Source organism: Eulemur rufifrons, chromosome 20 (genome assembly GCF_041146395.1).
Source record: "Eulemur rufifrons isolate Redbay chromosome 20, OSU_ERuf_1, whole genome shotgun sequence".
NCBI lineage: Eukaryota > Metazoa > Chordata > Mammalia > Primates > Lemuridae > Eulemur > Eulemur rufifrons.
The window spans coordinates 48,670,482-48,814,660 of NC_091002.1; the positions used below are offsets into that span (position 1 = coordinate 48,670,482).

Here is a 144,179-nt window from a genome sequence, read left to right on the forward strand (position 1 = left end):
GAACCTCATGGACTTGGTTTCCTCGTTTGTCAAGTACTTTGCACACAGGCTTAGAGGTGAGATTCTGTGGGTGGGCAGAACCTGACCAACAGCTGCTGCTATGATGCGGGGGGAGAGAAGGTCCTTGTGGGGAGGGGCGGTGGGTTGTGGGACGTGGCACTCGGGCTGTGCCTGGAGCACATTCCTGGCTTCGCCGTCGCTCCCCTTCCCTCCTGTGTTTTTCCAACAAGACGTGAGCCGCCGTAGCCGTTGGAAGGTGTGTGGGTTTTCAAAGTGTGAAAGGCCCCCTCAGTTTCCAGGGCACACTGAACTGCCGGTGTCCGGCCCTGGCACCCTGAGCAAACAGTCACCTGATGCGCCTCCTTTCATCCTACACATTGCTGGAGCGGGGGCCAGAGAAGTATGTTTGGCTCCTTTGGCGCCGTCCCCTCTTGATAAATAAGCCAGGCTTTATACATGTGCCTTGTGGGTGTTGATGTAGTTCAGGTCCTCTGAATGCACAAGGGCACCTTTGAGATGCGAGATGCTCTGTCTCGTGGAGCTTGACGATGATGTTGGAAGCTGCTGGTAATGGGATTAATCTGACAGGAGAGGAGGTAGGGTCCCTTGCTCACTGGTACGTGGCCAGTTCGTCCAGCTCCAGAAGTCCTGGCCTTGAGGGGCTCCTTGCTGCTCCCTGCCCCCCACCCAGTGGGGGTCCTCACCTGTTCACCGCAACTCCATAGGCGCCAGTCCCCTGCACACGTCCCTGTGAGCACCGGGATCCTTGGGGGCCCTGGACTAGAGCAAGGAGGTCTGCTTCTCGGCACAGAAGTGAGGGGTCGCGTGGGCGACGGTACGGTGCAGGACCGTGTTACGCAGGACCCGCGGGCCTGGCGGAGCCCTGTGCCCCAGCGCAAGAGACAGATTCGTCTCCCGTGCAGGCACGGCAGGGTCTTTAGGACGCCTGTATTCTTTGTGCCTCATTAAATTGCTCTCTTCTTCTTAAAATGGAAACCGTTTTTATTGTACTTTTTCCGATTATAAAAATGATACATCATCATTGTAAAGAATTCAAACCACATGGGAAAGCATCAAGATGAAAATTAAACTCCTTCCAGTGCTCTCCACGTAGGGGCACCATTCTGGTCGCTGCTGCTCTGGCGACTCACTGCGCGGGGGCATACGCACGCCCATTGTGTGAGCCATTTCACGTAAATGGGGACATCGTCCCGCGCTGTTCTGTAACTTGCTATTCTGCTGCCCAGTAATATGATAGAGACATCTTTGTAAGTAAGAAAAGGTAACATTCCGTCAGCATTTTAAATGACTGCTTTGCATCCCACCATATGGATGTCCTGTAATTTAGCTGCCCAAGCTGCTTTTGTGGGAGGTTTAACTCATTTTTTCGGGCCATTGTCTGAGTTTAATAAACCACCTTATACGTACACGGTGTGAATTTGTCTGATCATGCTGTCAGAAAAAATTCCTAGGTGATTAATCTCTGTGACAGTATTGCCAAGGTGGCCTCCAGAAAGTTTATCATTTCACATGCCCATCACCAGGGAGGAGCAGGCTGTCCTGCACCCTTGCCAACCCCAGAGCTGGCAGCTTTCTGCCTCGGCGTCAGCCTGATGGGTACAGGGTGCCGCCTCACTTTCCTCTGCTTCTTTTGTGGTGGTCAGAGAGGTGAAGTATCTTTTCATACACTCCTTGGATTTTGGCATTCTGGAAATGTCTTTTCCTCTTTCTTTCTTTCTTTCTTTCTTTTTCTTTTTTTTTTTTTTTGTGTCATTGGTCTTCTTTTGCATGCTTATTTCTAATCACTGGATTGCTATACTGGTGAATTATCTCAAATCCTTTGCAAACCCTCAACTTTATGTCGATCATCCTTTAATTGGAAGAAAAGCAGCTGCTCAGGGCAGCCTCTCCAGCCTTGCTGGCCTGGGGGAGCCAGGCGTGAACAGCTGAGGTGCCGCTCTGCTCAGCCCAAGGCCTGACAGGGCCCCTTGTGCTGCCGACCACAGCGGGACGGCCCTCAACTGATCTGTTAGGGCCTGTTCAACCTCCAGTCCTATGTGACTTCTGCAGGGTCGCCCTGGGCTGTTGCTGTGCTTGTTTTTCCTGTAGGAAAACACACCTCACCTGTCAAACTCTCACCCGAGGACGGTTTTTGAGATAATTTAACGCAATGTATGCTAACGCACATCTGTACACAGGCAGCTCCTTGCAGAGCCCAACAGCCCTGCCCAGGGGCACACAGGGGAGCTCCATATGAGCCTTGACGTGACAGTTGCCTGGAAGGGACAGGGAACAGAAAGCATCAATTTATGGAGGTGAGTGCAGGGTTGGGAACATGGCAAGTGGTCAACGAAGGCTGGTTGAATCAGTGAGAACAAGCACGTGTCGGAGGCCAGGGCTTGCAGGAGACCTGAGAGCTCGTCTCCCTTCATTCTCTCATTTTTCAGCTGGGAAAACAGGCTCAGGGAGTGGAGGCAGAGTCACAGCAAGGAACGTCGTGTCCGCCACCCAACTCCTGTGCTCCTTCAGGTCTGCTCACCTTCCATTCCGCTCACTGTCGTGTACCCAGGGACCAATGCCATTGCCATAGGGCATGGGTCACCAGTAGGGAGGACTGGTGCCCTGATGTGGAGGTAAACCCAACCCAGACCCTCCTCTTTGGTGCCCACAGGATATCTGGGGCATGTTTCCGAGTCAGCTTCCTGTCAGCTTCTCAGTGGCACTGAGGACCACCCAAGACCCGTCTTATGTGGGCCACACCCCCAGAATCTCGCTGAACAGTGGACAGAGAGTGGTGGCCCAGCAGCCACAGACGCCCCACGCCCCTCCCGCCCCCTGTGCAGGCCTTAAAGTCGCAGGACTCAGGCCCAAGGGCTCCCTCTGGCCACGGTGATGCCATGCACTTGTTCGGCTTTTCTTGCGACTTGTCCGTACCTCCTCACAGGGACTGTGCTCGCCTTGCTCACACTGTCACCCAGCACCAAGGACAGTGCCTGGCATGCAGAAGAAGCCCAATGATTGTTGAATAAATGGAGGGACTATGAGACCAAAGGGAAAACAGAAGTAGATGGAGCTTTCTTTGTCTGATTTTCTCTCTTTCAGCCAGATAGAAACTGTGGCCTTTCCCCTCAGGCACTTTGCTCTTAGAAGCTGCCAGTAAGATGCTGAACTTCTCGGAAACCTAAGAAGGACAAGAGAAAACCAGCAGCTCCACCGCAGGCCATGCCCTGAAGGAAGGCATTCATCCTGGTTTCAGGCCACGCCGCCATTCCCATGAGCGTGGCTCACCTCCACGCCCAACATCTCTGTGCTCATCTGCGTGGTGGCGGTGGGACAGAAGAGTCTGCAACCCTCTGCAGGGGGCCGGGGCGGAACCTCAGCCTTGCCTCTTAGGAGCTGTGCAACCTTGGGAAACTCATTTGATGTCTTTGAACCCCAGCTTCCTCTTCTGTAAATGAACCTTCTAAGAAAAGCACCTGCCTTAGCAGGTTGTGGTGAGGATCGAATAAGTCCACACAGGGCCAGTGCCCGTGTCCATTTGTGTCTCCACGCAAATAGCCCTTCATCTCCACGGCGGGAGAAACACTCATCTGCATCGTAGCAGAGCATTTGTTGACTGTTTCCCATACACTGTCCACCTGAGCACTCTTCCTTCAGCTTCGACAGCCCTGCAGAGCAGCTGCTAGTATGCTTCTTGTTCGCCCAAAAGGAAAAAAAGTTGTGGAGAAGAGACCTGCACAAGGTTACTGGGCTCGTTTCCTGTTGCTACCGTAGCAAATTACCACACATTTAGCAGCTTAAAGCAAACGCATTTGTTATCATACAATCAGTTTGTCAGAGGTCCAGGCACCGTGCACTTGGCTGGTTCTCCGCTCTGAGTCTTACAAAGCTGAAATCAAGAAGTGAGCAGGCTGAGCTCTTTCTGGAAGCTCTGGGGAAGAATGTGCTTCAAGCTCATTCGGGCTGTTGGCAGAATTCTTCTCCATGTGGTTGCGGGACTGAGGTCCCTGCTTTCTTGCCTGCTGTGGGTGGCAGGACATTCTGAGCTTCTTGAGGCCACCATACCCCTTGGCTCACGGTTCTCTCCCAGGCCGTGGCGGTTGAGCTGTTTTCATGTTTTGAATCTCCCTTCCCTCGCCTTCTGCCGTATGTCCACCTTCCTCTGTGGCTGCACTGCTCTGTCATCCTCTTTGGCTTTTAAGGGATCATGTGATGACTTTGGCCTCACCTGGATAATTGAGAATATTTTCCATATCTTAACGTCTGCTGATTAGTAACCTTAATTCCATCTACAAAGTCCCTTTATGACAGTACCTAGATTAAAGTTTGGTTGAATAACTGGAGAGGGTGTATTTTTAGAACTCCACTTGCCACAGTTACCCAGAAAGTCAGTGGCGGGGCAGGGCACCAGCTCTGTCCTGAGACCCTGGAGCCCAGGGTGTCCTCTGACAGCCAACTGCTCCTGAGTTCATATTTAAGCCTGCCATAATTCTTTGTGCTAGATGCTGTAGCTCCCTCTCAATTTCAATCCAAAACTCACCCCATCCTCTGAGCTTCCATCCTAACAAGTGTTTGGCTCACTCTAGGCTGAAATGTTGGAATTTGGCCATATTTTCTTACCCACCAGACTCTGAACTCCTGGGGGGGGGCGGGGGGAGGAACGTGGCAGGGGCTACAAGTTGTCCACCAATATCTCTTCTCCTGTCTGTCTCATAGTAACCAATACCCCAGGTTTTAGCTGGACATGTGGTCACCTAGAATAGAAATAAAACTTTTCAACTACTCTTGTGGCTAGATATGGTCCAATGACTAAATTCTGGCCAACGAGCTGTGATCAGAAATGACTTATGCCGTTTTCATGTGTGGCCCTTACAGGGAAGAGGCATGCCCACCTTCCCTCCACCGTCCATCCTGGAATGAGGTGGTGCACCATCTTGAAGCACATGGACCAGGGCATTTATCAGGGAGAGAGAGCAGCCAGTTAGAAGCAGCAGCCTGAGTCTTTCACTCTGTGGATCCACCACTCAACCCTGGGCTGCCTGTGTTGTAATTGTTATACAGAAGAAATGTAAACATCATCTCACTGAAGCCACTGTTATTTTGGGTCTCCGTTACAAAAGCCAAAACTTTTATCCCCAGACAGGCACTGTTCAGATTGTTGACATGTTGTATACTCTACCGTGCCTTTAGTATGCTCCCAGTGCCTCCTTTTTTTGGCGTGCATCAACAAGCATTGTACACAAGATGAAAAATACCTTCCCTTGTTCATTACATTGTATGTGATCAACCTCTCTTTATTTCTGTTTGCCAGAGAAGTCAGGATGGAGAACTGAGAGTGCCAAGATGTCTGTGACATCTCTGGATGCAAAGAGGTGGTTAACCTCAAACTGTGGCCTTTTTAAAGGTTCTCTTTGTGGCTCAAACTTTGTAGGGATATCAAAGCCAGGGTCCCCATCAGCTCTGCATGCCCTGGAGGAGTTTCTTTTAGTTCCCTAGTATTTAAGCTGACACAGGGGCAGAGAGGGAATTGTGAAGGCACAGTCAACCTGCAATTTTTAACCTTTGGTTTTCAGCAGTGTCACCAAAGTGGCCACACCCTGGCAGAGCCTCCAGGAAGGTGGGAGTGGCACCACAGAGCATTGACAGAAACTGGCACTGAGTGGAGCGACCTGGCAGTGCCCATATGTTTCCCCAGGTGCAGTTGTGTTATCTTAAGATAGGCCCCCTGACCCTGCGTCACATCCCAGGCCCTTCACTTTAATGCTTTTGTCATCTCTCCACCTACCCCAATTCCAAGATCATGGTCCCTTCCTTTCTAGCTATCCCAAAGAAAGCTGCCAAGGCCCTTTGGACTTCACTCATTGGTTACCTGCTTTCAGAAACACATTATTTTCAAAATCCCAAGCACCAGACGTTAAATGTATATCAATTACACAATGTATTTAATTGCACGATAATGCCGAGACACAGCAATGTATGTAGGGACACATAAAATGTATTATTTTAAAACTGTGATTAACACCCATTTTGGAGCATTTTAGAAGACTAATTAAATGATTGAAAACCACATTCTGGCATTGCAATGTTTGCTCAACAAAAGCATTTGTGGAAATTAGGTGTAATTCAACCACCTCATTATACAATTGTTTAATTTTGTCTGCAGGCATTTGAGGTCATAGTTACAATGAAATTATAGCTTTTGAGGAATGACTGGGCTATAGGACTCCCCACTTAGCAGGGTGTGACAAGCACCCCACTTTCCAGGGTGTGATGGGCTCCCCACTTTGCAGGGTGTGACAAGCACTCCACTTTCCAGGGTGTGATGGGCTCCCCAGTTTCCAGGGTGCTGTCTTCTCTGGCCACTGGTCCCTCTTCTACAGTTCTTCAATCCTGCTGTCCTTCTCCCCGGCACCTCCCTGGACTTGTACTTGCCCTTCTGTCTGCCCATGTGGTCATCCCTGCTACCGTTCGCCAACGTTCTGGGCTCTTCTCACAAGCACACAGTATATCACACTCCGCTCCCCACCCCTCGAATTTAGGTCTCCCTAGTAACTCAGGGAGCGTGGGCAGAGGGACACGTACCATTTCTGGGCAGAAGCTTTTAGAACCCTATGGAATCTGCCCCTTTTCTTTCCCTTTACCATGGCAACTGGAGATTTTCCAGACAGGGGCTTCTCCATCCATCTGGGGTCTCGAAGTGAGGAAGACACTTCAGCCTACCTGCTATGGATGCGACGTAAAAATTAGAAACAAAACTTTATTGTTTTAAGCCACTGAGGCTTGGGAGTTATTTTGTTCTGCAGCAGGTTCTAACTGAACCTGACGGACACAGTCAGGGACACTGTCCCTTAGGTTTTCCTCTGGTTGGTGCCTTCTTATTTTCCAGACTATTCTAGAACCCCTTCCTCAGAAAGGTCCTCTCTGTCCACCTCCCTCAAGCCACCTTTGATTGTATTTCTTGCTTTATTTTCTTTATAGCACATACTGGCATCTGACAATTATTTTATTTGTCCACTTACTGCATTTCATTATCTCCAAGATGAACACTTTTACATGTTTGTGTTTCTAAAGTCATGATGGTTCTGGGAGTCCACACTGTGCTATTAAGGCCAGGACACAGGTGAATTGCTTGAGCACATGTGAGTATTCAAGTGACCAGCATCCAGACCTGAGTTCCATTCTGCAGCTACCACGTGTAACTTACCTGCAGCTGGCCAGCGTCAGCGCAGGGGAAGAAAGAGCACCCAGGGTTGGACAATGGAGCCCTTTTTTAAGCCCCTATGAATGTCATGGTTGCAGGGACGGGCTGGAGAATTTAGCAGATTATACATGTTTAGTAACATTGTGGACGTGGCACCCAAACCAGAAAGACGATATATAATTTTAAAGTCTTCTTAAGAGGCTGGCACTCATGACTTTTAATCCTTTTATGGATTCTTTTAAGAAATGCCTCATCATCAGTGCTTGTGGATGAATGCATAGAGGATGCTGCGGGGTGGAAAAAACCCAGACGTTGATGAGTCTGAGTTGAACAGTGATTCAGAGGAGCTGGACTCAGCGTGATGTAGTTTGAGGAATAACAGCCAATTTATTTCACTTGTATTTTCATTTTTATGTATGCACAATAGTAATATGTGATAAAAATCTCTCTAATTAAGACTCAAAGAACTCTTTCAATAAGTAAAATTAAAAATTCTAAGTGATAAGAAAGCATTGTGTCATGATTTAATTGACAGCATATTTTTCTTTCATAGTGGAACAAAAAATAATGGTGCTTCTTGCAACTGTAGTGTCTTAGAACTGATGAAATGTGGTATTTCTGTCTGAAGCTGCCCTTATCACAAAAGCATCTGCTGTGTCATTCAATTCAATTTCACTTGAGTTTAAACAAGGCCTCCGGCCATGTAGAAAGTTGGCTCATTTGGACTCAGAGGCTACTGTGATTTTTAAGTTTGACCAGATCTGGGCTGGAGAAGAGAGAGTTTTGCCTCTAGCAAATCCACTGGGTGCCTGAGGCTCCACCGCCCGGATTCTGCTCCTGGGGTGGGACTATACCATCCCCAGAACCCAGGCGTGTCTGTTTCGCATCACATTTTTATTTTGCCGTATTCATGAATCATCTGGACTATTATTTAGCTAATATTCTTCTTTTTTGAAACTTTTTTTTTCCAATAACTGTAGACCCACAGGAAGTTAAAAAGGCAGAATAGAGAGGTCCCATGGACCCTTCACCTAGCTGCCCCCATGGTGACATCTTCTGCAGGGACAGTACAATATCAAAAGCAGAAAATTGACATCAGTACAATACAATCAGCTATGCTACAGACATTTTCGGAGTTCACCAGTGTTTGCAGGCATTGATCTACAAAAACTGCACGTGCATGTGTAGAGTTCTAGGCAGTTTTACCGCCCGTATCGTGCACATAACCCCAAGATACAGAGCTCTCCAGCCCATGAAGTCGCTGCCTGCCCGGCTCCTCCCTCCGTGGTCGTGCCCGACTCCCTAACCCCCAGCAACCACTACTTGCTTCTCCAGCTGTGTAATTTTGTCTTTTGGAGAATGTTTTGTATGTTGAATCACGCAGTATGCAGGACTGTTTTTTCCACTCACTGTAAAGTCCTCGGGATTCACCCAAGGTATTGGGTCTATAAGTAGCTTGTTCTTTTTTTATTGGTGAATAATAGTCCATGGTAGGGGCACACCATGGTTTGTTTTATCACTCACCTGTTGAAGGACATTTGGGTGGTTTCTAGGTTTTGACTACTGCAAATAAAGCACCCATCGACGTTTATATGCAATTGCTGGGTTGTCTGGTAAGTGCATGTTTAATTTTATAAGAAACTGCCAAACTGTTTTTCAGAATGACTGTCCCATTTTACATTCACACCAGCAATGTGTGGGTGATCCAGTTTATCCACGTCCTTGCCAGCGTTTGGAATTGCTGGCAGTTTGAATTTTAGCCATTCTGATAGGTATGCAGTGATATCTCGTCGTGGTTTTAATTTGCATTTTCCTGATGGCCAGTAATGTTGAATGTCTTCTCATGTGCTGATTGGCCTTCTGTCTGTCCTCTTTGGGACCATGTCTGTTTATATCTGCCGCTCAGTTTCTAACCCGAGCGTGTGTGTGTTCTTTGGTTCTCACGGTTGAGTTTGGAAAGCTTTTTATCGATTCTGGGTATTCGTCCTTTGTCAGATATGTGGTTTGTACATATTTTCTTTCCATTTAAAGCTTGTTGTTCATTTTCTTAACAGGGTTTCTTACAGAGCAAAAGTTTTTAATTATCAATGACTCTAATTTATAAATTGCATTTTTGGTGTGGTGTCTAAGAGCTCTGTGCCTTACCCTCAGGTCTCAAAGTGTTCTTCCTATTTTTTCTCTAAAACTTTTATAGTTTTACATTTTACATTGAAATCTGTGATCCATTTTGAGTTACTTTTTGTCTAAGGTGTGATGTTTGGAGTAGATTTTCCTTCTTTCTTTTTATTTTTGCCTACAGAGTCCAATTGCGCCAGCGTCATTTGTTGAAAAGATTATCCTTCCTCCATTAAATTGCTTTGGCACCTTTGTCAAAACCAGCCAAGCGTATTTGCGTGGGTCTATTTCTGGGTTCTTTATTCTGTTCTATTGATCTAGGTGTTTATCTCCATCAATACTAAGCTGTCTGGATTACTGCTGCCAGATAGTAAGTTTTAAAATTAGGTAGTATGGTTCCTCCAACTTTATTCTTCGTTTTCAAAGTTATTTGAGCTATTGTAGTTCCTTTGCCTTTCCATGTACATTTTAGAATCAAATTAATATTTTTCTTTAAATTGATGGTTACAACTTTATTTAAAAGGGAAACACATGAATTTGATATATGTCAGCCAGAACTGTACTGTCAAAGTCACATTAAAATAAAAATATAACTATTACAATTTAAAAAACGAATCTGTGAACCATGTAAAATAATCTCATGAACCACTGGATTAGCCCAGATCCTCATCTCCCAGCACCCCTGTATTGGGAGGAACACTACCATGGACTGCTGGCTGTGCCCCCTGGGGACACTCATGTGGCTCTGCCCCTTGTCCAGTGTTGGCTCGATGGTGGCTGTCTGGTCCCACGGCAGTCACCTACGGGACAGCTTGCAGGTAATGGCTTGGCCTAGAGGGCAATTTCTGCCTGACTGTGAGGCCCATAAGGTTTAAATGAACCCATCAGAACCTCCCTGAACACAGTTGAATGACAAGTGGAGAGAGAGTCGATAGCTGGTAGGGAAGTAGGGTGGAAGCCGGGCAGCAGCACAGCCTGCAGACAGCAGTGGACGCCGATGGAAAGAGCAGCTGATTCCTCGTGGTGGGGAACCCTTGAGCGAACAGCTGTGCCTCCTCTGGCCTGGCAGCCCCAGAAGGACGGGGAGCTGGACAGTGGGCGCTGGAGCTGTCCTAGGTTCTGAACAGTCTTCTTCCCTCTGTAAAGGGCCTGGAGTCTGTGGTTGAGCTGGCAGGTGTCCTCTTCCTCTTCAACTTCCCCCTCAGCCCCCATATTTTAGATAGTATGTCCAAGCTTGGGATTCTTGGGATTCATAGCCACGGTGGAGCACAAGATGACCTTAGGGTGCAGAGAAGCTGGCGTTGCATAACCACATGTTGCAGAATGGGCCAGCCACCCCCTTTCCAAGGATCTCAGCCAAGACCAGCAGGTTGTTAACACCTGGCCCTTCCTAACTGCCTTGAACAAAAAGGAGAGGCCTTGGGTTTAGAGTGTTTGATGAGTAATACCCTCCAGCTAGAATTTAATAGTGCTGTTCTGTCTTCATTGCGGGTTTTGACAGTAATTTGCCCACCTATGTTTTCCCTCCTAGGGTAGCGCCTAGTAAATCACAGAGGTTCAAATTCTCAGCCACTGAATGATTTGGATTTTTTCATTATTCTTTGATTTTTTATCTCTTTATGAATTTCATGAGGGCAGGGACTGTACTTTCGTATTTTTCTTTGCCGTTTTTTTCCCAGGGCCTATGCTGGGCATGGGTGGTGCTCACACATGCTTGCTCCGCCGGCGGTGAGCAGTGGGCGGGCGGCGAAGGCGTGGGAAATTGCGTCCAGGTGGCTGGGCTGCCGTCCGCGCTGGTGCCCGCAGGAAGCTCATGTGACCGGCCAGTGTGAGCTCTGTTCAGAGTGCATGTCAGGAACCTGGCTGGCCGTCCCTTCCTCGAAAGCCTTGTTGAGAGGACGATGGTCTGCCTGCGTGTCTCCCCACACGTGTCCTCGCTTCTCTCCCTCCCGGGCTGGGCCGTGCTCTCGCTCCCGCCGAGGACAGACCTGGCCCTGCCTGGCTCTGCAGAGCGCACGTCTGCCTGGAGTCCTGCACCGTCCGGGAGAAAGCCATTTTCTGGGCGCAGACTCTGGGTTGGGTCTTGGGGGTCCTGCTGGGTCGGGGAGGAGGGCAAAGCATGACCAGATTTTCTTCTTGAAGGCCGGAACATCAGCTGGAACAAATCAGTGGAACATCAGCCTGAACTTTAGCTTCATTTTCTCTCTTTCTCATCCTCTGACAATCTGCCACGTGCCAAGGATCACATCACACGTCTGGCTGGAGATTTCTCCAACAGAAAATCGCCACTCAGGCGGGACGCGTTGGTGTTGTCAGCAGAACCGTCAGTCTCCTTCGGAGGGAAGGTCAACAGATAATTCCCAGCTTTGTTTAAAGCCTCTTTAATGGATTCTATGAAATGCTTTAATTACGCGTGATTGTCCGCCGAAGTGCTTGCAAGCTTTTTAGGGCTTTTCTGTGCCTTTTCACTCTGTTCACTCAGAGTTCAAGTTGTCTGATGTCCTTGAGCAAGGGGCGTCATTTCTTTTCTTTCCGTTTCTTTCTTTCTTTCTTTCTTTTTTTTTTTTAAAAAAAAAAAAAACATGTAATTTGGAGTGTTTGTGACGCACGCCAGCTTGCTTTCTTCTTGGTCTGCGGCAGAGAGTTTTTACTCTACTTTCCATCTGTTTCCATCTTGTCACCCGAGAAGAAATGAAATGCCATTTAAATGACATGGAAGTATCTTTCTCACCAAACACAGTATCATGTAATCACCTTCCGGGGTGCACAGAGTTCTCACCCGAGTTGTCTCATTTGAGCCGCCCCGGGGGAGACCTGGGGACCATGTGGACCAGGGTCCCTCAACTTCTGCACAAGTGCCCTGTAAGGCCGGTTGGTTCTCTGTGGAGGGCCGTCCTGTGCACTGTAGGATGTTCAGCAGCATTCCCGGCCTCCACTCACTAGATGCCTAGCCCCTCCCCTATTTGTGACAACCAAGACTGCCACAGACACTGTCCAGTGTCCCCTGAGGGGAAAAATCACTGTGGTTGAGAACAGTTGACTAACCCTGATTTCAGATAAGGAGCCCAGGGCCCGCAGGCGGTGTGCTGAGCGGGCCTGGCGGTCTCTTCGCCTGCTGTGCTGACGCTCGCGGAGAGCCCTGGCACAGCACAGGCACCAGGCTTTCCTCTCTTCTCCCCTGTGCCAACTGCCCTGCCTCTCCTCCTGTGACTGTCACTCCCAACACAAACGCCTCTATTCTGCACATTTATCTCTTGGAGCTAACGTGTCTCATGCTTCCGCTCTTCTCCCTCCTCAGTTTCGTATCCTAGAGGACAGGTTTGACATTTCATCAGATTCCCACGGTGTCCAGCAGACTCTCTGGAGGTCTGTGGGCAGGAGGCCTGGTGAGCTGGTTCCTGCTCCCAGATCAAGGCTGTCCCGTGCCCCGGCTGGAGAAGTGAGGAGGAGACCCACTGGGGCGGCAGAGAAGACGCACTGGCAACTGCCCCCGGCTCAGAGCAATTGTCCACATCTGGTCTGCTCATTCTCAGTTCAGGAACCGGAACCACAGGCTCAAGTTCACTGGCAATTATTTGTGGCCCCAGTGTTAACACTGAGAGTGTCCTGAGATGGCAAACTTTGAGCTGCTCCATTCCCGATATCTGTCTTTTCCTATTTTTTCTTGCTTTCTGGCTAAAAGAATTAATTTGAGTCATGTTACCATTGGAGTGTGGGGGGTGGGGTGGGAGATGGTGTGTGTGTTATTGTTGTTGTTATAATACCAAAGGGAAAGGGATCCTTTAATCTAAGGTCTTACACATTTTGGAAATGTTGGATTAAACAAAGTAAAACAAGATTCTTTACTGCAGGACTTCTCAGAGCCTTTATGTGCTAATGTACTCTGTAATTATTCCACAGGAACATAGGATGCAACATTTCCCAAAGTAATTTGACCACAGGACCCCTTTTCTTTTCATGGAGTATCTCATTTCACTGTTCAAAGGATGTTTTCTGGAAAAAGTGTCACCCAAATATGAAAGTACATCTCACTCCACCTTACCTTGGCCAGTTCTAAGATAACTTTGAAACAATAAGGATGAGAAATTATCAAATATGGAAGCCCACACTGTCCTGTGGCTTAATGACTCCCAGTGGCTGGATTTTGAGCAAGACCCTGAAGGAGGGACAATATTTCTTAAGTGACAGGACGCTCCCAAAGTCGTGGGGTAACGTCTTGAGGAGCCGACCTTCATGTCCCCGTCCACGTCGGTGGCCATGAGGCTGGTACGGCTGGGAAAGGCGGGGCCAGGGGCTCCCAGAGGGAGGAGTGCCCACCCTTCTCCTCCTCCTCCTCCACCCAAGAGGAAAGGTAAAGGGGGAGAGAATGCAGAGGGAGAAAGGAAAACAGAAGTTTCCATTTGTACCGGATGGTTTTGTTTTTTTTATCTGTTTGCAAATGTTCAGTGTAATGGTTTGAAACCCAGCCGTGTAGCTGCTGCCACCCACACACGGAGCTGCCGTGGCACTGAGCTCCAGCAGGCGAACCATATCCCCAGTGTCGGCCATTACCCCCGAACCCACACCAGGGCAGGCTGCACACCTACCCCCGTGCCCCCTGCCCCCCACCGCCCCGCACCCCCTACACCCCCAACACCCACCACCCCCCACACACAATTTTTCTTTTTTTAAATTCCCAGCACTCGGTTTTCTCTAGAGAAGCATAAAGAGAAGCAGAGGCAGAGATGGGACGAGCAGGGAGAAAGCTCCTGCCTCAGCGGAGCCACCGGCTTGCGGGAGAGCGCGGCAGCCCCACCTGCCTGTGGACTGACCACTGAAAGGTGAGAGAGGACTTTGTGATTTCTTTATGCACCTGGAGGTCTGGGAGGCAAGGCCAGGTGAAGGGATCTTAATCACTGAGCCTGGTCTGTTGCCTCCCGAGTGATTCTATCAGGCAAGCATGATGGATGCTCCCTCCCAAGCACACGCAGTGATCTCTGACACAAGCCCCACTCAGGTCCCTGTGAGAGCTTTGGACCCAGGGGGCTCCTAGTGCCCCCTCCACCTTTCAGCACAGCCTCCCACCCTGAGATGTGGACGCAGGGGTGACCCTGCCTTTGGCTTGACCTGTTGATTTCCGACTGAGGTTGCTGCTGCCTCTTCCCGCCTAACGTGAGCAGTGACCGCGCTTTGGGGCCATGTGGAATGGCTGTCCATCCAAGGGGCTTTGGGAGACCTGCTTCCCTAGTAGCCCCAAGCCTGGTAATCAGAAGCAATCAGACCCAGCTGTCCAGCTAATCTGTACGAAATAGGCTTCCTTCCTAGTAGAAATCAACAAAGTTTAAAATAGAAGGGACAGTGTTCGGAAACGAAGCGATAGACTTCGGTGCGTGGTGCAACAGGCAGAGATACCGGCACGGAGCGTGTTCAGTACATGTTACATGGCTGGCAAACATGGGAGCCAGGAGGAGAAGGGACCTCCTGGCTTGCCGAGCATGCCTGTGGGGCGGAGGGTAGCCAAGTGGGGACAGCACTTCTGGAAGGTTTAAACCTCTCAACAAGAAGGAGAGAAATAAATGAAGAACAACAAAGATGGAGAGAAAGACAAAAAAGGGCCATAATGTAACGTACATGTAGAAGAGAAGCAGATAAAAAAGCTCCAAATTCTGTGCAGTCAGGGATGAATCAGTTGGCAAAGATCTATTTTTAGTTTCCAAGATCTGCTGTTACATTTGCCTGGCATTAATTAATGTCACAGGCATGTTTCATACACAGGTTCTGAAGGGCCTTCGCGTGTCATTCAAACCGGAGGTGCCGACCCTCACGTACAGGCACTTCCCAGTCCTTTGGGGTCTGGTCTCCAACACAAACATGTGTCCAGAATGTTCTGCTCTCTGACCTTGTCCTCTCCGGGTGTATCCGTTAACCTCCTGGCTCCAGCCTTTGGATGTCTGGCCACTGGCCAAGGGAGAATTGCAATTGTTATGCTTTGTTTTTCAAAAAGGAAAGGCTGTACAAGCTGAAATTGGAAAAAAAAAAAAAAAAAAAAGATGTTGGATCATGGCTTGGAATTAAAAAAAAAAAAAAAGCTTTGGGGACAGCTCTCCCACCACAAGGAAGAAGAACAAGGCCCCCTAATCTCCAAACAGCACTGGTTTTGACAAAGTAGATTTCATAACCAGAGAACATCTTCCAATATAGTTTAGACAAAGTGTAGTATTTTAGCAGGAACTAATTATGTGACTGGGGTTGAGCATATGTTGGCTGAAACTGTGCGAGAGGCTAATTACCGTGAAAAAGCTAGTTCCTATCACAGAGGTGAGGCTGTAGAGCCAAAGGGATATTTACTGCAGGCGTTATCACCAGGGCTGCACCTCGCTTCTGGAGGTGATGGCAGGAGATAACAGGCAAGAAGGAGCAACCGCAGGCCAAGTGGCCGTCGCACTGTTAGGACAACTGTTTTTGTACATTTGCAACGATTATTAAGTCAGCGAGAAAGTTCAAACGCATCATGGTCCCTAATTAGAAGAGACATCCGTTGTACTCTCTTAAATTATTCAGAATATTCTCCAACTCTCCTAGAGTCAGACTGAGCCATAGACTACTAACTGAGCAGCGCCATTTGTCAAGACTCATGTGTGGTCTTCGTTTAGTTTGCATGTCATTCGTGGTTGGCCCATCCAAGGCAGAGACGTGGGCCATCTCTCCAGAGTAGTTTGGGAGGGTTTCCACGATGCCTTGTGGCATGTGACTGGCCTGTGCTGAGGGGAGAGACACAAAGGGTGCAGATGAGCTCGGATGATTATTGGCAAAGGAAGAATGACCACTACTGCATTTCTGAAGTTCTCAAGAAGGGTGGGAGCAGAGGGTGTGTGCAAGCAGGGGGCTGGCCTTGCACCTCGTGTCATGAGGCTCAGTTCCATCCTCCCACTCGGACAGGTGATTCAGGTGTCCTACGCCCACCCATCTCAGACTCACGGATCTGGGGTGAGTCCTGCCCTCCTGACTACACCCCTGCACCTTGGACACTACTTACCCCATCCTTGCCCAGAACACGTCCACCCTTGGAGAGCAGGTGCCGGTGGGGTGCCCTGGGCTGGGAACACTTGTGTTCAGCCCTCGCCAGGGTCCAGGAGAGGTAGAGCCAGAAGATGGGGTCTCCATTAGTAACGAGGGTCTCTGGCCCCTTCCAGGTTGGCTGCATCTTCAGCCACATGTACAGGATGGCTGCCCATCTTGACAGGTCAGACCAGGCGAGTGGCTTCCAGACCCCCCCCCACCCCCACACCCCGCCGTCTGAGTTCTGAGCAGAGGATGCCACTAGAAAATCAACTGAAAACCAACCAGTTTCCTCTGGGGCCCAGACCGAGACTCCCTTTGCTGCTTTGTGATTTCTTTGAGCATGTGGAGGGCTGACAAGCGAGACCAGATGAAGGGATCTTAATCCCTGGGCCCAGTCTCGGTGGTAAGTTCCCATTAAAGAAGCTCTAACAGTGGTCTCTTGCTGTGCTGTGGCCGGGCAAACTCACATTTCTTTATTTAATCTTTGCCCCGTGAGGTCAGGGCCCCTCCATTGCCATGTTATGGAGGGGGAAACAGAGCCTTATCTATTTTATTTTACTTTTTGCACTTTTTCTTAAAGAGACATGAATTTTGCATTACACTCCATAACATATCCATTGATCTTACTATAAAATAAGAGTTCCCCTCCCCCAAAAATCTCAAAGGAAAGTTGTCCATCCTGGGTGAGGCACGTGTTTAGCTCTAGCGTCCATTCGCGAGTCTCATGTGCCCGGGCATGGAAAGCTGGGCTGAGCTCCTCAGGGGAGCCTGCAGGGCCCTCTTCACAGTCGCCTTCCGCACCGCCACGCCTGAGCCTTGCACCGGTGACAACAGTGAGTCTCAGTGAGTGGTGAAGCTGGGGCTCCAACTCAGGTGCCTGATCCCTCTGCCTCCCCCGCTGCGCCCCCCAGCACAAGTAAGGGATCCAGCAAGGCCCAGGTGCCACCGAGGTGCTCTGCGAAGTCCCCATTGGCTGGTGAGCCGCAGCGCTTGCTGAGCAGGGCACAGAGGAAGGGCTTTCAGCCCACACAGGGCAAAGGCCCCCCAGGGATCCTGGCCAGCCCCTCACCCCAACCCCAGGGCCCTGCAGCCCCGCCCGCGGGCCCCTCCGCCCTGCCCTGACTCCCCTCGTCCTCGGTGACCACCCACGGGCCTCACATCCTGAGAGGAGCCCTAGAAACGGGCTGTGTTGATAAAAACACACAAACCCTTTGCCACAGGAAACGTGGCCTCACGTTCGAAATGATAACCGCCGGCTCCTCACAGAAACCAAAGAGGGACAGATTTTAGATATTTAACTAAATTAGGAAACACATGTTCTCCCCCCACCAACTCTCTCTCTCTCCCTCCCTCCCCTCCACAATCTCGACTTACCTCACATGTGACCTCTGCCCCCCCATCCTAGATTGGGAAGCCACACATTTAGGAAATAGAGACCATATTCCTCTGAGTTTAGGTAAAAACTGTGAGAAAACAGGATATTCTTAATAATAATAGAAACCAGTGGGCCCCAGGTCACAGGTAGGGCTGTCAGATAAAATACAGGATGCCCAGTTAAAATTTGACTTTCAGGTAAACAATGAATTCTTTTTTTAGTATAAGCATGTCCCAAAGATTGCACAGGATATACTTATACTAAATAGTATCCATTGTTTCTTTGAAATTCAAGTGTAACTGGGCATCCTATATTTTTATAAATTTGCTACAACTAGTAACCATAGCACAGGGGCCCACATAACTGTCCGGGACTCAGAAACGCCATCTGGGAAGAGCGTTGCTTCAAACTTCTCCTTCCAGACTTGATCCCTGCCCCTGTGGCAATGATGAAACGGCCCACTGCGCTCCAGCGAGCCCTCACTCTGGGCGCACGCCTACATTTGTGTGCCAGGCCCCCTCCTTGGGTCTGCCCAAGGGGGCTTGTCTTTCCTTATTGTCCAGGGGAGAAACTGAGGCCCAGGGAGGCTGGTGTGACTCACCCGAGTGCTCAGTCAGCTCCTGGCCTGTCTCCCTGAGTAGTACTCGCTGGTGGTGGGCGGGTAAGCAGCCAGCTTCGGAGGAGCGGTAATGACAGGTTAGCTTGGAAGTGCTCTGTACTGAGATGGGAACGGCTGTGGCAACACATGCAAATTATATGCAAATATGCTTGGCCGCCTGGCAGGTTCACCTGCCTGGATGGGAGGCCCACGAGCTCAGCCCCCCACTGTCCCTGGGCTCCCGGCAGGGGCAGGGGCAGCAGGCTGATTGCTGCTGGGCCCCAGAGAGGCCCACATTCCCGGTGCATGTGGGCTGGGGCACACTCACACACGTGTTCTCTCCGTGTGAATGAGGATGTGAGGGGGCTGGTGTGGAGGTGGATGCGTGAGGCTAGGGGGGCGTGTTGATGTGTGCGTGACCTGCCACCGTGATCTGTGTATTCCCAGCAAGCCACATGGCTCTTGTCTCCTGGGATAACCTCTCTGGGGGGCTCTGTATCCCTCTGGAGAGAAGGAAGCAGCCCTCTCCCTGGGCATCCTCCTGCTGAGATGCCCCAGGATTGCCACCTGTCAGGAGAATAATGCTAACCACACTGACACTACTGTTAGCATTTACCGCGTGTTTGTGACACATCAGAGCCTGTGGTGAGCGTCTTATACTGAATTCTCCCAAGTGCCCGGGGCTCTTGTTGCCCGAAAGCAACAGATGAATACACTGAAGCTTAGAAAAGCAAGGGAACTTGCCCACAGCTGGTGAGACACCTCGCCAAAGTTCAACCTCAGCTGTAACTGACTGGCACGCTCTGCAATTTGGGCAGGTGAATTGCCAACACGTGAATAAAAGATAGCCTTAAATCCCAGGTCCTGGCATTTCTGAAGAGGAAACACCATTTTGAAAAGTCCTTTATGGAGATTTGTAGTAGTTTTAACTAAGACTGTTTGGGATTTGTGCTCTTAGAGTTAGTAGGGTTGGTTGGCCTCCAGTGTTGGTGCCCACGTCCCTCTGTCCGTGACCCCCGTGTGTTGGGAGATGTTCTCCAGGGGAGGAGGCTGAGAGCCCAGGGGAGACCAATGGGCGGTGGGCTTCCCTGGCCCCTCTATCTGGTGGTATGAGGGAAGCTGTCCACTGAGATGGGGACTTGCTTTAATGGTCCAACGTGCTGTCATGGGGCCAGATAGCCTGGGCCCAGATGTCCTGTCGATCCCTGGCTGAGTGGTCTAGCACAAGTTTCTTCCCCTGTGCCAGCCTCCCTGCCTCGTCTGTAAGATGGTGTGTGCAACGACAGTGCTCCCCTCACAGCGTGGCTGGGTGGTCCCACCGGCATATTGCCCAATAAGTCGTAATATTATTGGTCGTTGCTGTGTGCCAGGCCCACCTCAGTGCTAGCAAGAGCTCGCAGTCAACAAGCTGCAGCTGCCGCCTTTGGCGATCTTAGAGTCCAGTGAGCCAAGCTAAATCCACTGCAATGTGAAGCAGGTAAAGATTTGCCTAAAGGTGTCACAGGGACCATGCTGCTGAGGTTTAAGATGCGGGGAGATCACATCTAACTGGGGGGGGGGTGGTCTCAGAGGCCTTAGCGGAGGCAGCGAGTGATGGCCAGGTAGACTTGGGCGTGGGGCTCAGGGGAAGGAGGGGAATTCCAGGCCGGGGAAACAGCGAAAGCAAAGTGTGGGGGAATCCGTGGGCCATTGGTTTGATTGCAGGATGTGTCCCTCTGTCCTTCCATCCCTCCATCCCTCTGTCCACGAATGCCTGGCCATGGGCTACGAGCTGGTGAATAAGGTAGAAATTCCCAGCCCTCTAGGGTTGCATTGCTAAGCCAGTAGTGCTGCATCTAACTATCTGATTCCAGTTGTGGTGACCAGGGGCATCTGGCCTGGCCAGGGAACAGCCTCTGAGAGGTTCCCTGAGGACATGGTGACCGAAGTTTCAGGAGGAGGCAATGGGGAGTGGAAAGTGCGTTTCAGGCCATGAGGTGGCTCCTCTGGGGACCCTGACATGGGCCGGAGTTCAAGGAGCCGAAAGGCCGGTGTGTGGTTGGGCTGCAGGCCGCGAGAAGTGGGGCCGGAGAAGGGGCTGGGAGGTGAGCAGAGGCCGTGTACGTGGGCCTTGTAGGCCAGAGGACATCGCTTTATTCCAAGAGCAGTGGGGTCACTGCAGGGTGTCGGCTGGAGTGGGGATGTGTGGATGAGATCCCTCTGGTGGTGGTGGAGAAGGGTTTTGCAGGGGGCAAGGGTGAAGGCAGGTAGCTGGACTTCCGCCAGCTGTGGCCTATACAATTTGGCCAAAGTCCCACTTGGCTACGGCCGTCCTCAGCCCAGCATACCCAGTGGTTTACCAGTTAGCTTTGAACGGCGTCCTCCGCAGACCCTCCACCTGAGCCCAGCGCCCGCCGGGTCTCCCACCACCCGTGCCTGGAGAACACGTGCACTGGCTCGCAGCCCGCAGGCCTCGGCTTCCTCCCGTCTGAGCCAGCGGGACAGGACCCAAGGAGAACAGGAAGGAGTCAACAAGATACAATATTAAGCATACTTAAGACCCACCGCCTGACTTTTGAGAAGGTCAGGGCCTGGTTTCTGTTTGGCCCTCCTGACTGGGCTGGGCACATCTTCGAGGGACAGACTGCCCCGGGGGTGGGGGGGGCCAGAAGGCTTGTGGGAGTGGGGAGCTGCTCCGTTGGGCAGTGAGCGCCAAGGCACACAGGCGAAGCGCTTAATTGTGCTGGGCACTGCCCCGGCTCCGCTGCCAAGACGTGATTGCAAGGCTGGACGAGCATGTCTGACGGTCCCGAGGGCCTCACCAGCACACCCCGTGAAGGGCGAGTGAGGCGGGGACATCAAATTGAACACCAGGAGGTCAAGGGCAGGGCGGGAAGAGGCTTTGGCCAGCGTGGTCTCAAAGGGAGAATTACTGCCCTGCTTCCTACTGAAGTAAACTCTCTTTGAAAAATCCACAAGCAATCTTTGCTCTCCCAACACAGCTGAGAGGTTTCATGTGACAATTTCTTACCGAGTACCTCCTTGGAGCTAGGCTAAGAAAGTGACATTTTCGTCTGCATCTTCAAGGGCTGCGTGGTCTGGTGAGAAAGACCGCCACGTGAGCCAGCCCTGACAATTCACTGTCCTTAGGTCTCGAGTGTGAAGAGTGTGCATGGTGCCTCAGCAGCCCAGAGGTGGGGGAGACTCCCACTGCCTGCAGTGGGGTGGGGACGGGTCATACTTCGCAGAGGATGGGACGTTTGAACAGAAGTAGATCTGTGTTTCCCACTTAGGGTTAGGGAAACATACTCGTCCAGAAACGGGCGTGCATGTGTCAGCAAATCCCACACAAGGCCCACGTAACCCTAGTGGGGCCCAGTCTTAGGCAGCAGACAGAAAGCCGTTACAGAGCTCAAGTCCCTCATTATGCTTCCTGAGCAGCGCGGAGCAGAAGTGTGGGACACACCCACGCTCTAGCATTTCTCCTTTCTTCTCCCATCCACTTCTCTCTCACCCGTCAGCAGCTCCAATGTCCCTGTCCTTCAAGCTCTGTGAAAAGTTCTCCCTCTGCTCCAACCCTGCTAATCTTTCTTAATTGTTCTCCTCACCTCTGTGTTAAGTCCTATGCTACTTAGGATAAAATTCCTCCGGTGGCCTGCGGAGCTCTGTCATCTGTCTACTGCACGCCCACTGGCGTCTCCCCAGCACTGTCCTCTTTGCTGCACCCTGCGTAAGCCTTAGCCTTCTGCTGGCCTTTGCAGTGTGCCAAGTAAGTGTCCACCTGGGGACCTCTGCATCCACCACCCCTCTCTCTGGTGCCCTTGCCCTCGGATCTCTTCTGGGATGCTTTTCCCCCCCACCCCCCCATTACTCGTACCGTTCTAGTTTTCTTCCTTCATTGTATTTAACTCTACCTAAAATGACTTCACTCATTTGTGTGTTTTCTTATCGATGGCTGTCTCTCAGCCTGGAACATCGGCCCCCTGAAGGCAAGGGCTTTGTCTGTCCTATTCTTCCCTGGTCCTATGTTCTTGAACAAAGCTTGGAACATGGTTCGTACTCAATACATATTTGTTGGACCAGTGAGTGATTGTCGAAAGTAATTTCCTAGACACCTGGAGGGATAATGTCGTCTTCTTTCATTCCTTTTCTTTCATTAGAACCCTCCTATTTGGCTTTTGTCATTGTTTTCTCCCCAATTATCTTGATTATGCAGCGCACAAAAGACCATAGAACAGTCTGGTAAAGACAAAACCCTTTCAGAGGAAGGAGGAAGGGAAGGAAGAGATTGGACAAAGGCAGAACCCTTTTTAGCAGATCGGGAAGCAGGCAAGGAGGGGCACACAGATGCGTTAGTATTCTTGCCGTGTGCGCCGGCCTATGCGTTGCATTTACACATACGCGCGCAGAACACGCTGACGGGAGCAGGTGCAGCTGGAATTTGGTGTTTCGAGTGATGGCATGGGCTCTGCTTCCCATCTCGTTCATTAGCTGGTCACCTTTCCTTGCTCAGTGATCTTTAAAATGAGGATGTGGCAAATTGCTTTTAGCTCCAGTGCTAAATCGTACTGGGAATGATTGCCTTAGAGAGAAGGCTGCTGCTGCCCAGCCCAGTGGGGAAGAACGCCATGGCCAAGCTGCCACGTCTGCCCTGGGTGCAGCTGGAGGGAGGGCATAGAACTGGGTTTGATATTGCTGGACCAGGTGACCCCAAAGCACCATTGGCGCTAAATTCCAGGAGTCCCCCATCCTTTGGGAATGGTGAGAGACGGGTTGGGAACCCTGAGTGAAAGGGGGAATTCTCCTCTGCTGGAAAGACTTCTTCATCTTCAGAGTCTGGCCTTGAGAGATGTGCTAGAAAACCCGCAGGTGTGAGGTGAAGCTCAACCTGAAGGATATCGGGGTGAGTTGTGTGCTTTTTCTGGTGCTCAACCAAAGACTGGAATTCCCAGCACTTAAAAGCAAGTTCTGTAAAAAGTTGCACATATTTGGTGTATACAGCTCTACGATTTGGGGAATAAGTTTGCCCCTGTGAAACCATCACCACTATAGACGTCTTCGTCACCTCCCAGTGTTTCTTCCTGCCCCCGTTCATGTTATTATTATTATTGTTTGTGGTAAGAAAACTTAACATCTGATCTACTCTCTCAGGAGATTTTAAGTGTGTAATACAGTATTGTTAGCCACGGATACTAGTCTGTACCTTCAGAGCTTGTTCATCCTGCAGAACTGAAACTGTGTCAGCTTTGACCGTCAGCTCCCCATGGACCCCTCCTGAAGCCCCTGGTGATCACTGTTCTGCTCTCTTTCTGTGAGTTTGACTATTTCACATTCCATATATAAATGAGATCGTACAGTATTTGTCTTTTCTGTGCCCAGCTTATTTCACTTACTGTGACATCCTCAAGGTCCATCCATGTCGTTGCAAAGGCAGGATTTTTTTTTTTTGCTTAAGGCAAAACACATACCTTGATAAAGTGATTTTTTTTTTAAAGAAAAAATTTAAAAAACACGATAAAAACAAGTCCTACGGATAGCTGAGTATGCTGATCGCTGTACTGAGGGAAGAGTGAATTGAGGTCATGCTAGCTCTTTCTTCCGGGTGTGGATGAGATTCTAAACTCTGGCTTTGGAGGCAAATTAAATGGCTTATAATTTGAGCTCTGCCTCCTTCCAAAAAGGATTTGAGAGGACTTACAGTAAGAACATACCCAGAGGATAGAGAGTGGGAAGTAAAGCCAGAATGAGAGAACAGAGGCCACCAAGAGGAAGAGAATACCAAAACCTCAGGAAGGGCCAGGATCTCTCAGGCCAGGACTTGGATTCGAGGAACAATCATCATTCGGTTTCATAAGGACAAAAGTATTCTTGGCTTGGAAAAGCAGCTGGCAGAGGCTAATATACAAATCTGTGTTTTAATCTGTTTATTGAAATGTTTAAACATATTGTTTTTGTAAATATATCCAACCGACGCTGATTAGCCAGCCCCCCAAGTGATGGGTGTGGCAGGGTCTTAGCTCTGCCATTTTGTTCCCCATCTGGATGAGTGAACTCTTCCCTTTAAAAAAAACAATAAATATGAAAACCAATTCCTTACATAAGAAACTTTTGGTGGTGAGAGAAGGGAGAACCAGCTCTTCTTGTTACAGCTGAAATATAAGTCTTTTTCCTTCTGGTCTAAAAAAATATAATCTACAAAAACAGTGGGTGACACCAACAAAATCACTTCAGGTGCTGAAAATGATTTCATTTTTACACTCTGTGATTAAACGCCTGATAGCCAAGCGTGCAGGAGCCACAGCGCGTCTTCCTAAATAGGATACAATTTTAGAGAAACAACATGCCCTGCTTTCCCTGGCTTTTCTTCTGCTCCTCGGGCGCTTTCATTATGTGTGACGCTGAGAGTGCGAAGCCTGCGGCGACGGCCTGGGGACAGGAACTGCAGAAGGCAATTACCGCGGGGAGAACGTTGGCTGTGATGGGCACCTTTCTCCCAGAGCGCCACAGTCACAGCCTGGCGCTCAATGGAGCCGTTGCCGTCAGCGTGACGGGGGCTGTTCCAGAAAGGGTCCGGGGACAGGGAACGAGGCAACAGGTCAGAGGAGGTGAGGGGAGGACAGTTTGGACGAAACTATCTTGTGGGTCAGAAGGACATTATCTTGGCAAAGTTCTGCCCACCCTGTGCCCACTGAGCCACTGGTGGCGGCAGCGCGGCTCATCCATCTTTCTGCTCCCCATGCAGCCTTCCCAGCTTGGGTTAGGCCGAGAAAGCAGCCCAAACCCAGCCTGACCCTGTTGCTCAATGTATCAGAAAATTCAGACATGAAATCCGGTCGACCTTTCCCGAAGACTGGTCTGCAAACCCCTGGGGGTACTTTTGTTTTGTTTCTAACTTTTTACCTTCTTTCTTTAGCTTTAGGAGGGACTGGCTTTTTTCTTTATAATAATTTTTTTTATTTTGGAATCATTTTAAATTTACAGAAACATTGCAAAGTTATCACAGGAATCCCCCATCCCTTTATCCGGTGATTCTGCCCTGCAGCGTCTTCCGAGCCCGGGGAGAAGCGCATGTGAGTCGGTTCTCTTATCTAAACCCCGGACTTCGTGTGCGTTTTCCCGGTGTGTGCACTTAGGTCCTCCTATTCTGTGCTGGGATCCAAGCCAGGGTTGGTGGTACCTTTTGATATACCTTTTAAAAAAATGCAATACTTACAGAATTATTTTTATGGCTATCACTCCCACATGTTATCACATCAACGATTATTACAGCTTGGGACAAATTAGATGATAAAAGCAAGTCAACGTGAGATGTGTTCTAAGTACAAATGGAGACGGCATGCAGCTTGGCGGTGAGAAGGAAGGTGGGCCGTGGCTCAGCCCTGTCCCGCACAGACCCACGGGAGGTTGGGGCTTGCTTCACATCAGCAAGTTAGCAATAGAGTCCCGACCATGGCTGGATGGACACCCCCTCTGCCATCCAACAGCGCCCCTCTCCTTGTTTGGACACTGCGGAAGGACGGGAGGAAGGAGCTGCAGAGGAGGAAAACTCTCAGTGGGAATGAAGTTTCCATTTCAATTATTCAGCGGATCCTTGACCTCCATTACCATAGATAATCAAAAACTGGCTGGATGTATCATGCTTTAAATAAAAACATCATTTAAGTGGTCCTGAGGATGTGCAGACAGATAATTGCATGGGGCGCTCATCCAATTCCACCTCGGGGTGGGGGGCCCCTTTCCTCTATGCACAGAGATGAGAACGACAGCCTTTAGCACAATGTCACACATCTGTGCTCCTTTCTGCAGAGATGCAACAGGTACCACCTCAGTTTTCATCACACAAAGGTGGTGATTATAAACCTCTTTTGACAATGGAGAGGGCCGTGCAGAGGATGTTAAGGGAACCGGCTTAAATCGAAACTGGTGGGCATGTGTTCCCAGGGCAGGGCATTGTTGAGCTCTAGAGGGGAGCGCTGGGTCCCACTGCCTCCGCCGCAGGAAGCCAGTGTGACAGCATTGTGCGCTGGAACATAGACATGGTTTGGAGGCTTCAACAGCAGGCAGGCCCCACCTGGTGTGTAAGTTTGTTAAGTCTCTCAAAGCAAGTTCAGTGAAGTAAGGGGTTCACCATTCGTTGTCACTCAGCAGGTCTTGCCCAAGGACTGGCTTTGTGCCAGGCCCTGTGCGGGAAACTGGGGTTCCATGGTGAGGCAGGGCAGAGACGGACATTCCGACAATCGCTCATGACACAAAGAGTCGATGGGCCGGAGAAGGGCAGGTGCACGGGAACAAGAGACATGCTGCTATGGCTCGGAGGCATCTCCAGAAGAGAAGAGATGGCATCTGTCCTAACTGGGCTTGGGAGGTCTTGGTTCTTCACAAATTGCATTCCTTGGTATACACAAGAGTGTTGAAACAAACAAACAAAAATACTCACCCGTTCCCATTCATTTATTCAACACATACTTCTGGGGCTGTGAGTGCAGTGCTGGGGGGAGGATGAAGAGGGTGGGGAGAGATAGGCGGGCAGCAGGGTGTGGTGGGGGTGGTTGCTGAGCTCCTGGCAAGACCCTGGGGAGACTTGTCTTGCAGCCGCTCTTCCTTTGACTCCTCCAAGGCGCCGAGAGGTGACCCTCAGTGCCCTGTGCGCTGGTGAGGCTGTGCCGGTGCCCCAGGGCCCCAGGCTCCTGCTCAGACCTAACCACACACTCAGCCCTGGGCAAGCTGCCAGCCTCACCCTGGGGCTTCCTGCCATGGGACTGCACGTTAGGGGACAGGGAAGGGCTGGGAGCCGAACCCCGAAGACAAGGGGTCATTCTGCTCCTCCTGACCGAAGCTTCTTGCCAGGGATGTGTGTCGCTGGCGAGAGGCCAGAGTGGCACTGCCCCAAGCATGTTATTCTCCCCACCTGTGGGTCTCCCTCGGACACACGGGTATCTGATGGCCTTTCCTGATTTTGCTGCTTTTGCTTTTAGCTACATGAGATAGTTTCGTTTTAAAGTCAACGCGGACTGCGATTTGCCAAATGAGTCTTACTCTTGGCAAGTGAGTGGTATATCTTTTTTGTTTGTTTCCTTGGTAAAGAAAAAAAAGGCCCGAGAAAGCAAGTTAATAATTCTTTGGAACTTCTTTTTCTTTTTCTTTGGCGACTATTGCCACATGCTTAGCTTACTGGTTATCTGTTAACATGCTTTGGAGCGTCAAGCTATATCACAGTGCTTAGATAAATTAGAAGGGGAATGATGTGTTTATTATTATATTGAGATATAACTCACATACCATGCAATTCACCCTTTTAAAGGGTATGATTCAGTGGTTTTTAGTGTATTCACAAAGTTGTGCAACCATGACTAGGATCTAATCCCAGAGCTTTTTCAGTACCCCCAAAGGAAACCCTGTACTCATAGCAGTCCCTCCCCATTCCCCTTTTTCCTCCAGCCCCTGGCAGCCCACAATCTACTTTTTATATCTATAGTTTTACCTATTCTGGACATTTCACATAAATGGAACCGTACAATTTGTGTCCTTTGTGTCTGGCTTCTCCACTCGTGAACATTTTCAGGGTTCATCTACATTGTAGCACAGCTCAGATTTCATTCCCTTTTGTAGCCTAATGATGTACTGTAGTGTGGAGATACCACATTTTGTTTATCTATTCATTAGTTGATATTTGTATTTTTAATGAAATCAACTCCAAAGGTTTTGTTTGTTTTTTTTTTTTTTAAAGTAGTTTTTGTGCAGGAAATATTTTCATTAATTTATGTTAATAAAGTGCCTTAAGACTGTAACTTTGGAGAAAAGAGGCAAATCAAAATATCTTTAGGATCTGGAGACAGATTCCTTTGCGAGGACTTCTTTAGGGGAGCATCTGGCCCAGGCGCCCTGGGAGGAGCGGGCAGGATGATGGCTTAGGGGACCCTGGTTCATCCCTTTCTGCTCTGGTCTCTCCTCTTTCATAACTCTCTGCTCCTGAGCTTTCAGGGGTTCTCCTCCACCCCAGGAGAAAGTCCCATTTCTTCTGCATGAGATTTTGGGTGCTCTGTTGGCTGGTGCCAGTGCAGACTTCCAGTGTCTTCCTTCCCCTCTCTACATCCACTGCTGCCCTGCCACCCTCTCCCCTTGGGCAGCAGCAGAGCACACATAAGTCTCGAATCTTCTTGTGCATTTTCAGGCCTCCCTAGCGTGCCTCTTGCTGCTGCTCCTGTTATCAAACTTTTATGCATCCTACAATGCCCAGCTCAGCTGTCACTTCCTCCAGGAAGGCTTCCTCAAACTCTCTTTTTCTGGGTTCCCATGATGCTTTGTTTATATATCTGTTGTAGCCAAGGGTGGTGCTTAAAGTATTTGACAGTGGGAGAGGTGCAAGTACCAACAGATCAGAACAGACAGTAGTGTCGGTGCCGGGGCAGGCTTCTGGGCCAGGCATTTGCTCCTCTGTTGATGGCTTGCAGGGAAGACACTTACTTGGGGGCATAGCTGTGTTGCACATGCTGACTGAGATGAGCCCCTTGCATGGATGAGTTGCACTGCAGCTGGCTGGCTGTCTGTCTCTTTCCTATTCTCCACTGCACATGCCCTGTGGCCCCCTGCACCCGTGGTGGCTTGCACAGCCCTGTGTGCCAGCTCCGTGCTGCTGGGGTGCATGGTGAGTGGAAGCCACAGGAACCTGCAGAATTTGGTTCTTCCGAAGCCCAGCTCATCCTGCCAGATGAAATTGCCCCCCAAATCCAATCTAGCTAAACACAGGGCTTTGATTCAGGACCAGCTGGATATGACTGATGTCAAAATGGAGCAAAGAAGCATCCCCCCTCCAGTGGAAAAAATGACACGTTTCAAAGCGATAGAAAATCAGTGTGAAGTAGTTAACGTGCTACCACTCCCTGTGCAGTCAGTTTTGCATCTGGTCTGCCCTGCCTCCCTCCCAGGGGCGTTTATTCCTCCTCGCTCATATTCTAGTTTAGAGATCCATTTGGCCTCTCAGCCGCCACAATTTAGAATAATTGTATTTTTCAAAGAGAGTTTGACAGTAATCACCCTCCATCATTCTCGAATTTGCTCCTTCCAGAGGCGGAAAGAGCAGGGCCGGGACAGGGTGGGGGTGGGGGCGGGGGGGGGGGGGAGAATGAGGCTCTTGCCTTGAGGGTAACATTTCAGGGGAATCAAAAACTCAGTTGTCAAGATAATATCTTAGTGCAATATCTTAAAAATAAAGATTAATGCAAACAAATCCATACTGAACAAAATATCAGATTTTCACATAAAGACAGTATCACAGAGATGCTTGGCTGGGGCCTCCTGCCGTCGCCAAGGGCCGTGGATACATGTTCATCCTGGGCCCTCAGGAACCTCTGGGGCCACCGCTGCAGGCTCAGCCAACACCGTCCCAACCACGTCTCCCGGGGAGCGACCACCTGGCTCTCACTCTCACTCGCCCGCACAGAACGACCTCGCTCTAACACCGTGTTCTTGCACACCTACGTTTCTGGGCAGCAGCCTCTGTGTATGGGTTGTTAGACCAACAGTCACAGTTACTGAGGACTGTGCTGTGGCTCTATTTTTTTTTTTTTTTCTTTCTGCTTCTCTCTCTTCCTGTTTTCTAAGGGTTGCTACTGTGACATTAAGTAATGTATAGGAAATAACTTACATCCTATTTCTGAACAGACCAAGTGTCATCTCTGCTGGAGGCTCCTCCAGGTTGCTCGAAATGGTGCTTTTCTCAGTTAAACATGGAGTTGACTCAAAGGCCAAGCTGTGGGAGGCTTTCGTCTTTTATTCTTTTTTCTAAGGCTCATGGAGCATCTCTCTGTCCTCTGAGATGCTGCCTGCCGGGTAGACACTGGTGGAGGACAGTAAAACGCCTTCTCAGCCGAGAGTGGCAGGCTCCCTCCAGAGAGTGTGGGGAGGGCCGCTGAGCCCATCCACCCTCTGGGTGGCTGGCCCAGGGGTCCCTTCTGGATTCCTGGGTGGCTGCTCAGGGCAGCCATGTCATTGTGCTTGAACTGGAGCATCATTGGCTGAAAACAGTCTACTCTTCATAAAGGTATGTAACATGCTCCATGACATAAGTATATATAAAATGTTGGTTTTTTGTTTTTTTTTAAAAAACAAGAAATTCTTTTACCCAGTGTTCTTAATGATATGTTTGTTTTCAAGAATGCAGTTAAAAAGAAAATGCCATGTAAAACTCAGTCTGACCCAGTTCAGTAATTATCTTGTGTGCTCAACACTACTGTTGCTTTTGTCAAAATATTACTGCAATGTACGATGGCTCTCAGATACCAGGTCCACAATCCCTGGTATACTAAACATAAAAACATTTATAAGAACATTTATTGCTTTTTAAACTATTTTTTACCCCAGTGATGAACCCAATTAAACTGAAGTTGTGAGTTGGTTAGAAACATGTTATATTAGCCCAAGCTTAAAACTATATACACACACACACACACACACACACAGTATAATCTAAACATCAGAGTATTTGGTAGAGATGTTATTTATAGCAGTTCTACTGATCAGCCACCCAAGGGTAGCATTTTTCAATGAGATTTACAAGGGCCAACAGACCACATATTTATACACATATTTGGCTTCCTGGTATCCGAAATAGCCCAGAGCTGGAGGGTATCTCGGATCAGCCGTGGAAGCCATGCTCTGAGAGGTAACGTGCGTCTCCTTTCCCGCAGCAAATCTTTCTGTGAGAATGAAACCAGAGATGTTATCTACCAAAATGTAACGAGGGACAGGATGCAAACTTACAGAAATGATAGCATTAGCTGACTGGGAAAAACAGAATAAACGTCAGGGCCGGTTTAAGATAATGTGTCTTTTAAGCACCCTGACTTTATTGCCCCAGCTAAGAGTAACTATTTAGGACCACGGGCTGATATTCATCAGAGCACATGCTTAGGTTCTGTGGCGATCTTGGGGTCTGTGACAGATTCTCCGGCACCGAGGCAGGAAGGTTTGCTTCCTTAGTGACACTTCCGCTGGGAAGTGGGGGAGGGCGACGGCCGTGAAGGAGGGGCTCCAGGCGAGAGGGTTACCCCAAAAGACCTACAGGATCATCACAGCATAGCTGTTGAGGGGAAATGAGCTCACCGGGAGGGGCCAAGAGGTTACCAGCCAGAAAGACCTTCCTCCTGGTGAGAGACCCCACGGGAGCCGCAATCGCAAAGGCGAGGTGGGGCGGTCTCTGTTTGATTGTGTTTGAAACAGGCGCAGGGAGAACCTGCCACGTCCAGACAAATCACATCTGCTGTTCTTATCCTATCCTTTGAGCAAACACGAGCCCCACTGTTCAGAGAAGGAAAACACAGCGTGGAGAGGTTAAGTGGCTTATTCAAGGTCAGGGAGTTTGGTAGGTGGCAGAGCAAAGGTTCAAAGACAGGTCTGGTCTCCAAGGTCTGGGAATCCACCCCCCATGCTTCCCTTGTGGGTGTGGCGTGGCAGAGAAGGCTGAGCTGTGCTGGAAGGTCGCACTCAGGAAGTTCTGCAGAGCTACTTTGGGGCATAGGTGGGAAGCCTTTTCTCAGCCACTGCGCCTGGCCTGGGCATTCACTGTTTTCATTCACGGTGATTCTGTAAAGATCCACCCAAATTGTTTTATGTGTCAACAGTACATTCTTATTTATTGCTGAGTATTATTCTGTGATATGGATATACCACAGTTGGTTTAAACATTCATCTGTTGAAGGACATCTAGGCTGATTCCAGTTTTTGGTTATTACAAATAAAGCTTCTGTGGACATTTGTGTACAGGCCTTTGTGTGAACATAAGTTTTCATTTCTCTTGGATAAATGCCCAGGAGTGCAATTGCTGGGTTCAATGGTAGTTGCATGTTTACTTTTTAAAGGAACTGCTGAACTCTTTTCCAGAATGGCTGGACCACTGTGTGGTCACCCCAGCAATGCACCCAGTATTGCCTTGTCCTCCCCAACATTTGGTGTTTCACTATTTTTTACTCTAGCTATTCTGATAGTTGTGCAGGGGTTTTAATTTGTATTTCCTTGGTGGCTAAAGATGGTGAACATCTTTCCATGTGCTTATTTGCCACCTGCATCTCTTCTTTGGTGATATGTTTCATGTATTTTGCTCATTTTCTAACTGGATTGTTGTTGGATTTTTTTTTTTTTTTTTTTTTTTTACTGTTAAGTTTTCATAGTTCTTTGTATATTCTAGATGTGAGTACTTTGTCAGATACGTGATTTGCAACTACTTGCTCCAGGTCTGTAGCTGATAGTGCTTTTATCCTCTTATATGCAGGGGTTTTCACAGAGCATACTTTTAAATTTTGATGAGGTCCAATTTATCATTTTTTTCCTTTGAAGGCTCACACTTTTTGTGTCAAATCTGGAAATGCTTTCCCATGCCCTTAGGTCCTGAAAATTTTCTCTTGTTTTTTTTCCCAAAAGCTTTGTAGTTTTACATTTCACAGGCCTGTTTGAAACATTTTGAGTTAATTTTTGTATAAGTACGATGTGAGGTTTAGGTTATGTTTTTTTTTTTCTGGCTTATGAAACCCAATTAGTCCAGTACCATTTGTTGAAAAAGCTACATTCTCTCTACTAAATTGCTTTGAATCTTTGTCAAAAATCAGTTGAGCATATTTGTGCAGGTCTATTTTATTTTTACAAAATTATTCTGTTCTACTGATCTATGTGTTTATTCCTCTGATAATACAATCTTGATTACTGCAGCTATATATTAAGTTTTCAAATTAGGTAGACAGATTCTTTCCACTTTATTATCCTTCTTCAAAGTTGTTTGACTTACTCTAGTTCTTTTGCCTTTATATATAAATTTTAGGATAGTCTTGTCTATGCCCACAAAAAATCTTACTTGGATTTTGATAGGAATTACATTAAGTCTGTATATCAATTTGGGGAGAACTGACATTTTTACTACATTGAATCTTCCAATCCATGAACACAATATGTCTCTTTTTTATTTAGTTTTTCTTTCTGATGAGTTTTTTCATCAGTGTTTTGTAGTTTTCAGTATATAAATCTTATATGTGTTTTTTTAGATTTATACCTATTTCATTTTTTTGAGGAAGTATAGAGTTATTTCATTTTTCATTTAATTTTGTTTTCCAATTATTCAAAGCTAGTATATAGAGATATAATCTGTTTTTGTGTGTTGATCTTGTACCCTGTGTTCTTGCTGAACTCACTTATTAGTTCTAGGAGGTTTTAAAAGTTAGATTCCTTAGTATTTTCTATGTAAACAATCATGTCATCTGCAAATAGGGACAGTTTTATTTTTTCTTTTCCTGTTTGTATGTCTTTCCTTTCCTGGCACGTGTATTATCTTTCTTTCTTACTTTATTACACTGGCTAGAACTTACAGTGATCTGTTGAATAAGAGCGATGAGAGTGGACATCTTTGTCTTGTTCCTGATTTGAGGGAAAAAGCATTATGCTTTTCACTATTAAGTCAAATGTAACCTTTAGTGTTTTATAGCTGTTTTTCATCACATTCAGAAGATTTCTCTCTATTTCTGTTTTTCTGAGAGATTTTATCAGGAATGGGTGTTGAATTTTACCAAAAGCTTTTTCTACATTAATTGGTATGTGATTTTTCTGCTTTAGCCTTTTAATATAGTGAGTTACATTAAATGCACCCTTAGATCCGTTGGTCATGGCGTGTAATCCTTTTCTCATCACAGTTTATTTGCTGATATTTTGTGAAAGATTTTGTGTCTGTATTCATGAGGGATATTGGTCTGTAGTTGTCTTTTTTCACACTGTCTTTGTCTGGTGTGGTGTCAGGGTGATACCTAGGTTCTTAAAATTAATTAGAAAGTGTTCCTTCCTCCTCTTCCTCCTCCTCCTCCTCCTCTTCCTCCTCTTCGTTGTCTTCTTCTTCCTTTCTTTTCTTTCTTTCTTTTTTTTTTTTTTGAGATAGAGTCTCTCTCTCTGTTGCCCAGGCTGGGGTACAGTGGCACCATCACAGCTCACTGCAGCCTCAAACTCCTGGGCTCAAGTGGTCCTCCTGACTCAACCTCCCAAGTAGATGGGACTATAGGTGTCATAGGTGCCACCATGCCCGGCTAATTTTTAAAAAAAATTTTTGAAGAGACAAGGTCTCACTGTGTTGCACAGGCTGGTTTTGAACTCCTGCCTCAAGCGACCCTCCTACTTCGACCTCCCAAAGCGCTGGGATGACAGGCATGCGTGACCATGCCGGCCTTCCCTCCTCTTCTGTTTTCTGGAAGAGACTGTGTAGAATTGGTGTTAACTTTAATTTAAAAGTTCAATAGGATTCTTCACATCAGGCCCCTGAGACTTCTTATTTGGAAGTTTCAAAATTACAAATTCAATCTGATAAATAGTTATAGTGCAAGTCAAATTATCTATTTCACATTAGGTGGAGTGTGGTAGTTTGTGCTTTTTAAGGAATTGGTCCACTTCATCTAAGTTATCAAGTTCATGTGAGGAGAGGTATTCACAGTGTCCCCTCGTAGGTCTTTGGGTACTTGCAGGGTCTACAGCGATATCATGTTTGCGTTCCAGTCTTTGCAGAAATCCTGAAGACCAATTCATTAATCTTATCTAACAACAAGCTTTTTCTTTTGTTGATTTTCTCTAATATTTTCGTTTCAATTTTATTGATTTCTTCCCTTATCTTTATTGTTTCCTCCCTTCTGCTTGCTTTGGGCGTACTATGCTTTTCTTTTACTGGATTGAGGTAGGAATTTAGAGTCTTGATTTGAAATTCTCTCTCTTATCTAACATAAGCATCTCGAGCCATACATTTCCCTAGCAGCGTTGCGTTGTTAGCAGGGTAGCACAGATTTTGAGATGTTTTATTTTTGTTTTCATGCATCGGTGTATTTTTTGATTGCCCTCGAGATTTCCTCTTTGACCCACGGATTATTTAGAAGCGAGTTGTTTAGTTTTCGAGGATTTGGAGTTTTCCTGTTATCTTTCTGTATTGATTTTCTGGTTTGATTCCATTGTGATCAGAGAACACACACTGTGTGATTTCAATTCTTTAAATTTGTTGAGGTTTAGTTTATGGCCCAGAATATGGTCTATGTTGGTGTAGCAGTCTGGGTCCAATCAGCAAGTGGAAACCACACAACAGGCTAAACGAGGGAAGTTTAATGTAAGAATTAGTAACTATAATACAGAATGACTGTGAGAACAAGGGAAATCCCATGTGCCACCCGGGGTTGAGAGAGCTTGCCCAGGAAGGCATTCACGTGGGAGTCCAGACCTCAGTGGAGAAGATGTGATTTGGCCGCTGGGCAGCAGAGGATTTGCTGGCTTAGCTTGCGTGAAGTTACTGTGTACTCAGGGGGCAACATTCTGGAGTGCAGGTGGCAGGGGCAGGCAATCTACAACCGGAGATGTGGGTGTGCACTGGGGGTCTGGCACCAGTGCGACAGAGGTCTTCAGCGCTCACAGGCAGACTGGGCACAGGTACATGGGGCAGCAGGCATGGCAGGTCCGTGTGGATCCTCTGGGCCACGGCAGGCTGAGCAGGGGCTTTGGTTTCCGTGTTGTGGGGGCTGCAGACAGGTGGTTGCCAGGCCGAGGCTGCAAGGCTGCAGAGGGGTGCGTGGCGGTGCCTGTGGCTGGGGTGAGCTTCATGGCACGTCCTCGTGCCGGTACTGCTGGCCCTCTCCTTGGCCCCTGCTGGAAATTGCAGGAAGCCTCTTCCTCATGCACTGTCCCCCCCAAATCCTCTACTGGGAAAACTTAGCATTGTGCCCACTTTAGAGGAGAAAGCTTACAAGAATTGCATTGTTTATCATAGAGCTATTATTGAGGGTTTTTGGAGCGTAGGGGCAATAAATTCATACCTGACTCAGTCTATCCCGCTGCCTACGCAGCCCCATGTACTCCTTTTGCACACATCTGCAGTTCCTCGTGACAACAAAACATGTTCCTACCCAACAGGACACACATATCCATCCCTCTCACAAATGGAGAAGTTCTCACCTGTCTCCAAAATGAGCAGACACAGTCACTGTGCCCAGCACAGGCTGCACTGATTATTCCTCAAATTCAGTCAAGGCCCGGCTGAATGTTCTGGTCCCTAAAAACTAAATTGTAAGGTTAACCTCCAATAACTCATGTATAAAACTAAAAAAGTATGGAGTAGGAGAAAGAAGTAGCGAATGATGAGTAGAGATGAATGAACTCATCCGTGTAGCATGCATGGAGAACACATACAGCGCCACTGTTGTCCTGGTTTGTGTAATCGATCATGAGGTTGTGGTTCATATGTCTGACTTTCTTCTACTTCCCATTCCATACTTTCCTTGCCCTCCACTGCTCAGGGTCCTCTACTTTTTGGAATGTCTGAAAAGTTTGAGCATCTACTTTTCTCCCAAATCACAGTCATTATAGTGTGTGGCCACAGGTCCCTTTGGGGAAGACTTAGAGAAAGATTTACAGTGTGTCTTTGTGGCTATAGTGCAGTGACCTCTTCAAGGAGCCCCGGGTTTCCTTTCAATCAAGGGCCTGTAGGCCTGCAAACTGACTACTTCTGAAAACTGGGCGACAGCCTGCAATTCTCCATTTGGTGACTCAGGGCAGGTTACTTGCTACCACCCTCAGTGTTCTCCCTGTTACACAGACCAAGTCACATCCTAGTACGCTGACTGTCTGCTTCTCTCTGCAGCACAATGTGACTGTCAGCTACTGCCAGGTTCTCTGCATGCCAGAGCTCTGACTACCAGCATGGCCCTATGGTCCTGTGGTGGACATGCTTATCTTGTCTTTGACAATTAAGGCCACTAGGGCCTCTGGCATTCTGGGATCTCAAGATCCACAGTGACATGAAGGAGTCCATCCCAATAGTGGCATCCTCTACAGTCCTTGGCTTGAAAAAGGAACATTTTTGGGGGATGAGGGTACTCCCCTCATTAAAGAATGTCCCAGTGCCCTAGTAAAGAGGGGGCCTTCTGGGTCTTCTTGAGGAATGTTGTTGGGACAGATGGGTTGAAGTTTGTACATGATCCATCCAGCCCAGCCTTCCTGTTACCTAAGCCATTAGGTTTCCTCCTCCGTATCTGCCAGGGAAGCGCCGGCATTGCAGCCTCCTTAAGTGTAGGTCGCCATTACGTCCGGATTTTAGTCAAGCAACCTGGGAAGTTGTTAAAGCCACTTGCAGCTGCACAACTAATGCCTTAAGTTGAGAATCTCTGGTAAGAGCACTCATGAATGAATCCGGCTCAATTGCTGGTGTTACTTTCTGCCTCCTTGGTATAAACCCTTAGAATCCCTTCCCACACATGTGCTCTCCAGGTGTTTGCTGATATAGGTGAGCAAGGGCCTCCGGTTCCTCTGGTGTGTACGCTGTTTCCTCCTGGGTCTCAGTGAGTTCTTGTCCCCTTGCATCTGGCTGAGATTTAAGTCTAGTTAAGTCTAGTGGCAACAGGGGTTTGGTCGTGGTGGGTTCTGAAAAGGACCAGCGTTCTCTTTGAAGGCAGCTACCCGCAGTGAGGGGATCGTAGGGTTTTCCAGTGGAGGAAGACTAGTCTTCCTGGACAGTGGAGGGCCAGCTGCTGCTACTTGTCAGGGAGGTTCAGAGTGACTTGGAGGTCAGCATTGTCAGTTTCTCTAGGCCCCATTAGATGTCCTGATCCCAAACTGCAGGATCCCATTTTTTCCTGATTAATGCCCAAATTTTCACATAAGAAAATTGGCAAGACTGTGAATTCAACTGCCATTTTAATCCAGCAATTTGCACCGTTAAATTCGATGTTTGATTTTCAGCAACGTCAACCCTGTGGCTACAGAAATGAGACATTCTTTTCGGGCTGTCAGGGAAGCTGTCTGATTCGAGGTGGGAGTTAACAGACCTGAGCGATACTCTCAAGTAACTGCTCAAGGACACTAACAAAAGGATGCACGTTGCTCCACATCCCTTACAGCCGTCATTACTGCCATACGGCAGGAGCAGAAGTCACTTGAGCTCCCCAGGTGTGTGCTCTAATGGGTACTTCATCACCATCAGCCACAGGTGATAGCTTGATTAATTGTGATGCTGCCACATGTCTTGGGTTACAAGAGTCATATTTCTCATGGACAAGGGGCTTGGTGTTGTGCTCAAGTCCAAGGGCGTGACCAAAGCAATCACCACACCCCATCATTAGGGATCTATCTCTTGGTACTCCCAGGACCAATTCCGTAGTCGTCTGTATCTGATCAGGAGATGGAAACCACTCAGTGGGCTATACTGGGAAAGTTTAGTGTAAGTGTGATTAACTGCTAAAAAAGAGTAACTATAAGGTATAAGGAACGCTATATGGCACCATAGGATTGAGGGAGAGTGCTCAGGGAAGGAAGAACCTGGAAGGCGTTCAGATCTCATTGGAGAAGCTGTGATTTTGACCACCGGATGGCAGAGAACTTGGCAGATTTAGCTAGACTTGAGCTCGTCTGGAGTTGCCAGGCAAATAATTGGCAACCCTCTGAGTGCAGCTGGAAGGCAGAGCACCAACAAGTAGTGATGTGGGTGTGCACTTGGGGGTCTGGGCACCAGTGGGAGCAGAGGGCTCCAGAGCTCACGGGGTGCATGGAGGAATCGGGGCTTGTAGAAGGAGCGCTGCTCCGTGTGGACTCACGGCCATGGGAGGCTGTGTGCTCCTGCGCATGGCCTCCATCTTGCTGTATGCAAGGATGCAGGTAGATTATCACCAGTCCGAGGCTGTAGGCTGCAGAGAGATCACATTTGCGGGCTGTGGTTCAGGCAGGCTCCATCATGTGCTCAGGCCACTCACATGCTCTTTCTGGGTATGATATATAAATGTAACCTATGGCAATCTACTGCCATTGTTATTTTATCCGATGGAGTACCTCCCTTTAGACACCTACATTTGTAATTGTCTTAAATATTTCTTCTATATACATTTTGAACCTCATCAGTGTTACAATTTTTATTTCAACCACCAAACATAATTAAGAAAACTGAAAAGGAAAAATTGTTTTTACTCATAGTTTTACTCTCTCCGTTGTTCTTTTTCCTTCCTGATGTTCCAAGTTTCACTTTTTTTTAAATTTCCTTTCTGTTTTGAGAGCTTCCTTAGCCATTCCTTGAGGGTGAGCCTGCTGGTGACAAATTCTCTTTGGTTTCATGGATTGGAGAATGTCTTGGTTTCCCCTTTGTTCCAGAAGGAAAGTTTCACTGGGTATAGAATTTGGAGTTGTCATTTCTTTTATTTCAGCGCTCGGGAGATGGTGTGCCCTTTTCTGCTGGCCTCCAAGTTTCTGATGAGAAACTTGCCGTCACAACAGTTGTTTCTCCCCTGTACTTAAGGTGTTATGTGTTTCTCTCTCACTGCTTTCAATATTCTTTTTAATCTTTAGAGCTCAGAGGTTTGACTAGGATGTGTTTTGGTGTGGATTTCTTTGGGTTTATCCTGGTTAGGGATTGCCCAGCCTCCTGAATCTGTAGGTTTACGTCTTTTGCCAAAGTGAAGCTTCCAGCCATGATTTCTTTGAGCACGTCTCAAGCCCATCCTCTTTCTTCCTCCTTCCATGCTAGAGCTTTGGTTAGGCCCATAGGTACCTGAGGCTCTGTTTGTTTTGTTCCAGCCTGTTTCTCTCGTTGTTCAGAGTGGGTACTTTCTCTTGTCCTGTCCTCAAGGGCACTGATTCTTTCTCCCGTCTTCTCTGTTTTTCTGTTAAGCACATCCACTGAGTTTTTAAAATGCTGGTTACATAATAGTATTTTTCATTTCTAAAATTTCCATTTGGTTTTTTTTTTCTCTTATATCTCTTTGCTGAGACTCTCTGTTTTTCATTTGTTGTAAGCATATTTATAAGTGTTTCTGGAAACATCTTTATGATGGCAGCTTTACATTCACCAGGTCGTTCCAACATCCCTATGGACTGTCTTTTTTTTTATTCAGTGTGAGGTCTTCTTGGTTCTTGGTATGACAAGGTTTTTTTTTATTGAAACTGGGACATTTTGGGTATGATGCTATGAGAGTTTGGATTTACCAAACCTTCTGTTTGGGCCAGCTTCCTTCGCTGCTGCTCTGGCGGAGCAGGGGTGGGTAGAGGTCCAGGTGCCTCACTCGGACTCTGTGGACATGGAGGGGGCCGGTCCTCGTTACTGCCCAGGGCAGACGGTAGTTTGGGCTCCTCATTAGGCACTGCCCTGTCTGGGAGAGACCAGGACGCCTTGTTGTTATTTTCCACGTGGCCTCTCTGACACCAACCCAGAAGAGTCGGGTGCGGGGGTTGGGGGTTGGGGGACGGATGAACAAATTGCAGCACACCCAGGCTGTGGAGTGCGACTCGGCATACAGAAGAGCGGACCGGTGCGGTGCACGGCAGCTGGGACGGCTCTCCAAGGCATTGTCCAAGCAAAAGAAGCTGGATGGAAAAACTATATACAATTCCATTCATATGACATTCTGGAAAAGGCAGACCTGTAGGGACCGAAGACAGATCTGTGTTTGCCAAGAGCTGGAGGTAGAGGCAGGGGCTGACCACAGAGGGGATGGGATGACTTTGGGGTAATGGTCTTCTTCCCTGTCTTGATTGTGTTGACACAACTGTGTCTGCTTGTCAAAATTCGTAGAACTATATAATAAAAAGGGCAAATGTTACTGCATGCCAATTGTACCTTAATTTAAAAAAAAAAAAATCTCTCAGCAGGATGGCACTGCTGAGAGATGAAGAAATTTGAGAAGCGTGATCTCCCCTCAGTCTGCAGCCATAGTATCACCTTGGGTACCAATTGGCACACCTTTTATGAGCACACCTTTATGAGTACAGGCCACCTGTAACATGTGTTTGTACGTTGCATTTAGTATGCGCACTGCGTCTGTTTCCAGAGTGCCTGTCCATACTTCACAGTTCCGAAGTGGGCAGTTCAATGTGTAGGGGTTAACTCCTGAGACTCTGAATCACGTCAGTATCCGGGATTCTTTTTCCTACCCTTTCTTTGAATTCAGCATTGCATCTGTTTGCTATTTTCTTGGCTAATTATTGTAATTATATAAAACAATAACCATCACCAGTACAATATTCTGAATTACATTATTTCACATCATAAACAAATCTGTTTATAGCCTGCCAGGCAATTATGAATTGTGCTGCTATGTAGCATTTTATTTTATCTTCTAAGCTGCAAAGAATCATGATAAACCTCCCACGCGGTCAGGCCTTGGGATACATGGTAGCTGGCAAAGGTCACCTTCTGGGTGAAGGAAGGAGGGTCGTCCTGGGTGACTGATCTCACCTTTGTGTTGGTTCTGTCTTCCACCCAGCAAAAGAGCATTAAGCTTTGCTTTCTCCATTTGCCATAGAGGATGGTAACAGTAACAACAGCAATAAAGACAGGCCTCTTACTTGTCGTTTCACTAAGCATGGTGCCTCCGGGAGCTGTAATTGCAGGTCATTTTGTATCTAGACCTGATTCTTTCCATTTTGCAGATGAGGAAACAAAGGCCCAGGGAAATAAAATACTTGCCTGGAAACAATCACAAAATATTATTGAGCAGGTTAATACCCATAAGCACTGTGCATCTATATTTAGTGTATCCTGCCTCAAGTATGCCAGGCACATTTCCACCTCAGGGCCTTTGCACCAGCTACTGCATTTTTATTGGCCTTTGCATTACCTGGCATGCTTACTACCCCAGATACGGAATAGCTCTGTCTGTTACTAGGTTCCTGTGTTTGTTCACACATCACCTTCTTGGCGGGGCACACCTGGCTCGTGCTACTTAAACTCACAACCCTCCCTCCCTGCCTGGCCCCTCCTCGCATACCTCTGCCATACTCCCTCTGCTCCCTCACTCTGCTATATGTTTCCATAATACTTATTTTTCAATACATTTTACAATTTATTTTTAAAAACTACTTCTTGTCTGTCTCCCTAACTAGACTGTAAGTTCCGTAATATCAGCTCTTTTATTTACTGGTGTGCTGTTGTTAAACTTGGCACTTGTCTAGGAGGCTGAATCAGAAGAATAAGGACAAGTGTTTGGGGGATGCAGAAAGAGTTTCCTTTGCAAAGGAGGAAAAATGGTAGACCTTCTCATCTCAAAATCCAAATTTCCTGTACACAGGCAAAAGTACAGAGCTTTGAAAAGGAGGGTTCTCAGCTTCAGGCAGTCACTGTGGCTGAGTATTCTAATCGGTCCCCTCTCTGCCAAAGACAAAGCCTGTGAACTCTGCCAGCCGCCCACCTTGGGGGCTGGCACCATCTGGGAGTTTTAACAAAAGACTTAACCTGCCTCAGGGACGCAGGCCAGACTGCAGTTCCCACAAAAAGTGGGGGAAGTTTTCCTTTTTTTTTTTCAGCCCATTCCCTGTTACATATTCCCCACTCCAGATTTTATGCTTCCATATCTATGGGAGGAGGGGAGACTACTCTGTCACACTGTAGCCCCTAGTTTGCCCTGGACTTGCCTGGATTTAAAACTGAAAGTCCTACATTCTGGGAACCCACTCAGTCCCAGACAAAACGGGACCCTGTTACCTTCAACACATAAAACAGAAACCTGGCACATAGTAGGTGCTCAACAAATATTGGAATAGGTGGAAACTAAACTAGAATAGTAGTTTTGGTTTTGTGATAGTCCTGTACTCCATGTAATGTCATCCTGAAGAGTGCTAATTCATTCTGCCATTTTTGTTTAGAACATTTTATTAAATCAAACCTACTATTTGTTAATGTGAATGCCCTGAGCACTATTTCACAACTCTCTGCTGGTGTGCGCTAAGCCAGGAACTTAGAGAACTCGGCCAGCAAGAGCTCTGCTGTGCCACCGGCATCACGTGACCTCTCTTTCTCTTTATTTTCAGTCCAGCAAACAGTTTTGACCTAAAATAAGTGTCAAAAAGTTTGCAAGTGCTTGAGCTGAATTGACCCAAGAAACAAAGGAAGATAATTTTCCTGTATGTTAAAGTGCAAATCTGTGGATTGTCCAGGCTTTTTAAAGAAAGGGGTGACAAAACAGAGGGTAAAGACCAGCAGACACAGAGGCCATCGCTGACAACCAGGAGGCTGGAAGGGTGAGCAGTGGTCAAGAAGGGAAGCAGAAGACACTGTTCTGTGGTGTGCCAAGGCCTGGGGGATATCTGAAGACCACAGATGGTACAATGCCATGTTTAGAGGGATGAATTGGTCATTACTCTTTTCCATGCTGATGTAATCCTCCGTTCCAGCTGTGCACCCTGGGAAAATAGGGTGTCAGCGAAGTCATAGTCCTAAGGGGCATGGGTCAGGCAAACATCACAACGGCTCAAAATTGCCCTTAAGATTCTTGAGGAGGGCAACATGCTGAAGTCATCCTGTTAGGCTGGTTCTTGCTGTCCAGCAAACACCCCTGAAAGATAGTGGCTTAGAATGACAACTGCTTATGTAGCTCACGAATCCACGGGTCAGCATTTTAGGCTGGGCTCAGTTGGCTGGTTCTTCTGGTCTTCCTCACGCGTTTGTGGTCAGCTGCCAGGTGTGCTGAGCACTGCCTGCCAGGAGGGCCTCCCCAGGGATGCTCGGCTCAGCCCTACGGGTTTCCTGTCCTCTGACGGGCTAGCTTGGCCCGTTTTCATGGCTGAGGCAGAGCAGAAGCATGCATGTGTCTTGAGACCTAGGCACACCAACACTAATGCTGCACTGCATTACCCAGAGTTGAGGAGTGGGGAGAAAGTCTCCAGACCCTGATGGGGGGAGCAGCAAAGTCCCCTTGCAAAGGCCATGGAAACAGGAGGTTTGCGGGACTGAGGCTGTTAGCAATCTGCTCGTGGTACTTCTCAGCACCTCCGATTCAGCCAGTTTTTCCTTTGGTGTTGAAATTTGTCTTATTTCCTTGTATAATCAACAGAGGCAGTCAGGAGCTTGTACTCTTGGCACACATTGTACCACAAATACTGCAAACACTCGAATCGTGCTCAACAGTGAGGAGCTGGAGGCCTGAGGGCCACGTGGGGCTGAGCCTCCTGTAGGGAGCTGGGGTTCCATGTCTTCTCCTCTTACGTGGGCGATTCCTTATCGGGTTGACACTGGAGGCATTTCCAAGTGACGGAAATTGTTATTTCTTTTTTGTCCAACCTGTGAGCTTGAATTCGAGTGAATTAAATTTGCATGTCAAGGGACTCCACCGTATAAACCTTTGGGAGTTTCTGAGAAATCACACACTAGAACAGCATGGCTTGGCTCAAGTTAAGTGAGGAACTTCTTCAGACTGGAGTCTCAAAAAGTCTTCCCTGCCTCTCAGATACAACAACTTGGGAAGCGAGAGCTGCAAACATCCTCCGCTGCTTTTACCTGGCCGCTGCTTGTGGCTGATTTCTTCTCTTATTTTCTTTGGTAGGGGGAAGGGCGGGGGCTCACTGGACAGGTCCTGGACTGAGCTCTAGACTCATGAGACCTCCCTGACCCTCCCGTGGAGCTAAGACAGGCCATTTCTTCATAGTCTCATCCAAGGCTGCACTTCATTTATTCAACAAACATTTGTTTAGCACCTATGGTGTGCCAGGCCGTGTGCGGGACATTGGGCCACCCTGGGTCAGTGATTGGTGTTATACAATCATTCAGTGGAATGATTCAGAAAGAGTCTCATGGCTTGAAAAAACTTAATTCACTCTACGACTTGGATGTACTGAAAGAAAACATTCCTGTACTTTGCCTGCAGCCGATCAGATCTTCTCCAAGAATCTGGTTAGTGGGAGGGGGAGACAAGAAGCAAACATGGATTTATTGATTTTACTGGTCTTTTCCTTTGGGCCAGGCATGTTCACAATTCATTTTAGTCTCACATGACCCAATGGGGAGGTGTTACTGTTTTTCCGTTTTACAAACAAGAGAACTGAGTGTCAGGGAGGTCAGCTACCTGTGCCGCCAACCTGCAAGGCTTATGCAGATGAACGTGTCAGGCTCATCGGGGTGACACTGATTGGCTGGGGAAAAAGAAAAAGACAAAATTATATTAATAATTTTCAGCAGATTCCTCCCGTCTTGCACTTTTGCTGTGATAAGGGCTTATAGACAGTATCTGTTTAATCCTCGTTTGTCTCCGTTCTATAAGCAAAAACCCTGAAGTTAAAAAGCCTTGCTGAGCCACACAGTGGGTAAGTGGCAAAACGGGAACTCGAACCTGGGCTTTTCCTTCTTCAGCGGAGGCCCCTGATGGCCGACCAGAGCCGGCAGCTCATCTGTCTGGCCACAGCCAACCTGGCACCGGGCTTTTCCCTCCAAACATCTGCAAAGTGTTGACCAACCACAGGGAAACCACGTAATTTGTGTATGAAAATTAGGCAATTGCAGGAGACACATTTCTGCTTCAACTTGCCCAAGCTTTTTGCACGTCGTGTCTTTGTAAACTCTCTTCTGGCATGCTCAGTTATCTTAATTTGCTTCAGCAAAATATATTTTGTCACCAAATGGAATTAATTTGGGTGAAGTTGTAGTGAGAACTGATATGTCATTGGGCCTGACAGGTTATGGGGCGGCCTTGGGGATGGGCACCGGATTTCAGGGAGGTGGTGCTCCTAACCAGGCATTCCCACTCTGGTAGGTTCTTCTAGACCCTTCTAGGATCTGGTAAAAGTTAAGAAGCAATTCACTCATGTGCATAATGTGGTTATCATTTCACTTTGAGCCCTGGCAGGCTTGTACACACACTCGAGGGGGCATCGAGGCGAGTTTAAGGAGGGGCTATTCACAAAGCGTGGTCTGGTTATTCGGTGTCAAGGCACCCCAGGGCTGACCCAATGGGCTGGGGAGGAACCATGATTAGGATTCAAGAGCGCCACCTGGCAAAAGCATAGCCTTCAGTAGAGGGACAGAGGCTACCTCTAGCCACCCTTTTCCTCCTGCCTCTCACTGGCCAGTAGCTCTCCTTAGACAAACCTAGCGGGACCCCAGGACCAGCCTTGTGGGTGCAGGATCGAGCCCAAGGGTCTGTCAGGTCAAGATCTTAACTTAGAAGGATGTTCTCCAAAGAATGGGACCAAACCACTCAGGTGTGCAGGATGGTGTACAGAGGCCCACAGATACACATTTTAAAAATTTAACAGTTATATATTTATGTTAATGGTTCTTAGGGGAAAATGATCTCCCCTTTTCGGTGATGATTTAGTACCTTCCCCTCTTTTCCCAGTTATTACAAGCATTTATTTCTTTTGGCTTCCCCGCCCCCCACAGGCAAAACATGACATCGAGGTACATACCTTGCATTTCTTTGCCTGTGAGGATAAACACCTTTTCGCATGTCTCTTTCTTGTTATAAATTGTTTGGATTCAAAAAATTTTTGAAGTGAACAGGTTTTTTAGAGCAGTTCAAGGTTTGTGGGAAAATGAGGAGAAAGTATAGAGGGTTCCCCCTTAATTTAATCCCCCTAACCCTGCTGTCTCCCTAATTAGTGACATCTTGCTTTCCTAGTGTGGCGGATGCGTGACACTTAACGGGCCATACCGAGACATTATTAACAACTAAAGTCATAGTTTACATGACGGTTCACTCTTCGTGTTGTACATTCTGCGGGACTTCGCAAGTCCATAGGGACAAGTACCCAGCGTGACAGGATCATGAAAATCCCCCATGCTCAGCCTGCCCATCCCTCCCTCCCCGACCCTGGCAACCACTCCATAGTTTTGCGTTTTCCGGAACGTCACACTGTTACGATCACACAACACGGAGTCTTTTCAGACTGGCTTCTTTCACTTAGCAGCATGCATCTAAAGCTCCTCCGTGTCTTTTTGTGGCTTGATAGCTCGTTTCTTTTTATTGCTGAATAATACTCCATTGTCTGGATGTGCCAGCGTTTGTTTACTGAAGGACATCTTGATTGTGTCCAAGTTTTCACAATTATGAACAAAGCTGCTATAAACATCCACATGTGGGGTTTTGTGTGATTATAAGTTTTCAACTCATTGAGTAATGATAGAATTGCCTCTACCCCCCTTTTTTTACTTTTTAAAAATTGTGGTAAAATACATATAAAACTTACCATTCTAGCCATCTTAAGTGTGTGGTTCAGTGGCATTAAGTACATTCACATTGTTGTGCATCCTTTTAAAGAACAGTATTCCAGCAACAGGCCCCGGGTGTGCAGGGGTGGGAGGGAGGGGTGGCCTGTGCTGGTATTCCAGCAACAGGTCCCACGTGCAGTGCAGGGGGTGATGGGTGGACTGAAGTTTGGAAACTTGTAACTCAAAAGCTGTCTCAGCACCCAAGTTCGTTTTGAAAATTTTAATCTGTTTAAAGAAGTTAGTACGTTTGTCTACAGCCTTCTCTTTCAGGGCCCTGAAGGTGAATTTTTAAAACCTACTTGCGCCCAGGCTCTTTCTAGGTTGTTTTTGAGAAGGCGGGCTTGGGATGTAGTCACTTCTTTCCTTCAAGTTTCTCCCACTTCTCTGCTCACTAGTCTTCCAAAAAGCTGCACATTTTTGCCAAAGAATGTTGCTGGTTTGGAGGAAGTTGTGGGGCGAGGGAGCTGCACCCACAGCAGAACGAAGGAAACAAGGAACCCACCAGGTTCTCAACATGGAATGTCTCGGCCGACAACAGGGCGAACCCTTGGCATGAGTCTGGGTGACAAGGTGGTCATCCCAGACCCTTCCCAGACACATTTGGAGAGGAGGGCCTTCCAGCAAGCTGCCTTCCAACCCCCACTTTCCCCGTCTGTCCAGTGGGGACACTAGACTTGCCACCTCCTTGATTCAGAGTAAGTAGAATTAGCTGCGGCCCTTTGAGGTTTTCCTGAGAAAAGTGCCGTCTCCCTGGAGGAAGGTGTTAGCTAGTTATCTTGCCGGCAGGGATCAGCTGTTACTAAAAGGCGTCAGTTTTGCTGTGATCACAGAACAGGCTGCTGAGAGAGCAAAATCATAATTGTGGCAGGTGTGCCTGAAATGTAGTGCTCTTTTTCTGTAGTTTCTATTGTGAAGCCGCATGCCCCTACCGGATGGTGGTAGTTCTGGGCTTCTATTGTTTTCCTGTGAGGTTGGGCTCATGTGTGTTGGGGGCATGCGGCGCTGGGCCCTCAGCTCTCTGAGCAGGTCCTGCCGAGACACCCCTCATGTGGCATCTCTGAAATTCATCTCAGGGCACGAGATCTCTGCAAGCTGCCTCCATCCCTCCTGCCAGACACAGGCTTTGGGCTGTGATGCTCTGTGTCCCGGCACCGTGGGGAATGGAGTCCCAGGTCTCCTCTGCACGCAGCTCCCCACTGGGGCGGAGCTGGAGGGACTCGGTCTCCCCTTCCTCCTGATGTTCTTCCCTTCCCCTCCCACCCCACCGGAGACTATTATGACCTGAGGATTAGGAAACCTGGCTCATACTCGTCTGATTTCCTTAGGGTTTAGGCTTTTGGAATTCAAAAGTCTTCACTCTGTTTCTGCCGCAGGAGCTCCGACGGGCGCTCCGCCCACCCACCCCCTTCACTCAGCATTTCAGGGCCAACTGTGGGCAGCGTTTCTGTGCCTGATGGCTTCCTGCGGCCACCAGAGCCTGCTCCGCCCAGTCCCACACTCGGAAGTGCCGGAATATCAGGGCTCCCCAGAGGCAGCCCCCATAGCACGGCAGCCCTCGTGGCCCTCAGGTGGGATGGCCCTGGGGTGGGTGTCCCACGCCATCTCTTGGCGTCCCCCAGTGGCATTAAGCTCCAGTCGCCACAGTGGGGACTCACTGGACAGAACACACTGTGTGACTTCCACCACGCTGGCTCTCCCACTGCCCCACGGGTGTTTCCTGGATCGCCTCCCAGAGAAAATCCCTCTTCTGCATCGGGAAGCCAGCCCGAGGCGGCATCCTCTCACTAGAGGTGATGAACCAGACGCCAAGCTGACTGAGCGGGGAGGAGACAAGGGGTAGGAGGAAATAGGGTGGGGGAGGAACCATTAGTTAAAAGTTCAAAATATTATGGCGTAGCACTGAAAACTCAAATAAATCGAGCACTCCTTCTGTGCCTGGCACAGCACTTGGCGTTTTCGCATAAATTATTTCGTCTGAACTTCTTGGTAGCTCTGCCTTAATGACATTGTTCTTCGAGCCCAGGAAATCGAGTTTCAGGTCTACTCACTGGGGAGATGGAGAGGCAGAGACAGGAACTCAGGGCTTTCTGTCCCCTTGGGAAGGTTCTGGAAATTCCTCAGCTAGTGGAAAGGATGCGGTGTCTTGGGGTAATCCTTTACCTTCCGTTCCTACCAGCTCTTATGAATGATAGTAGCCACCTACGAGTCTCTAAAGACTTCTGTCTTTAGATATTTCCTTAAAAAATTATAAGGTCTCGGATGTTTTTGAAGTGAGGGGCTCTTGCTGGTGGCACGGTGCTGGGAGGTCCATACTGATATCAGAGGGACAGAGAGTGGGTGAGGTGGTCTCTGCCCTCCTTTCTGCCCAGTGGTGTGCCAGCAGATGTGGAAACCAGATTTCAGGATAAAAAAGAAAAGACCGACGTGTAGCCTTCGCCAGTTCCTGTGGTGCCAATGCTCCCACTGTGGCCAGTTCAAGCTGTGAACAGGAGGTTCCTGACCCTGCAGCTGGGACAAGGTGGAGAGGTGAAGTTCTGCACTGTGTAGCGTTCCCACCCCACCGATGGAAGCAACACAGACAGTCTCAAGAGCGTTGAGGACGGGACAGTGTCATAGAATAATCCTTAAGTGGTAGCTGTCATGGACTGGATGTTTGTGTCCCCCCAACATTCGTATGTTGAAATCCTCACTCCCAGTGTGATGGGATTAGAGGTGGGAGGTGATGAGGTCATGAGGTGGAGCCTCATGAATGGGATTAGCGCCTGGACAAGAGAAGACGCCGCCCCTGAGCTAGGAAGCCGGTCCTCACCAGACCCCGACTCTGCGGGTGGCTGGATCTCGGATCTCCAGTCTCCAGAACTGTGAGAAATAAATGTTTGTTGTTTAGCCACCCAGTCTAGGATATTTTTGTCATAGCAGCCCAAAGTACTTTTTAAAAGAAATTGAGTAACTTTGCTCAATAAAGTCAGTACTTTTTTTAAAAAATTGAGATAGTGCCCATTTTAAACTGAGGTAGAATTTCACATAACATTAAATTTACCATTTTAACTAAAGTGTACAATTCAGTGGCATTTAGTACATTCATAGTTTTGTGCAGCCACCACCTATAGCTGGTTCCCAAACATTTCCATCACCCCAAGAGGAACCCCTGCGCCCAAAGAGTCACTGCTCATTCTCCCCCACCCTCTGGGCACCGCTAGGATTTGTTTTCTGTTTCTAGGAATTTTCTTATTTCAGGGTTTTCATACAAACGGAATCATATAAGCTGTGACCTTTTGTGTCTGCTTCCTTCACTCAGCATAACCTTTTCAAGGCTCATCTCTGCTGTAGCATGTGTCAATACTTCGTTCCTTTTTATGGCTGAATGATATTTGATTGTATGGTTATATCGCCTTTTGTTTATCCACTCATCAGCTGATGAACATTTGTGTCATTTCTATCATTTGGCTATTTGGAATAGAGCTAGTATGAACATTCATGTACATGTTTTTGTTTTAATACCTGTTTTGAATTATTTTGGGAATATACCTAGCAGTAGAATTACTGGGTCATATGGTAATTCTATGTTTAACTTTTTGAGGTACTGCCGAACTGTTTTCCAAAGTGGCTACATCATTTTATATTCCCATGTGCAGTGCTTAAGGGTTCTAAATTCTCCACATCCTCACCAACACTTGTTATTTGCAGTTTATTTTTATGATTGCTACAGCCATGCTACTTGGTCATGTCTCACTGTGGTTTTGCTTTACATTTTCCCAAAGACTAACGGTATGGAGCATTTTTTTACCTGCATTTGTATATCTTCTGTGGAGAAATGTCCATTCAAGTCCTTTGCTCATTTTTAAATTGGGTTGTCTTTTTGTTGTTGCATTGTAAGAGTTCTTTATATATTCTGGATATATCAAATATATAATTTGCAAATATTGCCTCCTGTTCTGTGGATTGTGCCCTTTGATGCACCAAAGTTTTTAATTTTGAAGTCAAATTTCTCCATTTTTTCTTTTGCTGTTTATGCTTTTGGTGTCATATCTTTAAAACCTTTTACTAAATCCTAAGTTATGAAGATTTAATCCATGTCCTCTTCTAAGAGATTTATAGTTTTAGCTTTTACATTTACATTTGTGGTCAATTTTGAATTAACTTTTATATATGGTGTGACGTAGGGGTCCAACTTCATTCTTCTGCATGTAGATAATCCGGGTGTAGTATCTTTGTTTTTAATATAATTTATTTAATTGTAAGTTTATATAGTTTAACTTTTAATTATGACTGTGTTTAACAATTGGCTTGCAAAATTCTTGAAAATTTAATAACCAGCACTCTCGAGCCAGTGGGATTGGTCTGAACTGGCTCTGGCAGGCTGTGACTTTTTCCACACCCTACTTAGACAACCTTGCTGCTAAAGGCAGGAATGTAGATTTTTTTCCTCAGGGAGCTGAGCTGGGAATGGGTGAAGTGTGCTTATGGAGCTCCTGGAGACCCCTGATCCTCTAGCCATGGGCCTGCCCAAAATTTCCCCATTGCACCTGGCTTTTCCTTTGTGATTTGGTTAGGCCTCTCCTGCTCCTTTCCCTAGTATTTGCCCTGCTACTCTTCCTGGTTTAGAGGGAACCAATTTGGTTTCAATCGGATCTAGAGAAGCTTTGGAGGCCCCACCTTTGAGTGGAGACCTAATCCTTGACCCGAGACCGAGGAATTGTTCCTTTCGCTGGTGGTATCATCAGTCCAAATACGGGGTGACCAATTACATTTGAATTTTAGATAAGCAATGCACAATATTTTAGTATAAGCACGACTCATACATGATTTGGGACATACTTATACTTAAAAGTAATTTTCACAAAATATTTGGGACATACTCATACTAAAGAATTTTGCATTATCTGAAATTCAAATTGAATTGGGAGTCCTGGAATTTTGTTTGCTAAATCTGGCAAGCCCCCCTTAGGGTCAGTTTCTTCCTCATTGCCCTCCTCCTGTAGCACAGACTCAGAGCCCCAAAGTGAGCTGGGCCTGACTCCTGTCCGTTTCACAGATCTGGAAACTGGGTCTCAGATAAGGAAAGGGACTTGCATGGAATCGCTGTGGACTTTGAGGACCTAGACAAGCTGCATGACTTTTCTTTTTCATGAAGTCAGCACATTTTCTGAGTGACTTCTTTGCATGGGGCACTGTGCCAGTGTGAGGGCATAAGGGTGACAAACCTGCTGTGGATCTGTATAGAGGACAGGAATCAGGCGTCCCCTTGGTCATGTTAAATGACAGATAGGATTCAGACAGACCTGGGTCCGAATCCCACTTTGCCACTTATCAGCTGTGTGACAAGTCACTTCTGCTCTCTGAGCCTCAGTTTCCCCTTCTCTAACTTGGGATAAGAATACTTTTCCTGGGGGATTGTGGTCAGGCTTCAGTGGGGTGGTGACATGCCCTCGGTGGGTAGGGAAGACTTTATCTATGACGAGAGAAGAGTGGTACCCACAGTAAAATTTGGTTGTTGCCTACAGGTTTCCCAGCATCCTGGACTGCCCAGATGGTGTGGAATGGAGGTTCCAGAACCCACCTGCCCTGCCCCTCCTGCCAGGGACCAACCAGCTCCCACTCCTGGCCCCCCAGGGGCCCCAGGTGGCCAGGCATCGCCTCGCCTGGCCCTGGGCCCTGTCATCCTGCCTCCAGAGCAAGGCCTGGCCCCCACCGTGTTCCTGAAGGCCCTACCCATCCCACTATACCACACCGTGCCTCCTGGGGGCCTCCAGCCGCGGGCCCCCCTCGTGACCGGCAGCCTGGATGGAGGCAGCATGCCCTTCATCCTTAGCCCCCTGCTGCAGCCTGAGGGGCCTGGCCCTACCCAGGTGGGGAAGCCAGCGGCCCCAACGCTGACCGTGAACATCGTGGGCACTCTGCCTGTCCTGTCACCGGGCTTGGGGCCCACGCTGGGCAGCCCAGGCAAGGTGCGGAATGCCGGCAAGCACCTGTGTCCGCACTGTGGCCGGGACTGCCTAAAGCCCAGCGTCTTGGAGAAGCACATCCGGTCGCACACGGGCGAGAGGCCGTTCCCGTGTGCCACCTGCGGCATCGCCTTTAAGACCCAGAGTAACCTGTACAAGCACAGGCGAACCCAGACACACCTCAACAACTCCCGGCTGTCCTCAGAGTCCGAGGCGGGTGGGGGCAGCCTTTTGGAGGAGGGGGACAAGGCCGGAGAGCCCTCCAGAGCAGACCGCAGCGGGGAAAGCAGAAGCCACAGGCTGGGTGAGGACGCGTCTGAGGGACCTCTTTCTCCAGGCGCCCACATGTCCCTTGTTGCCAAGAACGTAGGTACGAAGACGGACGCTGTTCCCTGCCAAGGGTCCACATCTGCCAACAGAGAGGGTGCTGGGGACCCTGCCCACACGGCGTCCCCCGGGCCCCCGCCGGCCGGCTCGCAGCCCTGGCGGAAGCTGCTGGAACAGAGGTCCCCGCCGGCCGGCAAGCCGAGCACGCTGCAGCGGCAGCAGGCCACGTCGGAGAAGCCCTGGGACGCCAAGGCATCCGAGGGCCGGCTGCGGAAGTGCGAGAGCACCGACTCCGGCTACCTGTCCCGCTCGGACAGCGCGGAGCAGCCGCTGGCGCCCCCCAGCCCCCTACACAGCCTGTCGGAGCACAGCGCGGAGTCCGAGGGCGAGGCGGGCCCGGGGCCGGGGCCGGGGGGCGCGCGGGCGGCCGGCCTGGAGCTGGAGAAGAGGCGGCTGGAGGAGCGCATCGCCCGGCTCATTTCGCACAACCAGGCGGTGATGGACGATGCCCAGCTGGACACCGTGCGGCCCCGCAAGACCGGCCTGTCCAAGCAGGGCAGCATCGACCTGCCCATGCCCTACACCTACAAGGACTCCTTCCACTTCGACATCCGCGCGCCCGAGCCGGGCCGCAGGAGGGCCGCGCTCGGCCCCGCGCGCTCCACCTTGACGCCCCCGGACGCGTCGCGGCCCCTCTTCTTCCACTCCGTCCCCACCCAGCAATCCACCGTGGAGTGCGTCCCCGTCACCAGGAGCAACTCGCTGCCCTTCGTCGAGGGCTCCAGGATGTGGCGGGAGCCACTGGGCCCTCAGGACGCCTGCCCCAGGACAACACAGAAGCCCCTGAGCCCCAGGCTCAGCCCTGCCCGGCCGAGCTGCCGCTCAGGGCTAACCTGGGCTGCCGTCCCCAGCGGGCACCACCCCCGGGCCCTGGTCAGACAGGCGGCAGTGGAAGACCTGCCATGGACATCCCTTGGAGACGCCCCGGGCCATGCAGAGGACTCTGAGGGAAAGAGAACTGCCGCAGGGGAGGGGGCAGCCAGCAAGGGCAGAGCGGACAGCAAGAAATGCGGCCAGAGGAGGCTGAAGCTGTTCTCCCAGGAGAAGTGGCAAGTGTATGGGAATGAGACGTTCAAGAGACTCTACCAGAAAATGAAAGCCAGCCCCCTCAGAAACAAGAAAGCCAGGGAGGCGAGAGCGGGCAGTAGGACAGAGCCGGACCTTCCTCCCCGGGAAGAGGCAGCAGGGGCCAATGTCCCTGGGGATATCTCTGGAGGTGCCAGGCCAGAGCCTTGGGGAAGCCCTCCAGCCTCAGACGCCTCCCTGGTGACTGAGCCCCCTAAGCACCGGGAGACTGCGACCAGAGCAGGAGACTGTGACCAGCCCAGAGTGGACAGGGCTGTCCCTACATCCCCTACATTCGGTGACAGAGACACCCCCTATTTGGGCAGCAAGAGCCCTCTGTTTCCTCCAAATGGGAGGCGGGAACTGGGGCAGCAGCTGCCCCCAGCAACTGTCCCCCTTAAAGGGGGTGACGTAGAGGCTCCCAGACTGGTTTTGCCAGACTCCAAGCTGGAAGGAGACGCCCGAGGTGCTGGGGGCATGACAGCGACCTGCCCTTGGGCCCAAACCATCCTGATACGGCCCAGCGGTGGCCCTGGGGAGGACCGGCTCCACTTGGAGAGGAAGAAGCTGAAGGTGGAGGCACTGGACAGTCAGGAGCGACTGGAGCCTGTGGGGGCAGAGACTCTGGGGGGACCTGCACAGGCTGCCTCCCAGGAGCAGGACAGTGACCCCAGGGAGGCTCCAGGCAGGGAGCACGGGAGTGCCTGGCAGGCAGGCAAGCCCCTGGAGTCCTCTAGAGCCTCCTATGCTGCTGCTTCGGTTGCTCTGAAGGAAGCGGGGCTGAGGGACCAGGTACTCCCATGGCATCCTGCAGCCCTGGCCCCCGGGCATCACGCCCCGCCCGCTGCCCAGCCTCAGGCTCCCAGCATCCTCGCTGCTGCAGCAGACAATGCCTTCTTCCCCAAGTACCTGCTCAGGTTACCTCGGGCAGAGGCCCCCTCTCCACTGCCCATTCCCCAGGACTCTGGGCAAGGCCAGGGCTCTCTCTGCAGGACTGGGTGGCCCAAGGAAGAGGTATCGTTTGTTGGATCAGGCCTAGGGAGCTCCCTGTCTTGCAGCCCAGCCCTAGGGGCCCCCAGGGAGACCACCTCCTCCCCATCCACCCCTATGTGTGAGGCCCACACGGCTCAGGACAGGGAGGGTGAGACTCACGCCATCCATCACCTCTCTGTGGGCAGTACTTTCCCAAGGGCCAGGCCCTCTGGGGCTGCCCTGAGTCCCTGGGCACCCAGCTGGGAGCCGGGGGTGCCTCCTGGGAATGACCTAGAAGACCCTCCATCAGGGCCTCTGGCAGGGCTCAATCCCTGTTGTTCCCTCCAGCCCAGCTCCTTACTCACTGACCTCCCTCAGCCCCAGGTTGTGCCCCCCAGCTGGCCCAAGCTGGCCTTGTCTTCGCACTCAGGGACCCCCAGGACCTGCAGGGACCAGAGCCCATTCCCCTCGCTAAAGGCTGAGCCCCAGCTCACGTGGTGTTGCTTGAGACGCAGCCTCCCTCTACCCATGGAGCAGAAGGGGAAGGCGGTATCTGTGTACTCAGCCCTGCACTTCCCTGGTGGCGGCCTTGGGGATGAGGGTCCTGCCACCCTGCCTGTGAGCAATGGAGGAGGGACCCGGACGAGGCCTGGAGAAGGAAGACTGGCTCAGATATCCAAGGTAATGCCCAGCTTTGCCCAGGGCCCAGGGACTGACAGAGATGCTTGGCAGGCAGGAGAGAAAGTGTGAAGCCTTCCCCTGCAGCATGTGCTGGTTCCCGAGGAAGCTTGGGGCTACTACCTTTAGGGCAGGAAAGAATAAAGGGCAAAAATGCAAACCAAAGCAAAAGAAAGTCTTGGAAAAAAATAAATTTCCGAGGAAAGAATTATTGTACCCGAGACTCTGGGTGAGATATTGTTCATAACTAGACATAACATTTAACTGAGCTTCCTGGTAACAGAGGCAAAAAAGTAAAATGAAGCACTACACCATGGAGGAGAGCTCTCTGAGTAATCCAAGAGTATAAAACAGAAACTCTTATTGAGAGGTAGACTCTAGGCAAAAACAAAACAAACAAAACAAAAAACTCTTAGAAGAAGAGAGTCATTATACCAGGGGCTCTGGAGACATAATCCCTATGAGTAGACCCAAACCGACTTCAGAGGTTCCTGGGAACGGGGAGGGAAAGGGATGTGTGGGATGCCCAAGGGTCTTCTTGCTGGGCCACTAGGTGATAAGTGTGTGGTTCCATCCCAGAGTGAGTCTGCGCACTGGCTTTAGTAACAGGACTTAGTCCTGCTCTGGTGTGGCCTGGGCCAGGGTTGCCGAGAGGGGTCCTGGGGCCCCAGCTCTTATTTAACCTTATCAGCCAATGATCCGGGTGTGGGGTCCGGAGCCCTACGGGCTGCTCTGCTTTCTCTGGGTGGAGCCTGAAGGTGGGGGCAGTGCTTTCTGCATCCCCAGCGTGGCAGGTTCATCCAGAGTATGTGAGTCTGAGACGGGGGTCCCAGGTCCAGTGTAGTCCTCCTTGTGGGAGGCGGCCTGGTGGGAGGGAAAGGCAGCTGGCTCTCCTGTTTCCCAGGCCTCCCTCTGCAGACCCCGCCCAAGAGGAGTTCCAGAAGGTTTTGTCTGGGATGCTCTGCAGGTGCCTGCTGGGCACCTCTCAGGGGCTCAGGCTGTCTGTCCACACAGCACGGCTGTTCCTGGATTTCTGTAGACACTTCCTGTCTGCGGACAGATAGCCCTTCTGGGCTGTCGCCATCGTGAGGGCCTTGAGCGACATGATGCCAATGTGCCTGGTATTTTCAGCTGTCCCACCCCACAGTCCCAGGGGTGACGTCCCAGGACCCGGCATCTGAGCCAGAACGGAAGAAAGGACCGCCTCCTCGGAGGGCCAAGACGCCTCGTGGGAGCGGCAAGCAGAGAAAACTAAGGATCAACCCTAAAAGGTAGGATGTGAGGCCACCTCTGTCATTTCCACGCAGGCCCAGTGTCAGGAACTGCAAGTTGCAATTTGGCTAAACCCCCCCAAGACGGACTTAGTATGGGATTCGAAAGGCACCTCTGTGCTCCGGAGAAAGAGTTCCTGTTCCGCAGGGTCTGGAGTTTCAGATGCAAGCACTGAATCTGTTTCCCGTCAGTCTGCCCCGCATGGCCCCGCTGCCATATGTTTCTCAATGGTGCCTTTCTAAGGCCAGGAATCCAGCAAATATTTGAAATAACTGGGTCGAGAACACATCCGTCCAGTTTAAGTCCTGAAGAGAGAACGTGTTAATTATTTACAGCTTTTATTGCTTTTTTAATTATGCAAGCAATGTATGTCCTTTGCAGAAAAATTAGACAATACAGATGAGCAAAGAGAAGACAATGAAACATCCTAGTCGCCTCACCACTCAGAGAGAATCACCGTTAACATTTAAGAGTACAGCTTTGCAGAATTGTCTTTGCAACAAACGCACACATGCACGTATCCAGCAACAGCAAATGGGGGGACACGTGGATTTTAATACCACTCTTCCATGACGTCATTCTTTGATTGTCTTGCTCCTTTGCTCAAAACCCTTCAGGCTGCCTATCATGTATAAGTTAAAAAGCAGATTCTTTAACCAGCCCCCACCTCCTCCCTGCCCTCTAGAAAGTTTTTGCTCTCGTTTGCCCATAATCTCCTCCCTCCCACTCATTGTGATTTGGTGCTGCCTTCGCCCCCACCCCAGTCCCTACGCCACACTCGGAACCCAGATCACTGGCGCATCCGTCCGCCACATTCAGGCTGTCAACTTCTCCTCTTCCTGGGATGGTTGTAGACCTCCCTCCCTGCTGTCGATATTTTATCCAAAACCCAGATATCCTTCAAGAGGATATCCTTCCTAACCCTCCCCCACAGCTGTTCAGAGCTTAGTGGCTGGAGATGACCTCTCCTCTTGCGTCCCCCTGTCTGCTGGAACTACACATCCAGAAGTGACATCGCCGAGCGTTTGCTGTGTGCCAGGCACGGTACTCATTGTGTTGTTGCGTGCATTGTCTTGTCAGATCCTACAAGGACTCCGTGATGTATGGTGTTATTAGCCCCATTGTTCCCATGAGGATACTGACATAGAGAGATCAGACCACCTCCCCGAGGACCCAGATTTGAACCAACAAGTGTCACTCCCCAGCTGGGACAGGGCATTTTAGTGGCCTGGAGTTTCCTGCGGTCAGATTCGGCAGGTCTGGGGTGGGGCCCGAGACTCTGCATTTCCAGCCCACGCAGGTGATCTGCTGGCACCGGCCCATGAGCATGCTTGCAGGGGTGGAGCTTCATGCTGCCCAAACCACTTCTTGTCTTTCCCAATGTCTATCATTTTTTTGGCACATGCTTTATTTCGTGGGTCATTCTGGGCTCTTGGGACAGAAGCCCAACTCAAAGTAGCCCGATCAAAAGAAGGACCACTGCCTGTGTAACGGGCTTCCAGGCCTAAGCCATCGCCCTAACCCCGACCAGGGGGAGTGGGGAGGGACGGTCCCCCAAAGGAACGTTCAGAGGAAGGGGAATGCATGCCGTCCAGACCACAGAGGAGCTGCCTGGGGCTCTTTGAACACAGGGACATTGGCACTTGATTGTTACTCCCATGAGCATGTGGCTAACAAGGAGGAAGCACCAAATTACATCCGAGTGACAACTGTGGAGCCTGAGGATGCGGGAGAGGAAGGGCGGGCTGCCTCATGAACAGCTCTCGCCTTCCCAAGACTTTGACGAACATTCCTGTGCACGTGCTATGTGCCAGGTGCCCAGACGTGGAGGCCGTTGGGGAAAATTTCTTGGGCAAGGCCGAGGGTCCCGGACTGGAGCCCCAGCAGGCCTTGAGATGCCTCTCTGGTATGCCTTGCAAACCCACTGGCAGTTCTTGGGCCAAACATAGTCTGTGCAAGAACCTCGCTCATGAGGCCAGCATTAGGGACTCCATTCCTACACCTGCAGGGAAAGGAGTTCCTCCAACAGCCAGCCTGGCCAGCTGTTGATTTTAGCCTGTGAGATGCTGGGCAGATCAGCCAGTCAGGCCACATCTGGGTGTCTGACCTCTGACGTGAGATGGTAAATGGCTGTTTCCTTAAGCTGCTGAATTAGCGGTGCTGTGCTGTACAGCACAGGAACTAATACAGATGAATACCACCAGTATACCCATTGTACAGATTGGGAAATGAAGACCCAGAACATGGAAGTAAATCAGCTAAGGCCACGTAGCTATTTAAGGGAGAGCTGAGTTGGCCCTCAGAGAGTTATACTGAGGCTTCCATGAGGTCAGGTGTGAGAAGCGCTTCACACATGCTTGGCACATGGTAAGGACTCCCCATAAATGCTGCCTATTATTCTTGTGCTTAGAAGATGGAATCACGGATCGAGGCCAATGCACTTGTTGTCCAGATGGGAAAGTGAGACCATCTTAGGATGGGCTTGCCTAAGATCATACAGTGAAGCGAAACCTGGGCACTGGGCCTCACTCCACAAACTGCTGTGTCTGAAGCAGGTTGCCTTTGCAGCTTGGACACCAGCAGGGAAGCGAGGCCTTGGGGGCAGCAGGAATGCCCTCTGAGTTCAGCTGGGCAAGAGTGATTGTCATTGACACATAGGCTGCCAGCTGGCTCCCAGGGAGGGTCAAAGCCCTCAAAACCACTCTGGCCTGCCAGCAAAGGCCTGAATTGACAGGAACGGCTGGTCTGTCCAGGACGTGCCCTCAGGATGGGAGCGGGGCCTCCTCAAGGGAACGGAGGCCCCAGTTTACTTATCTTGAAGTGGGACCAATTCCAGTGTCTTTCTTTCAACACCTTTTACCATTTGGATAAGATTTTAAGAGTGATTTCTTGTCTATGATCTCATCAGATCCTTAAAAGGGTTCTCTGAGGTGCAGATTTTTATTATCCATCCTATAGATAAGGGAACAGTGGTTCAAAGAACTTAAATGTGTACTCGTTTTCTATGATATACTACAAATTACCATATCTTGGGATAAAACAACACCCATTTCTTATCTCAGAGCTTCTGCAGGTCAGAAGTCTGGGCATAGTTTAGGTGCATTCTCTGCTAAGGCCTCACAAGGCTGATTCCAAGGTGTCAGCTGGGCTGCACTGTTACCTGCAGGCCCAACCGATGAAGGATCTGCTCTCAAGGCCCCTCAGACTGTTGCCAGGATTCATTTCCGAGGCGTGGTATTCATGGCAGCTTACTTCTTAAAAGCTAACAATGGAGACAGTGTCTCTGGTGCCTCAAGTCTCTGACCTCAAAACCCATTTCTAAAGGGTTCACCTGATTAGGTAAGGCCCACCTAGGATAACCTACCTTTTGATTACGGACTTTAATTGCATCAGCAAAGTACCCTTACCTTTGCCATATTTTATTAGTTAGAAGGAAGTTACAGGTTCTGCCCACACTTAAGGAAAGGTGTGACCCATGGGGGTCACCCCAGGGTGTGTCTGCAACAAAGGGCTCTCCTAGGCTAACCCGGCTAGTAGAATTCGGATTCTGAGTTTCGGACTCAGTGTTTTCCATCATCAGCTCTCATCATCATACAAGAAAGTTTTTAGCAGTTGCTAAGACTTGCACTTTTAATGTCTGGGGCACATCTTTGACTGTGGAGGTGTTTTATAAGGGGATATGATACTGGATGTATAGGGAAAGGGTTCTCTTTAAAGACAAATTTCTTATTAAGCCACTGATTGGATAGCATTTGGCCTGCAAAGATTTAACAAAGGAGACTACCAGTTTGTTTGATCCACATGAAGCCTCAAATTTAATTAATTTTCTGGTGATGAAGTCGCATGGTTAGATGATAGAGCTTCTTGCAGGAATGTCTTCTCCCGTTCTCCTTCATGTCTGGCTAATCTTCAGAGACATGGAGCCGGTGCCCAATTCTGAGTGCTGGTGTTGGGAAAATACTGGGAGGTGACTCCTCATTCTAAAAGTGCTTCACAGTCACTGTTCAGGAGGCCATACATGGAACTTGTTTTTTCTCTTCAAAAGGACTGCACATATTGAAATCCATCTATTTTTCACGTGCTAATTTATAACGGAAGTCAATCATAACATAGGATTTGTTTTACAAATATTTACTTTGCAGATAACCAGACAGAAAAACTTCTATATGTTGAAGTAAGAGATCTGTTTGCCTGCCTGTCTGTGTATTGGTTTTCTGTTGCCACTATAGCAAATCACCAAACTTTGTGTGCTATTTTAAATGGCACAAATTTATTACTTTACAGTTCGGTAGGTTAGAAGTCCAGCATGGGTCTCGCTGGACTAAAATCAAAGTGCCAAGGGCTGCTTGCCTTTCTGGAGGCTGCACGGGAGAATCAGGTTCCTGCACATTTGGGCCGTGGGCAGAATTCAGTTCCTTAACTCATGGCTCCCCTCCCTCTGTATCCCAAACCAGCGAGGTTGGGTTGAGCCTTCTCACGCTGCATTTATTTATTTATTTTTTTATTTTCTTCATGCTGCCTTGTCCAAGACCTTCTCACACTTTAACTCTCTCCTTCTTCTTCCTTCTCATCTCTCTGACCCAAGCTTCTGACACTTCTTTTGTTTTTAAGGACTGATGTGATTGGATTGGGCTCAGCTGGTTAGTCCAGGGTACTGTCACCATCCTGAGGTCAGCAGCCTTAATCGCATCTTCAACCCCCCTTTTGCCATATAGGGTAATATATTCAAAGGTTCTGGGCATTCGGACATGGACATCTTTTGGGTGGGTCTTTATTCTGCCTACCACACTATCTGTCCACCCACCCACGTATGTTATGTATGTAGATACTTATCTGTTCACCCACCCACCCCGCTGTGTAGCTATCATCTAACTCTTGTGTTCTTTTCTTCTTCTTGATTCATTTTCCCATTTTCACTTCAGTTGTCTTACTGTAATATTACCTTATATATTTATAATATATAGAAACTAAAAATTAAATTAAAATGATAATTATGTGGTTTTATGCTTTTGGCACATATCTTTTCAATTCATGCTCATACCTTGACTGCGAATCAATGTTTCCATCGATAATATATAATATTGTGCTGTGTCCTTAAAGCTATGACTATAAATATTATACTGAATGTATCATTCTGCAGTTTGATTTTTAAGGTCAACATTATGTTTTTGAAGATCTCATCACGTCAGTACGTATAGGTCAGATTCATTCATCTTAACTGCTGTAGAATGTTTCATCCCATGAGTGAGAGTTTAACCTTCCCCCATATGTTTACTAATATTAGTTTTTATCAGATTCTTTAATGATGAATACAATTTATAGGATTCTGTATATATCCTAGATCTGTATATGTTCTTTGCTTGTTACATATAATTAAAATATTTTTCAAAGTATATTATGTCTTTTTAAGCCCATTATTTATAAATACCCACATAATTGCCCATATCTTGTCTTTTCATTCTTTTCTGCATGTTGTTACATCTTCCTTCTGGGATTATTTTCTTCTGCCTAAATCATGGTCATTAGAATTCCCTTTATAGGAGAGAATGCTCTCAGTTTTTATTACTCTGAAAATGTATGTATTTCATCATGGTTGTTGAAAATTATTTTTGCTGGGTAAACAATTCTGGGTTGACAGTGATTTTCTCTCAGCACGCCAGAGCTATCATCGCACCATCCTGTGGCTTGGTATTGGGGTGAGGTCAGCTATTCACCTGCTCATCTATCTTTTGAAAATCTTTTCTCTCCCGCTACCTTTAAGATCTTCTTTTGGTCTTTGGTGTTCCATAGTTTTACTCTGACGTATATAGGTGTATGTTATTTTTTATTTATTCCACTAGGAATCCATCCAGCTTTTACGATTTGTGGATTGATGTCTCTCTAGAAAATTCACAGCCATCGTTCTTCAAACATTGCCTCTATCCTTTTCTCTCTCCTCTCTTTCCGAAACACTGAAATAATGTATGTTAGACCGTCTCTGTCTTTCATTTCTAACTTTTACTTTTAATAACTTTGTTTATCCATGCTATCATCTGGATACCTTGTTCAGGTCTATCTTTAAAATTTTACTAGTTTGTTTTTTGTAATCCACTGAGGTTTTTGTAAAGCTTGATTGAAGTATAATTGAATTTTAATAAATTGCACATATTTAAAGTATACAATTTACTAAGTTTTGACCCATATATATACCTGTGAAAGCAACAATATAATCAAGATCATGAACATATCCATCACCCCCCAAGTTTGCTCATTTCCTCCGTCCTGCCCACCCTGACTCCTTTCCATCTTCAGGTAACCATTGATGTACTTTCACTATAGAAACATATATGCTTTTATTCACCTTGAATTTGGCTTTTTTTTTTTTCCTGGCAGCATTACTGTTTTGAGGTTCATTCATGTTTTTTGTGTGTATCAAGAATTCATTTTTTTTATTGCTAAATAGTATGTCATTGGGTGGATATGTCGCAATTTGTTTGTGTTCATTTGTTGGTAGACATTTGGTTTGTTTCAGTTTTGGGCTATTACAAATAAAATGACTCTAAATATCCATATGCAAGTCTTCGTATGGACATATGCTTTAAATACTTAGGAGTGAAACAGCTGGATCGTATGGTAGATGGATTAACTTAAGATGGATTAATTTATGAAGATGCTGAACTATTTTCCTAAGTGGTTATATCATTTTACATCTCCACTGGCATTGCATGAGAGTTCCAGTTTCTCTACATCCTTGCTGACACTTGGTATGGTCATCCTTTTTAGTTTTAGTCATTTTAATAGGTGTGTAGTGGTATCTCATTATAATTTGAATTTGCTTTTCCCTAATAACTGATGATATTGAGCATCTTTTTATTTGCTTATTCACCATTTCTATGTCACCTTTAATGAAGTGTCTGTTCAGATCTTTTGCCCGTTAAAAAAAAATGGGTTGTTTGTTTTCTTATTACTGAATTTTGAGAATTTTTCGTATATTCTGGTTATAAGTCCTTTCTTGGGTATGTGATTTGCAAATATTTTCTTTCAGTCTGTGGCTTGTCTTTTTATTCTCCTAACAGCATCTTTTAAAGAGCAGATGTCTTTAATTTTGATGAAATTCAATTTATCATTTTTTTCTTTTGTTGATTATGTTTTTAGTGTCATAACTAAAAAAAAATCTGTGCCTCACCACAGCTGCAAAGATTTTCTCCTAAGTTTTTCTCTAAAATTTTCTACTTTTAGGTTTTATATTTAGTTCCATAATCTATTTTCACTTAATTTTTATGTATGGTGTGATGCTTGGCATGATGTATGGATAAATGACTATAAATATCCAAATGCATGCATGCGGATATCTGGTTGTTCCAGCACCGATTGTTGGTCTGTTTGTCTATTTCAGTGCAAATATCACACTAACTTGATGACACCACCTGACTTTAAGACTTGCTATGAAGCTAAAGTATTCCAGACAGTGTGGTATTTGCACTGAAATCGACAAATAGGTCAATGGAACAGAATAGAGGGTACAGAAATGACCACACATACGTGGTCAATTGACTTTTGATGAAGGTTCAAAGGAAGTCCATCAGAGAAAGTATAGTCTTTCCAGCAAAAGGTGCCAGAGGTAGAAAACTTCTCCATTGAAAGGCATCATCAGACTCACGTTAGCTGCGCCTCTTCTCTTAGCGATCACTGCCATCAGTGCTTGATGCCCAGTGTCCTGAAAACCACTGTTTTGTACATCTGTCCAGTGTTCAATTTGGGATGGGAAATCTGGTTGCTGTTATGCCATCTTGTGCAGAAGTCCCTTCCCTATTGCAATGGCTTCTCAGTTGACACCCACCCCCCACTTTCATTGGTCTGATAAGTTTTAAATTGAATTGATAATGTGTATCATGTTTTATTTCCAAAAAGCTCTGTTGAATTATTTTTCAAATCTGCTTGATAATGTTTGTAGTCTCTTGGCACTTTACTCTTATTTTCAATCTTTTTTTTACAAAACACACTTAATATTTTGCATCTGATAACGCCAACACATGAAGTTTCAGCACATTTGACTCTGTTTTATGTGTCAGCTCTAACTTATGGTAACTTGTTTCCTTGTTTGTGTTGAAGTTTTTGACTGCGAGTTGATATTTTTGGAACTTTGAGACTTGGCTTGAAGGTGGATTTCTTCAGTATTTGTTTTGCTTCTGCTAGGTGCCTGGGGGCGCCCACAGGACACCACATTAAATGAAATTCTTGGCTTTTGGGTTTTCTCTGGGTACCCATGTAGTGTGAATTCAGGTTGCAAACCCAGGAGAAGGCTGTCTTAGTGTTATGATATTCATAGGAGAGACATTTTCCTCCTCACTCAGTGATAAAATTTAAGTTGGGGAGTTAGTTTTGTTGTTTGTTTGTTTTTTTTTAATGTCCCCTGGGCAAGTGGTGCAGGTGGGGAGTATTTATTTCTAATTCTCCCGTGTCCTGAGGTTTGACCTTCTGAGGTCTGAGTTTTACACAGATACGGAGGTCACATCTTCCGTTTGACTCTCAACAAGATGCATTCTGGACTTTGAGTCCTGCACCCTGCAGCCCACCAGAGCATGAACATGGAAGGTTGAGCTCCTCTGGTTTAGCAAATGCCTTCAAAGCAAAAGCAATCTTACCTTGCCAGGTTTCAGTTTTCACTTGGTTCTTGGCTTTTAACTATTTCTTACCTTTTAATTAGACCATCCATGCATTTACATGTAAGTTTTAAAAATTTTTATATTTTAATCTGCATTTGTAGTTGTTTTCAGTGTGAGTAGGGAGGTAATCAGAGAATTTAGTTCACTGTATTGTTGGAAATGAATTCTTATTTTTCAACCTGTGTATGATTCTTTTGTCATTAAGAAGACATATTATATGTCTGTATATTTTGATGTAGTCAAATGGAGCTATCTTTTCCTTTATAATTAGTGCCTTTTGACCTTTTCTTTTTTTTTTTTTTTTTTTTGAGACAGAGTCTCACTCTGTTGCCCAGGCTAGAGTGAGTGCCATGGCGTCAGCCTAGCTCACAGCAACCTCAAACTCCTGGGCTCAAGCGATCCTACTGCCTCAGCCTCCCGAGTAGCTGGGACTACAGGCATGCGCCGCCATGCCTGGCTAATTTTTTCTGTATATATTTTTAGCTGTCCATATAATTTCTTTCTATTTTTAGTAGAGATGGGGTCTCGCTCTTGCTCAGGCTGGTATCGAACTCCTGAGCTCAAACGATCCGCCCACCTCGGCCTCCCAGAGTGCTAGGATTACAGGCGTGAGCCACCGCGCCCAGCCCTTTTGACCTTTTCTAAGAAATTTTTCTTTACTCTCAATCTCCCTATGTCATAAATATATACATATATTCTCTTATGTTTTCTCCTTATATGAATATATATTCATATATATAGAAGGATTCATTTTTATTTTGTTTTTATAGACAACAATGGATCATGAGTAATATATAGATTTTGACCTGTTTTTGTATGCCCTCATGAACTAGGCATGGAGTATGTGTGTGTGTGTGTATTTGCTTGTTTTTTTTTTTTTAGACACAGGGTCTTGCTATGTTGCCCAGGCTGGAGTGCAGTGGCTATTCACAGGTGTGATCATAGTGCCTTGCAGCCTCCAACTCCTAGGCTCAAGCAATCCTCCTGTCTTGGCTTCCTAAGCATCTGGGACTATGGCATGTGCCACTATGGCTGGCTTGGTTTTTATATTTTTTAAACAGGTTATATGTGTATATACATAACAGAAGAAGAAAAAGAAGAAGAAGAAGATATGACAGAGATTATATGGGGCTGAAAAGTCTAAAATTTTGTTGTCTGGGTCTTTATGTAAAAAGCTGGCAGACCCTTGTATTAATCTACTTTTCCCCACTTATTTGCCATATTTTAGCCTGCCATTTATGCCTGAAGTTTATTTCAGGGCCTTTCATTCTGTTTCATTCATCTCTTTATTTTTTTGCCAACTCCAAATACCACACTGTAATGAAAATGGCTGTTTTCATTAACAAAACTACACGAGTTAAAGGAGAGGGATTAGGAAATGCAGGATCCATTTTCAGAGGGGAAATGGAAAAACGGAGAAAATTCGTACTCAGAAGCCTAATTGCCCTGACGTTAACTAGAGGCACAGAGACTCAGAGTGCTCATAAAATACGTCTCTGCCTTGCCCAAAGCAAGCGCTGGACCATGGAATTGGATTTTATTGATTAATTTGTAACTGTGTACAGAGCCGTATGAAGCATGAAACACTCAGAGACTTGTTCCAGGAAGCTTCCAACAAACGGAACAATGAATTGTGAAGCCCCCAGTGGATGGAGATTGGAGGATGTAGGGGAGAGGGGCACTCTGTAAACCCTAAAATATGCATTAGTCATTGAAGGGGGAGCAGAGAAGAAAGAGCCTGTGCCCTGAGAAGGTAATTGTATTAGTAGATAGCTGTTTACCTTCGGGAGCCGATGTTTATCTGTCTGAACTGTGTGTCTGTTCACTTTAGTCACGACACAATTTACTTATTCAATGAGATGGCACTCTCAGTTAATGAGGGTACACTCTTTGAATGAGGCAGAGACACCTGCAGATGTGGCCCTGAGTTCACGTGGCCTCTGCTACACGTGGCTGAGACCCTTTGTCACATTGGCCCCAGCACAGCAGCTGGGACTGCAGTCCTGGGTCTTGCTTAGAGGGGTAAGGAGGCCCCGCATCCCACAGCTCCACTGCATGGCTTTTTGCTCTGTTTTTCTCTTGGGGAACAGTCTGCCGGACCCCGTAGTCCCTCCCCAGACGAGTGTGTGTGAAGCAGGCTGTACATACCTGCAAGACCCTCTCTTTGGCTCTGTCTGCCCTCCCACGTGCTGGCTGAAAACAGGGCAGCTGGGGAGTAAGTGCGCCCCCCTTGCAGCCAGTGTGCAGATGTGCTGCTGGTGAAGGGCTCTGGGCAGGACCCTGCAGTATCTGCCAACCTCGAGGGGCCCTGTGTGACAGGTGACAGGGACAGGCTTGCAGAGTCTGCCTAACCCAGCTGCCGTGTTTCCGGGATGCTGCTGCTCTAGGAGCGCTTCATGCAGAACATCTCCGGGACCCAGGAAAGAAACAACCCTGCCATGACGAAGCACAATATTGCTTTGCAGACGTTGCCAAGGTCCACCTGGGCTCTTCCCAAGGGCGAAAGTGTTCAAATGCTACCTAGATGGGCTCTGAATTCAGGGGCTGGGGTCTCCCAGGTATTGAGATTGAGCAGAGTCCCTTGCTTGTCCATTTTCCAAAAGTGAAGCCTCCCTGCAGTTCACAGTGTGCCGATCTTAACACCTGCAAGTGTGTGGCAGTCACCCACACACTTGGGGGCAAAGGTGATCTGCAGCATGTGGAAGAATAAGTCTCTTCTCCTGCCCCCTCCTCCCTTCCTCCTCTTGTCTCTGCACTTTGAAATCACTCTCCACCCGGGCCCTGCGGGAGCCCGGACTGGTTCAGGGGTTTGTGATTAGGCAACCGCAGCCTGTCGCTCCCTACCCTGGCTCAGACAGCTCTTTCAGGAACCTGTGGTCTTGACAAGCAGGGAAGATTGCTTCAAAGAGCCAGCCAGCCCCCCTGGGAAGTGACAGCTCCTGCCTCAGGCATGGGAGGCTACATTGCCTGGCTGAGGGGAGCTGCTCCCAAACACAGAGGCCAGGAAAGATGAACAAAAAGTCACTTTCTCATTGTTGCTGCCAGGAAAAACCAGCGCCCAAGAGGATACTGCATTCTGCAGATCTTATTTAAAATTCTGCAAGCAGCCCTGGTGATTAGGGGACTGCAGCTAGATCTTGGCGGCAGCTCAGACAAATGAGAAAGGAAAATGGCCAAGCAGGTCGCCTCACCTTCCTCCCTTGCTGGTTCTGAGGAGCATCTTGCAGGAGAATTATTGTAAACTGAGCTTCGTAGAGGGAGGGGCTTACTTGTGGCTCAAACAGGCAGCAAGAAGCAGCGCAAGGATCTTTTAGAAGGGCTTAAGGCATGTTGCAGGGCTTTTCCTTTCAGTTCTTTCCCCTGCATGATGGGGGTGCTAGACTAGATCCCTGGTCTGGTTTGGGTTGCGTATTCCTATCAGTAAAAATGTAGAGCCTGCCCTCTTGTACCTCTGTGTTTGTTCATTTACCAATTATGCATATGTTAGATTCTACTAATGCATTGTGCACTTTGCAAAGGACATGCAACAACAGAAATAAGGAAGTCTAGATGAAAATACACATAAGCAGAAGCTCTAGTATTTTTATTTTAAACCTCTGTCATGCCCTCCCTCTAGGAAGTGAATACTTCATTTGGAAAACAACGAGAGCAGATGACCCAGTAGGGCTTCTTGTTCGGATGGAAAGTTGGCAAAGAACACTGTCCAGTGTGTTGGTCACTAGCCCCATGAGGCTATTTAAATTCATTAAAATGAAATAAAATTTAAAACTCAGTTTCTCAAACACACTAACTGCATTTCAAATGCTCAATAGCCACATGGGGTTAGTGGCTACTGTGTGGGTCAATGCAAATTGTAGAACATTTCCATCATTGCAGAAAGCTCTATTGGACAATCTGTTTAGCAAGTAGTCAAGACCATATAATTCAATATTTAATTGCAATGAACCTTTACTAACTAAGCACCTGCTATGTGCTCAGCATCATGAGGAGCATTTTATAAGCACAGTCTCATTTAGTCCCTCCAGCCACCCCCGAGTGAGGTGCTATTATTATTGCCACGTCATGCGGGTGGGGGGGGGTGAAGGATCAGGAGTCGCTCAGAGCTGACCACCTAGTTAGAGGTCCAGCCCTGTGTTCTACTGGGCGCCCCACAGGGACTTTTCAGACTTTTCTGGGCATGTGCTCTCGAGGGTGGTTACTGCATGTGTGCTTCTCTGTCCCACAGGTACAAAGGGAGTTTCTTGCAGAGCCGTGTGCATCTGAGAGCCGGCAGACTGCGCAAGCCAATGTGGGTGCCGAGAAGAAGCTGCCACCCTCCCCCACTTGAGGGGCAGGCCTCTTCAGAAATGGCAGGTAATGCTCTCCTTGGAGGTGAAGGTACCAGGCTTTGGGGGGGGCAGGCGCCAGCCCAAAGTCTACCAGGGGTCAGATGCATGAGGGATAATGATGAAAATATGACGTCTGAGAGACAATCAAAGTGACCCTAAACTAGAAGGGAGAGTATGGGGTGAGAAGATCAAGCATTCAACCATGAGAAGTCAACAGACATCCTTGCATACTGGCCACATGTGCTAGCCCTGTCCTGGGTGCAGATTCCCTCCAGAACCGGGGAAAACATGAATCAGAATTCCTGGTGTCCTCACCTTTACCCACCTCTAAAGAGGAAGTTCACTGGTTCCTTCGCAGGGTCATTGTGAGGCTAAAAGGGGTCAGGGGACGGGCTTGAGAGCCAGTGTGGAATGGAAGCATGGCAGGCATGTGACGCAGCAGGGTGCACCCTGGGAAGCAGTAAGAGGCGTACTCTTTGCCATGCTCGGAAATTATTGAAGGATGAACTCATGGGGGCTCCTTCCTGGGAAAATGGCTATTTTAAGCTGCGATCACTGGGCAACCAGGGCAAATTGCTGACCTTCTCTGGACCTCAGTTTCCCCTGCCTTTCTCCCCGTCCCCGGCCCTAGCCTTGCTTGCAGAGTGTTGGCTGGGGAAAATGGAGCCCTCCGTGAGAGGCTGCAGGGCCCCATCTGGCCAGTGGGGACTGAATTACCATCCTTTTGTGGATGATTGTTGGCTGTTTGGCTCAAGGGCTGACCTTGGGCTCTGTCTGATGTGTGAGGTCTTTGGTCCTGGGACATGTGCTGGGCACCTCCCCCTCCAGCTGTGTGTGGCCACAGTACCCCCTGCAGCTTCCCCCACACCCCTCCCCACCCCCAGAGCCGTCTAGGGTCGGTAGGCAGTGCAGGAATAGCCCAGTCCCTCAGAGAGCTTGTAAGTCAAGGTAGGTGGCTGCACTTGCAATTGGGTGGCCAGTGTAGAGGAAAAGAGATTGTTCCCCCACTCCAAAAGTCAAGGGCCAAGCTCCCCATGGGAGAGGCGAGGAGGCAGGGGTGCCTCTTTCCAGGGTGCTTACACTGACCCTGGGCCCCGGCCCCGGCAGAGACTGGCGGAAAAGCCTGTGCCTTCTCATTGTTCTTTGCACCCTTTTGTCCCTCTGAAAGCTTCTCTCAGCCTCAGGGAAGGGTCCTGCACCCACACCGTGGACTAGTGGAGGAGCCCCAGAGACCCCAAGGCTTCCTCCATGTAGGAGAAATCCTACTTCTAGATGTGGAGTCTTATCTCCACATCAGCATTTCATAGCTTTTTTCACACCCAAATCCCAAGAGAAAACTGGGGGCACCAATGGAGGGTCAATAAAACCAGACCCAAAAGAAAAAAAAAACAAAAACAAAAACCAGAAACAAAACCTGAATATAGAGCTAAGAATCAAGAGGCCATCCATAGTTGGAATTCTTGCAGGGAACACAGCTCCCCCCACGTGGCAATGATGCCCAGCAACAGCCTGCAGTGGTGACAGATGTCTGTGCTTTCATGTTTATTATTTGAGCAGCAAGTTGGGCCAGAGGCCTGGGGCTCATTTTCAAAGGCCTCCCTCTCCAGCAATTAGGGGGACCATGGAGGGTGTCCACTACGGGGCAGGTGTGAGCCTGCAGGATGCGGGAGACGCATTGGCCCAGGGAATATCAATCACTGCTTGTTGCTCATTGAAGTGTCAGAGAGGGAACAGGGAAGGGTGGTAGGGCAGACGAACAAGCTGGGCTTGACAGGACATGATGGACACCATCCAGATGGAGGGTAGGAGAGTGCATTGAAATAAATACCACGTGGAAATCAAAGGGGTCTGGGATTTTATCACCACACTTGCCAATATCAATATTTCACCGTGCAGTGACAGGCACTCTGAGGGCGTTGGGTGTTTGAAGACAAAGTGCTGTGACTTCAAAGGAACCTACAGCAGAGCTTGGCCATCCACCATTTACAAACTACTTTTTTGAGTCTCCTTTGACCTGAAAGGTCCTGGGCAAAGAGATCAGAGCTGGGATCTGAGAGAGAGCTGCCCTTGTCTGTGAGTGTGTGCACATGAATATGAGTGTGCCTGTGTGTGTGCATGAGTATGAGTGTGCCCGTGTGTGTGCATGAGTATGAGTGTGCCCGTGTGTGTATGCACATGAGTATGAGTGTGCCTGTGTGGGTGTACATGAATGTGTGTGTGTGCATGAGTATGAGTGTGCCCGTGTGTGTGCATGAGTATGAGTGTGCCCGTGTGTGTATGCACATGAGTATGAGTGTGCCTGTGTGGGTGTACATGAGTGTGTGTGCATGAGTATGAGTGTGCCCGTGCGTGTGTGCATATGAGTATGAGTGTGCATGAGTATGAGTGTGCATGAGTATGAGTGTGCCTGTGTGTGTGCATGAGTATGAGTGTGCCTGTGTGTATGTACATGAGTGTGTGTGTGCATGAGTATGAGTGTGCCTGTGTGTGTGCATGAGTGTGCATGAGTATGAGTGTGCCTGTGTGTGTGCGTGTGTGCATGAGTATGAGTGTGCCTGTGTGTGCGTACATGAGTGTGTGTGCATGAATATGAGTGTGCCTGTGTGTGTGTGCATGAGTATGAGTGTGTGTGTGTGCGCATGAGTATGAGTGTGTCTGTGTGTGCTGGTGAGTATGAGTGTGCCTGTGTGTTTATATTTTGGGGGAGGCTGTTTTCCTGGCAAGACAATGAAGAGGTGATCTGCTGTTTTGAGTCACCTGAGGGGCCATAATTTGAGGGAACTTGCTGGAATCCAGCAAGGAAATTGAGAATGACCTTCGTGTGTGTGTGTGGTGGGGGGCAGTTTCTCAATGTAAAGCTAGGGAAAACCTTAGGTCCTAATCCTTGTAGGCCAACTAGAATTAGTAAAACATTTAAAAATAAGTAGTTGAGAGTACTTATTTGTCCAGGAGCTGAAATAAGATGTTATAACTGATTTTTTGTCTTTATTTTTTGGAGATACTTCCTATCAATTACTTAGGGGGATGAGAGCGAAAGGATGTTTTTTAAAAACAATTTTTTAAAAAGATATTTAATTTCCCTCTCTTCTAAACTATTCCAATAGCTCGGTACTAATCATTCGAATTAACAGATGGCTTGGCAGTGAAGTCATCTGCAAACAGAAGGCCAGAGGAGTTATGAAGGATAAAGACCTAATTTATAAGATTTTACATTGATTGGAATCTGTGAGACTCTCTTGACAACTGAGTCCTTTTTTCAGAAACCTAAGTCCAGTAGTCCCTCCCACTGAAGTTTCTGGCTAGGGCAAGGGAGAAACTAGAAGTTTCTATTTAGATGCTAAATGAATGGGGTAGATGTACCAGGCATCTCAGGCTAGACATGACTAGGCTAGTGTCCCTCTTTCAAAGAACATCCTCCTTCATCCACAGTCACTTGAGGGTCAGGGATGAAGGGTGGTTATGTGAATTGAACTTCCTAGACTCGAGCTGCCTCATCGAAGGGATTGGTAAAAAGAGAGTTTTTGGATACCAAGTCATGGACTATCCCATGGAAAGCGAGCATCTACCTTATAATCCAAATGTTCTTTCTGGCACACTCCAGTCCTAAGGTTGGCTTGTTGGCTGGGAGCACGAGAACCTTCCCTAAAAAACTGACTGCTGATGAATTTAGACCCTGCAACTCTCTCTGTCTCTCAGCTTACCGTAGCGTTCATCCACATCCATTCAGGTTAATTTTCACAATACAATGTAAATTGATTGCCAGGTGAAATCATGCTCAAGATGTTGCATTTCCTGAAGTTGATGAAAATGACCGTTGGAGACCTGCTTTGTTCACTTCCCTGGGCAGAGTCAGACGAGGTGACGGACGAACAAGAGAAACTGACAAGGATGATAACTCTGAGTGACTTGAGTATCAGAGGCTTAAGAGAAGCCTTTGGAAACATGGACAAATCCCTATAATCTTTCTTACGGGGAAAGTGCCCCTTGGTGATCTTGCTATGAAAGTAAATGCAAAGTGAAGAATGCCTGTTGATCTGCTCTTCAATTCTGGGTAAAAATGTTTTGTCTTCCTCAATACTTGATCAACTTCTATTGATTTTAGCAATTAGCTCGTGGTTTGCCACTCTAACCTCCAAACTGAAGATTCATCTTTATCTCTATTTATCAGCTTATTTTCACAACTTTTGTTTTCATCATTTTTCAAGATAAATTCTCAAAGTCCTTAATTCTTTTTTTTTGATATATGATAATTGTACATATTCATGGAGTACATGTTATATTTTGATACAAGCATATAACATATAATGGTCAAATCAGGGTAACCGGGACATGATTCACCTGAAACATTTATCATTGCTTTATGTTGGGAACATTTGAAAACTTCTAGCTATTTTGAAATATAATAAATTATTGTTAACTATAGTTGCCCTATTGCACTATTGAACACTAGAACTTTTTCCTTTTATTCAACAGTATTACCCATTAACCAACACCTCTTCTTTACCCCTTCCCACCACCCTTACCAACCTCTAGTAGCCACCATTCTATTCACTACCTCCATGAGATCAATTTTTTTTAGGTCCCATATATGAGTGTGAAAATGCAATATTTGTCTTTCTGTGCCTGGTTTATTTCACTTAAAATAATGTCCTCCAGATCCATCCATGTTTCTGCAAATGACAAATTCCTTCTTTTTCATGGCTAAATAATATTCCATTGTGTACATACACCACATCTTTCAAAGTCCTTAATTCTTGACTATTTACTGTGAAATTTTGGTCCCCATTGTGAATGAATTCATCTTAGGTGGGCTTTCCTCAGTAGCAATGGTCTCAGTTAATTAAGACCCTGTTTCCCAAGCTGATAGGTCTTCCTCTGTCTTTGCATCCCAGTGCCTAGCATTCATTTCTTTACCTTGAGCTTTCTTGAAGCTCAGTCTCCACTAAAAGGGCAGTCAAAAGCCAGCTTCCAGATCCTCTTTGAGAATGAACAAGGAAGAGCGTGCAACGTGGAGGTTTGGTTTCTGATTGTACTTTCAAGTTGTGTCAATAGCGGGAGACTCCAGTGGGTGTCCAGTTTGGATGGCAGTGGACTGTAACCGGCATGATTCAGTTTTATGGAATTGCCATTTTCAACCTTAAGGATCATCTAATGTCACCTCAGTGTTACAGACGAAAGCCCTGGGGAGAGAAAGGCAGTAACTGTGAACCTGAGGATGCCACTTCGATGTCTTTTAACCTGAAGTCCTCTCCCACATTACAATCAGACGGCGTTTTAAAGGTGAGGCTCATTTCCAAAGCCAGCACCTAAGGCAAAATTGCCTGTAGTCAAAATTATCTTTGAAAATTCTGCAAATCCATCATAAGGGTACGATTTGTGTATACAACTCCAAACAGAAATTCTCACGCACAATATGTTTGAAGACTGCTGAGATGAAAGAAGGAAAGAAAAAAGACCATCCATCCATGCAGGCTGCTTTGCAGATAAACAGCAAATCCTCCCACTGAAAAGGGGTGTGAGGATCCTCAAGTGTCCCCGCTTCACTGTGTGGAGTGCGCCTTTTGGTATTAGCATTAAGCCTCTAGAACTGCTATGACATCTTAATGGATCGGTTTGTTTCGGTGGGGATTAAACAAGATAATGGAGCTGTGTCTTCCTACGTCAGGGGAGGGTGAGCTTCAAGCATCTGGATGCAGGTTAGATGCCCATGTGATTGGACTCCGTTGAGTTCTCATCTCACCTGGAACACCTAAGTCTTTCTTGTACCAGTTCAGAAACGGGGGACATTTTATACTGGACAGTTACTCCATGCCAGCTTGAGCCAGCTGAGGCCAGTCAGCCAAAGATGATCACTTCCAGCCTGAGGGGAAGTTCACCAGCAAATCTTGTCATGAACATGCTCTTTCTACTGTTTATTGTCAAGTTAGGGTCTCACTTAAGAAGGGAAGCTTTGCATGTATGTGTGCGTGCGTAGACTGACGAGTGCGTGGACTCTAACACTCTTGTGTTGTTTTTCCATTAGAAAAAGCAATTGAAGAACCCACACATCCATGCAAAGTGGTGCTGTCACCTGAGCAAAAGCTGCTAAACATTCTCTTTTGTTCTGGGTACACAATTTCCGATACATTTTTCCTGATGAGGTCACTGCTCTGAAATGAATACTTTTCTTTTCAGAACTCAGGGAGCTGCAGGGATGAAGGCAACATCATCGAATGTTGTTTGCATTTCAAGTGGGACAGTCTATTCTCCGTGAGCTTAAACCCCATCAACATACAGCCTTATTATCATTCTACTAATATCACAGTGATTGACCCTGGGCTGCAAAAAGAATCTCATAATTAGGTTTGCCCTCTTTTTGTGTTTATATGCACATCTCTTTCCAGCTGACGACATATCCGCTTTTTATTAGTATTATTATTATTGAAATCCCTTGTGCTAAAAGGACCTGATCCATTAGCAGAGACCTGTTCTATTTACTCCAATGCTGGGATACATTAAAACATTCTGTGGTAGAAAGAGTGCTCTTATATATTTCCTTAGAAACGCATTTTTTGGAACTGAATAGAGAACATTGATGTGGTTGAGGTTAATTATTCGGGCTTTTGCTGGGTACATTGGAAGTTATGCTGCTTCTCCTGGTACACAGACTAAAATTGGAACACTGAATAGGAACGGAGCGTGGCCCTGTGCCCGGATGACACATCTGAAGTCATATTGATTGAGGGAGATGTTTTATTGAACGATAAGAACTACATTGAGTTTATGGTTTTGCAATTTCCTGCGGCTGGCACAGCTTATAACAGTAAACACAGAGAGGTTCGGAGCTGCATTTCCAAGGGAGATTTTAGCAAACTCTCCCAATAACTAAACTCAGGAGGCACTTTCAGTTTAGGAAGCTCATCCACATTTAATTCCCTGAAAAAACTTGTGATGAGTGGCTCTTATCCTCCTTTTGCAAATGGAGAAACTGAGGCTTAGAGAGGGGTCCAGTGACTTGCCGGAGCCACCCAGATGATCAGTCTGGTGGTCACCAGTGTTTCCTAAATTCAAGTCATGAACCACCTTCAGAAATTCTGTATCTGCGTGTCACCTACGGGATTATTTACTTACGTTCTCATTTAGGCTCTCTTACAAAAACCTTAAATACATTTATTTTAAAGAGAAATTCCTTATTGCTACTGAAAATAAAGAGCCAATATCATGTGCCATTAAGGGGACATTACAAAAATAAAAACACTATAATGTTTTTTTGGTAAACAAATTCTAGCCAGAATCTGTTGTGAACTGAAGTCCATGGAGCTCTCAGAGTCCTCCGTCTGCTAAAAAGGAGACCTGGAAGTGGTAGGGAGGCTCAAAGATACAGTAGCACCTAATCGGGACTATCTTTATTCTTTAATCAGAGCATTAAAAGGACTAGAAAAGAGAATAGCTTTCTCACTGTGTAATTCAGTTTTATTTAACACTATGCTTGTGAAGCACCTAAAATCACGCCCCTCCCCTGTGGTGCAGACCCTCCTCTCAGACTTGTATCCTCTCATCTAGTATTGCCTCAGCTTGTGTAGGGCCTTGAGCTAAACAGATTGAAACTCTATGTTCAACAGAATTGGCTGCAAAGGCCTCGGGGGACATTCTGCACAGACCCTTCTTGAATAGCCCTCCCTTGTCTGCCTCATTGCGGGAGGGAGTAGAGGGGAGATTGGTTCCAGCAGCTTCGAACTGCATTTCTAAGGTTCCGAGACATTGACTGGCAGCCCACTGTGGGCATGACATCCGAGGTAGGAGGTGGTACATACCTGACAGTGGGATAACCAGTGTCCCCAGAGTGTGTGAAGGGAAGGGCACAGGCTCTCTGGGGCCTCGAGGGACCGGGCACACCTGCAGGGCTTTGCAGGCCTCGGTGGTATTGGTGGGAGGGGGTTAATCTTTCTCCTGAGAACAATAGGGAGCCATTGAAGGATTTAGGGCAGGGGAGGAGGGCAGGATTCAGAGCATCCCATTTAGGTTTTAAAGAGATCCCTCCAGACACATGCTGAAGCAAGGATGTGGGTGGACAACGAGCATGAAGGAACCGAGTGAAGACCACTGACACAGGCCAGGCACATGTGCACTTAAAGAAAACTTAGAAAAAGTGATGTTCCACCTAGAGGAACAAAAAAGTTAATTATTAGTTTTTAATTACATGTGTAATCATGGATAATACTTCTTTTAGCATATTAAAATACAGCAGCTAAGGCTAATGTTCAGTGTGACCACCACTTCCGTTCTGGTGCCATCCTCAGAGAAAGCTACAGTCTGGAGGGGATCTGATAGATCTTTATCTCTGGGCGTGCGTGTGTGTGTGTGTGTGTGTGTGTGCGCGCGCGTGCGTGTGTGTGTGTGTGTGTGTGTGTCCAACACCTGTGGTATCACACCGTACTTCTCATTGTGCAACTTGATCTTTCTACTCAACCATATTTTGTCCTTCCACATCGTTAATGCATGGAGATCTGTCTCAGCATTCTGAGCAGGGACAGAGCCCCTCTTGGTGGGAATGCTCTTCAGGAAATGTAGAGTTTGGTCATCTCCAGTATTTCACTACTGCATGACGCTCCTTGGAAACATTGTTCATGTCTCCTTGGCCCAAGTAGAGGGTTTCTCTAGGGAGGGCTCCAAAGGAGGAATTGCTGGGTCTTTGAGCATTGTGTTGCACATTTAAAATAGATATTTCTAAATTGCTTCCTAATTTATACTCCCACCAGTAGCATATTGGAACACCTTTCCTTTTCTTGATCTTATCAAACTTTTTTTTTTTTTTTTTTTTTTACCCCTTAGATGGGTAAACAATGCTACCTTTAATGCCCAAGGACAGGAGGGCCTTTCCAGCCCAACTTGCTCCTCTGGGGTCTGTAATCCATTCTGTCTGTGGAAGGCTGGCACCAGCCAGTAAAGAAAAGAACATGGAGCAATAAGACTTTTTTTTTTTTAATCACAGAGAAGTGAGTTTCTCTTGACCAAACTTTATGTCCACTGGGTACAATTTGATGTTCTCACCAAATATTAATAGATTTGTTCCTCAGCAGAGGCACGATGTCTCAGCCTGCTCTGGGAGAGTTCTGTCACTGCAAAGGACACAAAGCCACGCAGGACTTCCTCTGAGCCTAGCCAATTCATTAGACCCGGTTAGCAATTTACAAAAAGAGATTAATTGATTTTCAGGCTGCTGGGACCTCAGTGTTACTCAGCCACCTCCCAGAAAGCTCAGAGAAGCTCAGGCCTACCGGGAACTGGAGAGAGCAAACAGTAATATGTGAGGCTTTAGTCAGAGGCTGAGCAGAGCCTTCATTCCTCATTACAGACAGGAGCCAGGGAGATGAGTTTCTCAGCCTTCTCTGGTGTAGGGTGGGATTTGGGGCCACAGTCCAGACTCCCAGGATGAAATGAGACAGCTCACAAGGCTGTGACTGCCAATATGGTAGCAGTGTTCTGTTCTCAGGCTTTTATTTTTCCCAAACAGATACGCCGGTTATCTTACTTTGAAATGCTGCCACTGGAGGCAGAAATTTAAACTCTGTTTGCCTGTATGAGGAAGCATTCTCTGGGTTGTGAGGAAAAGAAACTCAATTCAAATTGGCCTAGACAAAACACAAACAAACCAACCAAAAAACAAACAAGCAAAAAAAACCCCAATTCATTATCTCATGTGGCAGAGAGAGCTGCTTCCAGCTCAGCTGGATGCCGAGGCTCCATGGAGACCACCGGAACTCAGTTTCTCTCCCATCTCCTGGCAACTCTGGTCCTGCCAGCCTTTCTGTGTTTATCTCAGCTTGACCACTTTCATAACCCCAAGTCCCCAGACTGAACCTCACTGGGCTGGTCTGCTCAGGTGGCTCTCCTCGAACCAGTTACTGGGGATGCTGAGTGGCCAGGCCTGGGCCAGGCACCTGTCCTTAAGGGCACTGAGGCTACAGCCATAAAGAGTAAAGGAGAGATGTTTTCCCCAAAAGAAGAGGGGGCCAGGCAGGTAGACATAACAGCTGTCCACTGCTCCTCTATAGAAACATGACACATCATCTCTTACTCATGGTTTGATGCAATTAAGTGTGCCTTTATGAGCAGTTGAGCCCTCTTAAGCCTCCTGGGAGGAGAGAGAAGATAGCACAATCCCTCTTCTCAAGGAGCTTAGGGACTGGCTGGTGGACCGAGACACCTTTGTGAAATAGATTAAAGTCTCACAGCCTGAGGTTCGAAAGTAATTACTGGGGCCTGCTCTGTGCCAGGCAGTGTGTGGGAGCAGGAAGAGAGGCAAATAAGAACATGACATGGCCCCTGTCCTTAGGGAGAGCCCAGTCTGGCACGGAGAGCCGGCTCAGACTGGTAAACAAGTCATTACAAATGCAATGCGGTAAGCTCGCTGATATGATTAAGCTTCCAAACGAGGGATCCTGACAAGCCGGCTGGAGCAGAGAGGGGAGAGTGGGCTAGCATAAACAGGGACGCAGCCAGGGGGGGCCGCCGCACTTCCGCCGCTCATCTCCGGGGCCCCTCCATCCGGGCCCCCCGCTGCAGAAGGGGGTGTCTCAGGGTGTTCAGGAGACTCTGAGGCTGTCATTCTTTATCATCCCTTCTTCCCTCCTTGGAATTTTTGTTATATACACTAAACTGCTGGAAACGGAGGCGCACAGCACTTAACTACTATTTACTTATTTATCTAAAATGCTAAGTGTTCCCCTTGGCAATCGCTAATAGATTCCTGTAGAACGGAGCAACACGTTCAGAATTCTGATTTCTGCGCCAACAGAGGTGGGAAGGAGAAAATGGGTAGTGCGCTAATGAGTTTTTCAGCTGGGGAGGTGGGAGGGCAGGACCTTACAGTCATTTAAAAGGAAGGTTGAAATAGGCTATTTTAAAGGTAAATGTGTGTTTATGTTGAGAGAGAGAGGAAAAAAAAAGAGCGAGCGAGAGAGAGAGAGAGACCCCCATACTTTCAATCCCAAACCTGAAAAGGGGACAGTTCTACTTTTGAAAGACTTTCTGAAAACTGTTCTCACCTTTGAGTTGGGAGAGCCCCTTCTCAGCAGAGCCCCACAAAAGAAGCCTGAGTTTTGTTCTAGAATTTTCCTATTTGAAGTACTGAAACCAGTAGCCAAATGGAATTAGAGGTTGAGGCAGGATGAAAAATGAGGATCTCAGGTATGGAGTCCAACAAGCCTACAGATGGGGTTCAGGGCTCCCCTTGTTGGGTCTCCCCCTCTACCTCTGCCTGGTCCCTGGTCCTCAAGGCCCTTTTGGTTTTGGAGGCAGGTGAGCCTTTAGAGTTAATTCTGACCTTAGGGTTAGTGGCCAGGTGAGGCAGAATGGTCTCACCAATGGTTAGCCTAGAGGAGAAGTAACTTCAGGTGATACAGAGACCAACCCCTTGAGTGACATTGACTCATGATGAGAAGGTAATTCTCTTCTCAATTCCTTTTTAACCTTCTTGATTATGTCATGGAGAAAGTCTTGTTTCCATGCCATGTCATTATCACCTGCCTAACCCTTTCCTAATCTCCCTTTTAAATAGAGAGGTTAGGTCTCAACACCTAGCTAGAATTTGAGGACAAAATTCTGCTTTTATTGTAGTTATTTCTGCAGAAGAATCTGCTCCTTCTGATGCCAGACATCTCAAAGTCTTCTCAACCATCTATCTTACCGAGCTGAGCTTGGAAAGCCAAATACTCCCTTTCTCTCTCGGCCTCCTTGGAGGCCAAGAGTGGTAGAGAGCAAGGAACTTTGCTTTCTGGATTCAGTAGAATTCGTTTGCTTTTTTGATTGAGAAGAATTCGTTTGAGTCCTGACTTCCTCGAGCAAGGGACTTTCCTTCTCTTTGACTCAGGTCCTCATCTGTAAAATGGGGCTGAGGTTTCTGAGTTCATTTAATCTTAACCCTGAAAACCCCATGAAGCCCGCCTAGCAATACCTGCCTGGGATTGCTGAGGGGCTCAAGTTACATGAGAATGAGAATGTGAAAGTGCCTTGGGAACCATAAAGGACTTCGCAGTGGGTGGTCATCAGGGCTGACAGTAGGGGAGCACGAGGGGGGAGAGTAGGGTGCGCTAAATTTCACCCCAGGTCTGGAGGAGACATCTTCAAACCAGAGCAAGGAGGTAGTTTCACACTGCTCAGAGGGGCAGCTGGTTGGTGTTTGGGAAGCTATTAGGGGCCCTTGAGTTTGGGCCCCACGGATGCGAATGCGGCTGTCTTCGTGTAGGGGAGACTGGCCCCGAAGGCAGAGAAGTCGGTGGAACCCGAGAGATCCCCCGACCCGCGTGTTCCAGCCCGACTCAGCCCCCCGCCCCGGCGCCGCCGACCCCCGCCCCCGGCAACGCTGTGCTCCGCCCGGGGACCCCACCCTCCTCCAGGAAATGCAGCCCCAGCCCGCACCCCGACGTCGGATGCCGGCAGGGAGCCGGGAGGATCTGCTCAAAAACAAGCACTGCTTCCTGCCTGAACATTTCGAGCCGTTTCCTCATCTAATTTTCAGCTCGGCCCGCGGGGTCAGCGAGTGGGCGTCGTGATCGTTCCCCACTCTCATTAGGCGTCTTGCACAAAGTTCTGCGCCGAAGAAAAGAAAAGAAAAACCTCAGTTCCAAGGTTTTTCTTTTGCTAGAACTTTTTGAAAATTGGGCTTCATTATTTCTTTTTAAACTTTCAGAAACAAGAAAAAGTGATTTTTTTTTTTTTTGTTCCACCCTCCGCACAGACATTACTGATCATTTTCAGTCATTTTCAGCTTTCCGGTTTTGCCACGAGGCACCTGGCGTGCCGGGAATGGACAAAAGCCATTTTTCTAAATACCAGCGTTCGAAATTATTAAGTGTTCATTAAGCACCCCCGGGTGCAAAGCACTCTCAGAGATGTTTGTTTCCCAATTTTCCATAATTTCCTTGTTTTTTTCCCCTAGCTAATGGCAGATTGAAAAATGAACTCGGTACATTTGAGTCTGAATCATAGTTAATGCGCGACGCCCCCTCCCTTAACTGCGCTGTTTTCTTTCTGCCTCCTCCGTGTCGTATCAACCCGATAAAGTCCTCATTTTGTTTAACCCCTGCCTGGAAACTCAAAGTTTTGCTTTATTGCCGCCTACGTGCCCGGGGGAGATGAATGCAGAAGCCCCCCGGCCCGCACTCGCCCCCTCCGTGTCGTATCAACCCGATAAAGCCCTCATTTTGTTTAACCCCTGCCTGGAAACTCAAAGTTTTGCTTTATTGCTGCCTACGTGCCCGGGGGAGATGAATGCAGAAGCCCCCCGGCCGGCACTCGCCCCCTCCGTGTCTTATCAACCCGATAAAGTTCTCGTTCTGTTTAACCTCTGTCTGGAAACTCAAATTTTTGCTTTATTGCCGCCTACGTGCCCAGGGGAGATGAGTGCAGAAGCCCCCCGGCCCGCACTCGGCCCCGGCTGCGGGCTGCTGGCATGGAACATTCGGGAAGGCACCGGGCAGCCTGTGCCCGCAGCGTCTACGCAGGCGGAGCGGGAGCCGCTGGGGCTCAGACCCCTCACTGGGGGTCCCTGGACGCCCCCCGGGCCCCCCGCTCGGCAGCCGCGGGCCTGGGGCTCAAACACGAGCCTCCCCGTCCCCGTGGACTGTTCTGGAAGCGGCCCCCCCCACCCCCGCCCTCGCGGGCTCTGGGTCTTGCATGAGCAGAGAAAAAGGCTTGTTTTTTTCCTTCTTCTTTCCTTTTTATTTTTTTGACAACAGCCTCACATAACCTCAAAAGTTGCCCATGAATTTACCAAAAACTTTTTATGAAACTTATTTTAACCTCTGGTGGGGGTTAAAAAACAAGTCCTGTGAATTTATTACCCGGAAAAAAGTGAAGCACGACTCTGAATTGATGGGAACTGCTCTTCTGAACGTCAAGAGTGCCCCCTAGCGCCACGCGCCGAGCGGCGCCGCCGCCTGGCCGGCTGCTTGCCCGGCTGCAGAGTCCTTCCTGGGGGTCTGCCCGGGGGTCTGCCCGGGGACCCTGCCGGGGGGTCCTGCCCGGGGTCCTGCCCAGGGGTCCTGCCCGGCTGCGGGGTCGTGCCCGGGGGCCCGCCCGGGGGTCCTGCCTGGGGGTCTGCCCAGGGGTCCTGCCCGGCTGCGGGGTCCGCCCGGGGGTCCCCCGAGCCCCCCACCCGGTGCATTCGGGGACCCCGGCGCGGGTGGTTCGTGTTTTGGGGCCCAGGTGGCTGCGCTCCAGCGTGGGCTGCGGCTGGGGAAGGTGACAGCGGCTTCGTGTCCGAGAGCCCTGGCGCCCTCCAAGTCTCGGACCCCTGCCCAACAGGCCGCTCTTGTCACAGCCTCCGCCCCAACGACCCCGGCCCCTCTGTAACATTTCGTTGCTGTCACATACACGCCACCCGCATAGGCGAGAGTGCGAGCGACTCCCGGCAGAGGGGAGGCAGGAGCCCGGGACAGGCGGGCAGGAAGGGGGCTGCTGAGGGGTCGCGGGTGGGGAGGCTGTTTGGCTTTCCGAGCACCGGGGTGAGAGGTCCGGGGAAAGGAAAAGACAGACCGGGGCGCTGAGGGACCTCTGCGGGGCCCCTGACCGAGAGATGTGCGGCCGAACCGGGATTCGGTTCCCAAGCAGGGGCTCGCGGTCCCAGCACCCCAGCACGAGGAACAGGACTTCGGAGCCTCTCTGTTGCCCAGTATGTGAGATGCTTCCATCCTCCCCAACTGGGAAACCACTGATTCTCTTTCAGAACTATCCATGTTTTTAAAAAGTACACGGGGAAATATTAACAAGCAAATGTTCTAGAACAGAGCTGCAGGAGAGGAGACAGCCTGCCGGGCAGAGGCAGCCGTGGTCGGGTCTGAAGATGCCCAGGTTCAAGTCTGAGCATATAGCACCTGCAGTCATGTTGCCTCAGGGAATGGTCTCAGCTCTCCGGTGCCTCAGTTTCCCCATCTGTAAAACGTGGGTGATAACAACAGTACCCCCAAAATACATAATTTGAAACAATGCTTAGCATCCCATAAGTCTTAGCTTTTGTATGGTAAAAATGCCAACTCATTGTTATTAATCTACCTCTGTAAGGAAACCAGAAACCCAGGATTTTACATTAAGCAAAATCTCTCAATTTTTACGTGATGGTAATTCAAACACACACACACACACACACACACACACACCCCTCCCCCCCCCACACACAGGCACCCCCCCCCCCCCCCCCCCGCCCTCCCCATCTGATCCCAAACACAGTCAGCTAGTTTGAGACCTTTACTTTGCAGGCTGCCAGGAGGCCTTGGGGAAGGAGGGAAGGAAAGAGGGAGTGACCATCATCTCTCCCTGTCATCTGCCACCTCCATGTCCAGGCCACTTGAGCCAAATACTGAAACCAGTTTGGCCATAGCTTTTTGGGGGGCGGGGGTGGATGGATTTTGGGAAAACAAGTCCTTATTTTTCTCTTCTCCTGGGAGAATATAGGAGGGTACTTACTTTTGTCCTCTCAACCAGGAGGTCTTCAGAAGTCACATTGGAAATGTGATGGCCCATGGGAGGAGGGGCGGGGGGGGCAGAACTTCCTCTTGCAGCCTGACAAGCCTGTGCTCTGACTGCTCAGCTTACCAGCCCAGGTACCTTGCCAGCTCTGTGTCTCCAGGTGCCCAAGGGCTTCCCATCTGTGGTTTGGTAGCATCCTCTTCCTAGAGGCCAACACTCTACTGCACCCAGCAGCATGGGAGCATTGGGGGGCTGCCTCTCCTGCCTACTCCCATCCTTGGCTTCCTTTGACCCCGCCTGGTGGCTTGTCCTGATGCCATGATAACGTGACTTCTTATCTACTGTGGTTTCTTCATTGCTTTGACAAACCTGACTGCTCTTTGCACATGGCCCAACCTGACAAAGTGGCTTCCCTCATTCAGGCATCCATTCATTCAAATGGGCATCTACTGGGCATTAGACATTCTTTCTTGAAGGGCAAATCAAGGACATTTCTCTGAATTCCCATTGTCTCCTAAAACATTGAAACTTTAAAGCATCTCCAAGTTTAATAGAGAAAACAACAGAAAGTACTTGCTACAATGATTCCAAAAACCATTACATTGAAGACTACTGAGAACCAAGACTTGTATTCCCATTTATCATTGTTCAAATGGATTAAATAGAATGTTATTGATTTTTTTTTGAATCCACACATTAATGGTTCAAAAGAAATTGGTTTTGTATGTTTTAACATGAAAACAATTTTTTTTTCTCTTAAAATTCCTTCCTGGATTTACAGGGCCTTTTATTTTTGTGTTTTGTCGTTTTGTTTAGTTTTGTTTTGTTTCCTTTTTCACTCTGTAGGGAAGAATACTGAGCAATGCTAAGTGGGGGAGAAGCTCTTTATTTCACTTATTTGTCTCTATCTTTTGTGTTTAATTTCAATGAAGTTTGATTTACTTAAGTAATATTTCATTATAGACTCAATGCTTAAATATTGGTTTTTTTGAAATTAAGAAATGGGCAACATTTTTGGTCAATTTTAAGTAACTCTGGATTAAAGCTAAGAAAATTCATTTAACCTGGTTTGCTCTGAAAGTTTCCTTGAAGAGGAAAAAGTTCCTTTTTACTTTGTTTGGTTTTGTGTTGACCTTTCCCAGTTATCTCCTTGGATTTTCCACAGCCGGTTTAGCAAGACTTGCTTGGGCCCAGCAGCTGGAGTCTTCCAATGCTTCTGAGGACACAGGGCATTTTTCCTCTCTGCTTCCAGTTTTGCCACTCAATAAATTTGAGGAGTCACAGAGCAGTCATCTGTGTAGTTAGATAAGGAAGAAAATGATAATTTCTCTATTATTTTGCTTAGAAGAATGGGGAACTAGATTCATCAATGTCTGTTGGAGATGCCTTTTTATAGAAAAGACTGGCTTTTTTCATCAAAGTCATGATTTGTGTCTCCTGTGCAGACGCATTATGTGGTTTTCCAGGGAGAGGAGCACACAATCAAGCTTTGAATTTTAAGTCTGTCATTAGACGACATTAGGTAAATCCTTAATCCTGCATTTAATACGTTTAGGAAGGCGGTGGGGCTCGGCAGGCATCCCTGGGGCCCACCTGTCTCATTCTCTGGGACAAAAGGCAACTGTGCAATGTCTGTAAGAGTTAGGAGAACCATAATTCTTGGTAGCAAGGGATGAAAATCCAACTCAGAAAAGTTTAAGCACAAAAGGGAATTTTGTTGGTCCATGTGATGAAGAAGCCCAGGGTGGATGCAGGGACATCAACAGTGTCACCAGGGTCTGGGTACCAGCTTTCCTGTGGGTTGCCTTCATCCCTAGGCATGTTGTGCCCCCACTGTTCTTACCTCCTGCCCACTGTTCCCACTTGTACCCCAATTTAAGGCTACCCTCTCTTTTCTCAACATAAAGATTGAAAGGAGTTTTGGGGCCAACCAGAAATATAATATAAAGATGTAGATGAAATAGACAAATTTCTATCTGTAATATTTAATTTTTTAATCTAGTTGCCTATGTCCCTTTAAATCATATATTACATAAAATATGAGTTTGGCAATATTATGTTTTCTGCTCACATTTCATGAAGCAATTCTAGCTGTACTTGTAGCGTGCATCTTTGATAATGTCTTTGTCATCCCTAGAGCCACTTGTTTGAGTCATCTAATGGGGTTTTCAGAGCATAGCATTTTGCTTTCATCCCAGCTCTTTGAGATTAAGTACTTTCAGAATCTGAGCACAATACCGTCATACAGACGCATCCACAGCCATAAGCGCCCATCCACATAGCATTAGGCCAGCCCTTTCTTCTCTTCAGTGGGTGCCTATCTGCAAGTTCCACTAAAGCATGTTCTATTTTGCTTTTTATTTTGCTTTTCAAAGCCGTCTTTAAGAGATTTGTTTACAGCAATATCCGGTGCTTATAATTGTATCCTCAGTGTTCAGGAATAATGATGAAATTTGTGGTAGAACATTCGCCCTCCCATCACCTTTTTCTGAATCAATTTTGTTAGTTGATGTCTAAGAGGGACAGACACAAAGGAGGCCGATTGGCATCATTTCTGGCTAATGTGTCTCCCTAAATGGCATATTGTAATTCAAAGTGAAGTAATTGAGAAAGGTGCCTACAAAATGGGAGGCTTTGATTATAAAGTAACTCTCTTCTTCAGAGGGATAAGTTTTTGGGGAAAAAAACTTCTCTTACCCTCAGACATATCTACTCCTCAGTATGATGTATGCTCTGAGCACTTGGCAGAGGGGCTGAAATGGGAGCAACTGCTCTTGCTTGACGCAGATGCAACATTCTGAAAGTGAAGTGAAATTTGGCTGGATGTGGAGAAGGAATGCTTTCTGTATTTTAATACAAACAGAAGTAGAAAAAGCCCTGATATCTAAACAATGATCCCATCATACAGGGGTATTTGGGAGCAGCTATATTTTCCCATGCACTATTTTAAATAGTCATTCATTTTAACTTTATTATGAACATCTGTATTCTCCAACTTCAGTTATATTAATTGCTTGACTATATTATAATTGGTTTCTATTGTCTTATGTTGTCTAATAAAAATAATAGTAAGAATAATTTTAGCTAACTTCAATGGGGTGTTTACTGTGGATCAATCACTATTCTGAGCCCTTTTGTCAGCTCTTTTAAACTTTTTGATAAAAATTCCTGTGCCATAATGATAGTCATTTTGAAAATGAGGAAATATGCATAAGGAAGTTACGTGACTTACCGGGGGTGACAGAACAGGTAAAAGCTATGAGTGCAGGCAGTCTGAACCCAGACCCTTGTGAGTAAACGCGTGCTTTCCATTTCAAACCACATAGGCTAGAGTTGGAAGCCCCAAAGTGTAGTATGCTCACCACTAATAATTTGTAAATAAATATTTTGAAAGAATTTTAATTAAATATATACATATATATGTATGTATATCAGAGATACTATATATATATATTTGTTATACTGCAGTAACTACTTTCTGTGTAACTTTTATGTTTATCTGTCAGAGAAGTTAGCTACTGCTGTGTAACAAAACACCCCCACACTCGGTGTTGCATCACAGTGAGTGTTCCTTATTGCTCACGAATCTTCCAGTCAGATGGGTGCTCATGTACCTGTGGGGCCAGCTGGGGGAAATGCAGGAAATGGACAATAAAGTATTGTTAACTATAATTTCCCTACTGTGCTATCGAATACTAGATCTTATTCCTTCTGCTTAACTGTATTTCTGTACCCCTTAACCAATTTCTCTTCAGCCTTCCCACCCCTTTCCCTCCATTCTATTCTCTTCCTATGTGGGATCCACTTTTTCAGCTCCTGCGCGAATGAGAACATGCCATATTTGTCTTTCCATGTTTGGCTTATTTACTTAACATAATGGCCTCCAGTTCCATCCATGTTCCTGCAAATGACAGGATTGCATTCTTTTTCATGGCTGAATAATGTTCCACTGTGAATATATGCCACATTTTCTTTGTCTATTCATCTAGTGGTTGATTCCACAGCTTGGCTACTGTGATACTACTGCAGTGAACATGGGAGTGCAGACATCTCTTTGATATACTGATCCCTTTCTTTTGGATATATACCCAGCAATGCAGGCCTCTTGAGACCTAGGTTTGAAATGGGCATGACATCACTTCTGCATTCCACCAGCCAAGGAGAGTCAGAAGGCCAGTCCCGATTTGGGGAGTGAGGAAAGTGACTTCATTCCTGATGGAGAGCCTGAAAATCACGTAACAGCGGGCACAGATACAGAGAGCAGTAAACAAGGGAGACTTTTTTTTTTTTTTTTTTTTTTTTTTGCAATCAGTCAGCCACGCCTTCTATTTGGGCCATGTGTTGCAATTTAGAACACATTTGCTAGGAGCTTTTAGTAAACAAGTGGTTCATTTTTCCATACAACAAGGAGTCTTGGGGTAGGTAGTCTGGGATAGTACAGTTGGCCAAGGATCTCAGTGACCCACCGTCCTTCTACTTTCCTGCCCCTGCCCCTACTCTGTGCCATTAATTCTGTGGGCAGCAGGATCACTGCGGCACCATGAGGCATCTATTACTATAATTATAAACACAAGAAATTATGCTTGGGTTTCAGGCAGGGAAAAGGAGAAGACCACAAGGCCCCGAGGGACCTGCTTTTACAAAGCTTTCTGGAGGCCTTCCAGCTGTCCCTCCTCCTATCTCGTCTGGAACTGGGTCACAAGGCTACCCTGCTGCAGAGGACCCTGCAGAAAGTATCCTAGAGGGGCGCTAAACAGCACTGGGCTCTATTTGTAAGAAAGAAGGGGGAGAATGAGAGTGCATAGCTATCTCACAGTGCCTGCCCCAGCAAGTAATGCCAGTTTTCCATTTGAGGCAGTAATATAAAATTTGTTTTTAAAAATCATCTTATTTAAGTGAAAAAGCAAATTAACTAAACATTTTAATTAAAAGTCTAAATCAGGGGTGGTCAGTAAATTTTTTTCTGTAAAAGGTCAGATAGTTAAATTTTTTTGTCTTTGGTAGCCATACAGTTTCTGTTGCAACTACTTTACTCCACCATTGTGGGGAGAAAACAGCCACAGAAAATGTGTAAACAAACAGAGCATGAGTGTTTTTCAATAAAACCCTATTTACAAAAGTAGAAGGAGGGGGAGATTTGACTTGCAGGCTATAGTTTGCTGATCCCTGGTCCAGAGAGGTTTCAGATTTGACAAAACGGTGAAGGCTTAATACTTGGTTGTCAGCAGACATAGCAAATTCACCAAGCAAATTACTGGGGACCCAGGTTCCTTCCGTCTTATTGCTCTGCTGTCTTCACCACAGGTTTCTCCTTTTTTTATGGTTAAGGGTGGCTGCCGTAGCTCCTGCCATTAGATCTACATTCTACCAAAAGAAAGAGGAAAAGAGGAAGTAGAGGGTACCCACTTTTTCTTTAAGGCCATGCCTTGGATATTGCCTGTACCACTTCCTCTCATTACCTGGTCCTATTTGGCTGCAGGGAAAACTGGGAAATGCAGTTTTTAGCAGAGCAGCAATGTACCCCAGCTAGAAAGTAGGTTCTTGTTACTAAGAAAAAAGATCAAATATAGACAACTCACATGCTCTGCTACATGAGCTAGAGATATAGACAAGGTGAAAGTCCTAAAATTGTTTTCCTCATAAAGAATAATTTCAGTTACATTCATGCCAGTGATGCTATTTTCCAGGTACTGTTTACATGCTGAGATTTCCCTTTGTGCCCTGACCATGAGTCTCTCCAGGCAGCAATGAGATCATATTTATCCTTGTGCATAATGGAAAAAGCCAAGTTAAAAACATGACAGAACTTTGACATTCTAGTTAGTGAAAAACATGGTTTTTTTAATTTTGTTGTTGTTTATCTGAAAAAAGCAAATGATACCACTTCAAGAGTCTTATTGCTCAGCCCCTATGTTCATGTTTATGAGACTGGAGATGCACATTTCTCTCCTAAGTTCTTCCACTTTCCAAGGCTTTTTATTTTAAACCTCTCTGCCTGTGGCCCCTCCCCATTGTAAAACAAGGGACAAGAGTCCCCTTTGTCCTCCTGGTCCCAGGCACTGCACCTGTGGCAGCTGGTTTTCATCCTTGTCACTTCCATTCAGTCACTGCTGCTTTTCCGCTGTTGCCCACCGAAGAATTCTCAAGTTTTCTGGTGAGCTACAGTGACAACAGTGGTAAGAACACCTTGCTATTGTGTACACAGAACAAGGCTGAGACTGGGTCACAATGTCATGGGAGTTTCCCATTATGTGTATGCATTTTGCTGTTCCTTCCCAGTGCACTCCACTAATTGCTCAGGGAGAGTGTGTGGAAATACCTGTACTACACCCTCGAGAAAATTAATTCTGTGTGTGACCGAGAGAAGACAAACCCCAGCCCAAGGGGCACACACACCCCACCGGTGGGCGCTCACTTCGGAGTGTAGAGAGGCTCCCTGCTGACAGCTACAAACACCTTTAATTCTTTTCTTCATGGAAATGGCTTCAAAATTCATGTTTAGCCTTTAAAGAGAACTACCCCTTTAAAGAAAAAAAGAAAAAAAAAACCCTTGATGAATGCAAATTGACATTAAATGGAGTTTAAAAAAACGATCAGGGTTTTTAAATATGATTATAATCAGTGAGAAGAGTGGAGCAGAGTGGAATCATTACAGATCTCACTCCTGGGGTGGGAGGGAAGAACTGCTGTGAAATAATCAAAAAAGGAGATTTTCTGGGAAGCCTGTTCCTCTGTGATTTCAGCCCTGGGACCCCTGAGACGCTGGGCACTTAGTTCTCCCTTTGGTGACCCCCTCCCCAAGATCTGCGATGGGGTGGAAGGAGGGTGACTCTCTGTGCAGGGACTGTATTTGGTATTTTGAGGCATGAAGTGGAAAAGTATCCTATGGTATCAGTGTTGGGATCAGAGTAGTTTTCATTATATTCATTTAACAGATGTTTAATGAGCACCTATTATGTACCACACATAGTGTTTTAGGTGATCGAGATAGACCACTCATGGATCCCACTGAAGGGAGAAGGGCCACCAGCCACAAGTGCACGAGTAACAACATACAGTGACAAGGACATAGGTAGTGCTAACAGGAAGAACAGTCCCACAGTTTTGGAGGACTCGGTCCCAGATCCTAAGCTAGGTGCTTGGGGTATCAATTCATTTAATTTTCTCAACCTCCCTTGCAGGAAGTGCTGAGATTCCTCCCATTTTATAGAAAAGGACGTTGAGGCCTAGAGAGGGAGCGACCTGCCACAGGTCACAGGGCTTGCTGGTGGCAGGCTTTAAACCCAGTGAGTTGGCTCTAAAGTCCAACTTTGGAGCTGTCCCATCATTCTGCCTCTGCAATAAGGTGATATTTGACCATTGTCTTTACAGCCCTGAGGTACAAGACTTGCTCTTGCCTTCCCATTTCAGACAAGCTCACCCAAAGCATTGGCTTCGAGCCTCACAAAGCCACCATTCTGGCCAAGTTCCTCTCCCATCATTTGCCTTTGAGCCCTGCCTGGTGGGGGGGACACTTGAGTGGCAAGGATACAGGTGGCCTCACAAGAGTTACAGAGCACTCAGCTGATCACCTCGTCCCACAATAGGAGAGCCCAAGCACAAAACAAACAGCAAACAAACAAATGCACAAATGCAAAATCCTCAAGCTGATCAGGAAATTGCCAAGAATTTAAATTCTACCAAAGCCAAAGCTTTAATTAAATGCTGATTTCAGTGGCAAAAGAGGAGACAAGCCCTCCAACTTCCTCCCCGTCCAAAGTACCTTGAATTCAGTAAGTACCAAAGCATCAAAGCATTGTGTGCCCCTTGGGGGGCTGCAGTCAGAGGGGAGTTTTGTTTATCAGACCTGAGTGTCTCCTCCACCTGACTCCAACACATGACAGGGATCAGAGAGAGAACCTTAAAGAATCCTCTCAAGCCCATGCCAATTTTCTTGAGGATCAGAACTGACAACTGTGCTCATTGTGTGTCCATCGCTGACAAGTTAATCCCAGGGGGGGTGTGTGTGTGTGCGTGTGTCCCTCACCACACGTTCTGAAAAGGAATATGAGAGAAAACAACCCCAGCTGCCTCCCCTTCCCGACTGCTTACTCTGCCTCTGGTTGCAAGCAGCTTTTTCTACCCCGAGCTTTTGGGTTCCTTTCTGAGAAAAGAGGTCAGACCCTGGGGGGGAGGGGCTTGGTGGGTGGCCCTGGGGAGCCACAGGATGCAGAGGGGCACAGCGCCTGTCAGGGGCCATGCCCATCTCTAAGGACTCACTGCATTCCACGCGCTTTCTCAGGAGTTTCATTGCTCTGCTCTTTCTGTCCCTTCGGAATTATTTGGTTGATTGTTGTTGGTATGAAGAACTATTTTACAGTAAGCAATAAATGCCTCCTAAGCTGGAATTCAGAAGAGTACCCGGGGCCGTTCTCCTGGGTGGGCGGCCGAGGCCCCTCACTTGCTTTGACGCACGGCTGTTGCTGACGTGAAATTCTTAATCATTCTGAGTATGACGGCCTCACGTTTTCATGTGCACTGGACCCTGCCAATTAGACAGTCTGCCCTGAGAGTGCAATGCCCCAAATACTGTTAAAAGAAAGTGGTTTGAAACGTGAGAATTGAAAAAAAAAACCCCAACGTTTATTTCAAGGAAAGAAACAATACCCTCATGTTCACATCCTAGAGCAAGGGCTGTGTTGTTGTGTTCTGAGGACTAAGGGGGAGAGTGTGGACTTCTGGAAGGTTTCTAGAGGCAGTTGAAGTTTTAAGACACTCAAAGCAACAGGTGTGGAAGGCACCCCCAACCACAGTGCAGAAGCCTCTCCCCCAGGAGGAGGGAGTCTCACAGTCTTTCAAAGAGCACCCAGGACTTTAGTTGTTTTTTTTTTTTTTAATAAACTTTTTATGTCTTAACAGTTTCAGATTTATAGAAAAGTTGCAAAGATAGAACGGAGAGTTCCCAGGGGCTCTGCACCCAGTCTCCCCTGTTAGTGGCAGCTTACGTTACCAGGGTGCTTTTTTACAATTAATGATCCATTAACTATTGACAAATTGTGGTTAACTAAACATCAGTTTATCCAGATTTCCCCAGTTTTTCCTAACATCCTTTTCTTGTCCCAGGATGCCATTTGGGATCCTATGTGACATTTAGTCGTCATGCCTCCTTCGGCTCCTCTTGGCCCTATTTCTGAGACAGTCCTTCCTGACGACAGCTGGGTGGAGCACTGCCCAGGACCTCTCTGTGGGGTTGGTCTGATGCTTTTCTTGTCACTAGATGGGGGTTGTGTGTGCAGAGGAGGAAGACCACAGAGATGAAGAGCCGTTTTCACCCTGTCGGATCCAGGGTCCACACTGTTGACCTTGAGCACCTGGCCAAGGTCGTGTTCTGCTCTAACTACCTGACTCGGGCCCACAGGGATCCTGCATTTCTCTCCTGGAAGTGCCCAGGGCCTGCCTCATTCCTCTGCTGTTCCACAGGTTCCCTCCGTCGTAAGCTCTGCCCTCCGCCCCGCTCACATTTCCTGTGATGCATGGTGCAATTAGTATTTCCAGAAGGACGTTAACCCAGGCCTTTATCAGAGCCGCTACTCGAGACCAAGTTCACCACCGTCTTTACTGGAACCAAACATTATTGGAAAAGTAAATTACTTTTATTTTCCTTGAAAATATTTGACATGAACTGCATTAGAATCCTCGCTGAGAAAATATACCCTGAACCTATAATCAGAGAGGAGATGTTACCTATAAAAAGTAGAAAAAAAAGAACCATCGCGTACATTTCTGCACCGAAACCTATTTTAAATCTTACCATTTACGGGTGGGCACGGCTCCCCCCGCAGAGAGCCGTCGTAACAGTGGGGCACGCTCCCCTCCCAGTCACAAGGCCGGCGGATGCTCTGCGCAGAAAGATGAATAGCCCTGGGTCCTCGTATATAGGGGAGACATATTTCTGAGGTAAACAGACGAATAATTTTTTAAGATAGTATTTTTGAAGGTTGTTTTTGCATAGTGAGGTTAAAAATGTCTCGAACTGACAGGAAGGATGAAAGATACCGATTTTTCACCCGGGCCATCTGTCAGTCCCTTGCCCTCGTCTGTGTGGTGTGGCCTTCTGCGTCTGTCTGACGTCCTTGTGAATTCATTCCTCCTCCTGGGCCTGTCCAGGACCCCTGCAAAGTCGGGTGGCTTCACCACATGGCTGCACCTCTTTCTGCCTACATGCAGCCACGTGAGGGACAAAAAGTCAAGTGCGTCGGTCAGTCTGTCCCCGGCCCAGCCCACGAGCCACTTGGGCTGAACGCTCCACTCTGCCCTCTTGATTCTTCCTTCTGCCCCACCAGGTCAGAGAAACGAACATGGAAGGGTCTTCCTGGGTTGCTTGATTTATGCCTTCAAGGAGCTTTCTCTTCCCTGCATGGGGGACAATTTTTGTAGGAGCCCTTTGCCCTCAACTGAGTAGCAGAGATGTTCCTGGTGGAAAAAAAGGAAAAGTAACTCTTGTCCTTCTCTGCAGTACATGCTGTTAACCAGTTGAATAATAAAGGCCAAAGTTTGTGTTCTTTCTTCCGCCTCCCAGCTTGAAAAGAGAAGAAAAGGGTTTTTTTTTCCTCTGACATTTTAAAATTCTTCAGGGAGAAGTTATGAGCATAACAAAACTCTCATCTAGAAAATGTCCCCGAACTTGCAATTACTGGAGTGTGGCCGCCTCACTCGAAGCTCGAGGACGTATTTCCACGTAATGCCCCTTTTAAAGGTTATTATCGACATCATGCCATCTCTGCTCCTCTCAGCTTTTCCCACTCTCATTTGTGAGAGGCTAGCTGAGGTTTCTCACCCAGAAAGAACCTTCATAATAATGAACCATACATAATAGTCTTTTCTAGTGGTTAGGGAACCATTTGGGGTAGAAAATGGATAGCCTTGGGTTCTCGAAAATGGCTAGAATGGGGGAAGTATTTTTGAGATCAGATAAGACTAATAATTTTTCAAAATAGACTTTGCAAAGGTTGTTTTTCATGGTTGTCCTAAAAAATTGTTAAAAGGATAGAAGGGCTGCAGGTTGCGGGTTCTGTCCCCATACCTGTTCCTGCCTTGCCCTCTGCCTGGGAGCTCTGTTCCCTGGGTCTTTTGGAACCCCATAACTTGTTCTCCTAGGGCTGTCAGGGCCATCGCCATGCTTGGGATATTTGTGAGGTGCCACCCCCCACGAAGATGTCTTTATTGATAATAATTACTCAGCCTAAATCAACCCAGCATCCCATGGCCCAGATCAACAGCCTATGGTGACATAGTGCCTGGAGATGGAGGGCGGCGGGGGGTGGCTGGTCAGCTTGACATCTTCAGACAAACTTTTCCAAGCACAGCCAGTCCCAAACCAGCTTCCCCTTCCCTCTACCCTGAGGGAGGGCAGCAGGATTTTGCAAATAAAAATACATGATACCCAGAACACATTTTCTTTTAAGCATAAGTATACCCCCAATATTACATAAGACATGCTTACGCTAAAAATGCTTTGTTGTTTACCTGGAACTCAGATTTAACCAGGCATCCATATTTTATCTGGCAACCCTTCCCCAAGGCAAAACAGTGGAGGCCTCTGATGGCCCTCCTTTCTGGCACGGTCCTCTTTGGAGGACTTCATAAGCCTGAAAATTTCAAATCTGATTTTACATCTTAATACTGATCAGTTTGGGGGTTCCTGCTCCTCCCTGCCCAGTCTGCCTGGGGCGCTTCGTACAGCTGGGTTTCAAACGCTTAAGTGATTACCTCTTAAGATGGGGGTAGCTGATTCCCATCCACCAAGCATCCAGCCCCCCCAATTTTGCCTGGAATCGGTCCATTTTGACTTCTGTCTCTCTTTCTCTCAACTTGTCTTGGTATCTCTGCCAGTCTGTCCCCCTGGGCTGCTAGGTCTAGATAAGGTGTTGCCTTTTCAGGACCTGAGGCATCTCTGCCAGGCACTCTGGCCAGAGGAGTGGGGAGGGGCGGGTTGTCCAGGGTCTTCAACCTCAACTCCACCAATAATGAAAAGGCCAAGTTCACTCTTTTTGTTTTCAAAGCTAAATGGCAGAAGAAAAAGGGTTAATTTTCTTTTCTCTTTGAAATTCGTGAGGGAGAATGCATCAAAGCTATACTCTCTGCCTTAGAATATTGGCTCAGAAGCTGTAACCAACAACAAACTTGATCTTTTATATAGAGGGCACATTGCTACACTAACACCTATTTTAAATTTTATTATCTACTTCGTGCTATTTCATCTTCTCTCATCCTCTCCCCTTGTATTTATTAGAGCCTGGGTACGGGTTTCCTCCCCTGAGAGAACGTTCCTAAGAGCGAGGTATACTCGAAAGCCGCTCAGGGGGAACGCAGGGTGGGGGATGTTCTGCAAGGAAAATGGATAGCCTTGTTTTCCTCTGTATGAGAGAAATATTTGAGGCAAAATAGGCTAATAATTCCTCAAAACAGAAGTTTTGATGGTTGCTTTTGCATAGAGAGGTTGAAATCTCCTTGAAGTGATGGAAAGCATGTGGGTATTATGATTATTTTGCTCCACGGCAGGCCGTCGGTTTTCTCTCACGATAAAGCAGCGCCCTTTGGGGTTTGAGCCCACTTTCCATTTTGCTCCCCCTTTCTACACATCGACTTTTTTTTTAGATTTTCGTAAGAGACCTGAGTGAGAAAACCACACAGAACCCTACTCTGGGAGCTCTCAGCCCTCCTTTGATGGATGTTCATGTAATTTTCTCATTATTTTTCTGTCAGCATTCCTAGAAACAGTGTAAACTACTTTATTTCAAAACCATTATGTTAGTTTACTCCACGATCATTTAAGCTGTGTATTCTTTTTCTGATTTGAATTTAGTAATAACATATTTTTAAAGTTAAGTCAAGAAGATTTCTTGAATAAATTTTTGATGACAACCGCTTATGCTTCAGATTTCCCCTTCTATCGCTTCCTGTTGAACCTAAGTTTTACGTGATTGATTTAGTTTCATTTCTTTCTGTAAGCATTTTAAGCAGACCCTGTGACTTCTACTGCGAGGAGACACTGGGAAGGTAACCTTATCGATTCAGATTTCAGGTGAGCCATTGCCCCAGGCCACCACCAGGAGGGGATTCAAGACATTGCGTAAAGGTGGACGAGTTTCTAAAGATGATCTTCTCTACTCTCAAGGAAAGTCTACATATTTTTTTATTCTGTTCTTTCCACACCACCCTGAGCTTCTGTATGTCATCTGTGAGGAATTGTGTGTCTTCCACAAGATTCATCTCCCTCACCGTCCTCCACCCCTGCTCCAGGTGGAATTTTTGGAATTTTCTGGGCTCTGCCGTTGTTTATACTCTTCTCCAGATAAGAGTTAAAGGCTAGGCCGGGCGCGGTGGCTCACGCCTGTAATCCTAGCACTCTGGGAGGCCGAGGCGGGTGGATCGCTCAAGGTCAGGAGTTCGAGACCAGCCTGAGCAAGAGCGAGACCCCGTCTCTACTAAAAATAGAAAGAAATTATATGGCCAACTAAAAATCTATATAGAAAAAAATTAGCCGGGCATAGTGGCACATGCCTGTAGTCCCAGCTACTCAGGAGGCTGAGGCAGTAGGATCGCTTAAGCCCAGGAGTTTGAGGTTGCTGTGAGGTAGGCTGACGCCACGGCACTCACTCTAGCCAGGGCAACAAAGCGACACTCTGTCTCAAAAAAAAAAAAAAAAAAAAGAGTTAAAGGCTAGTGCCATTCTTTGTCAGATCATGGATTTCCTTTCCTATATTGCTTTATTTGTTTGGTTTTTTTTTTTTTTATTTATTTTTACCTGGAGCCACGCCCAAGAAGCCTTGAGCAAGTGGACTCCCCTATATTGCTTTAGAATTGCAAAACAGACTCCTTTTGTGAATGGTCAAGTAGAAATCTTTAGGAAAGGCATAAAGATTTTTTTACATGGCCCAAGGGCTGAGCTTTCTGGGTGGTTCTAATATGTTAATTGCTGTTCTTTTAAAAAAAAAAAAATTAGAAATCAGATTTCCTGATTAGTTTGGTAGGGTTAAAAATTATTTCTAAGGTAGTATTCTTTCTTTTTCCTTAAAGTTGCTTCTGTAGTCCTCCCTGGATTTTCAGGCAAGCTTTTGGGTTTGTGTGTAACTGAGCTGTTACGTTTCTGGTGCATTTTAACCAGACTGATAAAATTTGGAGGAAGATAAAGATACTTTCTGAAGTAAAAAAAAAAAAAGTCCCATAATTCAAGTTTCTTATCATAAAAGGTAGAATTTCTAAAGCTGGGGTGAGGACAAAAGAGCGGCTTCATAGAATTCTGTCAGAATTTGTTTCCTGTCGTTCCTTCTCTCCCCTTTGTTACATCTCAGCTCCCAACTTACCTGCGACCTTGGAGTTCAAGTCTCCGTGATCTCTTCATAGCAGAGCAGAGCTCACTTTTGATATTTTGTTCCCTGCTTTGGTTTGAAAGAACCCGTGACAGTCCCTCTTTATTTTTTATTGGAATCCGTAGAAACCGCGTAGGCGCTTTTGCTGGAAAAACACTACTTGAGTTGCATTGCCACAGGACTGCAGTACTCTTTCTTTTGAGGTGAAAATCTTGAGAAAAGATGAAACCAAGTTGAGAGTATTTCAATTACCCTATAGTCCGCCCAGGAAACTTAAGTTTCGCTTATTATTAAGAAAACCACACTTATAAAAATAAGTCAGAAAGTGCACATTCTTGAGCAAATTGTTTTTGTATGAAAGTTTTTAAAGAGAATTTTGGGCATCTTTTCTTCTTTTCCCTTTATCTCAGTCCCCTTGCTCTTCAATGGTATTTAAGACATGCTTATGGAGAGTTCACATTACTGAAATATTTCAAACTGGCTCTTCCACTCATGTTGTTTAGAAGAAATATTTGGGTCAAAGAAAGTTTTCTGCTTTCCAAACACTTGCTTTTCCTCTAGGACACAAAAAACTAAAAAGTATTGCCATGGCAGGAGTTCTGAAGAAAGAAAAAAAAAAAAATCACCCAAGTACTACCAGAGACAGAATATCTAAACACGTTATGAAAAGAGAACACTATTCCCTCATCTTCTTTTCCTGGCTTCTTTTTTTTTTTTTTTAATCAAGTTAAGTTTTACTAGTCTGAAATTTTGCTTTGAACAAAAACCTAAATTTTCCCTCAACATTCATCTTTTCAAACAGAGACTGGACTTAGAATGTTTTCTTTCCTAAGGTGATTGGAAAACCAAAATTGATGAGGCCAACCCCAGTATTTTTTTTCTTGTCTCTGTTCCTTGTTTGACATGAGCCCCTTCTTTTCCCCCCTCTCAGGATTAATGAGGGAGAGAAGGGAAGATCTTTCTTCCCAGCTATTATCGTTGAAATGGATCAATTTCTCCTTTTTAAGGATGCAAATCTTGAGGAAAAATGAGCTCTCTCAAATACCTCAATTATATTTGGAGAAATGGACTGTCGTTTACGAACTCATTTAGTATTGAGAAACATTAAAAATAATCATTCAAAGAATAGGTACTCTTGATTTCAACCTTGGCATTATACATTTCAAATGATATTTTGGATAATTATATATTTTTTTCTCTTTAACTCATGTCTCCTTTTGCTCTCTAAATATTAGGTACTTGCTTGTGGTCTGGGCACAAACTTTAAGAATTGGTTTTATATATGACCTTTCCACTAAACATTTTTCAGGAAATGAAAAACAAGTCTCTGAGAGGGAAATCTTAAATTGATTGCCTTCATCAAAGAAATAGAAAGGAAATGAGTACCACTAAGGAAAGTAGTTTCTGAAATAAAATGTATGATTACTAAGAAGAGGCAAACTTTCAGAAAATTGCATTAGGACAGAGAAATACTCTGGCATGTAGCTAGATTTTGATAAATGCATTGTTCTGCTCCAAGGATGGGTCCTTCAGCCTCATCTCTCCGAGAAACCTGGGCTGAGGCTTAATTGCCACACTGGCTCTTCTCAGATGGCTTTGTGAGGTAGCATTTCAGCGATTCCCCAGGCTGGCCACTTCTGACTGTCAAACCAGATTGGGTGTCCTTGAGGTATATGATTCATAACCCATCTCCTCTGTGGCATTTACCACAATACCAATCATTGTATAATTATGTCCTAATTTTCTTCTCTTCAGCTACATGTACACTACATCAACTACATAAAATTAAGCTCCTTAAATTATTAGTAATAAACCTATATTTCATTCTAGCGCAAAGAAGGGCAGGGTGAGGGTGGGGGAGACTTCTATTCTTTCTCCTTGTCTCATTTACTTTCCTTCTCACTGGAATCTCTTCTTTTGAATTCTGCACATAACTAAGCTTTTAAGTGACTACAATATTTTAACTGGATTTTTTTTTCACTAACATAGTTTAGGGAAAATTCCTCTGAGGCTAAAAGGTATCAAAACAGCTGTCTTTCATTCAAAAAATAGAAAAGCAAAGAAAACTGCTCTGATAGGTACTTTTTGAGGTAAAATGTTTACCTAATCATGTTTAAGAGGTAGAATAGCTAAGTATTACTTGAGGGTGGTAATGTAATTCTCTGAAATCAAGTAGATAAGAATTATTTCTTCTTTTTAAGCCTTTGTGCTTGTATTAATCTGCCCTGAGTAGACTGGGGGAGGTGGTCGGGAGAGGCTCCCTTGGTGTTTCTTGTGCCTTGATCTCTCTGTCACAAATCACCTCAAAATGTTTTGCCAAGGAGAAACAAAATGGCGGCCTGAACTCTAGGGCTCCCTCATTCACTGACTGCCCCTCCCTGTTTCTCTGACTAGAGCTAATGGCTCCGTACCATTATTTTTCCTGTCAGAATTAATAAGGAGATATTCTTTTCCTAAAGCCATTAGTTAAGTAATATTGCTTACAGAATTGCTGAAACAGGATAACACCTCCTTCTCCAGGGTGTAAATCTTAAGAAAGGATGAGGCAATTGCTTAAACACATCAATTATATTCCAAAGCCTGAACTTTTCTCTCTATTTTCATTTAGAGTTAAGAAAGTTTGAAATTAATGATCCATAAAGTAGATTCTCTTGATTTAATTTGACACTAAAGAATTCAAATAATATTAGTAATTTTTTCCCTTTATTTAGTTTTTGTTCTTTCTTGCAATTTGTCTTCTCTTTATTTTAGAGCATTCTCTTTTTGTGTGGGCATGATTAAAGTTTTGACTTACCAAAGGATTTTAAGCATACTTTTCCACAAAAAAATGTTTTTTGGAGAAAATGGTAAGTGAAGTGTTCTTAAACTGATTGCCTTTCATCAAAGAAAGAGAAGACAAATGAGAACCATAGAGAAAAGTGGTTTCTGAAAAAAAAAAAAAATAGATTCAAAATGATTACTCAGAAGAGGCAAAGTTTCAAAAAAATAGGATAGTACAGAAATACTCTAGGTTTGGTTAGAGATGGAAAAATACATTTTTCTCTTCCTTCCATTAGTCTCTCAGCTTTTCTCTGCCTGAGAAACTAAACTTTAGTTATTAGTGTGCGAGGATTTATCTCCCTCTACCAGCAGTCTGTTCTGAATCTGGTTAAGAGGACTGACTTAAAAAAAAAAAAAAAAAAGAGGACTGACTTGACTTTTAGCTTTGCCTGAGCATATTCAGGAACATTCTGTGGATTTTTCTCATTATTTTCAGTTTGAATTTTAGAGCCGCTATCATTATTTGTCTCTTTATTTTTCTTTCCAGCTAATAAAGCAATACCATCAATACCATCCTTGTTATAATAAAGAAAGCAACATTGACATATCTAAGGAAAGCCTGACAATTCCCAGTCTCATTGCCCCCTGAGGCCACCAGAGTTATGTTGGTGCACGTCCTTCTATACCTTTCTCCATGTACATACAAATATGACAAACACTTTTTTTTATACAAAAGGATAATACCACATGTAGTAATCAGCAATTCTTTTCTTCTTAATATATCCTGTACATAAGTCTAGGACTATTATTATATATATATATCTTTTTAATAGTGGCATAAAATCCCTTAGTATGAATGTACAGTCATTTATTTATTCAACCCTTCCTCTGTTGATGGATGTTCATGATTTTTCCTTCAACAACTATTGCCGCAGTAAACATTCTTGCTTAATTTCCCAAAGAGCAATTGCTGAATCAATGGTTTTATAATTATTTATTTCATTGTATAAGATACTATCAAATTACCTTTCAAAAACAGGTTTACTGGCCCGGTGTGGTGGTTTATGCCTGTAAACCTAGCACTCTGGGAGGTCGAGGCGGGAGGATCGCTTAAGGTCAGGAGTTCGAGACCAGCCTGAGCAAGATCGAGACCCCATCTCTACTAAAAATAGAAAGAAATTAGCTGGACAACTGAAACTATATATAGAAAAAATTGGCCGGGCATGGTGGCACATGCCTGTAGTCTCAGCTACTCAGGAGGCTGAGGCAGGAGGATCACTTAAGTCCAGGACTTTGAGGTTACTGTGAGCTAGGCAGATGCCACAGCACTCTAGCTCGGGCAACAGATCGAGATGCTGTCTCAAAAAAAAAACAAAAAACCAAAACAAACAAACAACAAAAAAAACAGGTTTACTGTCCCAGAAATATTCTTTAACAATATTTTTAAAAACAAACTTTGTATCAGCCAAAGAACAAAGCCAGGATGGAGCTTTGGTGTTACAGTCGGTGCGTGGGAGTTTCTTAAACAAGGGGTCACCCAACTGACCTCTCATCAACACAGTGTTGTTGTTTTGAAAATTAATTAGTCATCAATGTTTAAAAACACATGAAATACAGATTTCTATTGTCTCTTGAAAATTGGACAGATCTGGTGAGTTGGACTCAGTCCTTCACTGTCTTGCTTGGCTGGAGCTGAGGGCAGCTGCTCCTTGAGGCTGGGCATGCGCTTGTTCACCAGAGTCCCCGTCATTCCTGGCAGCCTCCCTCAGTTATGTGACTTGTCTGGCTCTCGTAGCATTTGAGTTTGCGATCCTTCGTTTAAACCAGGGTTTCTCAACCATGGCACTGCCGACATTTGGCGCTGAGTAAGTCTTTGTTGCATTGTGGGACGTTCAGCAGCATCCTTGGTCTCTGTTCGTGAGGTGCTGGGAGCATCTCCCTCTCCCACTCCAAGTTGGGACCACCAAATAAACGTCCCCAGACATCAGCCCTGGTTGAGAACCACTCGTTTAAACAAAACCACCAAACATATTCCTCAGTAAATTCTGAGGTAAACTTTTCAAAGACCGTTCCTGGGCAGTTTTATTATTTCACTTCCTGAAGGAACATTTGTGAATGCTGTACACAAGCAAGCTTTAAAGTCCCTGAAATGTTCCAGACCAGCCCCATTCACCAAGTTTGGAGAAAATATCTGAGAGGAGAAAGTGATCAAAACACTTTCCTTCCATCTCGGGAACGGAAGTGCAGAGACAGCGGTGATGACAGGTGGTTTCTGAGGTAAAAGCTCTACGTGATTACACACACATAACAGATACCGTTTCTAAATGCTGTACGAAGAGAGTTGGATAAATCCCTGGCAGAAAGGTAGACATTGCCTTTGTTCACTCTGATTTTCTTCAGTGGTTTCTTTGGTCTCGCCTCTGCCTCCAGGCTCGCCCTCCCTGGGCTTGCACGGAATTCTCCTCAGAAGGGATTTCTGAGATGTCTAGAGCAAACAGGAGACCTGGGAGGGTCTCTCCATGGCCCCCTTTCCCTCGTTGCCTTCCCTTTCCTTCTCTGACAGGACTTCTTCCATCTTTTCTAATGACCCTCCTACATCTTTTCCCATTAGAATTAATGGAGAAGTATTAATTCTTCCCCCACAGCTATTAGTTAAGTCATAGTGCTCTGAAATTGCTGAAACAGAATAATTTCTCCTTCATTCTAGGGCGTAAATCTTGAGGAACGATGAGCTGTTTCAGGTGTATCGATTATGTCACAGGGAAGAGACACACATAGACAGTTTTCATTTAGCAACCAGAAACTTTTAAAATAATGATACATATAGTAGATCGGCCAGGTTCTGTCTTGGCATTCAATCTTTCAAATGGCATTTCTTTTATCATCTTCTTTTTTCCTTCCACGATTTCATAATCCTATTTTGACTCTATATTAAGGGCATGCTCTCGTTGCCTGGACATGATAAAATTTCTAACTTAAAGCAAGATTTTAGACATCAGTTTGCACTGAACATCGTTTAGGGAAAGGATTTCTGTGAGGGGCGGGTGTTCTCCTGATTGCTTTCCATCAAAGAAATAGAAAAGAGATGAGAATCACTACAGAAAGTGGCTGCTGAAATAAAAGATTCATTTATGATTACTCAGAGGCAAACTTTCAAAAGATTGCATTAGGATAGCACAGAAATACCTGAGGCTGTACTTGATAAATATATTTTTCTGGTCCTTTCTGCCTGCAGAAGTAAAGTCCGAGGCTGCTACTCGCTGCTCACCACCCACTGACTTCTGATTATTTTCTGATTGGCATCGACATGTGATGTCTCCCATTCTCCTTGCCTAGGAGGAATAAAGCCTTTTTCTTCCTTCATTTTCAGCTCTCTATATATTTTTTCTAAATAGGCTTTATAAATAAAAATTGTAATAGGATTGCAAAAACAAATAAATTTACTGTCAAAAACCCTTTAGTATAATGTCAGGCATGCAATAGAGACTTAAAGAACTTTGGTTGAATAATTACATGAATGGATGATTCAGACTTAGAAAAGCGCCCAGGACAGGGGCAATGTCAGACGATTTTACCGTATATGTGACTTTACTCTTTTCTATAGATATAGGTTGGGTCAAGCCCCCATCACCATCTCATATCACCTTTTTGCTTTTTCTTTCATAGTATTTACTACATTTGCTCGGTGAATTTTTTTGTGTAATTATTTGCTTATTGGCTTTCTCCCCCATTAGACTGTAATTTCCAGAAAGGCATGTCTGCCTCGTTTTCCAGTGAACAAATTCCCTGTGTTTAGCACAGTTCTCGGCACAGAATGCTTGTCATGTTCGATGCTCAACAGATATTCAGGCTCAATAATGTGGGCTCAAAAATGGACTCAAAAATACAGCCTCTAAAAATGAGGTTAAAATATTTGAATAAATGAACAAATAACGGTATACAAAGTGATTACTTTTAGAGATCTGCCTAGCTTTCTTTAAGTAATTGCAAATTTTAATTGCTGGCAAATTGTGCATCCTTTCATGGCAGGGATGCTTCGAAACAATTTAATCTCATATCAATTAAGTCTAGCGAGATTACGCCTACGCTCTCATTTATACTTGCAGCTCGCTTCAAAGGCCAGTGTTGTGGACTCTTGTTTTTATCCCTTCCTTATAATTCAGAGTCGTGGAACCCAAATTAATGGAGTTTTTAGTGTACTGGGACAAACAAAAATATGTCAAATTACTAACATTTTTATGTAATGATATTTAAGTAATATGCTCATTAGCATTTTAATAAGGCCTAGAAATTAGACAGCCAGAAGAAGGTTTGGCATTAGAGATGTCTCCAGTCATGTTGTGAGTTTCATCATGTTGTTTTTTCACTTCATTTTCTTTCTAATTATTTTACAGTTTCCTATAGCCTTTTCAAGATGGCTAAATTTAAAATTGCTGTAACACTTTAAGCAGTCTCTTCCTCTAAACGTGGTTTGGCAATTATTTCTGAGGGAAATTATTAAAAATGCAGCCTTTAATCAGGGGAAGAACAGAATGCCACAGAGAGCTGTGCTGAGAGATGGTTTCTCTAATAAGATTCACATAATTGTGTAAGAGCAATCGAGTTTCTGAAGATTGCATTAAGATGGTGGAATTTGTAATTTCTGAAGATGTAGGAAGTGATTCATAGAGTGAGTGTGATGCTGAAACCTAAACAGGATCATATTCTGTGCTTTAAAATTTGACCAGGGCACTACTTACTTTTTGAAAAGGGCCATTCATTTAAAAGCAAGTTAGCCTCCTTCTGCAATAATCCAAATTAGTTTAACACACTTCAGTGACATTATTTGGGCATTTTTCACAATTATTAAAGATAACTCACTTTTCTCTCTAGACTGTAGGGTCAAAAGCAAATTAAATCAATGGATTTTCTTCCTTCACTTTCGCATATGAGTCAGAAGTTATTGGTCAAATGCGCACATGACCTTTCTGCTTAAGCTTGAAAACCCGAACAACCTGTTGGGAAGACATTTGGCCAATCTGATTATTTTCTCTATACTAATTGATTTTACTTCTTCATTGAATTGAATGAATTGCCTGGTTGTTTTGTCACTGTGAGGACAGAGCTTAATCCACTTAGAGTGAGCGCTTGTGCTTGGTAAACCATGGGGCTAAAGAAATGTATACCCTTATTATTAATTTCTGGTAATTTTTCATGGGTGAGAAAGAAAACACGTCTTGAAGCCATCCATTTTCTCCGCTGCCCTGGTCAAGCCATGCCACCTGGCCCCTAGACCACCCTAGTTTCCTTGCATCTGGTTTTCCCACCTCTGCTCCTCTCTTCCTCCAACTTAGTCTCCAGATAGTAGCAACATGCATCTTTGAAAAATGTAACCCCCCCTACAGCAAACATTGGCCTCTTCACAATGAATGTGGAATAAAATGTAAACTTCTTACCGCAGCCACTTTTACCCGCCACAGTCTGAGTCCTTGCTGACTTTTCTACCTTCGTTGTGCCTCTACCGCTTCGCTCCCCCCTCCTCCCATGCTCGCCTCCCATGGGTCCCTCAATCCCCCAAGCTCCTGTCCTCCTCAGCATCTCCATATTTGTCCTTCCTTTGTCTGGAACATCTTTTGTGGACTGGTTCTTTCCCATCCTGAAGGTCTCATATCTGACATTGCTTTTCCAGAGAGACCTTCAACTGTATAAAAGTTACCCCCCATTACCCTCCAAAACAAGCCCCTCATTTATCCTCACTCTTCCTAAGACCCTCATCTGCCATGACTCTCTGTAATATCTCCCCCACCCCCCGCCGCACTTCTAAGAAGCAATCAGACCTGAGATCCCCAGGCCACCCCCTTCCCAGAGTGTGGTAACTTCCCCCCCTCTACAGAAGATGAGGTGCTTGGTCTCTGGAGAGCATACAGCATGCTGGAGACACCCAGACAAGTCGCTCAGCAGGGGAGCAAGTCAGGGGACTATGTGGAAAACAGGGTTTAACCAAATGATTAATGCTGCATATTGAGCCCCCAAATCTCTTCCCCAAGTTCGGCTCTAGAATGCTGTCAGCCTGCTGTACTTTCCAGGCAGCAGGTCAGAGGACTGTTCTTGTAGCAGCTGAGCAGTGCGTGTGGAAGTCCTAGAGATCATCACTGCAGAGTTCCCATTTAAACACGGCAACCAGATGACCCTGCAGTGAGGCCCATAGTTGATAGACTGTACTTGTAAACAGCACCGAATCAGCTTTTTAGTACCTAGGTTCTAAACAGATATCTAAGATTGCTGCATATCTTAGGAAAGCCTCTACCATACAGAGAGAGATAAAACTAAACAAACTTGGAAGGGGGACTATGGAGGGAGAGGCAAACTTCAACAACAACAACAATGACAAACCATCATTAATATTGCCAGAAATAAAAGAGAAAATGTTGGAGCCATGAAATAAGATCAGGATGCTATCAAAAAGGAGCATAGGAAAGGGCTCTTAGGAATTAAAAACATGATTACATAAATAGAAATTCATGATCTGGAGTATAAAGTTGAGGGAATTCCTCCAAAATTAAAAAAAAAGAAGACAAAGAAATAGAAAATAGGAGATAAAAGATAAGAAAAAGAGAAGATTATACCAGGAGGGCCAATAATCTAATAAGAGCAGTTCTAGAAAGAGAAAATAGACAAAACAGAAGGGAAGAAAATTGAAAAATAACATATAATTTCAAGGGATCTATTATACAACATGATGGCTATAATTAATATTAATAACAATTGTATTATTAAATATATTCATGAAAATTGCTGAGAGTAGATTTTAAGTGTTCTCACTACACACACAAAAAAGATAAGTATGTAAGGTAATGCATACATTAATTAGTTCAATTTAGCCATTCCACAATGTATGCATATTTCAAAACAATGTGTTGTACATGAGGGAAAAAAGAAAAACAGAACCATGTTTTTCTGAAACTGAAGGCCATGAGTCAGAGCTAAAGGATTCATTAAATGCCCAGACATTGAATGAAAATAGACCCAGGACTGTGATAACACTGAAAATAAAGAAGAGCCTTGGAGCTTCCTGGGAGGAAAAAACAAAAAGAATTCACACAAAGAATGATGAATCATAAATCATATTGTCCACAGACTTCTCAACAGCTAGAACTCAGAAGAGCAACATCTTTAATTCTGAAGGGAAATGACTTCCAATTCAGAATGTTGTACCCAGATAAGCTGCCAAATGCATTTAAACAATTTTGCTTCATGCACCCTTTCTCATGAGGCTAACAGAAGTTTTGTGTTGGGAAAGCAAGAGAAGAATCCAAGGAAAAAGAAGTTGTGGGGCCCAGGAGTGAAGAGAGAGGTGTTCCTATTAGGTTACTGGACCTCCTGGTATAATCTTCTCTTTTTCTTATCTTTTATCTCCTTTTTCTGTTTCTGTGTCTTACTTTTTTACTGTTGGAGGAATTCCCTCAACTTTATATTCCAGATCATGAACTTCTATTTATGCTTTTTATTGCCTCCCACAGTGGTGGGGAAGGGAGAGCCAGGAGCACAGCCTGCAGAGCATTTGGAGCAAGTCAGAAAGTTTTAAGAGAGATATTTCTAGGGAAGTGAAATGAAACCTTAGACAATTGGAGAGGAGGTTGGGAAATGATTTTAGTAATCATTCTATAGAAAACTAAGCAAAAATTTTTAAAAAACAAAATAATTATTAACTCTAGGGAAAACAATTTTGACAAGAAAGGTAACATGATCATAGTACACTACATGGCTCAGTGTGAAAGGCATGCTCCTATAATAATGTAAACATGGAATTTTCCCCTAAACAAAAGTAGGACATTAGAGTTCTGTAGCTGTTGAGAGGATAGAGGGCTGAGAAGTGTGTTTAGGTGTCGGGTGGTGAAGGGTATAAGAGGAAAAGCTGGAAGAGAAGCTAAATCCTCCTCTACCCCCATGAGGAGGCATAAGTTATACTCCAAACTAAAACAAAAAAAAAATCAAGAAGTAGTACCATAGGCATGTTATTAGAAGTGAAGAAGATAAATCTCAAAAGAATCCAATATGGGAAAAAAATGGGTGGGTTGGCAGGAGCTGCTGTTTTTCTTAATAAGTAGAAAGATTTGACTTTTGCAAACTCTGTGCATGTTTAACTTCAATCCAAATAACAGCACATTTAAAAGTGGGTCTAATGTGTTTTCTCTATTGACACTGTCCTTCTAGAATGTGTTTCTGATCTCCTATCATGATGTTATCTCCCCTCTCTGAAATTCTGTGGTCCTTTTGACGTGTGCCAGGTCACCATGTGGAAACAGAGGAGAGAGTCAGAGTGAGGGGCAAGGGGAAGGCAGTTGCCAGAGAGGCTGTTTTGTGGATATATTGCCAGGGCCCTCCTTTCCCCACAGTTACAACAATAACAACCACAACACAACAACAGCACCGCACAAGCCAGCCTCTTCCCCTGCTGCCTGGTGCTCTAATGGGGATGGAGACATGAGTATCTCTGAGGTTCCCATGATACGTGGAGTAAAACTTCTGCTCTGGCCACCTGGTAGTATGGCCAGAGAACTGACGTTGATCTAAAATTAACCTAAACAAACATGACCAAGAAGATGACTCTGATGGAAAAAAAAAAAGCCACGTGAACTATCTCTGTCTCTCTCTCTCTCTCTCTCTCTATATATATATATCTACAATGTATGTAACCTAGAGATTTTTCTACTTTAGGAATTGGTTTTGCTATTTCTTCCTTTGCAGAAGTGGAGATATCTTATTTGACCAAGTATGAATCGGTGGGAGATACATTGAGTTCTCACACACACCGTGTGGGATGCAGGTTAATGAGCTCAGAGGTGGTCGTGAAGACATGAATAACCTCCTGGGAAGTTACTTTGCTAATCTTACAATTCCAGATGCGTACATATGTGCCTCCTGCCTTTCAGGTCTAAATCCACAGGAGGAGCCATCTTGTGCCACCTCAGAACTGTCTCTTTGTGGTGGGAACGAAGAGGAGAAGGAAGATGACTGCAGACGAATTTTAGAATCCTTCTCTCCCAGTGCAAGTTCAAGGACTCCCAGGGACATAGACAAATTAACTGTGAAGGTGGGAATTGCAATTTTGACCTGTCTCTACCTATTCATTGCCTAGATTATAGCTCACCTTTTTTCTTGTTGTTGTTTAGTGGGAAAAAACTTGCTTGGATCACCCATGAAACTTTCCACACAAAAAGCCCATGAAGCAAACAAATACCTCCACACAATCTGCACTGAAAGAATAGGCAACTGTGGTTGTGAAACCATTGGGGTGATTTCTGATGGTTTACTAAAAATCCTATGTACGTTATTAGTTCACACCTGAATAGAGCAGAGATGCTGCTAGACATCGCTGCGACGTGAAATCACCCCCAGGAGGGTTGTGGGACCCCGTGTTGAGAACCACTGAAATACTAATCCAGACCACACTTTGAAAAATGCCAATCTGGAAAAAACTTGAATATACGGTACTATAAAATAGGACATACACTTCCTGAGCAGCAGTTACTTAAAATAGGAAGCTCAGAACTAGTTAGATAATTGAGCTGTTTGTTTTTAACAAAGCCAGATAAAAACACATAGAATCTCAGTAACCTATTTTGTATCAATAAGGAGCTTTATTCAAGTAAATGCACCAATTAGTTATTAATGGAAACTTATTGAGGGCATCGTATTGAAGGTCACGCTTGGTAAAGAATCATTAAGGCCTCAGACCTTGTTTTCATCGAGGACCATGTTTCCGACCCCATTTTTCTTTGTACCAATTAACCTTTTCCCCCCCATTTCTTTTCCTTTGCACTTTGTTGCAGAGTATTTCTCCATCTGCGGGCGAGCACAGTGACTGTTCTCCCCACAACACTGCCACCGAGTCAGAGTTGCCTCTGCCAGCCACCACAGGCTTGGCAGTGGCTAGTGACAACACCCCATCCCGTGGCAAAGGCCTTGATGTTGGATTGCTGGAGAGTCCACCACTGCCCCCCAAGGATCAAGTCTCAACAGATCCTAAACCATGCACTTTCTCAGATGCTCGAGAGCCTTCTTCCTTTGGGTCCCAAGGAAGTTTTCCCCACCATGACATTGCTACCTCTGCAGTTGCCATTGGTACATCTCTGGGGACAACGGCAGGTCACAGAGCCCTAGGAATTCACAGCTCAGAGCCACGAGACCACAGCTGGGCTCTAGGGGATACTCGGGCACAAAGCTTCCCAGATAACAAAGCTATGGCAGAGGGCACATCACAGACACTCCCACCAGGGAATCCTTCATCTGGACAAAGAATTTCAGGTTTGGTTCCACTGGTGCCAACTGGAAAGACTTGTCTTGAAATACCAGCTTCAGGGCCAAGTTCAATGAGTTCACAGCAAGAGGAAGGGAGACACAAGACATTTTTTCCTTCCAGAGGCCAATCTGGATGTGGGGAAATAGCCATTCCCTGCCCCACTTTAGGAAATGATGGTGGGAAGTGTCAAGTATCTGGATTAATCACTCTGAAGAGTTCTGTGGATCCTTCTCACCCAGGGCAGCCCCCAGAAATCCCTGAAGCCCCTTCTAAATCCAGCAGGAAGAGGAGTTTGGAAGGAATGAGAAAGCAAACTCACGTGGAGTTCAGTGACACCAGCAGCGATGATGAAGACCGATTGGTTATAGAAATATGAAGCTTCCCGAGAAAGATGGTGTCTGTGGTCAAAGACTGTTGATGCTTCACAAGTAGATGTCATCAGGCTGGCAGAAGAACTAAGCTCTGTTCGTGAAATGCCTACAGATTGAGAAAGCCATTCTGAGTTGCTTCCAAGCCAACTCCAGCCAACTCCAAAGCCCCACCAGCCACACTCCTCCCCAGCTCCCCTTGGGCACACACCACTCATGTTCACGTGCCTCCAGCTGGCAGAAGTGGCACTGAAGCAAAGTCTAAGAATGCTCAACATGGGCAGTGACGAGGCCTTGATGCCCAGTCTTATCCTCTGTGTCAGTCCCTCACTGCCTCCCTCCAGTAAAATGGCAAGAACCAAGAGAGCCGCCATCAGCATGTTTACACGTGGACCCCACAAAGTCAAGGCAACTGACTTTCCTCGTTAGTAAGCTGAGGGTTTGCTTTGAGGGTGGTGACATTGCTTGGGATAATCGGGGTAGCTTGAAAAGGAGATGGGGTTATGAATTGAGCAGCAAGATACTTCTGTTCATTTGGGAAACAAAATTCAGATACATTCAAAAACTGAAGTTTGGTCGGAGTAATTCTCCTCCGTGGAGATTGTAAATATACTTTCTCCTGTGCCTATGATCTGGTGAAATGCTGATTATTTTTAAATGTCTCACAAATGGTCAATGCTCATTTATAGTCAAGTGACACGAGCACCTACTGTTCTTGTGCTTGGGGTCTTTTCTGTTGAGACCTCTGAGACCATTGGTTTTTCTAGCTCTTGCAAAGGAACGTTGTGTTAAAAGTTAATAGAACAGTCTCTCAATAATGAGTCATTTTTTGAGGGGGAAAAAATTCACTTATTTTCCTTTGATTCTTTTTGTCATATTGTGCTCTGAGCAATTTCAATTAGAGGGTTACATTTTAGTAATCTGTACAGCTTAAATTGATGCCTGCTCATCGTGACGGGAGCCTTTTAGATTTCCTCCAGAAGCTTCAAGGATACAAAACTAATTGGAGTTTTGACGCTGTTTTACATCTCAGTAATTTTATTTTGGGGGCTTGGTGTTACTTTCCTGTCAAATTAAATCAGCCTCTGTATTGTGCAAGTCAGAACAGCACAGATAAAATTCTCCAGTATTCCAAGCCAGTGTGCCCCTGTGCAGAAGAAAATAGCAGATGTACGTCAGCCAACCCGGCGAGCAAAGCCTCAGATTCACTGCCTTCCTCTCCCTCTCCTTAAATGGGAGAGGACAAACTTAAAGAGGTTTACACTGCTGCATTTCAATAAAATTTTATACTTGCTTTTGGTATGATTTTGTACAATTTGAAATTTATAGGCGAGCTCTTTAGGCCTAAGTTTGATGTAACGATGTTCATATGACATCCCGTACTTCAAAGGCAAGGCAGCAAAGCAAAACATCTCACACACACGAACGCACTTCAGAAAGTCCTTGCCTGTGACTAAGTATGGTCAAATATCAAGTATCTTCATGTGAATTTTCCAATTTTGGTGTTATTCATAGTAAACTTCAGTGTGAGACCAGCTCCTCCTGGTTACTTAGCGTGCATCTGTGGTCGTTTCATACGCACTCATCACTATCCGAGTGATTTCAAGCCCCGCCAAGCAAAACATAGGAAGGGAAGTAAAACGGATGTTAGATAGTCACTCTGGGTACTTTCTAAACCAACCAAAAGTGATGTGGTGATTATCTGGCCTTTCGAGTTCCCCACGTCACTGTAACAAGAGAGGCAGTTCGGGAAAGTGGCCGACGGCAGGAGTGAGAGAGTGAAGTCCTGACTTGATCTTTAACTAGCTGGGAGTCTTGCTTAAGACCCTCTCTGCACCCCAGTTTCCCCAAATGAGAATGAGAGTTGGACAAGATGAGTTCCAATTCTGGTGAGAGCGAACGCTGGAGAAGCTGCCCCCTCCTTTACAGACGTGGAGTTGGTGGCTTGGAGACACGCCTCTCGGGAGACGTTGTCCCAGGGGTCCCCCATGCAAGAAGTTTGGGTGGGATTACGAGGAGCTGAAACCCAGCAGCCAATCATTGCTATGAAGAATATGAGCTCAGAGAAGCTCCATCTAATTTTTTTCCTAGAGTTTGAGATTTTGGGGTACAATCATTCAGTTTATAAATGTTGGCTCATAATTCAAAGATTAAATGCAAAAACAGAACACTACTGTGTGAGTGGAAAATAACATCTATAGGCTTAATTGGCTCCTTTGTCTTGGGAGGTCCTAGCCAAAGGGAAAAACCGTCTTCCAGATCCTTGCTTTCTGGGTGGCTGCTCAGGTGTCACCTGGACCACTGGTCCTAAATCAGTACATCATAGCTCCAAGGACCACTAACCTCAGTATGGTGGTGGAGGCTGTGTCATTCTATGAGCCACCATTGCTGGTTGCCACATCCCAACATAGGGTAACTATGGCGAGATGTTGCTTCCATCTCTTTAACTCTTTGTGTCTCTTACGAAGGTGAGCAGGTTGCCAACCTGACCTCCCTCAGCTGGTCATTTAGCTAGTAGGTGACAGTGTTTACAAGTGTACCTTTACAGCAATGTGAATTTGTGAAAAACTATGCTGCCATGGATTTTTTTTAATTGAAAATCTAATTTGCATGACAGAGAGCTGCCTATTGAAATGCAACCTAAAGTAAAGCTTTTTTTTTTTTTTTAAATGAAGAATCCTTTTATAAAGCAAGGAACAATCTCTGATCTTATAAATCTTAATTTTCCTATGGGCTTTCTTAAAGTGAAATGCAGTTACAGGAATACATTTTAAGGATAACATCAGCAACTAGAACTCAGTTTTGGTTATTGAAAATAAAATTTCAGTATTATCAGTCAGTGCTTGCTATAGTTTTTCACTCTACAAGTATATACTGCATAATGGTTAAGGGAAAATAAATTTATTTTAGAACAAGATAAACCAGAGTTTAAAGATCAGAGACGTCCCTTTTTCCCCAGTGCTGTTAATTTTATCGTATCTTTAGGCAAGTGTCATAAGCAACTGGTACCTCAACTTCTTCCACGGAGGAGAGCTCCAGCGATGCTGGCGTGGCCTGAGGTGAAGGCCACCTTGAATTCTCTGCCATTCTTGCAGGGCAAGGCAGACAAGCGCCACGGCCCGTGATGCTCAAGGTTCGCCTCCAGGTTCCTCTCTCCAACGGTACCTACTCCCAGCCAGATCTCGCTGTGAAAAATCTATGCCAGAGAAGAGGTTTTACCTCCCTCCTTGGCAACCTGTACTGTTAAATGACGCTTAAAGTCCGTGGTGTTTGGCGGATAGCCTGACTCCGCCTCGCGCTCAGGCTCAGTGATGAACAGCTCATCCCTCTGTTAGGTGTAACCTTTGAGATTCTAGACAAAGCTGATACCCCTTTGCTGTACACCTCACAGTAACCAGGAGAACCTATAGTTCATTTGCCAAGAGATCAAAAAAGATGAGGGGGTATCTCTGAATTCTAATCACAACACTGCCAATAGCATGAGGAGTGACCTAGGTCAAGTGAGACTTTCCCTTCTGAAAAGTCTCTCTTCTAAAGCTGAGATTGGGAGAGTAGCCTGGCAGACGTGCATTGTGACCACAGTCCCTGGCATGAAAGATAAAGGATTTGCAGTCTCATGCCAAGAAGTATTTCCTTGCATTTACATTCATTACTTAGAATGATCACATTATTCATTTTTTTCCCCAGCATAGAAATTTGCATTTTGCACAAAATTTGCCTGGTGCAGCAGATTTTTATAGTTATGGAAACTGTCATCATTATCGGAATGTGCTGCTGCTCAACTCCCCAGACATAATTTAATATGGTGAGGAGAAAATGGCCCGACTGGCTCTATGGGCGATCATATTTCTATGACTGCAGCAAGCAGGGCTTGTGTATTTTTCTTCACTTTAGTTGTTATTCCCATAGTTCATGTGTGGAAGACTCCTTGGCTTTTGAAACACTACATTTCTCTATACTTAAGCACAATTTCTTGTCCTTATCTTTCAAGACTTGTTAAATACAGGTGCAGGACCTAGAAAATCTTGTATGCTAGATTTCTACCCTGTATGATTCTTCTCACCCATACTTGGTACTTACGTGGTAATATACATAGTTTGGTCTGAAGAAGTACAGGGACATTTGAGCACATTACTTCACCACTGGAAGAACGGGAGCCAGGGACAGTCATCAGCCACTGCCACTTAGAGCCCTAGAGGCCGACTCAAAAATCTTATATATGCAGTCAACTGTTCAGGACTTAATGATTGTTCATAATCAGGGAAATGATTGGCTTCTTGGTTGTTTGTTGAAATTTATTTCCTTCTTTATATGGTTAAATTATTTTGTTTTGATAAAAATAAAACAAAATGAAAATGTCTTGTGTGACTTGACTTGTCAACATTCTAACCCAAACCACCACAAACAATATCCTGTATGAATCGGACGTCAGATAATTTCCAACCAGTTGACTAGATGCTCTGTCTGCCATATTGGTGTCCGCTTCTACTCAACAAAAGGATTAGGTAACAGCAGATTGTCACATTTTCTTGTGCTGTCTCCTTTCCCCACGTGTCTCATAATCTGCCATGTTTTATAGTTCATTACTTAAGAATGTGTTTTTAAATTATTAAATGTAGCTGAACGTTGAAGCCACAGGAGAGCACCATCCACAGGGCAATACTCCAGAACTTTCCCCCTGGGAATTGACATTTCTTGGATATTTAATATTATTCATTAACAGAGAAAACATCCTTGAATCAAAATTACACCTCCTTACGAAGCTTGCAAGAATAAGTAGATTTATTTTGCAGCCCAACACAGTATCATTCTTGTAAGAATATACCTTTTGAAGGCACTTGAAGTCAGTGGGGGCTCAATGCATTGGGAGAAAAAGTGGGAATGGGACATGGAAGGAACAGATACACTAACTGATGGCTCTTAGTAGCTTTTTCCCTAATTTATCAAACTCTGATGGTAATAAATTAATCCATCAGTTTCAAACTTCAGTCATTTGAGAATGATTTTAATGCTTTTTGCTATATGTATTAACGTGCCACATGTGAGTATATTATTTACTTAATACTTTTAAATCATCTCTATGTTAAAGAAGTGATTATTGCCCTATGCAATATCTGTGAAATGTCAAGTTGAATTTTCTAGTTAAGTATATATTCTAATATGCATTAAAATATGATATGATTATTAAAATTATTCATCCATGTACCACTTAAATATCATCTTCATACCACCGGTGGTAAACCCACTGCACTTGGGGAAACATCGAACTTATCTAAAAGGTACATGTGTTGTTAGATTCCCTAGTTATTCTAGTTCCTGTTAAGCATAGCTCTGTCCCCATTTTTTTTCCAAGACACTAGAACTTATGACCACAAGCTGAGCTGTAGGTTCATCAGATAAGTTTCTTCAGTCCAACTTTATATTTGAATAATTAGCATTTCAGATCAAAAGATTATTGCATCTTCTAGTCTCAAAGGAATAATCATATAATGTCTTGCATAAATATGTGTTTTTGTTGGTTGGCTGGTGAGTGTGAAATGATGTACAGGACAGCACAGTTAGGGATTCAAGCCAAAGCCCTAGCATTGTCATCGGTTCTGCTGAAAGACCTGCTTCCACACTTGTAAATGTGAAGCAAATGGATTTGGCTGCACTAACAACCGTGGAGAGCACCTTTCAAGTTTCCTGCTTGGTGACAGCATGTTGAACTTTGGGCTGTGAATGCAGAAAGACTGGCTTTCTGGTGTCTGGGGCCTTGGTCTCCAGCTGTGACAGACGTCTGTTTCCAGTTCCCCTTAGTTTCTGCCAGAGGCAAATTCAATGGCCTTTATGACCGAGCAGCCTGGGATTAGTCCATGGCTATTTCAGCCCAGAAGTAGGTGAACTATTTTTCTGAGGAAGTGTGTGAGTGAATGGATACCTGTAGGAAACCAGTGGTTTTGTACCTACAGCATCTGGGACAGAGTGGCCCAGCCTGTCTCTAGCCACAGACATCTGGTGCCTTGTGGGTATACATTGTGTGCAACAAGGTGTAACTCGGTAGGATTGAGGCCTCCAGGCTCCATCATAAATGGAAGGCCAGATAGTTAGGCTTGTTTTGTCTGTATGATGGGCAAACCACAAATGCTAGTACTGTAGTTCGACTTACTTGCTCTAAGGAAGCCTCCTTGGGTGCTTGCGCGCGCGCACACACACACATACACACAGAGGATACATTGAAGATCTACTCAAAAAGTCCTCCTGTTAAAACAAAGAACTGGGTGGAGTAGGGCCAATGGGCTAGGACATGAGACGGCTACACATACGGCCCCAAAGAAATCACCTTGGAGCAGGACCCTTGGAATCTTTGTCTCAGTGTTCTCAGCTGCTGGGACAGGGCCTGGCTCCTAGCAGGCATTCATGCACGTTTGCTAGATAAACAAATGGAGATGGCTCCCTGGGAGTTAGGGGGAGGAAAAAAGATTCTAAGGTAAATAATATGGCCCAGTTCCTTTCTTTGTGAAGATTCATTGCATTATCAGAGATCAACAAAGCCATCTAGAGAAGTCTCTATTTGCCAATTTCAGAATTTAGCAACTATTTTCCATTACTTCATTTATTCGTTCAGCCAGTGTTTGTTGAGTGCTTGAGTCTGTAGCAGGCATATGAGGATACAGAGGAGAAAAATACGTACGAGATCCCGGAGCTCTTACATGGCGGGAGGGAGTGTCGGTTCATGAACAGGCAAACAAGTACGTAAACAACATCTTACCAGATGGCGCTATGGGTGAAGAAAGTGAAGGGGATGTTAGAAAGTGTACCTTTATCCTCATTCAAAACATTTAATGCAAATAAGCATTTTTAATTTTCTTTTCCACAGTAGAGAAGAAGAAATCATCCTGTGCATTAAGATCCATCATCTCGGCCGGGCGCGGTGGCTCACGCCTGTAATCCTAGCACTCTGGGAGGCCGAGGCGGGTGGATCGCTCGAGGTCAGGAGTTCGAGACCAGCCTGAGCAAGAGTGAGACTCCGTCTCTACTAAAAATAGAAAGAAATTATCTGGCCAACTAAAATATATATAGAAAAAATTAGCCGGGCATGGTGGCGCGTGCCTGTAGTCCCAGCTACTCGGGAGGCTGAGGCAGTAGGATCGCTTGAGCCCAGGAGTTTGAGGTTGCTGTGAGCTAGGCTGACACCATGGCACTCATTCTAGCCCGGGCAACAAAGTGAGACTCTGTCTCAAAAAAAAAAAAAAAAAAAAAAAAGATCCATCATCTCCTCTGCTTCTTGTCAACAATCTCATTTCTTCTTATGTGAAGCAGAGATGGTCGCAGGATCATGTCTCACTGGTCTTGTGCTTATAATTTTTCTTACCTTCCTTGTAGCTTCGGTTAGTGTCTGTAAGCATTTCCTCCACCTGAGCACGGTAACTTGGGGCCACCTGTGCTAGAGTGTTAATTTCCAGGTGTGTAGGGAACGAATGCCTCTTAGCAAAGAAACCGAGGTGGGCGTTATTTCAGACCTATCTTCCTTGAAAGAATCCATCAAATATTTGATGCCTGATGTGCTCATTCCCAGATTCTTTTACTCAGGAAAGGTTAAGAGATCACCCTTTAAGGCAGTAGTTTTCAGAGAGGGCAATTTTATTATCCAGGGGACGTTGGGCAATGTCTGGAGACAGTTTTAATTTCACCACTTGGGTGGGGTGCTCCTGGCATCTGTAGGCAGAGGTCAGGGAGGCTGCCCGACATGGAGGATGCACAGCACAGTCCCCGTGACGAAGAAGTATCCAGTCTACAGCGCCACTAGCCCTGGGGTTGGGAACCCTCATCTCAGAAGGTATGTTTGCTGTGTATTGGAGACCCCAGAACAGCTCAGTCCTCGTATTGACAATGAGACCAGAGTGGGGAGATGGGCTGCCCTTGGCAGGACCAGAAGCCAAGTCCAGGGTCCATAGTCCAGCCCAGTATTTTCCCGTCACACCCTCACGGAGCTTTCACAGTTGCATCAGGACTTACTTCTAGAGCCGACTCACAGCAGGACATCTGCTGGTGATAGTTCAATTAACCCCAAATCTAATGTTTCCCCCCCCAGCACTCTCCATTCCACCTTGAGGAGAAAGAACCAGGAGAAAGGAAGGTGAGTCCCTGGAACAGCTGTGGCTCGTTGCTTTACCCCTACCGTGCACACGTGGACACAGAGGGGGCCTTAGGGCAATACTTGTGGATTGCAGGAAAGGATTTTGCTATGAGGGCAAATGCAATCCAAACTCTCTACAACCCTCTACAGCCAAATGGAATGTGAAAGAACAGACACTGGTGCTGGGCACCCGGTCGGGACGATCCGGTGCATCGGTTTCCTTCTCCTTCCTCTTAGGCAAAGCCAAGGACTGCAGGGTTTTGCCTTGGCTCGAATAGGAGGCGGAGCGGTGACTACCACCAGGGCATCAGCCCTAAAGCCCAACATTTTTGCCATGCCACGACCACATTCTGCCTCTAAAATTTTCCATTATGTTCTACTTTCTCTACTGGGAGTATCAAGAAGAAAAACACATTTCATAAAGGTTTTCCTGCATCAGGGTTTGAAAATATCAATGGATTTCTGGTTAACTTAGAAATTACCCAGAAAATCGAATTATCTGAGCTGCCCGTCCCCAAAATGTTCTAGTTAAGGTTTGATTGTGTTTGATTTTCAAAGAGAAAACTTCTCTCCTAAGACATTTAGTCTCAAATAGATGTGCCCAATGCCTATGTGGTCTCATAATTTATGCACTTGAGTTGCTGTTCCGTGGGCAATTTGGCAGGGATTACAGGCATAGACAAAGAAGATGTTAACAGCAAAAAAGATATCACCAGAAAGCCTTTGGAAGACAAACACTTCACATCCTCAATTATAAGACAACCTGATGCAGAAAGAGAATAAATTAATTTAAAAACCTCCTGCACAAAGAAAATAATGGAAAAGTACATCACAAGTAGTTATCTCTTTTGTGCTAAAAACAAGTGATTTGGAGAAAATAACTGCATGGGGCTGAATGTGTTAGTCTTATTATCTTTTTCTGGTTTTAAATTCTTAGGGGAGAAACAGAGAACAAGAAAAAAGAAGCTTTCATTGTTTCAACAAACATTTATTGGATATTGAGTATGTTGCCAGGCACCAGGCTATACTTCCTGTGACTTTTTCTACTTTTAAAATTATTTTCAATCACATGAAAGAAAATTCTAGATGTCTCATCACTGATTTCAAAAGTGGTTCCAGAAAGGCCATTTCCTGTAAGGCTTTTGCCAAAACTGTTATGGTTCCATTAGGGGTGTAGCTGCGCATATCACTTGGTGTTTTCCCTCCTGGGAGCCTGGGTTTGGGGGAATGGGTTTACCCCTGGCTTTGGTGGGCAGCCATTTGCAAGCAGAGGGCCTTGGATCAGGAGGGTTTATAACTACTTCAGGTTGAGTTCTCCAGGAAGCAGACTGAGGGGTGGAGCTCAGTGTGCCAGAGGTTTATCAGGGAGTCACCACTGGCACCCTTACCTGAGCAAAGGAGGAAAGCGGGGTGGGCAAGGAGGGAGCTGATACAGGCCACGGCAGCCTCGGCCAAAACACGGTTGCTCTGGAGCTAGGATGGCTCTAGCCCAGGACCTCAGACGCCTGCATCCGTCAGCAATTAATGTGGGCTGCCCAGGGCTACCTAAGAAGGGTGTGACCTTGGGGGCGGCCCCTCTCTAGAGTCAAAGCCATCCCTGAAGAGACAGAGGGCTGAAGGCTGCTTGCAGGCAGCACCCCCAGCTGCTGTCCTTCACTGAGGGGTCGGGGTGCACATCCCAGCATCCGCTACAGTGCAACTCCACTGGGTCCCTTTCTCCCTCCCTCCCTCCCTCCTTCCTTTTCCTTTCATTCTTTCTCTTCCTTCTTTCCTTCATTTCCTCCTTCCTTCCTTTTAGTCTTCTTTCTTTTCTTCTTTCCTTCCCTCCTTGTCGCGCCGCAGTTGCCAGCAAGTACGACACGACCAGTTGGAGTTCTTCCAGCAGTAGTTTAATGAGGCATCTACAACAGTTACATGGCGAGAGACCTCGAACAGGAAATGCAAGCTGCTTTTATAGCCCCGGATAGGTGTGTCCCACAAGCGTGTCCCACAGGGATAGGTGGAGGGCCTGACTACGCATGTCCTGGGCGGGTACACTAGGAGGCCTAGACCGCTCCCCACACCTCCTTCCTTCCTTTCATTCTTCTTTCCTTCCTTCCTTCCATCCATCCAACAAATATTTATTGTGCATCTGCCATCCGCCAGGCGCAGCCTGAGAGAGAAGATAGCAGTAAACAAAATATTACCTGTTATTTATTCACAACCTGATAAATGCTTTTAAGGGACTTCATCAGGGCAGATGAGAGAAAATAATTGGGGCCACCCAAAGAGTGGGGACCTTAGGCTGAACTCTGGAGATTAATTAGGCTGCCCGGAGTGGGTTTTCCAGGGAGGGAGCTGAGAGTTGGAGCAACTGGCGGGGTAAGTGTGGGTGGGCTGCAGGGCCAGGGCCAGGGCCAGGTCTGGGGCCTTTGTGGGCGGAGCTAAGGAGTTCCACCCTGACCTCGATCGCCAAGAAGTCTGTATCATGTCTGGGGATCTAGGTAGGAATGAGTTCTTTTGGGACTAGAAAGGTAGAAATTGGTCAAAAATGTAAATGTGTGCGCTTGCCTACAAGGTGTGTATTCTTTCAGAAAATCGGAGATCACTAACACTAAAGCGGCTTCACTCAGTGTGGCCCGAGGGAGCTGCGCGAGCTGCGCACAAGCCCACGGACCCGTTGCGCTTCTCCTCGTCCCCGCAGCGGCCACTGCGCTCCTCACGGCTGCCCCTCCCCGCGGGCTAATCCCAGCTGTGAAATGCAACGCTTGCGGGTCAGTCAACCACAAGATTGGAGGGCGGCGGTCCGTAAACCCTCGGTAATGGACTCACCTTGTCATTTCTGCCTTCATCTGGATGAAGCGATGAAGGGGAAAAGTGACCATAACACCTAGAAGATTCCAAGTGTCCGTGTCCACTGCTGTGTCTTAGGGGACTCGTGGTAGGAGAAGTTTCTCTTCTGACTTATTTAAGGACAGAATTTAAATGAATTGGGATCTGATAAAATTCCAGAAGCTTCTCTTCCTATTTGACGTCAGCCCCACCCAATACCACGGCGTTCAGGGAGAAGGGTAGAGGAGCATTGGAAAAACACGGAGTTTTGCCTTGAGGAAGAACAGGCCGTGATGGTTTCTGGATTTGGGGTCTTGCCCCGGTTCACTCGGATCCCCTCACCTGCTGGGGCATCTTCATTTTGTTCCGCAGTCTCGGTCCCTATTGAACATAGATTTAAAGTTTGAAAGCTTAACCTCTTCAATTAGTAGCAGAGCTCTCCCCCACCGAGATCATCCAATTAAAACCCAATCCCCGGGTCAGTGGCAGTGTCCCGAGTCATCTTTTATTTGGTACTTCAGCATCTGCTGTCTTCAAAGTGTCTTCAGGGCCTGGGAACAGAAGATGCATGTTGGTCTTTAATTAAGGAAACTGTTGCGAAAGAGGACCATGTAACATCCTAAACCACCAGCAGCTTGAAGGCCGCGTGAGCCCGCGGGTAACAAAGATGGGCCTGTTGTCACAGCTGTCCTGGTACCTGCCTTGGCCTGCGGGGCTGACCCACAGCTAAACGCCCCCCAGCGGGGGGATTATAAATGACATCCGACGCCCTGTGCTGTGACAACTCAATTTTCACAAGCAGCAAAGAAAGTCAAGCTGCAGTCCCCTCCCGTGGGACACGTCTGCCACAGTACATTAACAGAGCTGGAGAAGAAGGTGTCCTCTGCCAGGAGAGACCCTTAGACGTGGGACATGCAGGGAACACTAGAAGATCAGAACCCCATTGTGCGGATTTCAACACTATTTCATCTGGGGCAGAAAGAACCTATAGGAGGATGGAGCAGAAAAAAAAAACAAACCATAGATTGGACTCTGATTTTATAATCAGGTTGTTGGTAATTACTGACAGATTGAATAAAATAATATACTTTGGAGCAGCAGGGAACTTAAAGGTGGAAATTTAATTGACTTCTACCCTAAACCTAGAAGCTGGAGGGTGGGGGAAGCTATATTATTAATCACCACTGTGGTCACTGCTTGGTGGTTTCATGTGCAGCGAGAGGAAAGGTAGCTTTCAATTACATACATATGAATTTCAAATGACTACCTGGTGCACCAGAAAGGAGAAAGCGGCAGGCCAGGCGGTGCAGCCCATGTGTGTATGCGCTTGAGCAGAACCTCCCCGGCCCGGAAAAGATGCAATTAGAGAATGTGGGGTGGGCACCATGGGGGTGTGCAGCCCCAGTCTGGAAGGGCCCCACTTTGTCCGCTCTCTGTCGAAGCACTTGTTATTTTCCTTCCTGCGAAGCCCTTGCCATAGCTCTGGCCCGGACAGAATTCAGACATGTGAAATACCTCTGGACGCATTCAGCCATTTTCTACCCTGAAAGTCAGAGGGACAAAAGGTGGATTGTGTCTGGCTTTAAATGATATTTCAGGGGTTTACTAAATGTCAAGATAAGATTAAAGGTCGCATAGGAAGGCTTTTCCTAATTAATGAAAATTCTTTAGCATCCAGTGTTGTGAGATCCCCCTGTGTTAATCTTCCAGAGTTTTCCTCTAGTATTCAGACAAAAAGACAAGATTTTTGTGATGAGGTTGATTATAAGAACTGAGGGTCTTGTTTAACAAGAAATACTTTTGTTTTCATGGAGAAGAACTCCCCCCACCAAAAAAGAACCCCAGAACTTGCTTATCTGCACATTGGGTGGCCACTGTGAGTCCAGCCTGTGGTGGCCACCGGAGACTCAGAAGTCAGTCTGCACGAGTCCCTGCTCTCAGCAAGTGTATTTCAGCCCAGCATGGTAGGGCCTGCTTCATGGCAGCACAAAATAAGGTCTGCTGAATTATACTGCATGAGCTGAAACTCTCATTCATCCACTGAGTCATTCAGCAAGCCTTTTCAGAGTGCCTAATAATATATGCAGACCAATAATCGACTGGCCGCTAGATAAAACAAAGCAGACAGAATAAATTCAGTGTCTGACAAAGCCCCCAGGCTTTGACCCAGACAGACCTGGACCCGAGTCTGGCTCTGCTCAGAATCTCTGTCTGGCTTTGAGGCTTCTCCATGCCTCAGTTTCTCCTCCTGTAAATCAGGGACAGTAAGAACCACCTCCCAGGTTTATTGCTTAAGTGAAATACTGACAGTCAGCATTTAGTACTGTTCTAGAATGCTTTGCATCTGGCCTTGAGTACCTTAAAAATGATTGAGAACCCCAAACAGCTCTTGTTACAAAATCCCTATTATAAAATAACTACCCATATATACTGTATTATAAATTAAAACTGGAAACATTTAAATTATTTCTTAATTCTGTTTGTTTGTTTTTTTGACACAGAGTCTCGCTCTGTTGTCCTGGGTAGAGTGCAGTAGTGTCATCATAGCTCACTGCAACCTCAAACTCCTGGGCTCAAGCGATCCTCCTGCGTCAGCCTCCCGAGTAGCTGGGACTACAGGTGTGCACCATCTCACCCAGCTAATTTTTTCTGTTTTCAGTAGAGACAGGTTCTTGCTCTTGCTCAGGCTGGTCTCTATCTTCTGACCCCCATAATCCTCTCACCTTGGCCTCCCAGAGTGCTAGGATTACAGGCGTGATGAGCCAGCACGCCTGGCATTAATTCATTTTAAAATAACAATAACAAACTCATTTCACATTTTTAAATAGAAAATAACATTTTTAAAACAAGAATTTAGAGAACAGGGGACATTGTTTTCTGTTTTTTGCACATCTCTTTTAATGTCTGTTGTAAAATCATAGACCATGTAGTCTCTCGAAAATTCCACTGTGTGCTCCTAAGAGAATCTGAGTATAAAAGGCCAATACGTCTGGCATTGTTGTGACAATGGTGTGTCAAACTCCCTGAAAGGGTCTGGGGGCCCCAGATCACACTTTGAAAACCACTGTGTTAAGTCCTTGATCTTCAGGACAACCCTCCCGGGTAAGTACTATTTTCACTCTCATTTGACAGATGAGGAGATTGAGGCTGAACAGTTTAAGGAACTTGCCTGAGGCCACACGGCGAGGAGTAGCAGAGCGCATTGAAACCCAGCCGTCTGCCCTCAGGGTCTGTGCGCCTCGCCGGTCCGGTGGAGAACCCAGAACGGTGTGCGAGGGAGGAGGTGCTGGGCCAGTGTCAGCACCCTTCTGTCATGGAGAGGTCCCACTCCGTCCTCTGAGGGCCAGCTCATTTCCCACCCAAGGCACTGACATTCCCTTAGGAATCCACACGGTTTGGGGGTGGGAGTTGGAAAATCGTTATTCAGATGCTGAACTTTTGTTTAATCACCTGAATGCTCCTTCTGGACGTTCTCCAGGGCTAGAAGTCAGCGCAGGGGAAGGATTCTGTCCCAGTGCTAGAAAGGTTTGGAATCTCCGGGCTGTCTCAGCCGCTGCCCTGCCTTGGCTCACCCTGTGGGTGGGGCTGACCCCCGATGCGTGTGTGGAGAGTGTCACTTTGGGTCAGATCTCTCCTGCTTCTCGTGTGACCAAAAAAGTGGGTGGTTGATTCAAATGACTTGCACCTGGCGGTGCACTCTGAGGCCGAGCAGAGGCATATTTGTCACTCGCACACTATTTTTTTTTTTAATCCATAGGCCAGTCACTCTTTACAGCTCAAAATACTCCACAGACTTTGCAACGTACCTCCTCCATTTGCCAATTAAAGAGAAAAAGGAGGGGGAAGAGAGCCACATTAGAATTCATAGGAAGAAATGAGATTGTTTTTCAGACACTGGCAACTGGATTTCTCTGTTTTATTAGCATAAGTGAATTATTAATTCAGCACAAAAAAAATAGATCTTTGTCATATAAAAAATCATCGATACCTCAAGAGACCTTCACAAACCAGGATGATGCTAATATCTTACTTACATTTGCATAGCGCTTGGCAGCGTGCAAGCCCTGCCATATCCTGGGGGATTGAACTCTGATAACTGCGTGGAATGGAGTTTGGGCCCCGGGTGGAACCAGCAGGAAAGTGCGGGGATTTGACTTCATTACCGCTATGCCCCGAATCTGGATAAACACTCCAGATTCAATCAGAATCGCCTGGGAAAAGAAGTTATTAATATTTAACATTTTTTTATTGCATTCCCAAACTCAATCAAACTTTTTCAGAGCTCGCCTTGGAGAATCAAGAGGTCTAGGCCCAGCTTGGGGGAATAATCGTATCAGAGTCTTCCGTAAGCTTGGTTCTTTCCCTACCTGCTCACACCTGTGTATCCCCAGGCTGCCTTGCCTGCCGGTGATGGTATTGGGAACCTCTCCAGAGTGTTCCTGCATGGTCATCTGCTAGATTTCTCAGTTTTCTGAAGTTTAGAAGGTCAAGGTTTAAACCTGCGAGGGGCAGGGTGAGGATGTTACCAGGTGAGCCTTTTATATGTATTATGTCCTCGATAGCTTTGCTAAATCTGTCTGTACCTCCTGGACAAAGGATTTGTGGTGGGCCGTGCTTTCTGGAGGGAGAACCCTCCTCCCGCTTGCTTTTAGACGCTCCCTAGGTGACGGCAATGAGCCCTTTGGTGAAAGCAGGGATGGGAGTGTGTCCACCAGGGAAAGGTCAGGGGTGTGTGTCCATCTGTCATTTCCGTGAGGGGCTGCTGATCTCACTTGCCACTCAGCTGCCCAGAAACTCTACGAAAAGTCTTTAAAGGAAGCCACAAGAAGGAAACAAAAAGGAGAATAAAGCCAAGTTTGGTTATAAATCTCTTATTTTTTCCCCACTAAGTGTTATTGTCAGAACCTGCACTGGGAACACAGTGGCTACAGCGCCGGAGGGCTCAGATTGTTATTTGGCCTCAGATGCATCTAGTTTGTGAAAGATTCATGGCTGTCATAAAATTTGATTTTCCCCAGGAGCCAAAAGTTTACGGACAAAATAGGCCAAAGACCAAGATTGGGGAAGTGTCTTTCTGTCTGGGAGGCCCAGTGACCCCACCCTCACAGAGCCGCCTTGCTTAGGAAACAGCAAATCCTCCTCATCCTGTGCAATTTTAGGAAGATCAGGAAGGTTATACTGGGAGGATTTAGTAGCCGAAGTTGATAGAAAAAGAAAATAAATGAATGAAAGAAAATAATCACTGTCCTCTGAGTAGAGCATGAAAAATATCAACATAACCCTGATTTCATAATAATTCAAACCAGATGAAGAGAGCTTCATACTCAACCCCCTCCATTCCTCTGATGTCTAATCAATTATTGTGGAAATGGCATTAGCAGAGTTCAGGGAGGCAGAGTGGACTGTGATGATGTCCCCAGCGCCCAGGCGCACAGCTGCCGGGAGGGAGAGTTGTGGTGACGGGCCTAGGCCCCAGCGTCAGGCAGGCCTGGAGCCAAATCTCCATTTTTCCATGTATCAGTTACATGATTTGGGGAAAATTACTTCCCTTTCTCGGCCTTCAGTTTTCTCATCTGTAAAATGGGGGGCATAACTGTGCCTGCTTCACAGAGTTAAACACTCACCATGTTCTAGATGCTAAGAGGCACAGCGGAGCCCAATATACCAAGGTACTCACTACACGTGAGCTCTTTGCTCTGTTTTCACAGAGCAAGCTGCAGGATTCCATCGGGCAATGACCAAGGAGCCCCTGGGTCAAGGTGGACGATATTGGAGCCATTGCGGTCTATCCACGGCGAGTTTATTGCACATTTTCCCTTTCCAATAATACATCTACTTCTAGACATTTCTCCTACAGAAACGAGTGCACCCAGACATTTTTAGGAGAATGCGGCACTGTTTGTAACAGTGACAGAGTGGAAACAACCTAAATGCCCACCCAAGGTCAGTGTTAAATAACCCATAGTACATCCATTCAGTGGGATATTCTGCTGCGTTCAAAAGAATCGGTAGATTCACAAGTATGGTAGGGAAGAGTGACTGAGTCCTAAAAGAAAAGTATAGAACAGTATTTATCAGGTGTCTGCATTTTTGTAGAAATAAGGAAGAAGCAATAGTGTGTTCAAGTTGAGTATAGAAGAAAGTAGTGAGAAGACTGTTTATTGAGCAGCTGACAGTGATTTTTCAGGGGAAGGTGGTATCACAAGAAACACAGTCATATAATTGGCCAAAGTGGGACCTTTCTGAGAATGAAAGAGGCAGGATACTTTTTGAAACCTGTACAACAGGTGTTGAGCAGGAGCCACGCAAGTGAGCTAGGACACATCCCAGGGGACTTACCCTTTTGTTGCAGAGCACTCAGGACTCTGCTTGTGACAGATCCAAGTCAAACCTCCTTTCCCTGAGTCCTTCATTCACTGGGACTGTGATTCAGCCAGGGCTGGGTGGGGGAGATGAGAGTCAGTCTCGGGGATGGAGTGTTGACCATGCTACTCCGGGAGGCGGAGAGACTGGGTGCGGGGAAGGCAGGCGTGATAGGGCCACACAGTCCCTGCAGACTTGGGCAGCCCTGAGAGTTTGTAAGGCTGAATGCAGTGGGGGAAATCTAGTTGGCAGATGCAATACCAGGACAAAGGGTACCTTCTGAGAGATCCCTGTGAGTAATGCTTGAGGCATCCCCCCACCCCCTTCGGAAAAGCAATGGTGCTAGCGAGGAGAAGAGGAGGACGTATTACTGGAACGCGCTCGAGCACGGTCCGGTCAGGATCTTGAAAGGGTATGTGTTCTCTTCCTTGCACCAGGCAAGGGGATTGTGTTTGAAGAGCCAGCGATGGGAATGTGTGAGAATGTGGTGCTCTGCATGGAAAGTTTGCTTTCCCTGATTGGAAGCAGCTGTGGGCCTTTGGTTTTTTTAGAGGAGCAGAAAATTTGGCGTCTTTATGGTGTTAGAAGTTATTCCAGGCGGTTTCCTGCCACCAGGGCCCCACTGAATTGGAACCATTTTTCAACCCACCCAGACATCCAAGACTTACAGGGGTTCAGAGGAGGTCTCTGATCATCCCTCTAAATCAATCTCGAGATGTTTTTTCCCTGGAAGTGCTTGAACGATTCAATTATTGTGTGAGACTTGCAGCATGAAGACCTCGCAGACTCATTCTCTCTCTTCCCCTCAGAGCAACTCGGGTCACTCAGGCTTCCCAGCAGAGAAATTATCCCTTTGAGATCTTTCAAGATCTAATTCTCAGGAGCCCTGCTGTAAACAGGAGCCTTCGAACAGTGATGTGTATGTGCGTCTGAGAAATTGCTAGAATGATAATTGGGTTAGGAGACAATGATTTGGGATGCCTCTGGGCAGATCCCTCACCCTTCAAGTTGGGAAAACAGTAGTACCAACCTTAGAAGGTAATGTTTTTCAGAAAGTATTTTTACTTAAATATTTTTTTTAATTTTAAATAATGTCAGATCTACAGAAAAATTGCAAAGGTAATGCAGAGAGTTCCCATAAACCTTGTACCCAGTTTTCCGTGTCGTTAACATCTTGCGTTTCTGCAGTACGTTTGTCACCACTGCAGAGCTAACACTGGCACGTTGCTATGAACTAAACTCCACAGCTTATTCCAATTTCACTGGTTTTCTCCTGACATCCCTTTTCTGGCCAGGATCTCATCCATGACATCACATTGCATTCAGTTGTCACGTGTCCTTAGACTTCTCCGGTCTGTGACGGTTTCTCATACCTTCCTTGGTTTTGATGACCTTGACAGTTTTGAAGGGTATGGTCAGGTATTTTGAGGAATGTCCCTCAATGTGGGTTTGCCCGATGTTTTCCTCGTACGAGGCTGGGGTCATGGGCTTTGGAGAGGAAGACGGCAGAGGTGAAGTGGCCTTCTCATCACAGCGCCATATCGAAGGCCATCGTGCCGTCAGTGATGAGGTTGGCCTTGATCATATAGGATTATTTTGAGGGTCTGGACCTGGGCACAATGACAAAGACCTAGCCTTCAGGAAGCTCACGGTCTTAGAATATTGAGAGGCTAAAAAGGCACAAAACACCACCGTGGAAGTTTCACTGCCTCTGAGTGTCCGGCTATGCAGAATGAGGACAAATCTCCTTCATCTTTATAAGAAACAGGTGAATTTTAAATGACAGGCTCCCGCCCAGGAAGCTACCCATCCTCACTTGTCCCTGCTGAAATCTCTTAGGAAACGGCTCAGCAACTTGTTTCGATTCAGCAAACCCTTATGGTTTTAAAAGGGGCATCTAAAAAGTTCCTGCTGTTTGTTTTCCTGGGTTCTTTTGTTCCAGGGAACATCCACTTGAACGCAAGTGAGTTTTTAATTTTTTGGCTGAGGAAGAAGCACTGATGTGTGTGTAACGATCTGCCTTGTGCTCTTTGCAATTATTGGAACATTTTTAGTCACAACCTTCTACCCGGTAAAGAGCCCACGGCATATTTAGGATCACAACTGAAAAACAGATACTGGGGAAAACCAATTATTTTTTATTTTTCAGGACAAGAGGAAGATGCTAACTTAGCACTACACTCAGCCCGATCTCTTAGGACTTTTAGAAGCTCTGAAGCTTAGCAGACACCCTCTCAGCATGTGCTGACCAGCAGAGCTACAAGTGGCACCATATTGCCCAGGGCATGTGCTTAAGCTCTGGGAGTTTTAAATTCATGCCATGTATAAATTGCATTTATTGTAGCCACTGTTGTCCAAAGAAAAGTTCAACCCCCAGAGGAATATTAACCAGTCCTAGAGCAAATCCACAAGACAACAGAAAATTAAAGGGCTCCAGGCCCTTGTCCTCCCTCTCCACTGATAAGAAACACAAGTTGTGCCTGGGTAAGGTGGATGCCCCAGAAGGACGAAACACTAACAAGAGGCACACCTGCGTTTCTGGCTGCAGACACGCCGGCCCATCTGAGCAGAGTTCACCTGAGGGCCCCGGTATACTTAACTCATTCAAGGTTCCTGCCATGGGAACTAGTTACAATACTGGAGCCAACGGATTCACTGTTCTGTCTGAGCTTATCTGAGTGGAGTTTTGTCTCTTGTTACCTAAAGATTCTCCTGCAATTATTATTCACAGACCCTCTGTGCAAAGTGCTGCCCAGTAAGGGTTTGTTGTCTGAACGACTGGATGCTTTAAAATGTACAGCCCGGTGGACCAAGGTTTCCCAGCCTCAGCACTTTGACATTAGGACTGCTCTTGGGAGGGGCTGTCGTGTGCGTGGCAGGAGGGTCAGCAGCCTCCCTGGACTCTACCCGTTAGAGTCCAGCAGCCCACGGCACCCTCTCTACACCGGTTGTGGCAATCAAAAATGTATCCAGACATTGCCATGTGTCCCCTGGGGGGCAAATCACCCTCATTTGAGAACCACTGATGTAAACAAACCTACAATATGTCATTTTGAATAATTTATTGAACATCTTCTATAAAAAGTACTATAGGGATTGGATGGGAACACCAAAAAATAAAATAAAGTGAGAGGAAATGAAATGAAATGAATGTCAAGATTTTTCTCCTTGAGTTGCTTATAATTTAGAAAGGATTTGCCATCTTCAAATGGAGATGCTGAACCTGGTCCAAGCCATTTACATCCCAGGAGCTTCTGGGAGATAAATTGCTTTCATTCACCCAAGGCCGCCAGACCCCGTCCACCTGCTGGTCTCTTTGGAGTCATTTAATTTCCTCCTGAACACTTCCCATCTTGCTCAAATTTGCACCCTGTCGCTCTGTCTTTCTCTCTCTTAATAATAAAGGAGTTTGAAGTAGGTAGAAGTTTGCTTGTCATCCTAATCGCACTTATTTATTTAGAACATTAAACTCCTCTTGAGATGACAAATCTGCTTTCTGCCAAAGTTATGAAGCTGACTGTTTATAATGGACCCTGTAATTAATTGGATTCTGTCACTATAATGCACGCTTTCTTGTCCTTCCCTTTGCAGGTGTGAATATCTCAGAAATGGCCTCGCGAGGTGGAAGCTTCCAGGCACGTCAGCTGGAGGGGACCAGACCTTTTAGGTCAAACCTTTAGCACCTTAGTTTTTTAATTGGCTTTGGATGTTGGGCATGGTTCCCTAAGTACACAGCCATCTCCGCTGTTGAATCTGGACAGCTTTGAACATTCATTATACTGCAGAATTGGTCTGGGCTTATTTCAGAATTATTGTTTCTCAAAGCTTATTTAGACGACCTCTGGCCTCCTTTTTGGTTTATGTAAGTGTTTTCTCATGAGACCCACGCCTCGCTTCCGCCGGTGTCTAAGGCTGCCGCTAACCATGAAATCTTATTCGTAACTCTATTGTGAGACAAGAAAAAACGCCCAGGCTGCACAACCTCGCCAGAGGTAAAAGGCAACTTTTTACCTTTACCCAACCTTTCCCACAGGGCTTCTCTGTTTCCCAGAAAAAGTGTCAGTGTTGTTGACTCTGTCCTGAGAATGTACCCTATGGCGAAAAACAAATCTAAAACCTTATAGCTGACTGCGATCGTTCTCAGTTCTGCCTTCAATTTCATTAACCCTGCTTCGCCCTGAATTCTCTTTTTAGTCCCCTGAGACAAGTGCTAATCATCTCATCCACGTCCTTCCTACCCCACGCGCACAAACTTTGGGCAAAGGTGAGGGAAGGCAGTGTTCAAGAGAAAATGTCAGACAAGAGATGATCGTACGGTCCTCAGTGCCACACAAAAAGATTGATTTTAAATTAATTTTATTAGCCAGTGCAGGAAAACGAACAACAACAAAACCCCCAGCAAGACCAACTGCTCAACATGCCATGTTTTTAAACCGAGGTGATCAAATCAGTGGTTGATCTGAGGTCTGGCCTGGATGAACCCTTGTAAACATATATTTAAAAACAGATTTTTTGAAAGAAATCTAAGGGACTGATACTGAATAAATATTTAAGTTAAACAAGAAATAGTATAAATAGAAAACAATCTCATTCCCTGTCACTGACGACTCTCTGCAACAATTTACCATTTAATGTATCTGCACATCAAAAGGGTCCCTTAATGTGAAATATTTTCCAAAAAGTCATTAAATGATGTATTTCTTCCAATCAAAACCCAAGCTGGAATGAAGCCTTCATGTACGTACCTATTGGTATTTACAATTAAAATTCCCCTCAAGACAGAGGAACGGGTCAAGGAGAGCTTGGTTCTGTCCAAAGGCCAGATACGTTTGAAAACCACAATTCACATGGCCACAAAGGGAAGGAGATGAAACCTGCTGGAGGAATCTCAGCCTTAAAAGGACATAGACATTTTTCTTCTTCTGAAGAGGAGAGATGGAATGGTACTGTCTTCTCGCCTCGGTGCAGAGACCGTCCCCCAAGGGAATCAGCCTCCACGAATCTGTGGAACCAGCAGGCCCCATGTTTGCGGTGTTCTGCCCAGAGAAAGAGAGTTTATAACAAAATTGCCAACATCGGTTGGTCGGGCCGCAGCCCCTTCACACAGCCGGGGCTGCCCGTTCCTGGGGAGTGGGCAGGAGCCAGCCGGTAGCGGAGTTAGACGCAAAAGGAATGGGACTCTGGGGGCTGCGGCCTCCCATTTCATAACCGCAGGCCTTGATTTCCTTTCTTTCCTCCTATTTTTTCTTAGAGATTTGGGACATCTCTTTCGCTAGAAACTTTTATTGTCTTTAAAACTCCCACCTCCCTGCCCTAAAACTGCCTCCGGAAAAGCTTCAGCTGATCCCCGCACGTCACTCAAATGGCATTTGCTGGTCACATTCTAGGTACCTGGCTCTGTGCTGGGCGTCCACGGCAAAACGAACAAGGATTGAATTTCAGGGGGTCCTCCCCAGGGTCGCACGCTTGGCCTCACCTCCCCCTTACAAGAGTTGATGGGAGAAAGACTTTGAACGGGGTCACTGCAGACCAGTCACGCTCTGTAGGGGAGCTCAGAGAGGGAAGAGATGGTTCGCCTTAATCACTTTTTCAAAGACTGAGGATTTCCCCCGATGCCTTCCTGGCTTTGGACTAAAGTATTCTGAAAAACCAACTCACTCGCCACTACTGCCATTAGTCATGTTTTTGTGGAGAAAGAGGAAGCTTCTGTTTCCCCTTTTTAAAAAGTTTGTTTTTTAAAATTGTGATTAAAATATACATAACATAGAATTTACTGTTTTAATCATTTTTAATTGTACAGTTGTGTGGCATTAAGTAAATTCGCATTGTTATACAGTCATACATTACTTACTGATGGGAATACAGTCTGAGAAATGCACCCTCAGGGGATATTGTCGTGCAGACATCGCAGAGTGGGCACAGACCTAGATGGTGTCGCCTGCTGTATACGCCTAGGGTCCTCGCTACAGCCTGTTGTTCCCGGGCTGCACACCTGCACAGCACCTTACTCCACTGGATACTGCGGGCAACTGTGACACAGTGGTGAGGATGGTCTTATGGGACCACTCTCATACGTGCGGTCTGTCATTGACCTAAATGTCATCATGCCACACATGACTACAGCCATCGCCACCACTCAGCTCCAGAACTTTTTCATCTTACAAACTGAAGCTCTGTACCCATTTCACACTAAGTCTCCATCCCTCTCCCCCCTTAGTCCCTGGCAACCAGCATTCTACTTTCCATCTCTATAAATATGACTCTTCTAGGGACCTCACATGAGTGGATTGATACAGTGTTTGTCCTTTTGTGACTGGCTTATTTCATTTAGTGGAATGTCTTCAAGTTTTATCCATTTGGTAGCATCTGTCAGAATTTCCTTGCCTTTTAAGGCTGTGTGTAGGTTTTGGGTGCATGCACCATATTTTGTTTACCCATTCATCCATCAGTGGATGTTTGGATTGCTGCTAAGTTTTGGCTATCGTGAATGATGCTGCTATAAACATGGGTGTACAAATATCTGTTCACATTCCTGCTTTCAGTTTTTTTTGGTGTCTATAACTAGAAATGGGACTGCTGGATCATAGGTGGTTCTATTCTCAGTTTTCTGAGGAACTGCCACACTCTTCCACAGCGGCCCGCCATTTTATATTTCTACCAGTTCTGCTCAAGGGCTCTAATTTCTCCACATCCTCACCGATACTTGTTATTTTCAGATTTGTTTTTATAGTAGCCATCCTAATGGGTGTGAAGCGGTATTTCATTATGGTTTTGATTTGTAGTTCCTAATAATTAGTGATATTGCATATCTTTCCATGTACTTATTGGCCATTTGTATATCTTCTTTGGAGAAAAGTCTATTCAAATCCCTCGCCATTTTTAAATCAGGTTTGTTTTATTGTTGTTGTTGAGTTTTAGGAGCTCTTTACGTGTGCTGGATATAAATCCTTTAGCAGATAAGTGATTTGCAAATACTTTCTTCCATTCTGTGGGTTGCCTTTCTTACTCTGTCAATACTGTCCTTTGGTGCACAAGTTTTTAATTTTGATGAAGTCCAATTTGTCTACTGGATTTAATTTGTCTATTTGGCTTTTGTTGCTTGTGCCTTTGGTGTCATATCCAAGAAATCATTGCCATGAAGCTTTCCCCATGTTTTCTTCTAAGAGTTTCCTACTTTTAGCTCTTATGTTTAAGTCTTTGATCCATTTTATTAACTTTGATCCAAGTTAATTTTTGTATATGGTGTTAGTAAGGGGCCAACTTGATTCATTTGCATGTGGATATCCTATTTTCCCAGAACCATTTGTAGAAAAGATTGTCCTTTCCCCATTGAATAGTCTTGGCACCTTTGTAAAAAAAATCTTTCGCACACACATGTGAGGGTTTACTTTTGGGCATGCCGTCAGTAACTTTTCCTGTATTATGCATTCTTTGAATTTGTCCTGTTCTCAGGGTATCTGTGTTCTCTGTGCCTGTCTAGCTATTCCACTAGATGATGACATTTTGGAGAATGGTGCCCAGATTTTTTCATTACTTTGTATCTTTGTGTTACCTCTAGGCTTTCTTTTTTTATTCACTGGGATTAATCTGATTAATGAGACAGGTGGCCCATATTGGCCCCGGGCGACCTGATGAGGGGGTTTACTTCGATCCCTGTTTGAAACCTGTCTGTCCTGGGCATGTCATGGGCAGATTATGAGTTTGCTCACGATTTTGCACTACCAGCCTCCTCCTCGCGGCCCAGCTCCGGCTCACTTCTTAGTAAGTGTTGGGAACGTGGGCGCAGCCCTTGGTGTCCGTGTCCCCTTGCCCATGGGGAGCAGTGGCCCAGTGGGTTACATCAGGTTAGATTCTCTTTCTCAGTCCCCTTTTCTGGATTTTCTTTCTCTTTCCAGCTCTGAACTTTGGATCACCTCAGGTTTCCACTTCAGATGTCTTCTCGATCCACATTTATTTCCAGGGAAGGCTTATCCTGAAGCTTTCACTGAACCCATGTGCTGAGCCAACCTCTCCCTTGTAAGACTGTGATGAAGTCACTGAGCCTTTCTCAGCCTCAGTTTCCTCGTCTGTAAAATAAGGACAGAATGCCCTTCCTTGCTGTGGTGTGTACTGTGTGTTAATGCCGGGCACGTAGGAGGTGGTAAACATTATTCCAGTTTATCTTGTTAAGGCTCGGCTGTAGGAAGCCCCTCAAGACCACTAATATTATTAGACATTCCTTAATAAAGGACATTTGGAAAAAAGATCAAAGCAAGAGTTAAAACATGGTAGGTCCCAGCACCTCCTGGCTATGCTTGGAACCTGCACACAGGCAGGCAGCTCAAAGCCACCCCCAGGCCCCTTGAGGTGCGAAGTGTGTACCATTTGTACTTTTCATATTGATGTATTTTTCCAAAGATATTTGATTTGTCACTTCCCTTTGTCTTCAACCAATTGAAAGCAGCAATGTCGGCAAATAGCAGATGATTTCAAACTATAAATCATGGTGGTGCTGAGACGCATGGCTTAGTGAAAATGAACAGGCTATGTGACCATGCCTGGGGCCTGTTTGGTGGGCTGGAGTGGCCCAGCCAACAATGGCATTTGCTGGAGAGCAGGGCGGGGGCCAGGGGCAGTGGCAGGACGTCCTCTTGGCAGGCTGGGCTGTGGGGTTGGCCTTCAGGAATAACTCTTTTTCTTTTGTTACCCCCAAAACTCGTCTGTGGGAAATGTGCTTTGAGTTTGAAGTAGAGACAAAGGTCAGAATGAAAGAGGGAAGCTGGTTGGGTGGTAGGGAGAGGCTCTGGGGACGCGCCCTCCTCGCCTGGCGGGCAGGGGCTGCCCAGTCTCCAGTTCCAGGGACCAAGAGGGTGCAGAGGATTCACTTCACTCACATAGAACTTTGCGCATCTCAAAACACTTCCACATCCATTTCCTCTTACCAGACCCTAGAAAGAATTTTGATTCCTTTCCATCACTCTCATCCTGCCTCCCAACTTCCATCCATCACAAAATCTAGCTGGCTCTGCCCTCAAAACATTTTCTGAATCTGACCTGACCACGATTCTTTACTTTTACCACCGCAACCCGAGATGAAGCCACCACTGTCTCCTCTTTGGTCTATACAAGCATCCCAGCTGGTTTCCCGCCTCTGTCCTTGATAAACACAGTCCATTTTCTACAGGCAGGGAGAGGGCCCAGAGAGCAGAGCCAAGAGCCACAGGGGCAGGGCCTGGGCCTAGAGGGAGGAGCCAAGAGTCACAGGGGGTGGGGCCTGGGCCCAAAGGGAGGAGCAAGAGCCTGGGGGGAGGGGCCTGGGTCTAGAGGGAGGAGCTGAAAGACACAGTGGGTGGGGCCTGGGCCCAGAGGAAAGAGCCAAGAGCCTCAAGGTGTGGGGCCTGGGCCCAGACAGTGGATGAACACCACAGAGGTTTGCTCTCAAGCCATGTAACCTCTTGAAATTTGTCCTGCTGGTTTTCTAATTTGCTTGGGGCCAATGACCCCTTTATTATTATAATTTCTCCCTTTTGGAGAGAAGCATCTTTGGAAGCATCTATCCTATCCTACTACTGTATTTTGAAAGCCTATAACAGGTTTTCTAGGTCCACAGATGGAAGGAATTTTGCCCCAGGATGGGTCGTACCCAATATCTCACCCATACTTGGTCTAGATGATACCATTTGGGACTTTCGAGGTGATGACATGTAGATGAGAGTTTGGACATAAAGGTGATGCTATAATGAGACTGTGGGGGATTTGAAGTGGGGTGAATGTGTTTTGCACATGGGATGAACATGAATTTTGGAGAGCTGGAAGGCAGACTATAGTGGATTGAATGGGGGTCCAAAAGATACATCCACCTGGTGAATGTGGCCTTATTTGGAAAATGGATCATTGTGGATGTGATTAAATTAAGTGATGAGATAATTCTCGATTAGAGTGAGGCCTAAATCACCTGGAGCCATGAGCAGCTGGAAGAGAGGCCGGGAGGGCTTCTCTCCTGGAATGCTGGAGCCAACGCAGTCCTTCTGACACCTTGCTCGAAGCTTTCTAACTGTGAGAGAGTAAATTTTTATTTTAAAGCACCAATTTTGTAGGAATTTTTTATGGCAGCCACAGAAAACTAATACACTACCCTTCAGCTTGTCTGCCCTTTCGTTTGTCACATGATTCCTCCCCCTTTCCCCACCAGGGGCTTTGCACTTGCTGTTCCCTTTGCCTGGAACACCTTTCTCCCAAGGTTGGAAATGCCTCCCGTCTTTGGAATCCCCTCAAGCATCAGCTCCCTAGAGAGGCCTATGCTGACCACCATTTGGACATGGCCTCCCTAGTTACTTTGTGTCACCTGGCCTGTTCAACTCCCTCACCGAACCTTTCACCGTCTGTAAATTTGCTCTACCATGTTGCTTGCCTGTTTATTGCCTGTCTTCCTCTGCCTTGGGGGCTGGAAGGGCCTCAGTGCCCGCACTGAGCTCTGTTCTTTCCTCTTCTGGTCATGGACTCTTTTCCAGAGGCCCAACGTCCCATTCTGCAGTCACCCACCACTGCCCTGCACTCTGACTGTAGGGGCCAGTGAGGTCATGCATGTGTCATTTGCTCCTCATCCCCTCCTGGCCTCAGTCTTTTTGTTCTTCTTCCCTCGCTTCTCAGGGTCCCTCAGGGTCCAGATCACCTTGATCAGCTTAACAAGTTCCTGGCAACCAAGGGCCATTCTTTCCAAGTCTGTGTAGCTCCATGACGGATGCATCATTTTGTTGAACACTTGCATGAGTGAATGAATGAGCCAATAGGCCCATCAGAACCAGACCAGCAAATACCACAGCTACTTGCAAAGGATGTGTGCATGCTTTTAAATTGTCCAAAGTTGTGACTCACCCACCTTCTGTGTCCTGTAGAAACCCCAGTCTAGCTGGGAGATTGAGGAGCCCTCCATAGACACCAGCAGCATCTCAGCTGTCCCCATTAGCTTCCGGAGCTTATAGCTGCCCTACAGGTGGTCTGCCTTGCTTCTGAACAAATGGGTCTGGGAGCAATGGTAGGGAGGGGCGACTGGAGAAAAGCTCATAACGTCAGGTGGCATTGCCATAGGGCCTAATGACCCCACCTTCATGTCCCTGGCCTCTGTTCCCAAGACAGTGCCCATGTTGAGTGAACTCCACATGGAGCAGATACACAGGTCCCCAATGCCAGGGGACTTCTGCTTTCTCCCCTAGAGGAGAGGCTGTGTTCACTTCCGTTTAAGATAAACTTGATGTTAGAGCACCTGTGGGCACCTGCCACTCCTGGTTCACAAGTTTGCAGATGTCAGCTCGGCTCAGCAAACTCATTTGAGGAGCTTCAGTTGGATGCCAACACCAGCCAGATACTGCCAGATGCTGGGGTCCCAAGAGTGGTGACAGCATGTACCTTGCATCAGGGGAGCTCCTTGGCAAGGGCAAGGGCCACACAGAGGAGGGGGTGTGAGAAAGTGATGAAATGCCTGAATTTGGCACCAGACGGACCTAAATTCTGGCCCTAGCACCCCCATTTCTTTAGGTTTATGACCTAAGTCCAGTTCTTAATCTCTCTGTGCCTCAGTTCCCCTGATGGTGAAACAGGATCACAAGAGCACCTACCCCATGTTTGACATGAAGACGAGATGAGATGGGGAATGGATGAGCTTAGGGTGTACCCCACACACAGCCGAGACCCAGTAAGTGGTAGCTTTTAATCATAATACTTTGCATCTAACTTTGTAGAAACCTCACCCCTGTGTTTCATGTCTGGCCATGTGGAAATTAAATGGCATCTTTCCCATGTTTGCATCACACTCGGGATCCCTGCAGTGGAAAACTGCTCCCAAGGTGTGCTTTGGGAGCCAAAGGAGAATTGTTGGTTGTGAAATGGACTGTCTTACAGAGCTGCCTGTTGGCTGTCTCTTGGTCTCCTTGTAGCAGACATGATCCACGAAAGTTTTTAATTTTATACATAATTCCTATACTTTGCAATAGGAGGGTTTTTTTTTTTGCAAACTAGGGTTGCTTTAGTGTCGACCTCTGATAGTGCCTGGCTTCTGTTGCTCTGCTTTGCTGGATGACAGGCACAGAGGGATAGTGGCAGTGCTTCATCCGGGCAAGGGCCAGGCAACACCCAGGCAGCCCTTTGGAACATGGCCACACCCTCACCTATGATCAACCAGGGCCAGGGTGGTGGCCTTGGCCCAGAGACGAAGGTGCTGGCTGGAAGCCCCAGGATCCAGCTTGAACCCTGCCTGGGAAGCAGCCCCACCCCCTGGTAGCCAGGTGCTTAGAGACACCTTCCCATTGGCTGCCTAGACCTGCTCATTTGCATGCCAGGAGGCTCCCTCTTCCCTGTTTTCTCCATCCCTCTGCTCTCAGCACTAGGAATCTTTCTGGGGGTTCGCCAGACAAGGCTGAGTTGCCCTGTTCTGACACCTTGGATTGTATCCTGGTCACATTGGTCATTTCATTCCCCACTAAAGTAAAAACTCCTAGAGTGCAGAGGCAGGAACTCTTAATTGTTTGCTGGGTAGATAAACACTGAATGAAGCCAAGGCTGGCCACACTACTGGCCAGGTGGGGGCTCTGGGTCTCTAAATGTTATCATCACCATCATTGTCATTGTAGTCAAAATGACAGTGGCTGGTATTTGTGGAGCTATTATGCTGTGCATATCATTGCACCTGTGCATCTCACTTGCGATCCTCCCAACAACTCTGCCAGCTAGGTAGGTGTTACACTGTGACCATTTTTCCAAGGAGGAAACTAGGACTTGGAGAGCTCAGCCATGTGCCAACACTTTGAATGCATCTGAACCCAAGCTGTGACGCTGAGGCCCTTGCCCACAGCTACCCTGCAGGCATGCTCAAGTGTGGTGCATGAGATAACTTTATATGGTGCACAGACCTGACATTGACACTAAACCACGCAGTGATAAGGCTGTTTGCTCCTATTCCAATCCTGATTGCCTCCGGGGCAGGCTCTCTGTGATGACAGTGTGTCTTTAACACCTCCCAAACACGTAAAGAGAGGGCCAGCCGAGAGCTGAGGGTGTTTGGCACACAGTGGTATCTGGTTAGACGGCTGATGATGGCGTTTTGTGCTTTTATTATATTTAACTTTATAATTACTTTCTTTTTTTAAAT

At 46.4% G+C, this 144,179-nt stretch overlaps 1 protein-coding gene across 1 annotated transcript; it reads left to right on the forward strand.

Annotated features, from left to right (window-relative positions):
- The first annotated feature begins 30,328 nt into the window (after positions 1–30,328).
- On the forward strand, positions 30,329–113,771 carry ZNF831 (zinc finger protein 831). The gene is made up of 6 exons (XM_069496663.1): positions 30,329–30,349; positions 52,768–56,313; positions 57,442–57,581; positions 70,453–70,580; positions 112,026–112,186; positions 112,926–113,771. The coding sequence occupies exons 2-6, from the start codon at positions 52,804–52,806 to the stop codon at positions 113,769–113,771; spliced, it is 4,785 nt and encodes a 1,594-aa protein (XP_069352764.1). The 5' UTR covers positions 30,329–30,349; positions 52,768–52,803.
- The last annotated feature ends 30,408 nt before the right edge of the window (positions 113,772–144,179 follow it).

Excerpts from the sequence above, each read along its gene's own strand:
- ZNF831 (XM_069496663.1), top strand. The coding sequence starts at position 52,804 with ATGGAGGTTCCAGAACCCACCTGCCCTGCCCCTCCTGCCAGGGACCAA. Across the intron at positions 57,582-70,452 it reads CTAAGGATCAACCCTAAAAG|GTACAAAGGGAGTTTCTTGC; the intron begins GTAGGATGTGAG and ends TCTGTCCCACAG. Across the intron at positions 112,187-112,925 it reads TAGACAAATTAACTGTGAAG|AGTATTTCTCCATCTGCGGG; the intron begins GTGGGAATTGCA and ends ACTTTGTTGCAG.